The 121,896-nt window shown below is 43.5% G+C and overlaps 2 protein-coding genes across 2 annotated transcripts; both read right to left on the bottom strand.

Annotated features, from left to right (window-relative positions):
* Positions 1-398: 398 nt before the first annotated feature.
* On the bottom strand, positions 399-3,479 carry ptrhd1 (peptidyl-tRNA hydrolase domain containing 1). The gene is made up of 2 exons (XM_030110237.1): positions 3,266-3,479; positions 399-2,118 (listed from the first exon to the last, which is right to left on the bottom strand). Exons 1-2 carry the CDS (start codon positions 3,473-3,475, stop codon positions 1,948-1,950), a joined length of 381 nt encoding a protein of 126 aa, XP_029966097.1. The 5' UTR covers positions 3,476-3,479; the 3' UTR covers positions 399-1,947.
* Positions 3,480-5,480: 2,001 nt separating this feature from the next.
* Positions 5,481-115,606, bottom strand: fam184ab (family with sequence similarity 184 member Ab). Its single transcript, XM_030110412.1, has 22 exons — positions 115,441-115,606; positions 61,851-61,970; positions 59,909-60,067; positions 58,944-59,183; positions 58,770-58,853; positions 57,697-57,948; positions 55,715-55,850; positions 52,788-52,969; positions 50,843-51,028; positions 41,161-41,283; positions 40,923-41,084; positions 40,678-40,799; positions 35,902-36,052; positions 33,643-33,855; positions 28,381-28,534; positions 26,354-26,481; positions 20,694-20,878; positions 17,921-18,067; positions 14,734-14,851; positions 13,635-13,739; positions 11,837-12,102; positions 5,481-5,610 (listed from the first exon to the last, which is right to left on the bottom strand). The coding sequence occupies exons 1-22, from the start codon at positions 115,522-115,524 to the stop codon at positions 5,529-5,531; spliced, it is 3,399 nt and encodes a 1,132-aa protein (XP_029966272.1). The 5' UTR covers positions 115,525-115,606; the 3' UTR covers positions 5,481-5,528.
* Between the last annotated feature and the right edge of the window lie 6,290 nt (positions 115,607-121,896).

Genomic DNA, 121,896 nt, shown 5'->3' with positions numbered 1-121,896 from the left:
AGAGTTAACAGCGTGACATTTATTTTTATTTCCCTCACACACTGAGCTTCAAAAAGAGGTAAATAAGTTAAACTGTCAGTTTGGCATAGGTTTGAGTGAAAATGGGAAAAAAAGGAAAAAGGGACTCAAAAAAGAAAACGAAGAAAAAATAAAGACAAAAGAAAAAATCAGAAGGGAATGAAATCTAAGACACAAAGAAAAAATACAAAATAAATTGTCAGTATAGCTTGAAGTGCTATAACGTTAAGAAAAGTCCAGCGGCTATAAACCGATGAAGGCTAAACTCGAAAAGATGTAGAAAATGGCTTAAAGTGGGAAAGTCCATGGAAAAAAAAATCTTTAAAAGTGGCCACTGAAGCTAAACATATTTCTAAATTACACCCATGACACTTTCTTCAGTTCACTTTATTCTTTGGATTTGCATATAACCAGCATGTTTTCAGATGCAGACAAACTCAGTTTTGGTCATGAAGGCTCAGAGTCCTGATGAGACGGGGAAACGAACCCCTGTTCCGGGGGAGCGGAGAGCGATTCACCGCACCAACGCACCGCTGTGTGAGAGCAACCTGAGCAGGTCCATGTCTTCAGGAGTCGTTCTGTATGACATCCTGATGTGAGAGAGAGGAGAGAGGGAGGGAAGGAGTGGTGCAGCTGGACGGCCGACACCGAGTCGGTTCCTCATCGCGTGATTCTCGGCATCGAAGCGAAGCGTGTCGCCATCGCTGAACGCCTCCAGAGCCACTCGTAGTCTCAGGATGAGTCAGAGCCCAGCAGTCTGCTTCGCTTTGCTTCTACCTCTACAGCCTGTATTTACTATGGAAATCATCTTCATCGTCATCCTCTTCTTCATCACCGTCGGTCAGCGGGAAGCTGCTTCTGCTGTTTTAATCCAAAAATAGACCTGAGCAGCAGACCGACTGAGCCAGAGGGGATTTTAGTCCCAAATGAAACATAAACCACAGTCCTGGTAAACACAGAAACCTACAGACTGGATACAGTTGACATAGTTCAATATTTTTTGCAGCTATAGAACACTTTATTCAATGGAAAAGAGTTTCTTTTGCTCACAGAGTTGTGGCTGAAACATCAGCAGAAAACATTTCAGGTGAAAACGCTAAAGATCCGTTTCCACGACAGGACAGCGGTCCCTGGAAACGGAACTTCTGGCAAACACTCCGGCTCCGTCGCCATGGAGACAAGCGCAACCATGGAGACAAGTGCTGCCATGGAGACAAGTGTTGCCATGGAGATGTGTCACCATGGAGACAAGCGCATCACAGCTTCACTCAGACTCAGTTGGAGTGTTTTCAAAAACTTGCATCTGCTTCCCTCGTTTCTCCAAAGTCACATTTTCACAGCATAGCCTTGTTCCTGGTTTGCACAGAGGAGCGTTTTCAACAATTTCTCTCTTTCCAGAGGAGCTTTTTTGTTTTAAAATGAGCATTTTCACACATTTAGATACATTTTCAAAACTTAGCGTTCTTCCTTGCTCCCAGGAAGATAAAGCATTTTTAAATATTGTAATTTTATTTAGCGTTTCCATGGAGACATTGACAGCTGACGGCACTTTTTCAAAAAGTTCCACCTTGTGAGCCATTTTCAAAAGATTGTTTTCAGTGGATCCGAGCACCAAAACAACACTAATCAAAACTTTGTTTTCACTTTAAACCTAAACATGCTAAAGCTAGTTCCAACCACTGTGGATCCAGGCTAATGCTAATGCTAATGCTAACTCACTGTGGTCTGGTTGTTTTAATGACATGTTGCTGAAACTATGGATTTTACTTCAATACATTATTTGCATTATAAAGCAGCTAAAAAGGCTGTATAGTGTAATGAATGTCTGCTGTTGACCTCCAGAGGTGAAGACATGTTTCTGTGTGTTTCTTCTCACATCTCAGTCCCCCCCCCACCATAGTCTCAGACAGAGGATGCCCGGAGCCGGCCTCATTTGAAGAGCTTGAACTTGCGCAGCAGTGGCTGCACGGCCTCTTTGGGGTACGGCTTGAGAGCCAGGCAGGTGGGGATGTTCTCCGGCTGCTCCACCCACAGCTTGTGGGACACGCCGGCCTCCGTCAGGCTATCCGATAGGCCAGAGAGGGCGGCCTCGTCCGGGGCCTGAAGAAAAATACACACATTATTATCTCACCGGGGGGGGGGGGGGGTCACACATCTGGTTCGAAAGTCAGTCTTCTGAAGGTCCAGCTGGAGTTAGATCAGGAGGAAGATGCTCTAATAGTGATGCACAATATCTTAGTTGTAGTTCAGTTCTGATATTTTTCAACTGGTTTGAACTTTGCCCCCCTCCCCTCAAGTGTTTCTTCTGGTTGATTATTCATTGTTTCCGTGTTTGGACATAACTTTTAAGGTACTAAATCTCCACTTACTCCAGTGTCTGTTATCAATAAGTTCGATCAGTCAGAATATCATCAGGACATGTTTTGATACTTCTGATTCAGCCTGTTTCACAGATTAAAGTTGAAACTGATTTAATTTGTAAAACCTTGTCAAGATGTTTTAATTTGTGATCTATGATTAAAATCTTCAGTTTAAACTGAACTTTCATGGATGAAATTGATACAAGTTTAAAAATTAGAATAAAACTCTTATTTCATTGGGAAATCTTCAAAAAACATTTTTATTCATTGGCTTTTAGCTCAGCCTGAGACTCTGCTCCTGGTTTTTTACTGTTTTACGAATGTCCTTTATTGTTTTCTTGTCCCTATAGCATTTTATCTTGCACTTTTATAGAATATAGAGATTATATTAAAACATTTGGTCATAAGGACTACCCAACATAAACCATCACAGCCCCTGTATTATGAACAACTCTCCTGACACGCCTCCAATACCAAATCTGCATCAGGAATATGATATTTTAATAATCTAATGTATTATTAGGGTTAACTTAACTGGAAGACACTGTTGTCTCGCTGCATTATAATAGGATGCTATTTAACTTTAATTCGGCGTTAGTTTTACATTACAAAAGGCCTCTCGAGGAGCATAATCATTTATATGCTGCGATGTTCATGTTTATGTCGTTCAGCTGACCGACTAGCCCGCTGCTCACAATCCAAGCACTGAAAAGAACCTTGTAAACTATTAAAAATTCAACTTAGCATGAATTAACTCCTGCCGTATAGTAAATAGAGGGATATCACAGTGTAACTGTGTTTTAAAGTGTTCATATTGTGTGAAATATGAGCTGTGAGCGTGTTCAAATCTCAAATGTGCGACTATCCGGACGGAGTTCCGCCCTCACCGCCAGCACCACTTTGTGCATGGAGTCCAGCTGCTCCAGGTACCGCTGCGTGTCGGCGTCCCCGTAGTGCAGGTGGATGGCGGCCGTGGCCGCGTGGCAGGCCTGCGTGATGACGGCTCCGAGCGGCCACGACAGCTTGTGGACCAGGTCCGAGCGGACGACCACGTACTGGACCAGCCGGCCCGGCGACGCGGCTCCCGCAGCCGCCATGTCGGTTTAGCCACTTCCGGTAGCGTGAACCGGAAGACGATCAAAGATGCAACAGCGACGAGCTGCGGCCACATTTGGAACTACAACTGTTCGCCAGCCCAAGAATTTCTTCTTTTTTTTCTCTTTTTAATATTCTGAAGCTGGCCTTGGACCTCATTTACTACACTAAGTTGATCAATGTTTCTTGTCCAATTGGAAAAAACAAAAACCAAAAAAAAAAACAAAAACCAAAAAAACAAAAACAATCCAATTACCATTTGAGCAAGGTTTTCTTTTTTTCCCCAATCAGCACTCGATTTCCTTTCTTTGTGCAATAAAACTTGAATATTTAATTTTTTCAAACTAATATTATGTGAATGTTACGTTATTTAAACGTTTTTTTCAATTCAAACAGTCACATTCATACAAAAAAGACAACAGAACATGAGTAAATGTCACAATAATTATTTATTAAGCATACACATTATAATATAAATATAAAATATGCTATTTTTGTTTTTTAAAATCGGTGAGACATCATTATATCTGTGTTGAGACAGACAACCATACAAACAGGTTTTTTTTTTTTCTTTTTTAGATTCTACCAAAATTGGCTGAAACTTCTATGCAGCTGTAACAAACTGGCCATGATGGAGCCATCCTAAAGTCCAGGCCTGTTCTCAGGTACCGGTGGTCTGGCGGAGATCGGCCCCCTAGTCTACGATGCTGTATGCAGTGGGCCCACGTACAGAGAGAGAGCACAATAACCTACCATATAGTTCTTTATATATATATTTCTTACTGTAGTCCAACAATGGCAATTAGCAGCATGATAATGCACCACTCATTTGTATTTATTCATTTAGGTATTTTTTTTTCTTTTTTCTTTTTTTTTTCGCTCTAGTTTCAAGAAAACTGCAAAATAAGTTAAAGAAGTCAAAGGAACGAAATGAACATCGAACATACTGATGATCGTTGTCACTGTACGTAAGAGGCGAACTCGTCCCCAATGGAACAATCGGAGCAATCGGATCAGATCGAAAGTGATCAGAACAGACCAGATCAGAGCAGAACAACTAGTTCAGATTGGATCAGATTGGAACAATTTGATCAGATTGGATTACAATGATCTGACTGGATCATTTCGGAACTAATGAATAAGACTGGATCGCAACCATCAGATTGAATCAGATCAGATCAGATTGGATTATCAGATTTGACCAGATCACAATCATCAGGCTATATCAGTTAAGATCAGTTCAGACCAGACCAGAACTACTTGATCAGATAAGATTGGAACAATCAGATCTATTCAGAATTATCAGACTGGATCGGATCAGATTGAAACAATCAAATCAGACTGAAACGACCGGACTAGATCAGATTGGATCAGACCAGATTGGATTGGAACAATCCGACCGGACCAGACAGGATCAGACTGGATCGAATTGGAACAATCAGACCAGACCAGACCGGACTGGATCAGATCAGATCAGATTGGATCAGATATGATCGGAACAATTGATCTATTCAGAATGATCAGACTGGATCAGATCCGATTGGAACAATCTAATTAGACTTGAACAACCGGACTAGAACAGATCAGATCGGATTAGATCAGACCAGATCAGATTGGAACAATCAGACCAGACCGGACCTGATCAGATTGGATCAAATCGGATCGGATTTGACCAATCGGACCGGACCAGATTAGACTGCATCGGACTGGAACAATCGGACCGGACCGGATCAAATGGGATCAGCCTGGTGACGGATGGGACTCAGTTCAGCTCCAGCTCAGCCGGAGAAAGTCTCCAACATGGAGTTCTGTGCGTTTGGTCCACAGATGGTCGTTTAGTCCTCAAGCCACGGTGAGTCGACTGAGTCTGTGGTGAACTGACCCGCAGACCCTTCAACGCTCAATGACAATAAATAACAAATAGCGTCGACATTTTTTAAATTTTGTTTTCCCCGCCTTTCAGTTTCTTTTATTTTTTTTTTTAAGTTTTTTTTTTTTTTTTTCAAAGTTCGGGTTGACATGCTGAAATCCTCGTGTTTGCAGGTTCGTGGTCGATCAAAAGGAAAAGTACTGGGCGAACCACTCTTGGCGCTGCGCGTCCGGGGAGTCGATGGCGGCGTCCTTTGTTTCAGGAGGGCTACGACGGCGGGAACGCAACAGCAAAACAGCAGAGAAGAAGAGAAGAAGAAGGAAATAAAGAAGTTGAGTTAAAGACAGAATAAGAAGAAATCAAGGAGGAAATGGAAGGACTGTACGCTCAAAACATTTTCACAGAAAATTAGCAAAAAAACAAAAAAACAGGTATTGAAATTGAAGAAAAGTAGCTCTGTGGTGTGGTGTGTTCAGGGGTAATCAGGGAGTGGGAAAGTTCTAACTTCTGAATACTGTGAGAAGGGAACTTACAACTGGGAAAGTGGACAATTGAGAACAAATCTGAAGTAAAGACAGTGGAAATGAAGTAGCTTAGCGTACGCTGTTTGTTAGCCAGTAAAATACAACCAACCTATAAAGTTATAATTCTGTTTGTGTAATTTCATTTTTTATGCTGCTTTTCTGCATCTGTAGGGTGACTCGTCCACTGTTTGTTTGTTTTTGTTTTTTTGTTTTGTTTTGTAAAGATTCCCATCTCTTAAATGGGATTTCCCAGGTCCCAGGTGCATGAACACACTGCTAGAATAAGAACTTACGGATTCATTTCAGTGATTCAACAGAAAATACAGATAAGCACAGTCTCTCTACGATGGTGTGTTCATCAATAGCTAAGATACGGAGGCTCTGATTTCCCAATTTGAGATAAACGACTCCAGATAAGAAAATCTCTCTCACTGAACACGAAGACAGAATGACTAAAAAGTGTTTTATTTACAAGTTTCTCGCTGGTAAATGGAATTTTCCCAATTGATTATTTTCCCTGTTCCCACGTGCACGAATGCACGATTAGAGAAAGTCAAAGATGATGTGTATTCTGTTTGGCTTCATGAGCGCTTCAGAAGTGGGAAAGTTCCCACTTCCCTGTTAAGAAAACAGATGTGAATGCTGTCAAAGTGGGAATTTCTCAATTAGAACATTTTAACGAAGCTCAAAGAAGCAAATTTGATGCCAGTGTGCGGGGTGACCTTTGCATATTCAGACAAGAACAAGCAAAAATAGCCAAGCCTCATTAGCTTAGCACATGTAGCTTGCCAGTTATTAAACAAAAAAAAAAAAGCTCTTTGTAAATCATACACACTCGTACTCGAGCGCTGATGCATGAGTCCATGTACGGAACAACTTGTCTGCTGCTCAGTGTTAACTTGTAAACATTCCCATCTCATAAGTGGGACCCTCGCAGTTCCCAGGTTCATAAATGCAACATTCACAAGAACTTAGAGAGAAAAACAGAGACGTATTTACTGTCATGGTGCATTCATGACCAACTGAGAAATGGGAAAATTCCTGCTTCCCAGTTTGAGATGTGCAGCTGACTGGAGAGTTTCACTCCGGGAACTCAGAGAAGCAAGTTTGTGGATGAACAAGTGCATAGTTCATAATGGGATTTTCCCAACTGGTACTTTTACCTGTTCCCAGGTCCATAAACACACCAAGAGAAAAACAAAATGTTCAGGAGGAAAACGACAATTTATTCAAAATACAGAAACAAAAAAACTACAGCAGCAAAGTATATCCACCTTATGGTGCATTCATGACTAACTGGGAAAAGGGAAACTTCCCACTTCTCAATTCTGGGATTTAAATTTAAGAGGGAAGTTTCACAGAATTCAGAGATGCAAATCTGTCATTTGGCATGAGAAAAATAAATTACATGGGAACAAAAAAAAAAAAAAAACCCAACATATTTCACCTACAAGTCCTTCACTCACAACTGGCATTTCTCCAGCTGGTACTTTTCCCAGTTCCCAGGTACATGAACTCACCGTCAGAAGAACAGAATTTTGTGAGGAAACCAGAAATGTATTTAAAATGCAGAGCAAACAGAGTCTACTTTATTACTCATTTATGACCTACTGGGAAATGGGAAGAATCTGACTTCCCAGTTTGAGATGTACATCTTAGTGGGAATTTGGAAGTGGCAAGCTCAGAGTGAAAAAAAAAACAAAAAACAAAATCCAATGTCAATGAATATGACAGCAAGTGTACATCTCCATGGGAAGAAGTCAGTATTTCCCACTCATGGGTTCCTAACACGGAAGTACGACTTTCCACATTGGTTTATCTGCTACAGCAAACTGAATGTGAAAATGTTAATTATCAAAAAAAAAAATCTTATCAAAGTAGACATGACATGACACAACATGTGCAGTTTGTTGTACCATTAGTTTAGGTTCTTTCAACTTGTTTCAGGTGAGATTAATTTATTTATATAACCAAAATGTTTTTACATGTGAAGCTACAGACACTGTGCAACTTTTAACAAAGCGATTCACGTGGTTTTACTGTGTGTTGAGCAGCTGTTTTAGAGGAGAATTGTGATTTTAAAGTCATGATTATTAAATGTTTTGTCAGAATTATGCAAAGTAATCGGCTGAGGAAACATGTTAGCTAGGCTCAGGCTTATCAATACTGTTGATTTATAACAACAAAAAGTTGATTTTATCTGTTTATTTAAGCTCAATATTGTACTTTTTTTTTTAAAAGACTCTTATTTCCACGTTTCTCTGAAATGCATGCTTGAGAAAGGCCACGATGAGGATGACAACACTACTGCGAACATATACCTTGAACATGTATTTGTTGTATTTCCACTTTCTACGAGAAGAAACAGCTTAAAATATTTGTATATTCACACAAAACATATTTATTTATATATTTAGGTTTCTGATTGTTTCAATTTTGTGTGTTTTCACCTTTTTAAATTTAAAGAAAAGTTTATTTTGGCTGCTGAGTGAACTGGAGGTGTAATGTCTGGTTGTGACCACACGGGGGCAGCAGAGGACGCCACATTACTTTTCACTGAGAACGCTGGTCAAGTTTCAGCTTGTTTTTAAGAGCAAGACTGAAATACATCGATTTTTTTTTCTTTTCATTTTTTTTTTTTTTTAAGATTTTTTACACTTCACCTCTTGTTTGGTCTATGGAGGAACTGAAAATCAGTTTTAAAACGCTCTTTTTTCACTTGGTTTTATTGCAATTTTCTGTTAAATGTTTTGTTCTAGTTTCTGTGCCTCACTGTTTCTGTGTTTGGCTTTATTACATTAAAAATGTGACCAAAAAAATTATACTGACGGCTGCATTACTTGAAAAACAAAAATGTCTAAAATGATTACATTATTGATTAAAAATATCCCAAAGTATTACATGACTGCCTTTGTCTTGGCCAAATATTTACATTACTGGCTTTATTGATTCAAAAATGACACACATTCTGACATTGTTGGCTTTATCATAGTAAAAATTTCATGGTCAAATTTTACAAGTTTGACTTTATTACATAAGAAAATGACAACATATTTACATTAATGGTTGTATTTCTTTAAAAACTGAAAAGTTTTGCATTATTGGGTTATCTTGAAAATGGCTAATTGTTTTACATTATGCATATTGCATTAATCTCATTATTGAGTCCTAAATATTGGCATTACTGCGTTAATTATATGAAAATATCTAAAAAAAAATTCTATTATTGGTTTTAATATACTAAAAATAGCTAAATTTTGCAAATGGTTGGATTTATCACATTAAAAATCTCAAAATATTGATATTACTGACTTTATTGCATAAAAAATGGACAAAAATGTACATTCATGGCTATACCGTTTTATAAAATATAAATAAAAAAACATTAAATTATTAGATTTTTGGCACTAAAAGCTGATACAATTACCACATTATTGGCAGATTAGATTAATAATGTCCAAATATTTACTTTATTGGCTTTATTATATACAAATGTACATAATATTTACAGTAATGGATGTATTGCTTTAAAAATGGCCAAAGTATTTCCATTATTGGCTTTATTATACGTATTACTGGTTGCTACTTTCCCAGATCAGTGTTGCACAGTGTTTGAAATGTTCTATTAAAGGTTAAAAAAATTGTGAGATGCTTCTAAACAGTTGATCATCAGGATCAGACCTCATCCTGAGTGTGTGTGTGTGTGTGTGTGTGTGTGTGTGTGTGTGTGTGTGTGTGTGTGTGTGTGTCCTGCACCGAGTGGCCGGTGCCTGGTCCAGCAGTGTAAACATGCAGCAGAAACAACAGGAAGTGGCGCCGCTCTCATGCTCTCGGTCTGAAGAGCCAGGCGCGCCGGCGGCCGCGGCGTCCCGACATGCAGCTGTGCTCACAGCCAACACGTCACACCATTCATCAGAAACGGCGCCGCTTCGGGACGTCCGGAGTCACAGACCCCGACCTCCCCCCGTCCCGGGAAGGGCTCGGAGCCACACAATGCAGCATGCTGACAGTTCGGATGGAGATGAGGGTGGAGACACGGAGCCACACGACAGACGGGCACACGGCAGAGGACACGGTGTATAACTTCCTGAACAGAGACGTCATGCACACACACACACACACACACACACACACACACGGCGGACACGTGGAAACCAAAGGAAAGGAAAACAACATGCCCCTTTTGCATTCCAAGGCTCCAGTGGAGACTGACTTCAGATCGTTTCTCTGGATTGTTGTGGATTTAAAGAGCTGCGGCAGGAAGTTCGAGGAACTGATGGTTTGATTGACAGTTCGCCAAGCCCCGCCCCCTACAGGAGCACATCTGAGTTTATGGGATTTCTGCGATTGCAGGAACTAAAAGCCTCAAAACGAGCTAACTTCACCACTGTTGGAATTTGTTGCTGCAATACCAAAACCTCCCACCAGAGGGGGAGTGATGGGCGGCCATGTTGGATTAGTATTTCGAACTTGTAATTTTTGTTAGCATGTGGCTGCTGTGGCTCTGTTGGTAGAATGGATGGTCTCACAGTTGGTAGTCCGATACCTGATTGGCTGCGAAGCTAAATCCAGCGGTAACTTATTGAGAGTGTGGATTCCTGGCTGAGGTTTAAAAAAATCAACTGATTAGCACAAAAGCAGAAAAGCAGCTATTAGCACGTTGGGTGGCAGCAGAGAGTCACTGGGGCGACTTGTAGACCGAATAATCGCACCACCTTCAGGTACAACATGGTATTACTAGAGCTGTCATGACTGTGGCTAGCGGGTTAGCTTGCTCACGCTTTGTAGATTTTTTAAAATTATAATAGAGCAATCTTAAATTACCATCGAAGCCAATACAGCAATTAAGAGTCATAATAACTTGGTGATCTTTGGATTAATGCTGTTTTCTTACAAATGCGGCACAATTTAAAAGGGGAAAAGGAACGGGCTAAAAATCAAGGAATAATCTGCCAAAAAGACATTACACCACAAAACAAAGCTAAACCCAAAGTTTCCTCAGCGTGGTAATGAGAGGGAGGAGTTAGCAACAAGCTAGCTGAAGCAACTAGCATGAGAGCAATAAATCTGGTTTTCTTTAGCTTTAATGGTAACATTTTTAGTTTTAGTGCCAAGTTAACCACAGCAGGGAGCTGAATTTCCTGAAAGTTGTTCTACTTTGATAAAATCAAATTATCTTGTGGAGCCATCAGAATGGTTTAGTCCCAGATGGACGAGTCCATTTCTAAAAGATGCTTCTCAGGACAAAGTCTGGTCAAAATATTGTCTTATATTTTTATTATACAGAATTGTTGGATCTTTTGGTCGATTATAAAGAAGCTTTAAAAGGACATAATTAAATACTTTCTTTCCTCTGTTTTGCTGTGATAATGAGTAAATTGATTCATTTTCAATGTGTTGTCTGCCACGGCCCACAGATAGAGGTGACTTCAGCTTATTTCTGTGTTTCTTTGTGCTTTTGCTCATTTCTGGTTCATAGCTACGATGCACAAAAATGAAAAAACTGTCCTGTATTCCGGAAGTGTGATTTTTACCCTCCTAATGCAGAGTGTCTGACATTTGATGTGATCTTTCCAGCTCCTAAAGCGATTTATCTGCTCTTTTCCCACAGATTATTTAGAGAGAACGAAGCATTCACATTATTATTTTACTGTCAATTAGTTTTAGTTCATTTTAGAGATTCTGGTGAAAACTTGATTAATCTGTCAAAAGGTTTGGCGAACCGTCAACACAAAGGAGATTTCCAGCCTCCTTAATGATCCTCTGCAGCTCATCTCATGTCTTCAGCTACCTGCTGACGTCCCACTGACAACATTTCTTCTCAAAGAGCACAGGTGTTCTTCTTCTGATTGAAATAAAGATTTTTGAGGTTCGACTCAGGCTGTGAGTCGAACCCGTGGAAGGAGCTTTAGAGCCGGACGAGAGACGAGCCCCCCCCTGCGAGCCGCCGGAGGCCGAAAGGGTCTCACCTCATGAAACTCTTGGGTTTGGTGGGAGGGGTCGGCGGGGCAAGAGGTTTGGTGGAGTTGAGCTCCAGGTGGTGGAGGGGGGAGTCGGGGATGGGCTCTAGGCGGCCGGGCGGGGCCGGGGGTGGGGGCGGGGGCGCCTGCGGGGGCTGCCCGCCGCACCCCGTGCCCGCCACGCCCGCCACGCCCGTGCCGGCTGCCTCCAGAGCCCTGACATTGGGAGAGCTGCTGAATCGGCCGGCCGCGGATTTCTCATTCTTTTTCTTTTGCTACACACAGACAAGAAAATAAAAATAAAAAAAAAAAGAAAAAGAGGAGGGGCACGGGGGTCAAAGAGGGAGCAAAAGGGTTGGTTTTTCATACATGTGATGGAGGGAGGAGGGGAGGTAATGGAGAGAGAGAGATGTGTCAGAGGCAGCTGATGTCTCAAAGGTCACCAAGAAACGCTCGGAAAGCAAAGGAGAGCGACACACACCGGGTGGAGGACTCACTCCAATGACTGATCGAGAAAAACACACAGAGGACAGGAGAGGTCAGCACGCCACACCAGAGACAGAACAGGGAGACTGGAAGTTATAGAACCAGAGATGGAGTCGACAGGTGAGCGCTGGACATGCAGTGGAAACCATTCAGCTCACGCACGCCGTGGGGATGGAAAACCGCACAGATTCCCTCCAGCACTTCCTCGTCATCACCTGCTGCTTTAGCGGGCGGAAAGTGGGCGGAGCTATGCAGGGGAAGCTGATACAGATTTACTTTACTTTTTTTAAGACTATGATATCACTATAATTCCACTGCACTATCAATAAAATATTGATTCAGTGACTATGATGCTGATATTTGACCGATATAATGCTGCTGTTTCAGGTGTTTCAGTATTGCTATCGTCATCAAAGCAGTGATATAGTACCGATACTTTTTGGAAAACTTAGTGATCAACAAGAAAAAAACCCGCGATACGTCTTATCTATAACGATCCCCGTTAAATGACTGTAAGATTAGAGTTTGTAAACGAAGTGATGTGAGAATCCCGTCGGGCCTCAGCGACGCTAATGTTCACGCGTCCATCATCCCTGCAGCGCTCCATTACAAACAGACGGCAGCTGTTGGCTTGTTTGGGCTATTATCTCATTTTCTTTGTATGAAACAAAGGAATTACCATATTTCCCTCCCTGTCGCCGCTTCCTTAATGAAAGATGCTAAATATTGCAGAGAAATTAATCTTCTCAGCCGGTTTGAAACTGCTGCGTCACACGAAAGATGCCGTTTTTACGTGATTGCACTCATTAAGACCGAAGGACGTTTCGCTTTGCTGCATCGTGCCGGCGCACTAAAAACTCCCTAACTTGGTGAAAAAGGTTTAATTGCTGCAAACAAATGAGACCTTGAAACGGCGGCGTGCACAGCCCAAACCCCACAGCGGTTCTGAGAGTACGTCTTGAAAGCGAAGACGGTAAACTCTGCCGGCTTTTCACTGTTTTTTACAGGAGGCACGGTGGCGCCCCCCTGTGGGGGTCGTCAGTCCGGTGCGGTCCGGAGCCGGTCTCATTTGTTCCTACAGACTGAAGGAGACTGAGGCCTCTCGCCCTGATCGAGCTGCGCTGATGGAAGTGAAATGATTTGGAGTGGGTCTCGTCTCTACGAAGTGGGTAAAAGAAACAGAGAGAAGGAGCGACAGGTTCATCAGAGCACCTCTCGGTGTGTGTGTGTGTGTGTGTGTGTGTGTGTGTGTGTGTGTGTGTGTGTGTGTGTGTGTGTGTGTGTGTGTGTGTGTGATGCGTTCAGGGACATCCGGGCCTACCTTGATGAGCGGGTTGATGACTCCTACGTTGGGACTGGCGTTGAACACTTTGTTGAAGTTGGTCTCTCTGTTGACGAGCTCCAGCTGGTAGAACTTCTTATCGTCCTGCGGGAGAGAATCGGGTTAGCATCGAGCTCACGTACGGCTGCAATCGACCACGAAGAGACAGAAGAAAGGTCTCTTTTTGTGGGTTTGGTCTGCAGGATATCTATACTGTTGTATCACAAAAGCACAACATTTTTCTCTGAATTAGTTTTTCGGGCTGTTGATGGAAGTATTCCAATCCCAGAGTGTTCTTCAGCACATTTGAAGAAATTCTAGAACTCTTTCCATGTAAAAAAAACTACTGTGGATTCTAGAACGCTTACAAAATGTAGACTCACATATTGTAGAACTTCCTCAAATTCTAGAATCCTCACACATATAATTGATTCAGTTCTACTGAGGTGAAGATCAATGACACATCATATGAAAGTCATTTTTTTTTCTCATTAGTCACACTTACTGACTGCAGATGTAAACATAATAGAAATTTGGCATATTAGATTAAAAAACTGGAGTTTCTGCAGTGTTTTACTGTGTTTTGGGATTGTTTAGTCTGTGATTGTTTGCATTCGAGCAACTTCCTTGACATTGCTGATGGAGGACATTAGAAAAAAAACTACAGTAAAAACCCTGAGGAATGTAAAACCAATAAAAACCCTGGTAAATGCTGTAAAACTGCATCGCTGATGCGATGTGGTGTCCCTCAGGGCTGGATCTCGGGTCCTGTTTCATTTATATTAAAATCTTTTCTTCAGGTCAAATCATTAATTTAGCCACAGTAAAGAAACTTAATCATTTCAGGTGGTCTTGAAAACAAACCATAAGCCTGAATACTTTTTCAGGATTGCATAAAAGCAACTCAACCTTGGACGGTTGTGAATTTATAACATGTGAAAATACATTGGGGCGTTGTTCTGGCTGACTTCCAGTCGCCTAAAGATCAGGACTTTAACACACGTCAGACTCAGGATGACTTTTCAGTCTTCTGTGTCTCATTTCTAAAAACTTGTACTTCCTTTGGGTTCAGGTTTTTACGTGGCCAGTAGTCACCTACCACCAGTTTCTTGACCAGGGATTCTCTCTCGGACACCATGTCCTTCAGCTCGGCGATGATCTGCAGATCCTCAGGACGACTCTCTCTGTTCCTGAACTTCTCCTCTGTTCCCTCCAGCCTGCCAGACGAGACGAGACGACACAGCGGTTCACCGGACGCCATGCAGACCGAACGACGTACGCAACAAACCACCAACACCTCTGAGAAAGAAAGCTAACTGCTGGTTTAGCATGCTAATGCTAAAACAAACAGCATCTCTGAAAAATAAAGCTAACTGCTGCTTTACCATTAATGCTGAAAACTACCAACACCTCTGAGAAAGAAAGCTAACTGCTGGTTTAGCATGCTAATGCTAGAAACAAACAATATCTCTAAAAAATAAAGATAACTGCTTGTTCATCATGCTAACGCTACAAACTACCAATGATTTTGAGGAAGAACACCAACTTGTAGTTAAGCATAATGCTACAAACTACAAACACCTCTGAGAGAGAAAGCTAATTGGTGGTTTAGCATGCTACGTAATGCTCTGTACACTACTCTAATACTAGAAACTAATAACACCTCTGAAAAATAAAGCTAACTGCTAGTTGATCATGCCAACGCTACAAACTACCAATGACTCTGAGAGAGAACACTAAATGCGAGTTTATCGGTGTGTGTGTGTGTGTGTGTGTGTGTGTGTGTGTGTGTGTGTGTGTGTGTGAGAGTGAATGGACAAGCGGGGATCCCAGCAGTCCATCGATTCAGTTTGAAAGGCCGTCCAGCTGCTCCGTCCGTGGATCTTTATCAGATACGTGACATCAAACAGTGCAGAAACATGAAAGCGAGCGAGCGGAACATTTGATCTGCGCTGGTTGAACGAGACGGCCGAGACGCGTGAGGGGAATTAAATCCGTGTACCGCCGCGGATTAAAAAGATGAGCCATTCATCGGCTTTCCTTTTCCATTAGCCTTTGATCAATAAAACAGTAATGGGACCCGGAAGCTTCTCTTCTCTGCGCCTCAACAAAAACAACTTAGAGTTATGAGAACTCTCCCCAAAAACCCCCAGTAATAACGTTTTTTTTTTTTTTTTTTTTTTCCATCCGAGTGGCCTTCAGAGAAATCACCACCTCTTCCAACACCCACTGACATTTTCCCGAACGCAGAGCGGGCTGCAGACGGCGGCCATTAGTCAAGCTGAGCCGTCACAGGTGAAGCTCTCCGCCTCGCTCATGCTGCTCATTTACATTCAGATGAAAGCCTTGAAAAAGCCTCCGCGTGGACTCGGGAGCGCACGCTCGAAATGCGAAGCACTTAAATCTCATTTTTCTTGAAAAACACGAGGCGTGATGGAGGGTATCCAGAGAGGACATCAGGTCGGCGTGAGAACGTTCAAACATGCTGGAGACGAATGAATAAACTCCTGGAATGTAGATGTAAAAGACAATGGTGGCAAATATAATGGTAATACGATCAAATTCATCCTGACGTCTATTTAAAACTGTGTACTAATATTGGTTTAATCTATGATCTGGATGTTAAAGGAGGAAGATGCTCTGTAATCTCGATGTTAGAAACTTTCATTTCTATAAATAACAGTTGCAGAAATGAACATAGCAGCAGGTTAAAAAGTGAATTAAAGGAGAAAAAAATGCACCTTTTCCAGGTCTGAGCTCAGTGACTCTCTATATTTGCGCCAACAAATATTTTTAAAAATGTATATTTCAGGGGTTATTGTGGTGAATTAGAGTCGCTCAGTTGGCTGTGCAGCGGTTGATGTTCAGAGGATTATGCTTCGTTCTAAAAATAACTTCCTGCAGGTGGAGCGAGGAGAGAAAGTGTCCAGGTGGAAGAAAACGAGGAGCTGAAATCAGCTGAACTTCTCCTCAGAGCTGCTCAGTCAGACAGAAATCCTGCTGCTTTCCTCACTACAAACACCCTGTTTGGAACGAGGAGGGTGGAACCGACTCACGCAGCTCTGAAGATCCTCCGTATGGTTAAAAAAAAAAAAAAAAAAAAACCCTCTGTCGAAACTTGATGAGAGAAATGAAGACAATGCAACAGAAAGCAGTGGAGACGACGAGCCTCTGGAGACTCGCTTCCTGCTTCAGTATTAAGACGTTGATCACGTCTGAACTGCTATCTGAGCTATTTCTAAAATTGGATTAGATTTGTTTGAAGCGGTGGAGGCTCTGTCCCTGCTGCTGTGGAGGTGGAGGCTCGTTCTGCTCGACCTGCGGCCGAACGGCGGCTCGCTGAGCTCAAACGCTCAACGCTCGGCTGTTTGGCGCCCGAGTGGCGGCGACGCCGGAGACTCTTTGGAGAGAAGGAAGGCCTTCAGAGTGGCGGAGAGAGAGAGAGAGAGAGAGAGAGAGAGAGAGAGAGAGAGAGAGAGAGAGAGAGAGAGAGAGAGAGAGAGAGAGAGACAGTCGGAGTCACCGCCGCCGGCCTTCACGGCTCTCTGTGGGTTGACTGATCTCAAATACATCCATCCACCAGTCATCCATCCATCCATCTGTCCATCCATCAATTCATTACTAAATCATTTATTTCTTAACTATTCATTATGATCTTAATTATTTCTTAATCTTGTTTAAAGTCTGTTGTTTTTCTTTTTGATTATTTAAATTTTGCTTCTGATGAACTTCAAGCGTTTTGCACTCTTTACATGGAACGAGATGGCGTAATACTGAAATATGGGGATTTTTATTTTCGCCATTTAGCGAGCTGTACTGAACACTGAACAATGAAACACGTTTGATAAATAATGGACTCAGCCTGCGGTTCCTCACAAAACCTGCAGAGTGAAACTGAAGCGTTTCACATGTTGATGCTGATGAGTGAGTGAGGGTTGAAGAGTTTCCTCAGCAGGCAGCAGGTGGCGCTCTGCTCTCATCACACCGATGGAAACACATTCAGCTACTGCTGTGTATCAGCAGGCAGCTGAAGGTCAGTGCTCCTCACTGTGTGGTGAATCCCTGCAGGAAACGTGTCCTGCTCGTTCTGAGGCTCGGATCTGATCGTATGATTGACTCCAAAGGAGAGACGGGTTCAGAAGAGAGGCGAGGGAAGCGTTCAGGCTGCCGGTGGAATTCTCCCCGGAGGAAACCGCTGCTGTTTGCTGCCTCCACTCCACACCTGACAGGAGTCTGAACGGGCGGAGCTGCCGGAGGCCGACCGGGATCTGAGGGCGGGTACGTACAGGATCTGCAGGGCGGAGATCTTGTCCTTCAGCACCTCCTGGGCTTTGTTGAAGTCCGACAGCATGTTCTGCGTCTCCCTGCTGTGCACGGCGCTCAGCTCGGCCAGCTCGCGCTCGTGCCGCTTGGTCAGCTCCTGCTCGTGGAGCCTGAGGAGGAGCAGAGGCGGAGGATCAGTGGAGGACGGAGGAGACTCTCCAGACCAAGCCTTCGTGTCAGGATGGGATCAAACGTCAAGGTTAGAGAGAAGAGAGTTCATCCGACGTGAAGCGCCGTGGCCGCGGCCACACGGCGCTGCTCATTCAGGACAAACTCATTCTGAATTAAAGAATTCTGAATGATACTCCTGAGGTTTGAGTTTAGATGTGAAAACCGTAGGATTACCTCCTCTTTAACGCTGAGAGTGGTGAAGCGTTCTGACTGGACGGGGGCGGCCGTGACGCAGTGAGGGCTACCTCACGCTTGCAACGGCCACCATCTTGGAATATTGCGTCATCGCGAGGGAACGGGTATGAGCAGAGCAACGTGAATGATGTCAAGTCTAATTTACATATAAGGAGAATAAACCGGCTCTGTTACTCGGAATCAAACCTAATTTAGAATAAAGATTCCAGGTGTTTACGTGGTCGTTTCAGAGCAGAATTAACTTTTATTCGGGTTTAAAGAGGAATTAAAAGTCCCATGAGAACCCGCCCATCTGATTCCGCTCATGACTGACAGGTACGTCCTGGTATTACAGGACATGTGGCGCCCTCTAGTGTCAGTAACAGCAGCTTGTGATGAGGGGATACGTCGCATATCGACACGTCGAATCTCAACCATCACGCCACGCGGCGTTTCGTCGTGTCAGGACGACCAGAGTGACGCTTTTTAAAAGAGATATCATGTCATGTCATGACTTGTTATTGTGCATGTCCTGATATCTGGGGACGCGCGGCGTTATTCCACGTCAAACCGCGTCACGGAGCCTCACGTCACTTCAGGTCATGTTTTATCACAACACATCAAATCAGTCCGCCGCTCTGGAATCACGCCGCGCCCTGTCCTTTCCCATCTCGTCGCCTCGCGTCAGCGCGACGCCCCCGTCTGAAAAAACCCCTCAGAGTTCCACTGCGAGCGACTCGGCCCGGACGAGCCCGGAGACCAGACCTGGGACGAGAACCTGGACGCGACGGTCATGATTGGATTCATTATGTAAAACCACACGAGGAGGAGGAGGAGGTCATGGATTCTTCCCCCTGTCGGCCATGTTGGATCGAGCTGGTTTAAGAGCCGAGGAGGCGAGCAGAGGAGGAATAAAAGATGAGGATAACGAAGCCAGGAGAGGAGGGGGGGCGATGAAAAGGAGGAGAGAGGGGGATGACGGGGGGCTGGACATGGATGTCTGTCTGCCTCTCACTCTGGCTGGGCCGACTCCCCCCGAGGGGGGCGCTTCTTATCTCTCTCCGCTTCCTCTTTATTTATTTATCTGCCTATTTTTATCCCCGAGAACAGGATTCAGACGGAGGGGAGTTACGTAACAGAGGAAGAAATGTGAGAGAGAGAGAAGGGGGGGGGGGGGGGGTGGAGAGAGAGAGGGAGAGAAAGAGAGAGAGGAGAGTATTGACAATATAAGAGGGAGAGAAAGAGGAGTGGTTGATAGAGAAAAACAGAAGCACATGAAGAAAGAGACAGAAAAAAGATGGACAAACAAAGGGAGACAACTTGAGAGTGACAGAGAGATGAAACAGAAATGATAGAGACAGCAAGAGAGAGAGAGAGAGAGAGAGAGAGAGAGAGAGAGAGAGAGAGAGAGAGAAAATTGGGCATAAAGCAGTGATAAAGAGTAAAGCAGAAGTGATTTAATGATTTAAATTAAAGCAGGAATGAAGCAAAAATAAAAAGGAATAAAGCAGTAATAATGTAGCAACTAAACAGTAATGAAGCATTAATAAAGCATTGATGTAGCAGTCATGAAGCAGTAATGAAGCACAAAATGTAATAAAGCAGTAATTAAGCATTAATAGAGCAGTAAGGAAGCATAAGCTGTAATAAAGCAGGGATGACGCAGTAGTGGCCAGACATTAGAAACCTGGAGGAAGTCCTCCTCCTGCGGCCAGGCGACGGAGGCTAACGAGACGCTGGAACGTGCTCGCCGTCCGGCACCTTCAAAGATTCATGAGGCGCCGCGGGGAGGAACACGATTATGGATTTCACTTTGCCCTGAACCGAAATAACCTTCACTCTGATAATCAATGGAGTCCTGACACTGGGAGCGGGGGAGGGGGCTGGGGTCGGGATGGAGGGGGGGGGGGGAGCCGGCCGACTCGGTCCTTTTCCCTTTTTCCCTCCTTTCATCAGATTGCAGCGGCTGGCGTCATTCAGAGGAGTAATCAGCGGCCGCGGCTCGGCGAGCTGATGACACAGAACCCGCAGGACGTTCTCGTGTTCCGGGACGTCGGGCGTCCGCTCGCCGTCTTTAATGCGAAAATCCAACTTTGTCAGACAGAACGTGGAAAACTGAAATCAGCGTCACGCCACGATCTGAAGTTTTCCTCGTCGGACTTCCACATCTGTCCAACGCCGATACAAAACCATGCTCAACTGTTCTGTACTAACATCCGGTATCGGCTCTGAAAAGAGACCGAGGACTCCTGAGAGTTCACTGAAGAGCATCACATTGCGTCATGTGTCTGCCTGATCTGCTGGTCGGTCTGGTCGGTCTGGTCGTACCTGATCTGCTGGTTGGTCTGGTTGGTCTGGTCGTACCTGATCTGCTGGTCGGTCTGGTCGTACCTGATCTGCTGGTTGGCCTCGCTGCGGATCTTCAGCACCTCCTTGCCCTTCAGCTCCAGCTCTTTGGTCAGAGTGCTGATGTTCTCGTTCAGCGTGTGGATCTGGTGGTCCAGCTGAGCGATGTGGCTCTTCCTCCTGGAAACCTCCTCCTGCAGCTCGCTCATCTGGCCCAGCAGCTCTCGCTCCTGTCGGACACGAACCAAACCGTCGCTCGCTTTTCAAACATCCTACCATTTCTACAGATCGGCAGGTTACGGAACCGTGCGAAGGAGCAAAGCTTTCTTTGCATTTTGGGGTCTGTTGACACTGAAAATGAACTCTGAGCGACGTAAAAAACAACAGTTGAAACACTGCTGCCGTACAGCACCACTGCAGCAAATATTTCTTCTGCACAAGCTCAGAAGACGGACAATAACAAACATGGCGGCCTCCAGACTGACATGACCCCCAGTCCATCTTTCAGTTTTAACGTCCATATTGGGGGTTTGGTTGAGAGTCATGGTGAACAGCTTCCAATCCAATGCTAAATCCAAATGCTAAACTTTTCAAAAAATGATGAGTTTTCGCTTTAACCGTTATGGAACTCAGGCCGGCTACTAACGGCGGCTTAAGAATTGTCAGCTTTCCAAGCGAGCTACACTCTTTGACATGAATCTAAAAAGTGGTGGATGCAACATGAAGTTTTCTGTGTGCAGATCTCACGATAGAAACAAGCATGATGGATGTCAGTCGGTGTGTTTGGATAAGAATAAAAAGCCTGCGAAGCATGAAAGGAACCCTCGTGGCATTTAATTGTTTGGACAGAAATACAGAAAAAAAAAAAGGAACTGGAAGATGTATTTTGGAAGGAGAGGACAACTTGGGAGCTAGGAAGTTGAGAAAGAACTCGGAAGTGAGTAACAGTGTGGCTCTGATCAGAACTTTATTATTATTTATTATATATTTCCTGTTAAATTTTTTTAGACTCATGTACATACAGTCAGACCTTCCTGTCTTTAGCTACCACGATTTGCACTAATTCTTGTTCTTATTTGCTTTCATTGCTGGTGAACTTGAGCCTCTCTCGATCACTTCCTGTGAATGCTGCTCAGTATTGTCTGGCTGTGGACCTGCTGCTGGCTGGGGGATGTTTGGACCTTCGTGGATTGGCCTGTGATGGTCATCAAAACCCCCATGGTGACCAATAATTCTCCGAGATCGCGATGGGAGGGAAAAGTGAAACTGAAGTGTCCTTAATAAATAAATAAATGGTCGCAGGTTGTCTTTGGTGGTCCTTGGACCGGTCTGAATGTTAATTTAGGACTGCCGACTCACACCACACTACAACTGTCTCATGATCGCCGTCTTCTGTCTGGAACGGTTGAAAATCGCTCAGAGTGTAGCGGGCCGAGAGAACCCAGGAGGGAGAGGGTTCAAGTTTCTCCGGTTCCAACAGAAGAAAGCTCAGCGGTCTCCGGCGCCTCTGCCTGACTGACCACCTGAACAGACTGACGCTGGGAGGACGACTGTGTTTGTTATCCTGCGACGGTTCAAATCACCAGTCAGTCGGCCTCAAACTGGGAGAAGAAACCCTGACAGCAGGCTGCACGCCGCTTTTTAACCTCCCTGCATATTGTTTCTCTCTACATAAATAACATCCAAGAAAACCAGTGTTTATTACCAGCATGTGTGTTAGCATGTGAGGTGTTAGCATGGGAGGAATCTTAGATTATTATCTGATTTCAGTCACCTCTTGATGTTAAAAGTCATTTTAAAAGATTGTGTGCTTAACTGACTGGAAAAATAAGAGAAAAATGATTTGTCATATTTAATTTTCCAAAAAAAATTCATGTAAAAACCAAAGCCCCACATGTGGTGGGCTGCAGAGCACCACTTTAGGCAGAGTCATCGGATTTCTGGGTAAAATAACGTCGTTCAGGGAATTTTGACGGCTGTGAAAATGTCAAACTGAGCCCATTTCCACATAAAAAGGATTGAAGTGACTCAGATCACGGCTGAAATGGCTCTCAGCCACGTCAGCAGAGGAATCGGCAGCGATCTGAGTCAGCGGCTCGACTCTCGGACCTGCTGAGAGGCTCCAAGCAAACATGAAGCCCGGATTCAGAAGAGCGAGGGACGACCGCTGAGACCAGCGACTCTTCTGAGACTCACAGCTGACTCCAAGAGAAGCTCTGAGGGGCGGAGCAGAGGAGGAGGAGGAAAACAGAACATATTTCACACCTCTCTCTGTTTATTTATTGTTCATTCATCGACTTATCCTAAAGTTTTAAAAGGATTTGCTGTATTCTGTGGACTACGACTCTACTTTCATTCATCTAGATCAAATTATATCGCTTCATTCTACAGAGGAGAACCAGATGCTGCAGTCCCACAGAGAAAAACTGCGTTGGGACTGTGTGTGACTGCATTTCACTAATGTGTGTGACTGTCTATGACTGTATGTGAACGTGTGCGATGGTGTGTGACTGCATTTGACTATAAGTGCCTGTATGTGACATGGAAAAATAAATGCAACTTTCACATGTTTTTCTGTTCGTGATGCAGTTGACAGACACAGTTCACACCAGTGTTAATACTGTCGACGAACAGCGAACCTTAAAAACTGACGAAAACTTAAAAACTAAATAAGTCAGAAATGAAGACGGAGACTGCAAAGAAATAGAACTGACCCTTAAGGTAAGGAATTAAACAAGACTGAAACTTTCACTTCTATTTCCTTCCTGATGAAATGAAAGGAGAATTATTTTTTGTTTCATGATTTTTTTTTTTTTTAATCGATTGTTGTTCAACCGCTCCAAATTTACAAATTTAACTTGAATTGAATCCTGGAGGACAGTCAGATACCAGGTTCATGTTCATTTCCTAAAGTTTTCAGCACGCTAACTGGAAGTGCAGAGTTTCTTCCTGTTGTCTGATTTGGGGAAACGGCGCCGCCGACGCCAGATCTGACGAGTCTTCCAGATCAAACGTGCAAAGCTCCCGACAGACGGCGGCGTCGCGCTCAACGCGCCGCCTCATCAGCCTCCTCCTGCCCATCTGCTGAATAATTGGAGGTATGAAAACATGATTTGGCGCAGCGTGACGACTGTCTGCCGCCGTCTCCTCCACCCTGATGACTCGGGAAGTTTCCGGTTTGCCGCCGCTGCTCCGGCGGAGTAAACAAAGCATTCATGTAAACACCGACGGAATTTAAATATTGTACATGCGGCACAGCGTCGAGGCATTAATAACCCATTAGACAGGAATAAATGGGGAATGTAACGAGTTATTTATGCAGCTTAAAGCGAGACGTTGGGCGGGTCGGAAACTCGGCCGGATTATTTCTGAAAAGCTGCGACGGAAGTGATAATAGCAGATGGTGAAAGGACGCAGAGGATAAAGTCCATTCCAATTTAGAACGACCAGATACTGACCTTCTGGTCTGAGACACATGAAATAACTGAATGTCCCCGTTTCAGATCATTCCCAGCGTGTCATTGCCTCTCTGCTCCACTCAGAGCTTTAGAGCCGAGTCGCTCCGGCACCCAGAAAGTCCAAAGAAGTGACCTTTAAGAACCTCCCGGGAACGGGCTGCAAGTCATAACGGAACAGAAAAGGTTCCTAAGATTTAAAGACACGAGGGAAACTTGAGGAGTTTGATAGCAGAAGACTTTAAGACACAGCCAGGTGGAACCGGGGAGGATCATCGATTTCATCCTCGCCTGGTCACCGTTCCGTCAACCCGAGACTCGCGTTCGTCAAATCGTCTTCGCCGCTGAAGGTGGAGCTGGTTCAGGCCACAGTTCTTCACTCGTTGTCGATTGAAAATGCAGATCTGTCGTTAAGTTTTGGACGTCTGTTCACTCGGCAACAGCTCTCTGAGCCACAGGCAACGCAACTTTTTAAAAGTGGTCACCAAAGTGGAACTTGGAAAACACTTTGATTCCATTTCAATGGAAAACACTTCAACTCCTCTGTGGAAACGGTGAAAACACTTCAACTCTGTCTCTACGGAAACGGGAAAACTTTGACTTGCCTCCCTGGAAATGGGAAAACTGAAACACTGGAACGCTGCCGCTGCACATGCGCTCCACGACCGCAGGAAGTAAAACGACGTAACAAAATGGAAACGTTTCTCTGATTCTGGTTCTTAATGCATCTTCGACAAGTTTTCCTGTAATCAGAGGAGGAAAAACGGCGGACGGGAATGTCACACCGACGAGTCTGGTTGTCAAGGACTCCGCAAGGGCAGCTGAAAGTCGAAGCCAAGCAGAGGTAAGGAGAAGGAAGACTGATGAGAAGTCACACAGAAAAGCCACACATCAGCTTCACGGCTTTGGCAGCAGGAAGTCTGTTTGTTCTTGGTTGCTTTTACTAAAAAGTAAGAGGAAAACACCAGTTTTACCCTTTAAACAGCTTTTAAGACATGAAAGCTCTGATGCTCTCGTTTTGAAACACTGGTATTTCATGTAAACAACACCTTGAGAGTCACTTCTTTGCTTCATTCACCTAATTAGTCCAGCGACAGCTGAGTAAAGGCTGATTTTACCTGAAGATCAATTATTTCATCACCAAAGACACAAACGCAACTTCCCGCCCAGGAACAAAGTGTGTTTTACACGGTGTAGCTCTCCTGCACACACTCAGTCGATAACAACAACGGCGGCGTCAAAGTGTCATGGCTTCCAGTCGACGTCGACGGACATCGTTTTAAAACCGCAAAACATTTCGAGATGTTAAACTGAAGCACTGAGCGACCAGGCGGAGGTCATCACACACGCTGGGCGGGAAGGAGGAGAAACACTCCATCTCTCGTTTTCACGTTAGTTGCTGTCAGACATCATGTCAGAGAATCAGCTCCTCACTCAGGCCCGCTGTGGATCAAAACAGTTTTCTGCCTGGTAATGAACCGAACCGAAGCCGCTCGCCTCAGAGGAGCGTGTGCACTTCAGGGCCCTTCAGGAGAGTCCGACGTTTCATCGCCGCCGCCGGGGGTGATTGACAGGCGGCTCAGACTGGAACACTCCTCTATTAGCCTTTATTGACTCCCCGTGGCCTCGTGGAGAACTAAAGACGAGGAGCGGGGGAGGGGCGGGTGGGGGGCTGCTAAAGACCACCAGCTGTGCTGCTCTGCGCCAACATCTGCATCACTGAGGAGACGACAGGAGGGCCCGCGGGGTTCTGGGTAATTAGGAAGATTTACAAGCGCCGGTAAGAGGGATGCCTGCCGGGTACCGTGTGTGTGTGTGTGTGTGTGTGTGTGTGTGTGTGTGTGTGTGTGTGTGTGTGTGTGTGTGTGAGTCTCAGGTGAAATATAAGCCACGCTGGCTTCCATCTTTCCGTCCTTCTCAAATCTTCATGTTTTCCGTGGAGTCCAACCACAGCTGTAGCTCCGTTCTGAGACGACCCTCACGACCCGAAGCAGCTGACGGCAGCGGGAGGCTAACAGCCGTTAGCATGCTAGCACACTTTAGCATGCCAGCACATGGTTTTGGCCCAGTAGAAATATAGTTTGGAAAGCTGTTTTCCTTGTTTCCATGGAGACAGGATCGGACTCCACTGGCGCCCAAACTGAGACCAAAGACGCAACGAAGGTTTTCAGCTGAACATGTTCTGGGACCATCGGCCCTCCAGCTGTACGGGACAGACGGGTGGAGGCGTGGCTCCTCCGCCAGGCCTACCTGTGTCCGGTTGTTCTCCACGGTCTTCTCCAGCTCCGCCTTGGCGGCGGCCGACTCCTGCTGGTGGGTTTGTCTCAGGTGCTCGATGGCCGAGGCGTGGATGTGGTTCAGCTCCGAGCGCAGGGACGCTGGCGAAGGAGAGAAACGTCAGGACTCGGGTGGAGCTCCTCTCCACACACACACACACACACACACACACACACACGCACAGAGCTCGTTAGATGTGAAGGTGTTTCCATTACAAGACTTCTCTTTGCACATAAAGCAGCAGCTCTGCAGCCTGTTACCCCAGTGGCCTTTAATCCACACTCCAATGAAGCGCTCTCATTACAAACAGCCGGCTGGTTCAGAGAGGAGACACAACACACACTGCTGCACTGCCGGGTGTGTGTGTCTGAAAAATGCAGCTCAGTGTTTCACACTGCAGATTTTGAAATGTAGAGGATGAAGCACAAAAGATAAAAATCACACACACACACACTTTCCTCTGTAACAGTGTCTAGAAATGACGGTGTTGTTCCTGGTAGTTTATAAATAAAGCTGAATTGAACTGAAGTTTTTAGTGTCTGGAGAGTTGTGTTGGTGTGTTGGTCTTCTGGGTGTTGTTCTCTAAGCAGATGTTGTCATAGTGTTGTGTTGTGTAGTCATCCTTAAGCCACTTTCACACCGAACGCGATTTTGCATCAAAAATTGAAACAACGCTAGAAGTTGCACACACGTCAATTTTGAGGTCCGACGCTGAACAACGCGGCTCGTTTTGACGGGTGGGAAGGCGGGACTTCCGGCCTTTTACTGAGTTAGCTTAGCATCATGGCTGACCCTGATGAGCGAGTGGTATACGCTTAATAAAGCCAGACAACGACGCCGTCGGCGGACAGTACGCCGTGCCTGAGTGCACGATATCATACAAAGACGGTCGGAGTTTGGTGAGTTTCACCGTTCGCTCCAGGAGCTGCGCCAGTGTCGCCTTCCCCGGTCCCCGCTTCCTGACCTACGTCGCCATAGAGACGCTCTCTGATTGGTTTGCTGCAAAACCGCGATGCGTCAAAAGTTCAGATTTCCCAACTTCAGCATCAGCTGCAAAATCGCGCCGCGCCGCAAAGTCATGCTGCCAACGCCAGGACGCCCCGAAAACGCGTAGTGTTTCGTCACCGGTAGAACGCGCGCTCCCCGTTGGTTTCAATTACATTTGGACGCAAAAACGCGGAAATCATTTGGCGGCGTGAACGCAGCTTTATAGCGTTGTGTTGTCCTCACAGTGCTGTGTCGGCTTGTCCTCATATCGTAGTGCTGTGTAGTGTAATACTGTTGTGTAGTGGTCCTCGGTGTTGTGTTGTGTTGTGTTGTCATCATAGCGTAGTATTGTGTAGCGTTGTCCTTGTAGCGTTGTGTAGTGGTCCTCAGTGTTGTGTTGTGTTGTGTAGTCCTCATTGTGTAGCCTTTGTAGCAGTCCTCAGTGTTGTGTTGTGCTGTGTAGTGTTGTAGCATTGTGTAGTGTTGTGCAGCGGTCCTCAGTGTTGTGTTGTGTTGTGTAGTCCTCATTGTGTAGCCTTGGTAGCAGTCCTTGGTAGTCCTTGGTAGTGTTGTGCAGCGGTCCTCAGTGTTGTGTTGTGTTGTGTAGTGTCGTAGCATTGTGTTGTGTTGTGCAGCGGTCCTCAGTGTTGTGTTGTGTTGTGTTGTGTTGTGTAGTGTCGTAGCATTGTGTAGTGTTGTGCAGCGGTCCTCAGTGTTGTGTTGTGTTGTGTTGTGTTGTGTTGTGTAGTGTCGCAGCATTGTGTAGTGTTGTGCAGCGGTCCTCAGTGTTGTGTTGTGTTGTGTAGTGTCGTAGCATTGTGTAGTGTTGTGCAGCGGTCCTCAGTGTTGTGTTGTGTTGTGTTGTGTTGTGTTGTGTAGTGTCGCAGCATTGTGTAGTGTTGTGCAGCGGTCCTCAGTGTTGTGTTGTGTTGTGTAGTGTCGTAGCATTGTGTAGTGTTGTGCAGCGGTCCTCAGTGTTGTGTTGTGTGGTCCTGGCTGTGCAGCCTCCTCACCCAGCATGGCCTTGCCCTCGTCCTCCAGCTCGAAGCGCAGCGTCTGCAGCTCCTGCTCCGACTGCTGCTTCAGCGTCTCGATGCTCTGGCGGTGGGCCTCTCGCAGAGACTGCAGCTCGGCGTGGTGGTGGAGGCGGAGACGCTCCTCCAGCTCCTGGCGGAGGAGACGGAGGAGACGCAGGGACGGGGGGAGGAGGGGGAGGAGGAGGAGGAGGAGGACATGTTTGTAACTGCAGTCTTCAATCATAACATGTCCTGATTGAAGCATTTGATCCAGAATGATTCCAGTTCTCATCTCCACACACACACACACACACACACACACACACACACACACACACACACACACACACACACAGTTTAGAGACAGAAGGTGAGGACAGATGAAGGAAGACTCCTTCTCTCGCACCGGAAGCGTCTGTCAGTCGTCCCACGTGCGCTGGAAGTTTCTGGACTTCTGAAAACACTTCGGTGTGAGTCCAGGACGAGCACACGGCGAGTGAAGCTAATTTCACGAATCATTTCACTAAAATAATAACAAGCGGGGAATTACATCAGCTCATTTAATCTGTTTGATCTCATAACAGGAACAAACAGATTACAGACAAAATCAGACGATTAGAGAGGTGGCAAGCACCTAAACACACACACGCACGCACGCACGCACACACACACACACTGCTGGCAGCTGAGTGTTCAATCTGGCAGAAGAAAGCTGTTTGCTCATGTGTGATGATTCACAGTGTTTATATTAAAAACAAACAAAAAAATATATAAATACACATGTGCCCACTGCCTTCAACATTTAAATGACAATAAGAAACTTTCTAGAATCTACAGCCTGGAAAACACCCACACACTCCCAGATTTACACCTACAGGCGCTTTAAAGCCGTCAGTCAGCAGGAAGATGCTCTGTGGTTTTGTCCCAGGATCGGGAGAAGAGAGTGTGAACTTGTGTCGACTCTCTCCTGACTTTCAGACGTCCCGGTTTGACTCTCCTGACCTGAGAGGACTTCACGTTGTGACATTTAATCCCGGCTGCCGCCGGGCGGCGAGCGCCGAGCCTCCGGAGGGACGCGGTGTCACGCCGAGAGAAAGTGAGTTTTAAAAAGCCACTAATCTCTCTCGTTCATTACTATTGATCAGTGTTTTCTTTCCCCCGCGCTCCGCAACCCTCCACCTTTTATTACTTTAATTAAAGCCGGCGCATTAACTCCTCCTAATCCCATCCTGTAATTACAAATTGACTGTAATGTGGTTACATTCACCTCCTCTTCCTCCTCCTCCTCCTCCTCCTCCTCCTCCTCCAGTCCTCCCTCCATTACCGAGGGTCAATATTTGTTCCTTTCCAGGAGGGTGAGCTCATTTAACTCGGTGAAAAACAAAAGAAAACCAATGAAGAGACGCAACGCAGAACCGAACACTCCTGGGGTTCGAACCGGAGGACCATCTGAAGACCTGAGCTGGAGGAGGAGGAGGAGATCAGAGAGGATCCCAGTCCTCCACAGGAACCTGGACTGCAGGACTGAGGCCCGTCCAGCTCTGCTCCGTCTCTTTTTAGCAGCTTGTATGGATTTCAGTTTAATTAGATGACCTTTTTTTAAGCAACTTCATCTTTTTTTTATTAATTTAGCCGTTTCATTTTTTTTTCTTTCTTATTTTACACTTTTGAGTTCATGCAGACAATTACAGCATTGTTTTGTGCCACTTTCTATCCATTTCAGCAGGTATTTTACTTCTTTGGCTACTTTGTTTTTTATCGACAAGACCAATTTTAGCCATTTCAGTTATTTAAGCACCAATGTTAACCGATTTCTTTCTTTTTTCTCTCCATAATTTTAGGGTTTTTTCATCCATTTGGAATATTTTAGCCTTTTCAGTAATTTTAGCCACCAAACTTTTATATTTTTAGGCAATTTTAGCTGATTTCTCTTTATTTCATTCCACAGTTTTGACCTTTTCAGCTCATTTATAACATTTAAGCCAATACAGTTTACGCTCTTTTTCATCCGTTTTAATTTAGCTTCTTATTTAGCAGTTCATTTATAGAATTTTAGCCTTTTTTCCAAACAATCCTTAGCCATTTCAGTTTATTTATAAGACTTCAGCCATTGCAGTTCAGTTGTATAACCAATTTCAGCTGTTTTCAAAGTAAAACCAGGACAAAAGTGGATAAAGGTTTATCCAAATGATTCTCTGAAAGCTTAAAGATGGAAAGTATGAAAAACGGATGAAGGTAATCTGCTGGCTACACACTTCTGTAATCATCTCAGCATTCCAGTCGTCACAGTCTGAATATTTCTTCAGGGGTTTTTCAGGCAAAGAAAAAATAAAATATGATGAGAAAGTCAATTCTCTGTCGATCGCTCTATTCCCGCTGCTCTTCGCAGATTTTTGTATCTGCTGCCAGTGATTTAGGTGTGTGTGTGTGTTTTGTGACAATTCTAATCCTTCCAGGGTGTAACTCCTTGTGAACCGTGAAAAGAAAGAGCCAGACAACACCGGCGTTCCTCCTCCTCCATCCGCACACACATAAAACACTGGTACACAAATCCTCCTGGAAAACCTCGCAGGATATAATTGAGTTTTTTTTTTTTTTTTTTGTCGGCTCCGCCGGCAGAAAGATAAACACCCGTCGTCACGAAAACACTTCGGTTTGCAGCTTTTTCACCAGAAGAAAGACAAACTGGATGCTGAGCTTCTTTTGTCTGCGTGTCGGTGAAGAGTGTGTGTCTGAATCCGAGTGGAGTGGAGGCACCAGGTGGGGGTGGGACTAGTTAAGGAAAGACTAACCGAGTTCCTGTAACCACTCCTGAATTCTTACTGTTTCCTGACTAGTCTCAAGTAAACAACAGACTGGTGAAAAACCTGACTGAAATATGTCCCAAACCAGTGCGAAATCAGCTGAAAAGATAACTTAGAACTAGTCTAAAATTAGTTAAGAATGTGTCTGTCCAACAATGGTGCAAATTATGACCACAACTAGTCCAATACCAGTCTAAACTATGACTCAAACTACTCTCTAATATATCCCAAACTCGTGTGCAAACAGTTGATAAGAATATGTCTGTTCAACACGACTTCTGAATATGTCCAAAACTAGTCTAAATTAGTGCCACAACTAGTCCAAAACTAGATTAAAACATCACCATGACTAGTTTCAAATACAACCCAAACTGTTGTAAAATATTACAACGAGCCTCAAACTAGTCTAAACTATGATTTTCTATGATTTGATGCCCAAAAGAAGTCTGACACATGACCAAAACTAGTTGAGAACATGATTGTAACTAGTGTCAAAAACACCCCAAACTAGTGTGGAATCTCAAAACAGCCGAGGCCCAAACTAGTCTGAACCAAACTAGACCAAAACTGGAACCAAAGCAGTGTGAGATATTGGACAACAAGTCCAACATTAGTTTAGAACATGACCACAACTCATTTTAAATATATCCCAAACTTGTGTGAAGTATGATTACAACCAGTCCAAAACTAGCTAAAATCCTAAAATCCTCACCGTAACTAATTTCAAATGTCGCAAACTAGTAGGAAATATCACAACGAGCCCCAAACTACTGTGAAATATTGGACAAGTAGTCCAAAATTGGTTTAAAATATAACAATAACTAGTGTTAAAGATGTCCTAAACTAGTGTGAAATGTCACAACAACGAGCCCCAAACTAGCAAGAAATATTGAGCAACTAGTCCAAAACTAGTTTAAAAATATAATCACAGCAAGTTTTAAATATGTACTAAACCAGTGTGAAATCGAAGACGTAGTCCAATACTAGTCTGAAACATGACCACAAGCAGCTCAAACAACCAGTTTCACACACATCAGAAAAACAAATGTGAAATTTGACCACAGCTTCACTGGTCCAGAGCCAGCCTGGACATCGGAAGTGTTGACGCTCCTGCCAGTCCTCCTCCAGGTTAGAGCGAGGGAGGAATCCAAGGCGTCACTTCAGTTTAAGACTGGAGGCCTTCATCGCCCCCCCTCCCCTCCCCCCTCCCCCCGCCTGAAGCATTACTCCCATCCCGCTGTCTGGGGACGAGGCCGAGGCTTTAAGAACTGCGATGGTGGATGATCCGAAGCGACCTTGACTGAGAAATAGCCGGATTAGCGTGCAGGAACAGTCTGTGGATGCCCCGGGGGGGTGGGGGTTTGTGTTGACTGTACGACGGAGTTAAACGCTGCGGAGGGAGAAACAACGGAAGGACGCCCGGCCCGCGCCCGTCTGACCTCCGTCGGATTAAAACCTCAAAGACGCCAACACCTCTGATGAGTCAGAGAAGGCGACGGGAGCGTCCGGACGCATGTCCCCGTGCCGACGGTGGATTTCACTTCTTGACAAAGCAGAATCTAAAACTCTAACTCTATTGTGGGACGCCTGAACCAAATTTTACCGTATTTCTCAGAATTCTTTCAGAGGACGGTTCCATCTGTCAAACAAATGAAGAAAACACATTTATATTGCAGTAGCAGCTTGAAACAAAAAGACAAATGAAGATGGTTTTGTTACATAAACATATTTAAATCTATTTATAGAGTTCCTTTCAAATGGGTTTTTTGTTTTAACCAGATAATGAGATGTCTTGAGTGATGATGAATTCATGGTGAAGCCTCTCAACGGATCATAAATTCCTTTAGCAATTTCAGTCTTTTCCTCTTTTCTCCTCCTCCTCCTCTTCCTCCTCCTCCTCCTCCTACACCCCTTCCCCTCTCCTCCTCCATCACATGTGATGAACAGCAGAACTCCCATCACGGTGCAGCTTTCTGTTCTGTCTCAAAACGATGATTAATTAATGAAAAGCTGTGAAATCTCTGCTGGTTCCAGTTGGAGGAGCCTCTGTGGGGGGATGAGAGGCATGAGGAGGGACGGGAGGAGGGGGGGGGGGGGGGGGGGTGCTTCAGCTCGCCACACGCTTTCTGATGAGAGTGTGAAGACCGTCCTGCGTCTCCGCGGTGGGAGCTGAGGGACGATGGACGGCATTCAACAGCAGCACTGAAAACACCTGATTACAGAGTGAGGACCGAGTCAGAGCTGGAACTGTTCTGAGCAGAACATCGTCCAACACGCGCACGCACACACACACAGAGCGCTGTTGTAGTGAAAACTACAAGAAAAACAAGCAAACACTAAAATGGTGAAAGTAGCTGCAAAAAAATATGTGTTTCCACCGTTTGACCAGTGGAGGCACTCACGAGCACCGTGTCGGTTTCTGCCTTAAACGTGCGCGCTGAGCGTGCGTGCCCACCTTGAGGTCGCGCTGCCTGGCGTGCTCCAGGTCGTGCACGGCGCTGCAGTGCACCTCCTGCAGCCGCTGCTGCCGCCGCTGGTGCTCCGTCTGCAGCTCGTCCAGCTGCAGCCGCAGGTGCTCCCTCTCCTGGCTGAACTGGTGCTGCAGCTGCTGCAGCGACGACTGCGACTGCGACAGCTGCATCTCCAGGCTCTGCTTCAGCAGGGAGATCTGCAGGGACAGGGGAGGAGAATGCTTAGCAACGCTGGTTCACAAGGGGAAAACAAGCTGCTAGCAACTGTCAGTAATCCTGACAATAACAAGTAAGACGTCCCATTATAAGTAGCATTAGCATTAGCCTGGTTAGCGAAGGTTAGCTGTCTTAAAAGCTGCATGCCATCACTGTATCTTGACTTTTTTTTGTGGCGGTTTCGTCTCATTGCCATTAAAAGACAGACGCGACGAGTAGCTGTAATCCAGGCTAACCTCGCTAACTACCCCACGTGTCTCCAGAAACAAGACCCTCCGCCGACCGGGGGCAGATTCTGACCGTCAGCCCCGGGACAATAACCTCATCTGTTTGACAGAGAGCTGAAAGTTGGCAGGCGCAAACAGACAAAGCAGAATGAATTATTCAGCCTTGAGCTCTTAGTTAATAATTCATTAATACTCTGAACGTGGACGGTGATAAATCGACCGCCTCGTCATCATTTCTGGGATTACTCAACACGGTGGGGAGGGGCAGTGAGTCACAGTGATGCCTTGAAATGGTTTATCAGAAGTTTATTAGCTGTTTTAACAAAAATCTGAAAAGTGGGTTGAAGAGGAACCGCCTGTATCAGACCTTCAAATCACTGCTATCACCGGGGAAACACAGAGATCCTGCATCCGTTATCTTTAAGTTAATGCTTCAACAAGCTCATCTTCAGCTGCGGCTCATGTTGCCTAAAATATACAATGTTGCTCCAAAACCTCAGAAAGGAAAGAAATAAAGAAGGCAGAGAGTTCACGACCCGTCCAGATCTCATCAAAAAGTTAGTAACTCTCGGCCCCATTATCTGTTTGTCAGGCAGGTTTTCAAAAATCTAAATCTGCCCCTCGAAGGTCTGAGTAATCCTGTTGACCGAAAACCAGCCAACAAAATAAAATAACCAATAACCAGATTAACAAAACAACCAACCGACCAACCAACCACCCAGACCAGCAAACCAACCAACCACCCTGACCAGCAAACCAACCAACCAAAATAACCAACCAACCTGACGAGCAAACCACTATCAACCACCCTGACCACCAAACCAATTAACCAACCTGACCAGCAAACCAACCAACCACCCTGACCAGCAAACCAACCAACCACCCTGACCACCAAACCAATTAACCAACCTGACCAGCAACTCAATCAACCAACCACCCTGACCAGCAAATCAACCAATCAAACTGATCAGCAAACAACTGACCAACCAACCAACCAACCACCCTGACCAGAAAACCAATCAACCAACCAACCAACCAACCAAAATAACCAACCAACCTGACGAGCAAACCACAATCAATCACCCTGACCACCAAACCAACCAACCAGACCAGCAAACCAGCCAACCAACCAACCAACCAACCAACCAACCAACCAACCAACCAACCAACCAGACCAGCAAACCAACCAGCCAACCAACCAGCCAACCAACCAACCAACCAACCAACCAACCAACCAACCAACCAACCAGACCAGCAAACCAGCCAACCAACCAACCAACTAACCAGACCAGCAAACCAACCAACCAACCAACCAACCAACCAACCAACCAGACCAGCCAGCCAACCAACCAACCAACTAACCAGACCAGCAAACCAACCAACCAACCAACCAACCAACCAACCAACCAACCAACCAACCAACCAGACCAGACCAGCCAACCAACCAACCCACCTGACCAGCAAACCAATCAACCAACCTGAGCAGTAACCCAATCAACCAACCAACCAACACACCAGCAAATCAATCACACGATCAAAATAACTAACCACCCTGACCAGAAAACTACCAACCAACCAACCAACCAGGTTTAAAAAAAAAAAAACTCTTTTCAGCTATTTTAATTGATTTTATTTATTTTTTTCTTCTCAGAGCTCTTTCAGTGGTTCTTTGTTTTCACCACGTCTCTGAGTTCATGCTGTCCATGTTGTTTCCTGCTGACTCGGCCTGTGTTACTGATTGACTGCTGGCCGTGTTTCCCCGCTCGCTGCCTGACTCTGCGGTCTCTCCGGAGTGGGTACCTGTTCCAGCAGGTCCTCCACCTTCCTCTGCCAGCTCTCCCGGGCGCTGCTCAGCTCCTGCTCTTTGCTCTGAGCCAGCTGGCTGAGGGCGGAGTTCTTGTCCTCCTCGTGCTCTTCTCTCAGCTCCTCACGGAGCTTCTTACACTCCTGCCTGTAACACACACACACACACACACACACACACACACACACACACACACACATTAACACACGTGATGTGTGGACATGGTTTAAGTGAGGGTTGATGGATAACTTCAGCGGTCTGTGTTGAAATCACAGGATGAACCATCAGAAAAAAGATGAACTGAAGAACATCTGATGTTTTTCTGTTCAGCTGCTTTTTTTTTTTTTTTTATCAATATGTCTCCGAGCAGAAAAGAAGGTGAAAAACGAGACCGAGTTCGACTCCATTTCTCTTTTATGAGGACTCTGCTGTGTGTGTGTGTGTGTGTGCGTGTGTGTGTGTGTGTAATAGCCGTGTGGGAGCTGAAATGACAGCTGTTAAATGAAGAATCGAGGCAAATGCATTTTTTTTTGTCACTCTGAGTGTTGGAAAGTGTCAGACTGAAGGCTGCTGACACACTGCTGCACTCAGACACGCATAAAAAAGCATGCATGCACACACACACACACACACACACACGTACACACACATGCACACACAGAAACAAACAAGAACACACAAAGAGACATGCATGCATGCACAAACAGAAAAACACAAACACATGCACAAAAGAGGACACACAAAAACATGGATGCACACACACACACACACACACACACACACACACACACACACACACGCACACACACACACACACACACGCACACACACACACACACTTCCTGTTTTCAATGCATCTGGTGAAATAATCTGGATTAGTTGACTCCACATTTCTCTCAAACTGATTTCGTAACAGCGAACACAAGATCGGCCGTCTTCTCTACGCCACAGCGACACCTTCACGATAGTTTCCTGGTCCTGGTTTTCAGCCGCGGCGTCTCGGTCTGAGCTGGACGAGCGCCCGTGAAAAGGCCTCAGGTGGGATTAGAGCCCCTGCACATGTTGATGAGGACAGTTAAATATTAGCTTTCGTCCTGCTGTTCAGCCTCTGAAAGTCACGTCGCAGGCCCACCCGCCCCAACAACGCCCACAACCTGCCACAGGATTTGAAGTTTGCACACCCAGCGGGAAAGTCAGAGTTTCACCTTGATGATATTAACTTTTTACTTTAATAGACGCGATAAAAAGCAACTAAACTGTCCCGCTGCTAAATATAAAGCTGCTGAGACATTAAAAAGGTGACGCAGACTCAGAAATGATTAAATACTGATAAAATCCCACTGGATCTTCAAAGCGGCAACTTTTTTTTTTCTCCTTTTGCTTCTCTTACAGATCATACCTGCATGATTGTAGCTCAGAATCTGATGTTTTGGCATAAACTCAACTACCTGTAAAAGCAAAGACAGACCTTCAGTCATCACGTCCTCCCTTGATATTGAGTTGAAAACCGCTGCTTATCATACAAAGCGAACAGTTGACTTGACAGTCAATCAGCTGTAAGCAGTCGGCTAACTAGCCAGCTGGGTTTTGAACAATTAGTTAATAATCTCAACAGGAAGAGAGAGGAAACCGCTATGCATCACTCTACCATGTAGGCACATGGAGAACATGCAAACTCCACACAGGCAGGTGAGTGAGAAGACAAGACGTCTCGTAAAGCAGCATGTACTGATAACATCTGTGTCAACACCAGCAGGAAGCTGTTGTCTCAGTAGAAATACTTTGTGCAAAACCAGTGTGCAGTCAATCCTGACTGGGAGGCTCAACTAGTGGCCATGTGTCACTCACTAGTAGCCTCCTGGATCCTACCAGCAGTGCCACTAGTAGCAATAGTAAGGAAATTGTCGTCAACAGTACGACCAGTAAGTGCCAAAATGTCCACAAATATTTCTGGGGAGACAATTTGATCCTCACTAGTAGTACTGGTAAAGTCAAAAAACACCTTACTAGTAAAACTATTACTTTTTTTTTTAAATCTCTAGTATTTCTAGTAGGGTATTAAAGTCCAATATGCTCACTCACTAATCGAGTGAGATTTTTTGGGAGTACCAGTAAGGGCAAAATGTCTACTAGTACTAGTAGATACCACTAGCAGCAATAGTTAGGGTATTTTGAACCTGACTTGTACTACTAGTAATGGCATAACTGTCCAGTAGTGTATTAGTAAGGCTACAAGCACACCATGTGCCGTACGAGAACTACTTGTGCACATCCTGACTGTTACAAGTAGCACTGGTAAGAGAAAACACACACTACTAGTACCTACTAGTGGCATTTTTGTACTTACTAGTAATACTAGTGATGACGCAAATCCCTTACTAGTGCTACTAGTGGACATTCTGGTGCTACTGGCAGCATCCAGGAGGCTACTAGTGAGTGACACACTGCTCTAGAGATCTTCCAGATACATGGACCTGAAGGTTCATATTGAGAACATGGAATAAATAAATCAAACGTTCAGCTGCTGACAGATTCGGGTCGTGATAAAAGAAGAAGCTCTGAGGTCTTTTAACATCGTTAACATGTCAGATTTGACACTTACTGGCTTTTTTCTACTCTTGTGTGTTTTACTTTCACAGTTGAAATGGGAAGGAAGCTTCAAAATAAAAGATGTAGGGCAGCTTCACGTCAAGCCATCATAAACTTTATCCTGCAGTAACCGCGCAATCGGAGCCTTATATAAACACTAGGGATGTCCTCAGATAGTCGACGATTCGTTCGAAGGGGCCTGATTCGACTATCAATCACGCAGTCGAAGCATCGAAAAAATGTGGTTATTAAACGAGGACCATTCCATTCCAGCTGTATGGGGGTGCTGAATGACTGATTCTACATAGAATTGCTTGTTTTTTTTTTCCAAATAAACATGATATAAAGCCTATTTGATATACATGTTAGCCTATCAAATATACTGTGGAAAAATGTACTTGTACTTTTATTCAATATTCTGTCTATTTAGTGTTTGTGAATGAACCACCATGGTGAGTGGCACAATTCGATTTTGCGCAGAGCTCCATCACAGAGCAGCATCTCGGTGGTGATTTGGTTTAACTTTAAAAGGCTCACAATGTCGGAAAAAAAACAGAACTTCAGACCAAGTCAAAGATGATCAAAAAAAAAAAGTCAAATGCAAGTTGTGTCCTTTCATATCACTTCACAACAACATGGCTTTCCACCTTAAACGGGTCAGTAGCCAGAAAATTGGGTTGATAAAAGACGGTTCTGTTACTCATTTCTCATTTTTAATGTTGACTTTTATTTCGTTTAATTGTAATATTTTAGGTTATTATTATATTATTATTTTTATTTAATCTAAAAGGCTAATTCTATTTAATTTAGTGTTTGTTTCTGCATGGATGTTGCGCTGCGAAACGGACCGACACAGTGCAATTAAGCCTATTTCATTTAATTTGAGCAGATAATGTGAGAAATTGTTGAGCCAAAAAATGTGAGCTTATCTGCAGAGATGATAGATATAAATAAATAACATGCTTTAGCCCGTTTGTTAGAAGTGGGTTTGGTTCTGGTCATTTGAACTATACTTCATTTGTTTGATGTTTAGAGTTACCGACACTTTGTTCCAGTCTGTGTTTCAGTGTGTAGGGAAAAAATAAGTGTTGTTTTACCTGCCTGCGCTGTTTTTTTTTTCATTGTTTTTGGGTTTTCTTTTGTTTTGTTTAATTTTTTTATTATTAGTGCAATCAGGGCTGACTGTAGGCATAGGCGCCCGTGAGCACCGCTCTGCACGGTGCTGAGCTCCGACACCTGTGTAGGCACACTTCACCCCCCCCCCCCTCGCTCCTCCAAACAAGATGAAAGATTCGACTATCAGTCGACTATTGGCAGATTCGGACGAATCAGATTCGACTATAGAAATCCTTAGTCGGGGACACCTCTAATAAACACTTCTGCAGATGATGGAAATGTCTGCATTCCTTGATATCTGTTCTTCCAAACAACTGTTTCTCTTTTAATTTGAGCCTGTATAACACTTTTCTTTCATTATTTAAAATGATTTCACTTGAATAGAAGAATTAAGAATAATTTACTTGATCAACTCAGAACATCCTCAGGGTTCGTCCTCTTGTCAAAATTCAGCCTCGTGGAGAAAAAAAATGATTCATTTTCGAGAGTAAAATTGTAATTTTCGGAGTTAACCGTCAAACTACCTCACATTCACTGACACTCATTTCTAGGGGTAAATTAACCTTGAATTAGTGCAGATTTCTCTGCATTTTCCCAGTTTTTATTGTTTTACTGAAATCGCCGACTCACAATCACAACTTCACTAAGTGAGAAGAACCCAAACAGACGATCTGGATCCAGTCAAGTTCGTCATTAATCCCACTGCAAAGGTCTGAGGACACCGACACTGAGTCAGCTCTGTGTGTGTGTGTGTGTGTGTGTGTGTGTGTGTGTGTGTGTGTGTGTGTGTGTGTGTGTGTGTGTGTGTGTGTGTGTGAAAAACAAGAAAAAGACAGTCTTCAGTTTTCAATCTGTTCTCAATTTCATGCTGTTTTCATCCAAAGAAAAGACAAAGACTCTCCCACTGACAGTGTGTGACACACACACACACACACACACACACACACACACACACACACACACACACACACACACACACACACACACACACACACACACACACACACACACACACACACACACACACACACACACACACACACACACACACACACACACACACACACCTGAGTGTCTCGGTCCATTTGAGCTCTAGCTCTAATGCCATCTTGTCCATCTTCAGTTTTTCTTCTTCTTTGGTGGTGATGAGTTTGGCTTCATGCTGTCGCTTCTGGGTCTCCAGCTCACCCTGAGTAACACACACACACACACACACACACACTAAATGTTACTTGATCTTCTGGACGATGCCGATATTTTGTGGTTAAAAGTTTTTGTGTTCTCTGGTTCTCTTGTGTTCTGAGTGTCCGACCTGCAGCGCCGTCAGCAGGTTGCTGGTCTCCCTCAGTCGGGCTCGGGTGGCGTCCAGCTCCTCCAGGAGTTTGTCCTGCGCCTCCTTCAGGGTGGAGATCTGCCCCTCGGCCGTGCCCACATCCTGCTCCCCCTGCTGCACCTCCTGCTGGAGCCGGGACACCTGCGGGGGAAAGGCGTGGTCAGGAAGGCCTCGGCGGTGGAACCCGTCGCCGTGGGAACGGCGAGCCGGTTCGTACCTCTTCATTGGCGGCGGAGAGTTTGGACGTCAGCTCCTCCCTCAGCTCGTCCAGCTGCTGTCTGAGCTGTGTTTTCTGCTCCTCCAGAGACAGACGCTCCTTCTCGAACTGCTGCTCCAGCTCCTGCAGGAACAGCAGCACAAACACCAGGGGGTCAGTAACCTCCAGGTACCAACCGCCTGAGGCTCACAACTTGTCTGATACTGCGGAATCTGGGAATACATAGAAGAGAACTTAAGAAAAGCGTCACTGTATGCAGATGACAGTGGACAAAATGTTCATGAGGTGTTTGACCAGACCAAATTTTCAATTTTCATCCACAGCACATTTTTAATGCTTCAGAAGTAAGGCTGGACGATTAATTGAATTTTAATCTTGATTTCGATTTTGGTTACTCATGACCATAAAAATGTTAGTCCAAAAAGGTTCATTGGTTCATTGGACCAAAGGTCAGACTGCTTCAGTCATCTGGAAGCATTTTGGCTTCAAGTCGTCGGACATCCAGCATCCTGCCACAAGTGCTGCATCAGAGCGGGTTTTCAGCGCAGGTGGAAATGTTGTCACCTGCCTTCGTTAGTCGCTGAAGCCAGACCAGGTGAACAGACTCGTCTTCCTCGCCAAAAACCTGTAGGAAGTTAACTACAGGGAGTGTTTAACTATGCAGCCAACCCCTCTTTTGTTATTCAAAATAGTTTTTGAGAGAGTTCAAAGAATATTTTCAGGCTGTGTTTTTGACTGAGTTATTAGTGTATTTTGCATATTGCTATTTTTGCAAGTTTTATAGAAATGCATGCAGACTGGGTATTTATTTTTATTAGTTTTATTGATATTATTTAAGATATTAATTTTTTATAAGTTTATTTTTGATTGTTCTTTCAAGTTGTAGTTTAATAAATACTCAAGTTTTGGAATTATGAATAATCGTGGTTATTAATCGTGATTTCAATATCTATCAACATAATCGTGATTATTATTTTTGCCATAATCGTCCAGCCCTATTCAGAAGTCTCAACTAAGTGCAAACTGACATAGATTAATCACACGAAGTGATGGAGGTCTGTAACCTTTAGGAGCCATCTTTGGGATACTCCAACAAAATAAATGTGGACTAAAGCCAAAAGAACAAATTTAAACGACAGATTCTCTGAAATGGTGAAGAAAAAGGACACTACAAAAACAGAGGGTGAACTCATGAAGTATCGTGGGTGTAATTCACATATAATTACACTTTTTTGATTTTGTGGATATTTTTAATTTTTTCCCCTGGGATTTCCATTTCATACATCTTGACTATTTCAGCCCTTTCAGCTACTTCTCTGTTTATCATCACTGTGAGTTTCAATTTGGTTGAAGCAGGTTTAGATCAATCGTATCTTATTTCTATTCATTTATTTCCCATTTTTCTTTTTTTCATGGTTTGCTTTTGTCATATTCTTACTTTTTTCTTTACGTTTACGTCTTCTTTTTGTCTTTTTCAGTTTTTTGTTCATTGCTAGGACGCACGGTGGCACAGTGATTGCCCCATAGCAAAAAGGTCTTAAGTTCAAGTACCGGTCTGGGCTCGAGACCTTTCTGTGTGGAGTTTGCATGTTCCCTCTGGGTTCCCCGGCTTCCTCCCATCGTCCAAAAACATGCATGTTAGGTTAATCGGTCACCCTAACTTTGCCTTAGGTGTGAATGGTTGTCTGTCCCTATAAGTTAGCCCTGCGACAGACTGGCGAACTGTCCAGGGCGACCGCGTCCTCGCCTAAAGTAGCTGGGATTGGCTCCAGTCCCCTCCAGACCCTGAATAGGATTTTGTTCTTCTTTTCCTCATTCTTATTTAATTTCTAATTCTTGATTCTTTCCACTCGTTCACTTGCATCATTTTATAAATGTCTTTTTGCTTGTTTTGCTTGTTTTTCTTTCCTTTGCTTCCATTTTGCCGATGGGCCATTTTAATCATTGACTAACACTCCCAACTAACAGTTGAAGCGTAAACCACCACGGAGCTGCGACGCTGACTCGCAATATTAAATCTCAAGCAGGTGAAACACTGGAAGGTTGAAAATGCACGGCGCCTCTCAGATCCTTCATGTCATGCTTCACCCCAGATCTCAGAACATTTTTGTTCCGCATCACGTTCGCTGCGTTCATCGGAACCCGTGTCTAAAAATAGTTCCAACATGGTTCTTGACGGGAGGAGAGAGAAAAACACCTCGACATTGTTCCCATAATAAAGCTCATTATGTGGGCTGATGAATGAGGAGCAGCGATCAGAGCTGAGGGAGAACAGAGGATGAACATCCAGGCCGTTGTTCAGGACAGACGATGACGTTGGTGATGAAGATTAAAACCGCTCGGGGCTTTGAGGACGGCGACACAGATTAAAGTTAAAATGAAGAGAACCACAGAGAAATGATCTGAATAGAAGAATGAAAACAAAGTATATCCTGGACGGATGGTTGGATGAATGGATGAACAGACAGATGAATAGATGGGCACATGGTTTAGTGAATGGATGAATGAATGAACAGCAGCCTAATCAAAAGAGGGAATAAATCTGTGGAGAAGAAAGTGAAGCAGTGATCTCCGTCTACAATGAGAGGAATCCATCTCCGGAGGTGCAGTAATCTGCAGGTTGAGGTGAAAACTCATTTAATCTCTTGGCACAATATGAGATAATCACAGAACAGGAGGTAGAACACACTTCCCTCTTTAATTAAAAGGTGAATTATTCACTCCGTCATTAGCTTTCTGCTGCTGGACGGAGTCAGACGAGGTGAAATCTGTTCCCACCCTTCAGGATTTCTGTCGAAGGTGGAGCGGACCGCTTCATTTAAATTCAGGACGCGGCGCCGCTCGCAGACGACTCATTACAATTTCAAGCGAAGAAAGAAGGAGTGAGGTGATGAAAGGACAGATGATTAACTCAGACGAGTCGGGTCGGACAAAAGGAAGGGAGCAGAATGGAGCGGAGGAGCCGAGGCCATTTTCTCTGCTCAGGTAGAAAACTGATGAACCAGTGAGGGAACATCCCACGAGCTCCTGAGCTCTCGGTCTGGACGGTTCTCAGTCGGTCTGGACGGTTCTCCATTGGTCTGGACAATTCTCAATTAAAAAAAATTAGCTAAATTAGCAAAAACGCTTGTAAAGGAGGACTTTGGATGTTAGCATTTAGCACTGTGGCATCGTGAAATCAAGATAAATGTATTATATCAACAACTAAAGTGATGCAGAAGTAGATTTTGTGAAGATATAACGACCTTTTCAGAGTTCTCCTCTCAGATCAGGCGGATTGCAAAAAGTGTCAGACTGATCTGACAGCACTGCAGTGTCTTTATCTGTTTTTAGCCTTAAAATTACCCCAGCTTGGAATATAATAAACAGTATTTGTTATATTCACTATTTTTGTTTTACAAGGATGAGCCGAGTCTGTGTGAGAAACTTTAAGGTATTTCACGGACATCAATATGTAACATTTCAGCTGACAGACGTTATAAAGGCGTAAGAATGAAAATAAACCATTAAAAGGTCAAATCAAGCACATAAAAATGGAGGGTGGTTCTTCCAGAGGAAGCTTTATGTACAGTGGCGCGGCGCGGCTGTGGCGGGTCGGCGGCGGAGCGTCGTTTGAAACTCGTCCTCGTTACGCGGCCAGGATGCAGCCGACTCCTCCATCAGTGAATTTCACGTGTGACTGGAATCAAATCCTCGGAGGAGGGCGAGGCTCGCTCAGACCGCCGGCGCTGCGGTGGCATCAGACGGACGGTTTTCATTAAGCGGCTCCCCGGCTCGCCGTGCGGGCCCCCGGGCGCCACTTTCAACACCTCAGATCAGACGGGCGGCTGGAATTCATCTGTCCGAGTGTCTGAACGGGATCGTGGATGGGGTTAGCGGCTCGCCGGTGGATTTCTCACCCACGAGCAAGAACAAACCCAGCTCTGACTTCAAGATGGAGTCTTCATGTTCTCCATGTGCATTCACGGGTTTCGTGTTTCGAAGGCAGCGTTTACACCGCAATGTTTTCAGGGACAACAGAAGACCTCCGTGGCGTTTTGGGCTTACATTCTCAATTCAATGGCGCTCGAAGACACGGAAAACGCAACTTTTTTCAAAACGGCTCTCGAGGAGGGACTTTTTGGAAATGAAAACAAAAAAACACTACAACTCAATCTATGTAAACTGAAGAAAATGCAACTTTTTCAAAACAGCTTCCCAAGTGGAACTTTTTGGAAACGCTCCAAGTCCATCTCCGTGTAAACAGGGGAAAAAAAAAAAGAAAAAAAAAGAAACTTTTGAAACTGCTCCAACTTATAAATAATAAAACAATAACAAAAAACTTTATGATGTACAAATGCGGTAAAATGCAACATTTTAAAAAAATACTTTGTCTCCAGAAAAACAAGACAAACAAAAAATTACTGACTCTGTTTCAGTGTAAACATGGAAAAAATGTACCTTTTTGAAAATGCTCTGACTCAAGTAAAACAAAGTTCTCTCTCCGAGTAAATGTTGGAAAATGTAACTACTGGAAAACACTTTGAAGGGAAAATAAACAATTACAACAAAAAAAGTTAGGACTTGTGGAAAGGAGGGGGGCAAGATTTTGTAAATGTTCAGTAAAGAGAACTTCAGGATGCGGTAAGTCTCGGGTCAGTAGAGGTAAACACCCATGATGCTTCACTCCAAGGAGTCCATATAAAACCACACATGCACTCCAGGAGGCTCTAACAATGTGGTGATCACGCTGTTTTACACAAACGATCCTTTTCAGCTGCTCCACTCACTCTTTATTCGTGCATTTCCTTTCCCGTTCGGTTTATTATCTCGAATTTCTGGTTTATGTCGAAGAAAGAAGGTCGAATTAATTCAGACACGAATCATCAGATTTGCTCATAAACACGGAAGACTGAAGTAAAGAGGCCGAGAGAAGGTAATGCATTAAAAATATAAATATACATCAGCGTTAAGATGAGACGCCGTGGTGAAATATAAATGAATATAAGAAATACTGAGACACACACACACACACACACTTATACCTTTCAGGGTTCATTCCTCGGTGATGCTGAGAGTTTTTCACTGTCGTGAGTCTCTGGGAGCCACAGGTGGAGATTAAGGACATTTCCAGTATTCAAAACATGGATTTCTTTATATTTTATATAATCTTTCATTTCTTAAAACTCCTTTGATGGCGGTATAGTACGACGTGGTTATAATTAATGGGCAAATTCCTGCATGTATATTCCCGAAACTGTGAAGTTTATAACTTAACAACTGTCACAGTGGCGTCACACACATGCTTTAATGCAGACGCCGTCTCAGCAGAACAAAAGACCGACCAACATTTAAAACAAAACCCTTTAAACAATGTCAACATGACCAAAGATATGGAAATATTTATCTTCAAAAAAGCTCATATTTTCTCATCTTCAGTGTTTGGTAACAGCAGAGTTAAAAGAAAACCTCCTCTAATGATCTAATAAGACTCTCAGTCTAAGCTGGAGAGTAATTGAGTACATTTCCTAAAGTACTGCACTTGACAACTCTTCGATACTTGACTTTAGCGCTCCTGTGCTTCACTCCAGTGTTTCTATTTTTTCCTGAGCGGAGGAAAAGTGGGGTTATTCTCCTGGAGGAGGTGTGAAACGCTGCACGAAAGAAAGTTCTTTTAAACTTTCTTTCTGCAAACAAATCTGCAAACACTGAAGTTAGAACAAGTTTCAGTACTATACTCGGGTTTTCATTCATTATTCCATGTTTATTCTCCAGAGCCAATCTGAAGCAAAATCAGAAAAGAAACCAACAGGCGTGGGTTCGTTGTGGCAGAACTGGATTTGTGCCTGAGTCTTTGGCGTTTTGAATTTTAAATTCTCATGGAAACTTATTGACTGTGAAGACATTGCGGCGGTCCTGACAGCCCAGAGCCCGGAGGCTGAAAGTGATTTAAAATCTGTTAGTGAGGAGGTGAGGATGGATGGAGAGGGTGACGCTGTCTCCACCTCCAGACGGATGGTCTGGACTTCACATTCCTCAGCGTCTTATTGACTGAACGGGCTCCAGCTGTTGCTCCTGAGCTGATTTCCAAAAAACACTGACGCAGAAGAGCAGAAGCCGCGTCAGCAGAACGGACTTGAAGGGTTCCAGTTGACACGTTCAGGCTTCTGGAAGTGACCTCTGACACCGATGGACCATCTGGGGCAAAACCCACCAGAAATATAAACATTGCACTGTTTTCATCAGATTCCTTTGCCGTTCTTTAATTTTCTGATGACTCATCCTGCACTGGTGGGCGAGTATTAATTCTGTCCAATAGAAATGCTCGGTTGAAATCTGTAAGCCCCGCCCCCTCTCATTAGGTCCAACAGGTGGATGGAACAGCTTCGGTCTTCTCCAACTTGATATCACATTTATTTTGGTTTTCATGAATAAGCAGGAAACATTTGAGAAACGATCTTAAAATTCTACTGATGGAGGAGTCTGCGTATCCATCTGTCACTTCATCCACCCACCCATCCACCCATCCATCCATCCATCCATCCATCCATCCACCCATCCATTCCTCCATGATCTATCCCTCCAGCAATTTATCCATCCACCTATTTAAAGTTATCAATCTATAATCCATCCATCAAATCATCTGTTCATTTATAAAACCATCCATCCATCTCTCTTTTAGTCTATCATCAAGTCATGAATGCTTCCAGGAATTTACAAATCTATTCACACATATCTATATAGATCTGTGTACCCATGCCAACGACCCACCTTTTACCAATCCATTAATTCATTCATCCATCATCAGTCCATCTATCCAGCTCTCATCCATCCATGCATCATTCATCTGTCTCTCATCCATCCATCTGTCCATCTCTCATTCATCTATTCATCCATTTATCCTCCATCCATGTATGTATTATCCATCCATCATTGATTCTTCCATCCACCCATAGATTAATCCATCTATCTATTAATTCTTTCATCCATCCATCCACCATCCTTCATCCATACGTCCCTCATTCATCCACTCATCCATCCATCCATATGTTGATCCATCCATCGATCCACCATTCATTCATGAACGTATCCTCCATCCATCCTTCCCTCCTCCTCCCCCCCCCCCCCCCCAGATGAAGTCCCTCCAGGTGACGTAGCAGCGGCTCAGTTGTTTACCTGTGCAGATACAGTGTAGCTGTTGGCTGCCTGCTGATCGCACCCCACCATATGCAGACCGAGCGGGACGCCCGTCATCCGTAATCGCCACTCATTCATTAGCAGAAATAATGAACATCAACAGACTGAATTATGTGACAGGACCAAAATCTTTTGGCAGCAAACAAATCCACAGCGCAGAAAGCGAGCGAGCTGACAGCTTGTATTTTGACTGAGTCATTCCTGATTATCCATCTGCTCCATTTTCCATTAATTATTCACATCAGCTGCCTCTGACACCAATCTGCAGTCAGTAATTCAGATCTGTGGTTTTCTGGCTGTGGACGCTCCCTCCAATGCCTGATTGAAAAAGACAATAGAGTGAAGTCCAACGCTGGTTGACTCATCGAAATACAACGGACCAAATGTTCCCATAAAACACGTAGCGAGAGAAAGAGCTGCGAAACGTGTCATTTTTACTACCGAGACACGAATCCTGAGCTTGTTTCGTATCTACACTGAACTGAGAGGCGGGACGAGCTCCACCGAGGATCCAAGACTGTAAACCAGCATCCCGCTAACTAGTAGCTCTGTCCGTCCAGCTCGCTTTCACGACCTGGCTCGTCGTGAACAGAGACTTCTGTAGCGCTTTGACTCAGACGGTGAACAGAGATGTGCTGATTCACTTAACTCAAAGGCTCAGCCGGTGGAAAACAGATCACTGTGTTCCGGGATTACAACTTTAATCACCAAGTTCCCCAAAAAGGACAGAAATATAAGAATATACAACTTTTTTAATGAGGGAATATATCATTATGAAGCAGAATTCATGGTCCGGCCCTTGTCGGTGTTAACAGTTTCTCATGTGGCCGATTTGGAAACATGATGGCCCTCCTTGGTCTGGATCGTACGCAGAAGACGTTCTCCTGATCAGCAGCCAAAAACAGCTCACTGCACCATCGAGGCCCTGTGATGTTTTCTGTGTTATGAATCGGTTAATAAATCCACAGGGCCAGATTTCCACCGTCCGTCCAGCTGGAGAGTCGTTTACCTCCAGCACAGCTGGAGGACGAGAGCGGATACTGGATACAGGGCTGAGTAAGTGATGGAGTCATTGTGTTGCTGCAAACTTTTGTTCTGTGATTTTTAAAAAAAATATTACTACTATTATTATTATTATTTTCATCATTATTATTATTATTATTATTATTATTATTAGTATTATTAGTATTATTATTATTATCATTATTATTATTATTATTATTATTATTATTATTATTATTATTATTATTATTATTATGTGACCACTCAGTGTTGGCAAGCTCATGGCCCAGAGGGCAACGACCTAGCAACAGATAAACTCCACCGATCGGAGGCTTCGCTCCAAGAATCAGACACTCAACCAATCGGACGCTCCACAGATGGCGCACTCAATGGATCGGAGGCTCCACCAATCAGACGCTCCACTGATCGGACCCTCCACCAGTTATATGTCATTCACAAACTGTACGCTTTGTTTACGCGACAAACCTTTCCCGGTGTTTTGTTGCTCGGTGTTCTGAGTCCTGAATACAGCAGACAGTTTAAATAAGTCCCTCCCTCCCGACACGCCAGGTGATCACCAACTGAACTTCTCTTCAAGTTACAAACGAAGTGTTTACAGTTTGAAAGGAGCTCGACAGCTCAGGATCAGTTAAAACCATCCAGCTGTTGGTTTCCCTCCGGCTCGGACCCGCAAACTGGGATCGCTCCAGAAACACAAACAGAAAAGTAGACGAGAAAACATCGTCTGATTCCTTCAACGTTCACATCGACCGTCAACCAGAAGAATCTCTGGATTTGCAGTTTCTGCTCCGGTTTAATTCAACTCAGAAAAGTTTCATGTTTAAATGGCAACATTTTAAAAACGATGTCCATTTACAAGGAAACTTCAAACACTGAAATCAATGTAGCGAACACGTTGGTGCTGTTGTTTGATTTTGTCACTAAACTTCACACACACGATGTGGAAGCGTGTCGCATTTGCATAAAAAAATAAGAATCAGTTGGGTTTTTCTCAATCAACGAGATAATCATCTTACAATTACAAGAAAGAGTCTTAGAAAAAAAATACAAATTTTAGTTGTTTTTCTGAAATACCGAGATGACTATCTCATAATAACGAGAACAGTTTTTTTTTTTTTTTTCAAATCCTGTTTTTCTGAATTTAAAAGATAATTATCGTGTAATTACGAAAATCGGTTTCATGGAAAAATAAACAATAAGCCTTCAAACTGAGCATCATGCTGTTTTGGTGGTACAGTGGTTTTCTGAGGATTCACTATGGTGGACTTAATAAACGGCGACAAAGATATGATTTTCTCAAAAGAGAGAGAAAAAAAAATCAGAAAATCTCCAGAACTCCAAAAAAAAATGGCTCCAAAATAACATTTCAGTGTGAGTCAATAACAGCCACGATTTTATCAGTTAGATAACAATTGGAGTCAATTATGAACAATCCTTGCGTGTGTGTGTGTGTGTGTGTGTGTGTGTGCGTGCGTGCACTCACAGCTAGCAGCCGGTTCTTGTCCTTCTCGGCCGTACTCAGAGCGTTCTCCAGAGTCACCCGGTGCTTCTTGCTGACCTCCTCCAGAACTCGGGCCTGGTTCTCCTTCATCTGGCTCGCCTCCTCTTCGTATCGAGCCCGGACCGAGCTCACGTCCTTCTCGTGGGCCACTTTCTCCTCGCGGAGCCCCTAACGCACACACACACACACACACACACACACACACACACACACACACACACACACACATCATTTCTAAGACAGCTCAACAAATGAAATGCTTAAAAGAAGCAAATCAAGTTCTTGTTAAAGAAAAAGGTCAAACGGGTGAAAACTTGTTAAAACGAGTTAAATAAATTAAAAAAAAATAAAAAATGCTGAAGCAGCTAAAATGCCAAAGTAAAAGAGATGATAGTATACCTAACAGAGCAAACAGAAGCAGCAGATAACAGCAGAATCAAAAAAAAACAAACAAAGAAAACAAAAAAAACCCAGCAATTAGCAGCTAATTAGCAGCTAACATTGGAAATGAACTAAAGAAACCAGCATTTGGAAGCTAATTAGCAGCTAATTAGCAGCTATTAGCAGCTAACAGTGGAAATGAACAAAATAAACCAGAAATTAGCAGCTAATTAGCAGCTAACAGCGGAACAAAACAAAAAACCCAGCAATTAGCAGCTAATTAGCAGCTAACATTGGAAATGAACTAAAGAAACCAGCATTTGGAAGCTAATTAGCAGCTAATTAGCAGCTATTAGCAGCTAACAGTGGAAATGAACAAAATAAACCAGAAATTAGCAGCTAATTAGCAGCTAACAGCGGAACAAAACAAAAGAACCAGCAATTGGCAGCTAATAGCAGCAGCTAACAGTTAGCAGCTAACAAAGTGAAGAGGACGCCGCTCCTTTGCCCTTCAGCGTATTTTTCTAGTCGAGTTCTGAATTCAGGAGGTAAAAATATCTGGATGAACTGACAGAAGTTGCGCGCTCAGCATTTGGATGAGTTCCTCGCGGACGCTGCCGGGACAGACGGCGAGCGGCGTCTCCCGGCTCCCGGAGGACCGGGACGCACAAATGTCAGAGTTAAAGGAGACGAAGAGACACGTGAAGCAGCAACACTTGACATTTACTGAGGGCTGCTGACTGCGCTCCCCCCGACCGTCTGACCTTTAAACAGCTCGCCTTCTGAAAAGCAGGATTCTCTCGGTAAACGCCGTGATCGACAGCTTTGACCCGCTCGGCTCTCTGATGACCGGCGGGAAGGTTTCACTCGCCAGGCGTTTAGAAGTTTGGAGCCAATGTTTGTTAAGCGAAGAAACACCTGGAAGGACTTTAAGAGTACAGTATGGGAACAATTACCACTTATAAATTTAACAGTATTTCGAAGAAATACTCTTTTACCATATGTGTTTTGACCATTTCTAGGGGAAAAAAAAAAATAAATTCAAGATATTTTGAGGATTATAAATGATCCACAAGTGTTATTTTACAGGTGGAAAGCTGAAAATTTCTTCTATTTCTTTTATCTAATTTCTGACGATATTCAGGATAGTATTGATTGATGAACCGTGTTAGTCACTAATGCTATTTGTTCAAAATCTTTGAAAGCATTTATTTTTATGGTCACTATTCAGTCGCTTACAGTGGCACTGCAGCAGGTTAAGCTAGGTAGCGACATATCATTTTCGTTATATTAGGTACATTACCTATATCAGCTATATAGTTAGATAGATAGATCAGTAAGAAGATGGATAGCTAGCTTGGTAAGTGGAGTTATTCCGGTAACGAGATAGATTTCTCTCTGCATGTCAGATGGATTGGTTGATATTTAGCTAGCGAGAAACTTTTTTGCTATTTATTTAGCTAGGTAACTAGCTATATTGATTCCATGTTTTAAAACTGGTGTTAACGTCCCAGAGAGGTGCCTAAGCGCCCTGTGGAGCCAGTACCTTCTCCAGGGACTGGATGTGCTGCCGCTGCCGGTCGTCCAGGGCCTGGCCCTGGCTCTGCAGGGCCTCCCGCTCCTCCTCCATCCTCAGCACCTTGTCCTTCAGCCGGCTGCGCTCGTTGTCCAGGTCCCTGATGGCGGCCTCCTGGGTCATCTGGGTGGCCTGGAGGCTGCTGATCTGACCTGAAGGGACACCACGAGTCGTTCTCACAAGCTCATCAACGACCGCAACGAACAGAACACAAAACAATCGACACTCTGAATTCAGCACCACAGTTTGAAAAGGCAAAGAAAACTGTGATTAGCAGAGAAACTCCGGAAGTTTTTTCTTAATTATTATCTTGACAATATTTTCAAGACCACAAATAATTTATTATATTATAAATAATCTAATTAAATTGAACAATCTCATTAATTAGGAAGCTATAAAGAAGCACAATTTGGCTTTTTGGTGTTAGTTTGCAAAAATTTCACCATTTTTTTATTTTCAGTAAAGGTAGTTTTTTACTGGATGTTTACTATAAATCAGTTAATATTAGACGTTTCCCCGACTAAGAGTTTCCATAGTCGAATCTGATTTGTCTGATCCTGCCGATCGTCGACTGATAGTTGAATCATATCTTTTTTGGCAGAGCAGAGTGGGGGGGGGGGGGGCTGGGGGCGCAGGCAGGTAAAACCACACTTTTTTTTTTTCCTACACACTGAAACACAGACTGGAACAAAGTGTCGGTGACTCTAAACATTAAACAAATGAAGTATAGTTCAAATGACCAGAACCAAACCCTCTTCTAACAAACAGGCTAAAGCATGTCATTTATTTATATCTATAATCTCTGCAGATAAGCTCACATTTTTTGGCTAAACAATTTCTTACATTATCTGCTCAGATTAAATGAAATAGGCTTAATTGCACTGTGTCGGGTCCGTTTCGCAGCGCAACATCCAAGCAAAAACAAAGAACTAAATTAATTAGAATTAGCCTTTTAGGCAAATAAAAATAATAATATAATAATAATAATAATGACCTAAAATATTACAATTAAACAAAATACAAGTCAGCATTAAAAATGAGAAGTGAGTAACAGAAGCGTCTTTTATTAGCCCAATTATCTGGATACTGACCCGTTTAGGATAGAAAGTCATGTTAGTTGTTGTGAAGTGATATGAAAGGACACAACTTACATTTGACTTTTTTGGATCATCTTTGACTTGTTCTGAAGTTTTGTTTTTTTTCCTGACATTTTGAGCCTTTTAAAGTTAAGCCAAATCACCACCGAGATGCTGCTCTGTGACGGAGCTCTGCGCAAAATCGGATTGTGCCACTCACCATGGTGGTTCATTCACAAACAGTAAATAGATAGAATATTGAATAAAAGTACAAGTAAATTTTTCCACAGTGTATTTGATAGGCTAACATGTCGATCAAATAGGCTTTATATCATGCTTATTTGGAAAAAAAAAAAACAAGCAATTCTATGTAAATCAGTCATTCAGCACCCCCATACAGCTGGAATGGAATGGTCCTCGTTTAATAACCACATTTTTGTGATGCTTCGACTGTATGATTGGCCGTGGAATCAGGTCCCTTCGAATGAATCATCGAATTGTGAAAATTTGAAGACACCCCTAGTTAATATAAATTTATAATTAAATGAAAATCAACAGAACTTATATTAATTAACATGCCATATTTAAGTACAATTTGAGTTTTTTTTTTTTTGTTTAATTATGAACTTTCAAAGTTTTTTATTTTTTTTAACTTTCTGGTTTAATCTCATTTTTACCATATTTTCCTGACTACAAATAATTTACTATAAATGTAAAATTAGATGAAATAAAGATCTCGTGTTAAAGGTGGAATACAACATTTTGATTTCCGGGTGGATCACCTAAATAATTGGTGGGTCTGTTTGTCAATCATTCTGACGAGCTGCTTTCGTAAGGCGGTTCTACCTGCTTGCGTCCAATCAGCTTCTCCCTTTTGCGCATGCGCATTCAGAGTGTTTATGTAGCCGGTGAGCTTCTGAGCTCGTACTTACCGATGGCGAGTCTGACATAATGAAACTGTAGCTGTTTCGGGAAAAAAAGCTTTATTTATGAGCGAGGCGGATCGCAGAAACTGTACAGAGCCGTGCACGCCGGAGAAGAGGAGATCGCGCTCGTACACTTCCGCGTTTTCTGGGAGGAGCAGGAGAGCCGGGCGGATGGTCTTGCGCATGCGCGTTGTTCAAAAAGTGAGTAACAGACGTGGGGCTTCGTCTTTTCGAGAAAATGTTGTATTCCACCTTTAATTTAGGAGCTGTAAATACATAAAGTTTGGCTTCTTTCTTACTTTTTCATATTCAGTAAATTCTTTTTTTTTTTTTTTCTGGACCATCAATAATTGATCAGAACCTTTCATTTAATCAAATAAAATCAATAAAAGTCATGTTAATTAGGAAGCTAAAACTAAGTACTTTTTCTTGGTTGGGAGGATGACGAGAGGAGGCAAAACAAGACGTGAGGAGGAGGGGGACCAGACAAGGGAAGACAAGATGAGGTCAAAAAACATCAAAATAAATACGAGATGAAACAAGAAGACAGAAGGGGAGGTGGGATAAGACAAGATGAGACTAAGAGGATCCAGTCGATGAGACGGATGACGGAGTGCGATAAGAGGAGGAGGAGAGAGAGACGAAAAGACAAAAGACGGAATGAATAAAAACGAGACAAAAGAGGAAAAGAAGAAACGAGACGAGCTGATTAGAGACAAGACGGGAGAAGAAGAGAAGAGGACAGGTTAAAAATGGGACAGGATAGAAGACAAAACAAGAATAGACAGAACGAGACGAAACACAAAAAGTAAAGACTAAACAAGCTGATCAGACCTGGAGGACCCGAAACAAGACGAGGCAGAGAGGAGCGACCAGAGGACGCTGAAGGTCTTACTGGCTTTGAGGAGGATTTCCGTGGCCTGCTGCTGGACTCGGTCTCTGGCCGCCTCCAGCTCGCACTCCGCCTCCTTCTGACGGATCTCCACGATCTCCGAGTTCTGGGTCACCTCGTCCAGCTGTTTGGTTAAATCCTGCAGACGCAGCAGAAGGGGTGGAGTGGTCAGTGGCATCTTCAGGGTTTACACAAGAACTGAGCTGATCTCATGACAACAGATGATTTCACCAAGCCAACAAAGAAGCATCGAAATGAAACAGAAGTACACAGGAAGTGGACGTCTCTTTAGTTTACCAATGTGCTGAAATATTCAACGCAGAAGATTTAGTTGTGAAGTTTTTAAGTGGGTTATCAGGCAGCTGAGATTCCCAGGGTTCGTCTTCCATTATTAACAGTGACGCTCTGCGCTGCAAACGCTGCTCGATTAATAAGAGCTAAACTTCAGGAAGGAGTCTGACGCCAACACACACACACACACACACACACACACACACACACACACACACAAACACACACACACACACACACATGCGCGGCAGCAATTTGATTTGACGCTCCGCAAGAACCCACGAGAGGCAACTCCTCCCGTCAAACAGCCGCAAACTTAATTACTGCAAAGAATGAGACCTCGTAATGACGAGGAGCTCGAATTTGGCTTGCTGCGGTGTGTGTGTGTGTGTGTGTGTGTGTGTGTGTGATTTCCCTGTCGAGCCCGTGGCAGGTAGCTGCACTCTGCGACTGCTCGCTTCAGATAAGACGTCCATGAGCCCGGAGGAGACGGTGCGTGTGTGTGTGTGTGTGTGTGTGTGTGTGTGTGTGTGTGTCTTATCCTCCTCGTAAATCTTGGCAGGAGATAACTTCAGGGTTCAGACCTCAGGGTCGCTCGGTTTTATCTCGCGTCTTCCAAAAGCCTCGTCAGACTTCCAGGGAAACGGGATTTTTCGGGGTCAACCGAAGCGCGAGGAGCCTCTCAGGCTTTAATTTGACTATTTTCAAGGTGCCAGTGATATTACGGGTCGGAATACAGGCGCTAATAAAACCAGAAGAGTGGAAATACTTGAAAATATAAGTACAATAATGTGAAAACGAGTTTTGGAGAAATTACATTTAGTAGGGTCCTCATTTTTTCATCCTCTGATATGAAAAGTCACCAGATACCTTCAGTCCTACCGTTTTCTTGTTTCTTACAAACTCTTAAAAACAACTAGTCCATAACTAGTTTCGACCATAACTACACCTAAATCTGTCAAAAATATGCAAACACTAGCCATTATACCCATAACTAGTCCAATATACACATAACTCAACCAAAGCCAGTCCCAATCCTGTCATATCCAACCAAAAATAACCCTGAAAAATAGTTAGAACTAGTCCTAAACTAGTTCCAAATAGATCAAAGCCTGCCAAAACCGAGTCTGGAAGAGAGCCATAACTAGTCCCAAATCAAACCAAACCAGTCTGAAATACATCTGTAACTCGCCCAAAACTAGTCTAACATGTTCACAAGGAAACCAAAACTAGTAACAAATCTGAAAAAAAACACTCAATACATTCTGTTTTCTATATACTGTACATACATATCTACTCTCCAACGAGTCTGCAGATAAAAGCTCATTAAACTGGAACAAACTGAACAGCAGAAGAGAAGCAGAAAGACGAGATCTGCAGATGAAGCAGGCGAACCACTGACCGTCGTCCTCACAGCTCAGCAGTAACCAGCTGGTTGAAGGACCGAGGCTGAGATTAAACCAGCGATCAGCTCTGAGCTGAACCAAAGCTTCACTTCGGCGAAGCTCAGATGAAAACGTTTCCACACTGACTCTGTGTTTTTGTTTTTCTTTCATCAACACAGGAAGTGATGGTAAAGAAACTCGTTGCTTGTTCTGGTTCATGTCAGAAGTGTTCAGAAATACGTCCGATTCTGGCAGGAATTTGACCACGGACTTGTTGCTGTTGGCAGGTGGGCGTGGCTCGACGCTGACCTTGACGTTGGCCTCGGCGGCGGTGAGCGAGGCCTGCAGCTTGTGGGACTTGTCCCGGTTCTCCCGGGCCTCGTCGGTCACCCGGGCCAGCTCGGCCCGCAGCTTCCCCAGCGTCTTCTGCAGCGCCGCCTCCTGGGACTGGAACTCGCGCCGCAGCTCGGCCTCGGTGCGCTTCCACGCCAGCAGGTTGTCCGCCGTCAGCTGCTGGGTCCGTTTCATGGCCTCCAGCTCGCGCTCGTAGAAGGCCTGGGCCTGACGGAGGAAGAGGAAGAGGAAGAGGAAGAGGAAGAGGAAGAGGAGGGTCTACTTTCAAAACTCAAAGAGGAAAATACAAATACGTAACAGAAACACTAAAAAACTTCCACAAAGTGACTTGGGTACTGACAACAAACAAATCAAACAGAAACAACGTCCAAACTGAGCCAAACATACTGCATGTCCCAAACAAAGTCAAAATATGGTAAAAAAAAAAAAAAAAGACAACATTTTGAGAAAAACACTACTAAATATAGTTAAAATAGTTCAGAATAGTTTCAAAATTATGTAAAAAAAATATTTTTAGATTAGTCAAAAAAAGAAATCTGAATTTTAAATGGACAATAAATTACAAAAAATGGCCTGAAATATGTCCAAAATTAATGAAGAAAATGTTAAAAATGTTTTCAAAAATTCGTGGAAAAAAATATTTTCAATAATCTAAAACTTTCAACAAGAATATGTCCGTATACAGTACGTCCACAATTTCTCAAACAGATTTCAAAAATACTCAAAATAATTATCGAAAACATTTTGACTACATTTCTGAATGTAGTCTGAAAAATTAATCAAAAAATTAAAAAAAAAATTAATGAAAAGAATGAACTTAAAATTCTTTCCAAAAACTATCATAAAAACAATCAAAACGTTGAAAATATGATCAAATATAGTCAGAAAAGTTTCCAAAATGAGTGAAAAATATGTCCAAAACAACTTTTAATAACGTCAAAACTGTGACCCAAATACTTTAAAAATGTGTCAAAACAAGTCAGAAGCCCCGCCCCCGGTGGAGCCCCGCCCCTCGGTTTGACCCCCACCTTGCTGAGTTTGGCCTCGTACTCCTCCACCAGCCTCTTCTTGTCCTGTTTGAGCTCCTCCACCCGCTCCATCAGGGAGTCCACCTGTGGCGAGAGAGCAGAGTGAGTGCTGGAGGTGGTGGTGGTGGTGGGGGGGGGGGGGGGGGGGGTGGGGGGTCTCCTGCAGGACAGGACCTCGGCCTTGTGCAGCTGGCCCAGCTTCTCCTGGTCCTTGCTGTAGTTGGCGTTCTGGCTCTGGTGGCTGCGGAGCAGCTCCTGGATCTCCTGCCGGTGCTGCGCCTTCAGCTCCTCCAGCGCCGCCTTCTTCTCCTGCTCGAACTGCGACTGCGCCTGGCTGAAGGTCCGCAGCTTCTCCTCGAAGGACCGCCGCATCTCCTCCACCTCCCGCGACATGGACACCACCCGCTGCGTGTGCTGCACACAGCCAGACAACGGCAGAGCTGGAGGAACGCGGCGTTTTCGCTTTGTTGGGGTGTTTTCTAAAAGTTGTGTTTACCCCGTTTCCGCGGAGACGGACACAAAGAGTGTTTCAGAAAAGTTTGATTTTCTCTAAGTTTTCATGGATATTGTCCTGGAGGGTTTTCAAACAGTACAATTTTCCAAAGTTTCCATGGAGACAGAGTTTGGGAGTTTTTAAAAAAGTTGCATTTTCCAGTGTTTCCACGGAGATGGACAGGCAGCGTTTTCAGTAATTTTGTATTTATCCAGTTTCTATGGACATGGAGTCAGAGTGTTTTCAAAAAGTAGAGTTTTCTAAAGTTTCCATGGAGTCAGATCGTTTTGAAAAAGCTGCATTTCCAGCCGTTTCCATGTAAACGAAGAGTTTTTTTCAATAAAATGTGTTCATCCCGTTGCCAAGGAGATGGCGGCGGAGCGTTTGTGAAAAGTTGCAATTGTCTCTGTTTCCATGGAGACAGAAACAGAGAATTTTCAAAAAAGATGTGTTTTCTCCTGGTTCCCATGGAAACGGACTCACTGTTTCCGAAAAGCTCCATTTGTGTCTGCGAGCTCCGTTGTGGTGTAAACAGAACGCAGTGAAAGCTTCTGTGATTTGCGAAGCTAACCATGTAAGAGTTAAAAACGCACACACACACACACACACACACACACACACACACACACACAGTAACACGGAGTACCTGGGCCTCGGTGCACAGCTGCATGTCCTCCACCCGCTGCCGGTAGCTCTCGAACTCGGCCAGCGCCTGCCTCTTCATCCTCTCGTGCAGCTCCATGGACTCCTCCAGAGACTGGATCCTCCTCTTCAGGTCCAGCTCGTCGCTGATCTTACTCTTATACTGACACACACACACACACACACACACACACACACACACACACACACACACACACACACACACACACATACACACACACACACACACACACACACACACACGACGAGAACGGAAAACCAGAGTGTGAACCTCAGCACGGGCGCCAGAGCACAAACATCCAAACTCAAAACAGAAGGTGAAGAAGACTTAAATGTGGTGATAATATCATGAATGTTGAGGATGACGATGGCCACTTACCGCATGGTGACGAAGAGTTTTAACAATCTCAATTAATTATGTTTGAACTGACTCCTAAATCAAAAGTGAAACAGCATTAAGAATATCTGCCATTAATTTTCCATTATGTTGAAAAATATGTCACTCCTGTGCGGGGGCGGGGCTTATGGGGGATTTAAATGAAGTGGGTGGGGCACGATGTGGGCGGGGTTTAACATAAGCAGCTCTTTTTATGTATTCATTAATCGATTAATGGATTCACTAGTTTTAATCTATTTTTGTCACCTCATTTGATTGTTGTATATTTTCTAATGATCAAATCAGTTATAAACTTAGAACATAAAGCTGAACAAAAATCCACCCTGATATTTTTCACTTTTTTTAACGTTATTTATTTTTTGACATTTTCAAAAAAAATACATATTTTTAATCTTAATTTATTGTTTTACTCATTGTCCACTATCCTAAATAACAATGATATTTACAAAATAAAATAAGTATGTAAGTGAAAACAAATAGATAAAATATAATTTCCTTTTGCCTGCCAAGTATTTTAATTGAAAAAAACTAGAACATTTGAGACTTTTACTTTTAGCAAAAAGGAAAATAATGATTTTCTTTTAGGATAATATTTTTCTCTGAATCTTGGCATAGAAATAGAAAAAGAAATAATGAACTCAAAGAGCCTGAGAAGAGTCAGAAACAGATTTTCCTTCCCTGCATTGAAACTCAGGTCACCAGAGAAACACGGTGGATTCACTGAGAACTCTTTTAAATGTAGAAATGTTCTGTTATGTAAGCAGATTATGTGGTTCTGTTGTTGCCTCTTTGTGTGCTGAATGTGTGTGTGTGTGTGTGTGTGTGTGTGTGTGTGTGTGTGGCAGCCCGACAGGACGAGGTTAAACCCACAGTACGTGTGTTAAAAGCTTCAGCTGAGCGACTCGCCTCGTAAACAATTAATACAGATAAAAACAGGCCTGCAGGGTGGGAACTGTGTGAGTGTGTGTGTGTGTGTGTGTGTGTGTGTGTGTGTGTGTGTGTGTGTAGCTGGTGGAGGTCAGTCACATTGCTCACAGTGAAGTGAGTTCTGCTCATTAAGCCGCGGCGACACACAGACTTTAATAATTCACTCTGAGGATGAAATATAGATGACATCGCTCCGCATGGAGCCTGAATACATGTAAATGTACAGTAATACGTCTCTGACTCTCACACACGCAAAATTAAGACTAGTTTAAAAAAAAAAAAAAACTAGCCTTTATATAACGATTTTCAGAAGTTCCTCCAGTAAACAGGAGTTTAGCTTAAAAGCTACAGAAACACCTGATGATGCTAATGTCAGTTAATGAGACAGCAGCTCCACAAATAAACTGGGATGTTCGAATCTGAACGTTAGAGGAGGAAGATTCTCTATAATCTGGATGTTATAAAGAAATATCTATAAGCTAATGAGAAAGAAGAGCAGCAAAACAGCTGAAATCATCAAAAAAAAGTAGAGGTTAGCATGCCGCCTATCTAATTTTTTATGCTAACATGAACAAGCGTGAGGAGTGTGAGGAGTGTGAACCTGCAGGATCTTCTCTCTGGTCTCCGACAGGATCTGCTGCACCTCCTCCTCGTGCGCCTCCTTCAGGGTGGCGATGGCCGCCTCGTGCTCGTCGTTTTTCGTGTTCAGTGCATAAATAACCTGAAACGGAGGAGACCCGCTGGTTAGCCTGGTGGCCAGGCGGCTGACGGGTTAATAGTGTTCTGCAGATTATCTCTAATCTGCCGCATGAAGACATGCATACTGGGAAAAAACTGAATTTAATCCATCGTGTCATGTTTTTCACCTAGAGAGTTGCTAGCAGCCAGCGCAGTAGCTAGCTAGCAAAACTGTTTTATTTTTATTTTTTTTTACTGGAACCGAAGCAAATCCACGAAGACTCAGGAAAAACATGGAAACTCCACTATAGAACCAGGTTTTTCACCGTGAGGCTGGACAGTTAACCACTGCGCCACCGTACCATCTTTGGTTTTTCCTACATGAGGTAAAACCTGACGGAGATGAAGCTTGAATAGTTGAGAAGGTTTTCTTTAAGCAATGTTTTCAATTAACATGCACTCATGTCATAGTACTCCAGACCGGTCTGGGGCTAGACTCGGTCTCGGCCCCTTAAAGTCTTGGTCCTGTCCTGGGATGCTCTGGTCCTGGTCTTGGTTTAGGTGGCCTTGACTACACCAGTTACCCACATGCAGAACATTCAACCACAGAATGGCCCAAAAGCCTGGAATCAAACGGGGTTCCTCGAGATGGCGCTGACCCGGTCTTCAGAGACCCTGTGAAGGAGCTCAGTCCCGCTCCAGTGTGGATTCAGGAATCGGGAACGGGCTCCGCAGCCTCGGCCACATCCCACAGTGATAAATATAAATTAGAAACGGGGTTGATGCCGCTCGCTGCCGAGGATAAAAATAACAGCAGCCAACTGTTGTGCGTGAGATTGACCTTTAAATCCGTCCCAAAAATACAGGCGTCCGTCCGCAGAGGCGTAATCTGACAGCGCAGTGATCCCCTGCTCGCAGGATGGGTTTTTCTCCCTTCTTTATATTTCCACATGAAAAACCACGACACGCTCCGTTTCCTCCCGCTGCTGCTGTCTGGACCAAAGTCCACCAAGAGGATCAGAACTCTGAGCTCCACAAGAACCAGAAGACACTGAAACGAACCACAAGCTTTGGTTTTCTGCTCTGTTCCACACAGACATGAAAGCTGGAAAACATCACAAGCTGTGGAGTTTTTCTTCTTTTTTAATTTATTTATGCTGTTCGACACACACTTAGAGCTCAGCCTGACTGAGAACTGAAGCCTCATCACACCATTTTATTCTCCAGACTGGAATTAGAGAAGCGGAACTGGCCTCAGTGGAGAAATGCGTCACTCCTAACTCTTTCTTCTGGCCGTGGTTCTAGGTGGTATGCAGGTTAATATTTTGATAAAAGAGTGAACAGATTTTACAGGAATACAACAAGGGTGTTGCATTTTTTTTGTTTTTTTAATCTGTAGTTTAATCTCTTCCTTTCTTACTGGGTATAATATAAACAAAGCACTGCCGGTCTGGAGAACCACTGACCGGGTCATGACATGAAAACATGGATGTTTTTCATGAAACACATGAAAAAAGGCGAACTGCGTTTTCAGTTCTGACAATTCGCGCATTAATTAAATACTACAAAGCACTAAGGGAGGACACATCTCTCCTCCAGGGAGCACTGCCCTCCATCTCACCTCTCCTCCACCCTTAAACCGAAGTCGTCCTTCACTCCGTCCGTGAACCGGCCCTGAGGTCTTCCTCTTCCTCTCCCGTCTGGAGGCTTCATCCTCATCGTGGTCTCTCTGATAAATCCAGCATCGCTCTAAAAAAATCTCAGCCTTCCAGATTTGATCACCGTCCCAGCATCTATTTCTCCTCTGTTCATGGTGTGTTCCAGAGAAAACCCGTCGTTTAAAAAGTCAGAATTTCACAGTCAAAAGGAGACATCTGACCCACTGACAGGAGGAATCTGGGACGGGGCCGAAAACCAGATCAAACTAACAAACCTCCTGTGTTTTTATGCAGCTAAAATCCTGTTTAAACGACAACGAATCAACTGAAAAGACTCAGAAAAAGCTGCAGTTTGCACGACAGGCTTCTCGATGGTGCCGTTTTTTTCCTTACAACCATTTACACATGGAACGATACGTTGTAAATATTCAAGATCCTAAAAATTGCCTTTCTTTATAACATATTTCCACTCAGTTTCTACGTGTTAGATGTGTCTCCACATACGCAGATGATGGTGTGGTGAATGTAAGATGATGTTCATGAGACGAGGAAGGTTCGAAAAACTAGCAAGGCTGAGATGGCTGGAAGAGCAGGAAGACCAGGAAGCCTTGACTTCAATGTCTGGGGCAAGCGACTGATCACATTTACTTTTTTTGTCATTATTATTTATTTTTTTTAACTGATTTTACAAAGACAAGCTTTTTTTTTTTTTTACTACAAAACAAAAAACAACAACAAAAAAACTGAAAACAAACAAAACATTTTACATTTGCATGTTACAGATAAAAAGACAAAAAGGTAATGTTATTGATTCTACTTACTGAAATTGAAGCTGAACGGAATATGTGGAGGTTTATTTGATAAGCTTGATAACTTTGGTTTGTCGAGTTGTTTTTTTTTTTAATATATATCATGATGAACTTATACATGATGTATATGACATTTGGATATTGTTGACATGCTTGATTTTAGAAACACAGCAATGACTTGGAGATGCGCTGATACTGTCGGGTCTTGACTCGTACTGAGAGATCCTCTGCACCACCCAGCGGTCTGACACGACGCTGTACGTCATTAGGCTGAACGCCTGACCTGTTCTCTCTGGGATGCAAAGCCTTTTCACCTCTTTTCCACCATCCTGGAAGCTGAGAACTGCTTAGTGATATTCAAGTATCGACGAATCATCGAGAACTTGATGAGTTCGCCGGTGGCTAAGCTAACACAGAGCGGTCATAGAGTGGAAATCCTCTGTTCTCTGTAGGTGTGGAGCGTCTGTGGGGTCAAAGGCTCAAGCAGGTGGAGGGTCTCCGGTTCTGCTCCTCCTGGGACGGCAACAGGTCGCCGACGCCCCTCAGGACGGCGCCCGACTCGGCGCGCGCCGCACAATGACGCAGGTATTTTGACTACAAGTCACACGTCTGCTTGTTCCCAAATTAAACATCTTCTCAACAACCTGCCTGAATTATTCAGCAAGTTTTCATCAGTTAGAGGAAACAAACGGAGCAGAAGTAACAGTCAGACGAGCTAAAATCTCCATCGCGTCCCGGGAGTGATGCAGACACACACACACACACACACACACACACACACACACACACACACACACACACACACACACACACACACACACACACACACACACACACACACACACACACACACGAACATGAACAGAAGTAATCACATGCATACCCAAACATCTTCAAAAACTCAAAAACATATTTCCAAATTCAACGGCGCAAATTCGTCAACGGAGTCAGAGAAGGACGAGAGGACCATGATAATTCCGTGTGTGTGTGTGTGTGTGTGTGTGTGTACTTGTCTCATCACCCTCGTGATGAAATATCTCTCAGTCTTTGACTTTGAGCGAGCCGAACGGCGCCCCAGGAGGTCAGACTCTGTACCGTTACTGTTGGTGACTGTGCGCCCTCGGGTTTGATTCTGCCACCAGTGTGTGCTGAGTGTGTGTGTGTTGAGTGTGTGTTTGTTTTCGTACCCTGGAGGGGTCCACGACGCAGGATTCATCCATGAGCACCAGTTTTCTCTGAGGGGAACCAAAGCTGTCCTCACAGGCAGGACAACTGAGATGGATGGAAAAGAGCCTCCTGATGTTTTTTAGGGACTCTTGAGAGTCAAATTTCAAGACTCTGAGAAACACTGCCCCCACAGGAAGGACTGGGTAGTGCAGTATGTCAGCTAGTGAAATTACATTTCCAGACAACGACATGTGCGTGTGTGTGTATGTGTGTGTGCTTGTTTTTGTACCCTGGTAGAGCTCAGATGTGGAGATAATACGGGGACACTTCTTTCCCATGAGGACTGAAAAACTGCGATCAACAGAAAACAGTTTCCTTATATACTTGATGGAGTGAAAAAAAAAGCAGCTCCCTTGAGGTCCCACTTTAAGACTCTGTGAGTGTCGGATCCCCTGGAGGCTGGACCTGGTACTGCAGTTTGTGCCATGGGCTTTAATTTGGGCTGGGATCTGAGATCTGAGTCACACTGTAGGGACCAGGATTCCCTACAGAGACCACAAACCGCTCTTCAAAAGCCCGCCCACTGAAATCCACGGAGAAAAGCTTCATTTTGAAGTTTCACAGGAGAAGTTGCCCTTTTGGGATTTTAATCTGGCGTTTTGCCTCTGGAGGTCTGACTTGACGCCGGGCTCCAACGTCTCGGTCACTGGGTGCTTCGCGTTTGAGTTTTGGATCCCGCCGACTCACACTGCGGGGACGAGTCTTTCTGAAGGGGATCAAAACATGACAATAAATAAAAAAAACAATGTATGAACTTGTGCCGTCAGGTCCAACATCGGAACTCAACCTAAGATTTGACCTAGCTACAGTGCTCGGATTTCAGGAATTCCACCATTTATTTATTTATGTATTTATTTATTTATTTAAGGATCCCCATTAAAAACTTAATTGTCAATCAATCAATGATTGATCAATCTGCATAGAGTTCAATTCCCAGCCCGTTACTCGGTGTGTGTTTGACAACAAGGCCACAACATGTGCAGTGTGATAGATAAAGCCTGTAAACACCCCCCTTCCTCACTATACCGGGTATTTGTCTATTGGCAGACATTAATGTGATTTTTTCCCCCAAAGCTCGCTGCAGATATGAGAAAACATTCTTCAGTCAATGTTGACAAGGTTTGAATTTCCCTGTTTCTGTAAATAATGGAAGTCTTGGCTCCAACTGCTCAGCCTGATTTGGATGCAAATGTTGAGCAAATTGTTTATATGGAGCCATGTTTTGTTCAGATGTCACAGATACTGATGAGCTTTAATCTCATTTAAATACTCAAAGCTGCTTGGACTACTTTGGCGAAATCAGAGACCAAGAACTAAATATCAGGAAGTAGTGGAAAAATTTAAAAGAGAGGGTGAGGTGGGCACAAGTTATTAATGCGTTTCATTTATTATATATAGTGATCCTGATTTATCAACTTCAGATATATTTGATTTTAGCTGATCTAGAAGCTATTCTTAGACTTTTTTTCAAGTCAGCATAATAGATTACGTAGATTTTTTTCGAAACGCTGTCAAGTAAACGCAAAACTTTTGTGGAATAAAGACACAATAATGACAGGTTTTCATTTGAAAGGCCACGTAAACGAGGCCTCAGTCCTGGATAATCTCCTGGAACCTTCTCGTTTCCGTCCCGGTGTGTCCCGGTTCACTGTCTCTGTTCCGCTCCAGCGTCACACAGCTTATTGTGAATCCTCCCTCCGAACGCGGAGTCGGCAGTATTTAAGGCCCGCCTTCGCTGATCCTCCCAGACAACCCTTTACCCGCGCCGCGCTCTTTCCAAGGAAACTCTCCGTTTTAAAGATAGTCTTGTCTTAAGGGGGTTTTGTGAAGATCCACTGAGGCTTTGTGTGTTTCCCCCTGCAGGTACACTCAAAGTTCAGCTGAGGATTTCAACGTGCTCGGCGCCGACGCCACGCCGTATTACACATGCACATTTATTACCCATGTTTACAATCAGTGTTTGATAAAAGGAACCACAGCCAGGAGGATTTTCTACATCCTAACACAGTTTTGTGAGGACTTACAACTAAATTCAACTTTAAAAAAAAACAAAGGTAGTGTAAGATGATGAATCTCTACAATTAGATCTCATACAATCTGCATAAATCAGCAGGGAAAATGCAAAATGAGGATGTGAAACGATCAACTTATGAGCAAGACATTCTTCAGTTTTCATTCATGTGTGGAAGAATCTGATTTCTGCAACAGACGTAAGAGAAAAGGACAGTTTCCCTCCATTTCCTCCAGATTAGATCCGTAGATTAAAGATATCTTCTGTAGGACATCGTGTCCTGATATAAACACAAGGTTTTAAGAGCGGAGCGCAAAAGTAATCACAGCCCGGTACTAAACAAGCCCCTGGGATGAATTTATCAGCACCAGAGGATCGATCAGCTCCGACGGTAACGGCATTTCAGAACAGCCTTTACTGCACCACCGGCCGCTTTTAAACAACTTTTTTTGTGGATGGTGCACGAAAAGACCTTAATAAAGCTTAAGAATTCATGAAAAAAGAGAAGAAAAAAAAACCCAACAGAAGTAAAGCATTTTTCACAATAAAACTCAATGCAGACGAATGGAAATTTAAATGTACACTTTCACAATAAAATATTTTAATCCTGTCATCACAGCCCGGTGACATGGGCTAGTCTCGCTAATAGTTGTTACTATTCAGTGTGATCGTCGACATATTAGTGTTAATAAAGGTGATTTGTTCAAAAGATGCTTGATTGACCTTTGTAAATAAAAAAACAAAAAAAAAAACTGTAAAATAATTACAAAAAAAAAACACTGAAGGAGTCCCAATAAGAACAGAGAGGAAGATCGATAAGCAACATTGATGGAAGTGACAATCAGTTCCAATCACAACATGTTGATGATCTGCCGAAGCAGAGAAACTGTCTGTCGGGTTGGTTCTATGTGTTGCAGCTCTGCGCTGACGCACAAAAGCATCAGACGTTTCAGGCCTACCGGCGAACCAGTCAGAACTACCAGTGTGTCTGATTCAGCTGTGTAGAGAGAAACATAGACCTATGAAGAGTAGACGCTGCATCAACCACTACTTCTATTGGCGCTGACGAGCCTTGGGGCGGCCATCTTGGACTCATCACCCGCTCTAATAAGTGTGGATCTATTTAGCAGGTGCAACGAAGCGTCAGCGCATCTAATCAATCATAACAAAAACCTCATAATTGTTGCCTTGCTGAAGGCCTGAACGTTTCCCAACAATCTCTTTCCAGCAGATTAATATTCCATTAAATGATTTTTTACTATCTGCAATGACCAGAGACAAGGTTAAAGAATGAGCCGTGACAGAAACTATAAAACTCAACAATAAGCTGATCCCGCCGACAAACGAGGGAATTCGCCGTCTCGGCGATATCGTCGCACACTGCTCGAGGTATCGGGATCATCCGCGAGTGAAAACACGCCGTTTTACGAGGGTTCCAGTCAGAACGAAGGAGCAGCCTGCTAAAAATAGTCATGTGGACGCTGCACCCAGGAGAGAGCCGGCTCCTCCGGTCACAGCTCATGATTGATGATAAAGGCTGTGATGAGCAGACCGCCGCCGCCGCCAGCAGCCACAAGCAGGAGGGACCTCTGTGTTTAAACCTACAGGAACATGCTACCTACTGATCTACTGATAGAAGAAGATTCACTTCATAACCAAGAATCCAGAAACACTTCAATTCACCAGTCTGAATGTTAACAGCCCATCTATTCAACTCAAGAAAACACAGAAGATTACAGGAAATCGTTCTTATGAAAACAAACCTAACAGAGAATCGAGAGACATCGTCTACGAAAACTTCAAGAGACGATCTAAAGACGACAAACTGCTTTTATTATTAAGTTCTCTGAGATCAGGAGGGTCAAACTCATTTTAATTCAGGCACTACCTGCAGTCATACTTCATCCTGAGTGGACCGCACCGGCAAAACAGTGTCATAACATTTAAATTTAAACTTAAACAATTTTCTTTGTTGTTTTTCAGTTTATGTGATGAAAATGTTTATTTTTTTCCACAAAAACCAAATGATTACGGCTGAAAATCCGATCTCAACATAAAGCAAATTCTAATGAAACCTTCTGTTAGAAAATGCAGTGAAATGTCCAAAAAACTTCAAGAGTTTAGAAGTACTACTGCAGATATCCATACTGCATATGAAGATTTTATAATAGCATTTTTAAGCTATCTTTTGAGCACTGTTTACACTAACATGATGTTGATCACGCTGAACAACAACTGATTGTGAGACTAAACTGTCTGTGGGTCATATGGTACCTGGCAGTAAAGAAAAATATAAAAAGTTTTATTTTGACAGTGTATATTTAAATGTCCATTACTTTGCATTGAGTTTTATTTTGAAAAATGCTTAATTTCGATCAGCTCTTCGTTCCTGTGATAATAGAACTGTTACCGTCAGAGTGGATTGATCCTCCACTATTTAAAAATTCTGCTCCCGGGTTTATTTCGTACGGGAGCTCAGTACCCATTCCTACCTATAGCTGTTGCATTATGGGTGATTTTATGCCCTGACAACATGGCTTTGAGGCTAATGTTACTCGGCGAGCTTTCATGATAGCATCATCGATATCACAGCAGGAGTCTCAGTGCTGTGTTCTGTCGGCTTCTCTCAAGGAACCTGTTTAAAAAAACAAAATCAATGTTTTCATTGAAATTCCTACAGTTTGCTTGGTGGTTTGGCCGGATCGGAGTCTTGTGGGCCGGCGTGAATTTTAACTTTTTTAATTCATGTGACTGAAGCCACATTAACAAGTGAAAACATCAACCGTTCACTGATTTTTTTAACATGAAAATGGAGCTAAACTCCATGTGATGTAAATGTTGCTGTCAGCTTGAAACCTCGGGCGTGGAGAAGACGTGCGAGCTCAAAGGCTCGAGGAAGAGAGAACGCGTGCACGAGGGCAGTCATCTTTCCTCTCCGGGTCCACGTCCTCGGGAGAGGCCGGATAAATGACGGGCCGATCGATGAGGCGACAGCAGAATGCCACGGCTGCTGTCCGTCAGCCGGGAGAAAGTCACAGCTGAGAGCGTCTTGCGGACTTTCTCCCACCGTCCCTGAACGCCTCGCCGTGAAACGACTCTGCCGTCAAACACTGCGAGCTCAAACCACTGCTTCTTTGAAGGGAACTTCCCTTTCACTCACTTCTTAACCTTCATTTCCACTTTCTCCTCCTACTCCAAACACCAAAGACGTGTTTTTCGCTGTCTCGTCACTTTCCAAGACTTGAAATGTTTGGATAGCGTCCGTAAGAAAAGATGTCAAGTTGTGATTACTCTTCAAAGTTCTCCTGTCAGAATCAGCCTTGCTGAACGAGCTGAGTAAACACGCTGTAACTGATGTCAAAGAGCAAGGCAGAAATGTTAATGTCTCTGAATGTATGAACAAACAGACACTTCAGGTACAGACACACTCAAAGGATGCTGGGAAATACAGACAGCACTGAATCAGACTATATTCCTGCATCTCATACATCACAGCATTGATGGAACAGGAAGTGATTTATTCATCGAACTACTTTTTATGCATCAGTCCTGCGGATTGCTTGTGACAGTGTTATTGCATCAATGCGTTGGACGTCCGGCTCCAACTCGTCTTCGACATTTCAGCCTATCGGCATGTGAGAATCACCTGACCTGCCACAAATGTCTCGTTAAAAAAGTCCAGCAAACAAGTGCGACAGTGACCACGAGATCTCCGAACCAGAACGCCGAAGGACAGACTCACAATTTTAGTAGAATCACGTAAAAATAACAAGCACAGATATTTTAATACGCAAGATCAGAATGAAATATGCCAACTGGAGGCGACACATGCTAACGCTACACACCGGCTAGGCTACAGTTTCATGGTTTTGTTGCTTCGTGTATGCGACGTCTCCTGGTGAGTCTCCGGGAGTCGCGGGATTTTCTTGGAGGCTTGTCCCAGTCTCCGCCAGCTGTGGCGAGGTCAACGGAGGCTAGTTTGCTCCAGGACTGGAGACACTGTCAAGAATTCTCCGCAACGCTGACAGACCCAATCGACGCCCCAGTGAGGGCAGAAGCCATTTTTTGGGTCTCTCAAGTCACTGCGGCTGATTAAGGACATCGGCCGTCCTCTGTCGTCTACACGCCGGTGATGTTTCGAACAGAAGACGCCACATCGTCGCTCCCCGCCGGGGAGCCTCATGAGTTTGAGTACTCCGTCTATCAGTACCGGTATCGGCATATCTTTAATTTAAACCTATTAGAACTTTTCTGCAGTGCCTGAGTATTAAGAAAAAAAGAAGTGAGTCATTTGAGAAGTCTCATTTGGACAATGGCAGTGTGAAGCGACGTGACAGGGGAAGGAAGTCATAACTTTTTAATTAAAGCAATGAAACGATACTCAGCTGTGATCAAAGCAAACTCCACTGTTTCATCTTCTCCACTTCTCAAAAATCTCAAGACACGTCACTTTAATCTGCTAATGAGCGCTATTTTTAGGCGTTTCTGGCCGCACTGCATTGTGTGCTTTTTCATTTCAGATATTTTCCTCACAGATCCTCGTTTTGTAGTTGTGCATTTTTTTGCTGATTTTTGTGCTGCATTTGCAAATCCGGGATGAGAAGAGAGCGGGTGAAAGATGAAAAGTCGCTGCTCGGAGGATTCTCACCCTGGAAGGATCCACTGCTCTTATTTCTCTCTCACACCTTCCTCATCTGTGAGCTGATGGGACTTTGATGATAATGACAGACTCTAATAACCGCCGTTTCACCGGCTTTGATGCTAGGCGGTGGTCATTTCCCACCTCGAGGCTCCGGAGCGTTGTGTGACGAGGGCCTTCAAGAGGAGCCGGTGAAGTGACTGCGAGTGAACGAAACACTGACGGGGAGAGATTTTAATTACAGAGCAGCTACCAGAACAGCTGATAGCTTATTAAAAGTCATGTCTACTTGTGCATTCTGTTTACACGACAACTTCAAATGAGAAGGCAAAACTTCTGTTGTGTTTTGGGAGTTTGTTTACAACAGAGCTTGAAGCCATCAAAACTTTTTGACTTTTTCAGAATGGCTCCCAAGATGGAACTTTTTGAAAATGCTCCGATTCCGTCGACATGTAAACAAGCAAAAGTTACCATGTTTTTCAGGCTATAAGGCTCATTATCAAAGAAGGGGTCAATATTCATACATAATACGCACCGGATTACAAGCCGCACTGTCGATTTTTGAAAAAAATTCAAGGATTTCAAGTGCTCCTTATAGCCCAAGAAATATGCTGTACTCTCTAGAGACACTTGGCTCTAAGATGGTGTTGTAAACGGTTGTTAGATTTGCCAGTCACCATAAAATAAATCAAAATGTGTCATCTGTCCGTGTTGTCCCATTGTTAATTTTATGCAGTGTACTGTTTTCTGCAGCAGGTGTGTCTGGTTCCACAACAAATACAAACAAAAGCACCAACTAGTGGCCCAACTTGAAAACTACATCTGCGTCTTCAGTGTTTCCGCCACTGCCAGGTGAACAGGCAGTTTTCAAAATCTTGTCGCGTAAACGCAAAACTTTTATGACACAAAAATTCAAAAATGACGCCGTTCACTAGAAACACTGTTGTGTAAGTAGCCTAAATTCAATGGAATATGGTGTTCCTCAGAGATCTATCCTGGGACCACAACTCTACATCTTATACAGTAAATATATGACTTGTTTATTAATAAATATATAGTTCTCACATGATATATATAACTGATCTGCAGAAGATGATTAATTAAAGTGTTGTGGTTGATTAAAGTTTGGGAAATGGGCTCACTGCACCTTGTTTCTAGGCTACAACCCTTTAGCTAGTTAGCTTAGCTTCGCTTAGCAGAGAGGTTTGAAGAAAGGGAGAATTAGTTCCCGAAGCAATTCTACAGTGTTCTGGTTAGGTGGTATTGTTAGCTCAGTGGGATAAAAGGCTCAGTGCTTTCAAGGCTAAAGGGCTATAAAATTGTTTGGTAACAAAAATTCATAAATACAGCTTCCTGACTAAAAGCTACATCAACTTTTTAAATTAAGTAATTATACAGCATTACGAAACAAGGCTACAATAAATAGTCAGTTAGTTTAAAATAAAGGCCCGAGGAAAGGAAAAGCAGGTTTGTTTTGGCAGTAGTGTGACATATAAAACACGTACAAAGGGTCTCTGTCTGTCTACAAAGTGACAAGAAACCTCTTTTAAATGTCTATATGTACATTTCTATAACCAACTGGCTATAAAAAGTATTTGAGCCTCACATTAACCGACCGGCGCTGAGGAGAAGAGGGCCATTTCAGAGGCAAAGGCCTTCAGATGTGACCGACTATGTTTTGGTAGCTGCCGATTGATTTCTTCACACTTGAGGATAAAATCGCTAACTGTGTGGAAGAAGGTCAGCGGGAGAGATTCAGACTTTAATTGCTGCAACAGTTATCGACGAGTCTTTTCACTTCTGGAGCGATGCAGAGGGCCGCTGGTTCACTGGAAAACTGGTTTAGTGAGCAATTATGCTTGTCATTATAGCCGCGTGCCAAACTGTTGTTGTTTTGATGGCGAGCCAGCTTAGGATTCTTCTCCTCCTCCTCCTCCTCTCGCTATTGTCTCTGTTCTCTCTATCCCGGTCTTTCATTCCTCCGCTGGAGAGAAGATACAGACTCCTACGGGAACATCTCAACTCCACTGGAGAAACCTGCAATTAAAGTCATCAATTAACCTGACAAGCATGCTTTATTAACGCTTGCAGCTTATTGTCAAAGCTAAGCTACCGAGATGACCTTGCAAAGCGGAAAACACAGCAAAGAAACCTTCAAAATTTCAAGTTTTAATAGAAGCATAAAAGCAATTTCTGGTTCATTTACTGGGAGTTAATATGATCGTTCAGATACTGGAGACTTCTCAGACAAGGTGTGCAGCACTGCGTTAGGTTAGTCTACTACGTACCCAGAAGAAAACGAAAAAGTTTTATGTATATATTTCCTCCACATGCCGTGATTAATTATTGTTGAGCCAGAACACTGGCAAGCAATACTGCTTTGGGTGGCTGTGGTTCAGTGGGGAGAGCGGTCGTCTCACAATCGGACGGTTGTTAGTTTGATTTCTGTCTCCCCCTGTCTGCACGTCGAAGTGTCCTTGGGCATGGCAGTGTCCCTGCTGCCATTACGTCGTATAACGGGAATGTCTGAACTGAACCTGCTCATTTTGCACTTTTTTGGCACTTCTATTATTTACTTCTATTTATTACTATGAACAAGTACTTCTAATGTCTGGATTCGTTGTATCTTTTTATCTTTACATATTTATTTATTTTTATTGTGTGTTTTTGTTGAATGTTTGTTTTGTCTGCTGCCCGGTCTCCTGAATTTCTCCTACGGGGGATCAATAAAGTTCTATCAATCAATCAATCAATCAATCAAGGCACTGAACCCTTAATTCCACCCAGGGTAAAAAAATCCCTATATAAGTGTATATAAGTGTAGTCCATTTACCATTTTACCATTTATTTTAATCATAGCTTTGGCAAAAGCTTGCTCAATTATAGCTAATGAAGTAGCATTAGCACACCGTGAGGCTGAATTAGTTATATAAAATTATCATTTGCCAATGAGTTTGTACTGATAAAAATAAACTCCATAGTGCCCAAGTCAATGAAAAGGTACGAAAACAATATTATTAGACAGCAGTGTTGAATAAAGTAAAGAATATTCAGAGTACATTCTTTTGCTCCATGCATGGAAAAAGCTTAAAGTCATCACACAGTGTAAAAGGGAGGTTAAAAAAAACATCAGGTGAAAGACTATTGGAACAGATCTTAAAAAAGGCATTGTGATGGAGTCCGTCGGTTTTTGGTGCCTTGTCAGATTTCCTGCGACTCTTTTCTAAAACACTTTGGCAGAGCGGGCGAGTCGAGGCGCGAGTGCGAAGCTCTCCTGAGCTGCAGTGAGGTACATTACTGAGCAATTATCATTATCTCCTCACACTCATTATAATTTAATCAATGCAGAATTGGAAATGTAATTTCTAATTTGGAACGTGAGCGTGCAGTGGAAGCACACATTAGCTTTTTGTTATTTTTCCACTTCCTCCTGGAGACGTTTAGGTTTGTTTTCGTTTTGTTTTTTAAACCTAGTCACAGAGCATGCTGGGCCATTACTGTTAACACAATGGAAGAAACCACTAATTTATACAATTAAGCAATCTTGGTGCTATTTGTGGAAAATGTGAAGTTTGTGCAGCATTATGGTGAAATGATGATCACTCCGGGGTTACATTAGTGTTCATGACATGGGCGGTTGTGTTTCCTTAAAACGTCCATATTTCGACAAAAAAAAAAAAAAAAAAAAAAAAGTAAGTCTGCATCCATCACAACACACTGGAGGAACAACACTGAACCTTTAGCTGTCACATGACTGTTGAAACTCAGACAAGAATGGGAAAATATTCTTCTCCTATGACTCCAGAAACTGGTTTGCTCCAAAATATTTTCTGTTAAAACGAAATATCTCAATCTAAATGTTGTACGGTAGGCCAGCTGGGTGGCTGATTGGTTGGTCAGTCAGTCGATTCGTCGGTTTGTTGGTTGGTTAATCGATTGGTTGGTTTGTTATAACATATAAACACTAAACTGGTCGGTCCAGATGCTACTTTATGTGTTTACAAAAATATCTGATTGATCGAGTGATTGATCCCTCTTCATGACAGTCTTCACATAAGCAAGAAAATGCTGAGAGATGTGAGAAAACAGTTCCATCAAAAGAGGTGATTTTCTGTCTGCTTTAAGTAACTTCAGCTTTACTGAACCTGCGTGTTTTAATTGGAGTGGTTAATTATTGCCTTTGCTGCAATCAATTAATCATCAAATTTAGCGTGTTATGTGTTTTAATCGTGTTGATCTAATTTTTAATCTCTAGTGTTTCTGTATGTGAGTTGCTTTGTTGTAAAATAACATTTATGCCTTGGGCTTCTTATGTTTGAGTTGGGATGAAAACAATGATGTTTGGGTTCGTTTGGTATCAGCTGACAGGCTTCCAGCTGTGAGGGGTGGGGGAGCGGGGAGCAGTGGGGGAGCAGGGTATCGTTCAGAAAAGAGTTCTTACTTTTTTACATGTTAGCTTACAGCACTTTATGGACCCGATGTTGATTTTTTTTTTTTTTTCTAATTATGAAGGTTGCAGGGAATGTATTCAAGTCTGTCAAAGATAATAAATGACTTTATAAAGCCACTTTTTTGTTATATATTAATATCTTGATGTAAGACAACAAGATAATGAATTTAAAACAAAATACATCAAGTTGAGGGCTTTCCTGAGCATTTTTTATTGAAATTTAAAAAAGATTAATCTTATTAATTACAGACATAATGAATCTGTCCTTTTTTTTTTAAATCTCTTGACAGTACCAGTTTTAATGTTTGAATCTTAGACAATCAAGACTCCTGCACTGCGATGGAACTGGCTGATCGGGGAGAGAAGCCTCGCTGTTGTTTGAAGTTTTGCCCCCGTTCGGGTTGAACGGTGGACGTGTCTTCCTTCAGCGTGAAATCGGAGAGAATCAGTAAATCCAACAGAGGATTTCTGAACCGCACTTGATGGATGTGGATGCAGCCGTGAGCGTTCTGGTGGGAAAACTCCCCGCACGCCTCCATCAACGATTCTGCTCAGGTTTATGGAGGCAGAGTCTAACTTCTGCTCTCCGACTGGGTCTTTAAGCACTGACTCGAGTTTCTAAAGCCACATGCAGTGTAAAGTAATGCGCTTGTGTTTCCTGGATTAGATCAATTAAACAGTGCAGACGTGTCATATTGAACAATGAGCAGCGTGAGTGCTATTAGCCTAAGTACCATCTGAGAGCATCGCTGTTCTTCCTGAATCTTTAACACACTCGTACGGAGAACACGCTGTTTCTGGAACATCTGACTTTCTCATACAAACAGGAATGTTGGGCTGCGAGTCAAAGGGTTCTTTGGGAATGTTTTTGAATCAGATTAATTATAGCGAGGCGTAAAAAAGCCACATACTTTTGGAATAATAGATTAAAATCTTATTTTTCAGCTATTTATCATTAGCACGGTGGCGGTATCATCAGGCTGTGGAGCTGCTTTGCCGACTCTGTCACTGAAGACATTAAACGTATGAAAGAGTAAGGGTGAAACTAGCAGACGTGGGTTTAAAACAGCGCTTCTAATCAATGGTCAAGCTGCTCCTGAAGAGGTTTTCTGAACGGAGGAAGAGGAATCACCTGATGATCTGACACCGTTCAAACAGACTCAAACATCTGAAGCGTCACAGTCCAACAGAGGCCCTGGAATCACAAGTGGCGGGTAGCGAGGTCATTTTCCCCATGAGAATAACGAAGGAGAAGTTTCCTTATTTCCACCGTGATGCACATAAGGCCAGTGACACGTCCGACATCCTTTCATAGCTGTCCAGCTCTGATCATAACTATTAGCAAGGATGCTAACAGACAGGTGCTTTATCTTGTCTTTGGTGGATGGTGAATGAAGAAGAGCTAAGCTAATATAAAACAAAGCTATGCAAAGCTAAGTGAACATAAATTAAGTGAAGCTAAGATGAACTGAACAAAGCAAATATGCAATGAGAAAAGCTATACAAAGCTAAGCTAAGGTAAAATCAGCTCATTTAAAATTCTGCACAGAGAAGTCAGACAGTTAAAACACATCTAACTAATACAAAATAGGAACATTTAAGCTGCAACAGCTAAGAAGTAAGAAAAAAACAACTACAAAAAGTCCGTTCCATTGTCAAACTCCCTCCACTGCAGAGAGATGCTAACAATAAGCAGTAAGTACTGAAGACTGACAGCTATTGTCTTCAGTACATTCCGCCTACATACCAACACATCTATCAGGGAGAAGATTATAAATATAGAGCGGCTGAAAGTGGAGTTTGGCCCCAACTTGACAGACATTGTTGTGTGATTGACATTTCTTAACTTACTCATTTGGGTAAAACAACCATATTTGGTAACAGTTTTGTGGATCTACTTATTTTGATGGTAAAAACAGGGTACTGAAGGTACATCAGTGAGCGCTAAGCCAGACTAATGCTAATGCGCCTCACAATGGCCATCTTCAGAGCTGTTGTCATGAGGACCAAGACAGTTCAGGATTAATCAAAACAGCTCCAGCTAATGCTAAAGCTCCCAGTCAGCTGTTAGCTTCAATACGGCATAAGGGAGATGCTAATGTTGAAGCTGATACCTGACCCAAGAAACAGAATATCGACAGACGTAAAATAACTAGTCTAATGCTAATGGTTCTTGGAGGAAGCATTAGCAATAGCCGATAGTACTTGTACCCTGAAAGATTGTCTGTTTGAGGATTTTATGGGCTTTGCAGACACCAAAGCTTTGCTAAAATGGTTCAACTCCCGCTTCTTCACTGCAGACAACATGGCGAAAGGACACTAAAAGGACAAGAAGAGTGTGAAAAAAAACCTCTTTTAAAGGTGCAGTTTTATAAGTCAGAGTGAAGTTTTGATTTATCGGGCTACGTATTAGCCGAGGTGACGGATGAGTGCGCCGAGCGGAATATAAATCAGAAGGTGTGAGGTTGATTAAATTAACTCGCATGAAGCCAACAGCGGAGAGTTTGACACATGAGCACAAGCTCCTTCTGGAGATCGCGCCGTCTGAAGCTAACGTGACCCCTGAGGAATAGCATTATTAGCTTGATTGAAAGCACAAAATAGGTGCTAGCAACATCAATGACACATTCCCATAATGGACCTTGTAATGATTGTAATCTCTTTGTTCGCCTTGCATTTTCCCGCTGTGACAACGCGCACGACGGGAAATCGCAGGGCGCCAAACGCCTGAGAGTTTTATTTCAGCGAGGCGCTGACAGCTGGCTCCTCCACTCAGCTGCAGATTGTCGGTGCCGAGATGTGAAATATTGATTGTGAGCAGGCAGGTGAGAGCTCTATGAGGCCTCCGCTGAAAACACGCTGTCACCAGTGTCCTGGTGCGTGAAATACGCAGCGTTAAGCTTCTTAGCTCCGCTGAGAAAGCTTCAGTTTGTAGAAGTAATACAATTTCTAATCATCAGTAATAAAACTAACTTTTTAGTTTTTGTGTTATCTACAGAAAGATGCTATTCTTTTTAAAGGCAGTGCAGTGTAAAATGGAATTCCATGTGTAATCAGACTGCAGCTGGTTGGTTAGCTTGTTAACTTTATTAGCCTTCTCTACAACAACCTGATGAATATTTTAGATTATAGCATCTTGTAACTTTCAGAATAAACTCTTAAAGTAGAGCAATGTCTTACTTTAAGGTGAAAATCAAATTAGAATCAGGAAAAATAATGCTAGCATACTAAACTGCAACACCAAAGGGCTATCAAAGTCACTATTGCGTAAAAGAAAATCTTGTTGTTGGAATGTTTGCATAGTAAAATGGCCTTTTGTTAAAACTGGTTGAAACAGTACTGAAAGTTTGTACCTCGCAATTTCATTGCTAACTAGCTAAGAACAGTTTCAGTTGATACATTGTTAACATGCTAACACTAGCTTGGTGTAGCAGCTTCTTGCGCTGTTAGCATGCTAACATGCAAAACTCGGACAACCGTGGGAAATGCAGAAAAAACGGCTAAAGCTTCAATTACCTGACAATCTTGCTGTTAGCATGTTAGCATTAGCACGGTGTCGCAGAGCCTTGCATTGGTTTGATCATATTAGCGGCTTTGTTTTCCCTTCTTCCAGTCACTTGTTCCATCAGTTAACAGTTTTGGGACAAATAACAAACTAAGCTACAAGAAAGAAAACTGCTGATAATCATCGAAGAACATGTTCTTTGAAGTAGTGAGTGGATCCACATTGATGTGATTGGTTTAGGTTAATGGTTTTAGTCATTTTATCATGACAAAATCCATCTTTTAACTTTTACTGAACTCATACAACACCTGCTAGAGTGACAAAAGTCCTTGAATCAGTCATAAAACACGACAAGGACAAAGTTTTCATGAGCTTGAACAGAATTCACGTTTAACTTCTCTTCAGGACGCAGAAATTAATTCAAGCAGCACTTTATCTCTTCGCTTGAGGAGCTCGATCGTCAGCACGAGAGCCAGAACTTTCAGGTCTTAAAATTAAAACTGTTTTAGAACCCCAACATGAGGTTTTTTTTTTTTTTTTAATATGCATCTGAACGGTGAGAGAAAAGCACCTCATTACCCCGAAGTGCCTCCGATAACAGCGTCGGAGAAGTACTGAAGTAATTCCTGCTCCTCGCACCGCTTCCTGCTGACTCAGCAGATATCTGAACGCACGCACACACACACACACACACACAGAGCGTGGTTAGCCTGTAATCTCTCCGCTCTGCTGCTCTTCCTTTCATGTCCTCCCAACACGCCGCGGTCGCAGGAATTAAAATCGACTTCCATCACGTCTGCAGCTGCTGCTCGTATCTCCGCTCGCAGGTGGACTTCAGACGGACGTACGTCGCCTCGCCAATACCTGGGCCTCCACCTGATGGAGGCGTCCAACGCTTAGGAAGAGGAAAGGAAAATGCAGTGCTCTTCTCGAAAACATGAGAACGTTTTTAAAGCATCATCAAATTTTTTTTAGAAATATTAAAGTACCAAAACTTCTGAGAGTGTGTAGTTCCTACCAAAGGCCTGAAGGGGTGCTGTAACAACATAAACATCAATAAAGGTAGAAAATAGCTGCTTGATTGACGCCCAAGTCACGATTCCTTCCACAAAAGAATAAAAAAAGAAATGTTGCTGGAAAAAGACTCCAAACCAAAACTGGAGCTGAAGACAGAAAACCCATCGAGCCACTTTAACTCCAGACGTTCAGGAGGTAATCTGATTTTCAGGGATGTGCAGAGTGTTTACAGAGAAAAATCAATGAATTGAGGAAGAATCATGAGCGAGGTCAGTCTGATTCCCTTCAACCTGCAGCCTTTATTCAGCGTCCCTGAATCAAACCGGCTCTGTTCATGATCAGAGCTTTCAGAGGCTGGAGTTGGAGGAAATGTTGAGGAAGTTGGAGTTCTGTGAGAAGTCCCACTTTAACAACTGGAGAGAGCGAACGCCACACGTCTGGGTTCTGCTGGTCCACTTTTTTTTTTTTTTTTTTCTCGGCTAATTGAGACGCGATTGAGCGTGTTTGGATGTGCTGTGTGTGTGAACTAACGATGCCTGCTGTCTGCCTTTAAAGCAGATGGATGAAGTCAAAAGGATGGAAAGGAGAACCCAAAGTCCTGATTGGACGGTTTCAGGCTTCCTGAAGCTCATCTTTATTTAACCGCCTGTTCAACTCTGGATTACTTTTCATCAATCAGCTGGCAGCCTTTTAGTAGCTAGAACAGATAGACAGAAAACTTCGTCATTTCCTCAGTACAAAAAACATTGTCTTTGACACAGCTTAATCATAGATTGAATACAATTTCTGATCAAATAAAAATGCAGAATTTTTTCATATTAAAGAAGCAAAATATGAAATACATATCTATGACAGACAGATATGTGTTGTCAACTGATTAAAAAACTAAGTAATGCAAACCTGACCACAATCACCAATAATCACATAATAATTGAACTTGTAATCAACTTAAACTCACTAACTTGATGTGAAAAAATGGTTTATTCTGAACCTTTTAACTTAAGCAGAGCATGCATTTTAATTGTAAACCACTTTGGTGGGCGGGGCTAGCCCATTACTACTTCCTGATTCCAGAGCCAATCATATGTGAGTTTCTGAGGTTGTGACACAGGCAGCGCAGCATTTTGTATTGTATGTCTGCGCCGTCGGCCGTGTGCTGTGCGCCTCGGGTGCAACCTTGGCTGTGTGAGGTGTGCTGCCGGCCAGGTGCGATGCGCTACCGGTACAAGGGTGGCTGTACGCAGTGTGCCGCAGGAAGCTCTGGCCAGGCACAGCGTGGCCGTAACACACCGGCTGTATGACACTGGCCATACGCGTGTACGCTGTGCACTGCCACTGCAGTGCTGGTACACCTTTCTAAACTGATAACCTGCACCACACTCTCCAAAGCGGAAGAACGTTATGTGACAATATTGTACTTACAGCCCCTTTAATAAACTATCAGGCTAACGTAACATAACGTCATATTTAAGTCAATTAAACGACTTAAGAAGCTACTACGAGTTAGCCACACTGGCAAGACCAGTTTTTACCACCAGATGGTGCACTTACTCATCTTTATTCACAAGTCCTTCAGCAAACAATGAGCACAAAACATTACTAAAAGTGCCTTCATAAGTAGATGATGGGTATAAGAGTGTCATTCTGAGAACTTGCTTAAAAATCATAAATAAAATAAGACTAGTCTTTTCAATTTTCATTTTTTGAGTTATATCTTAAGAATAATTGGCGAGTCAACCAGTTCCAAAAGTTTAACAGAATGAAGTCAGGCTTGTGTTCTTTGTGTGTCTCCGGACATGAAGGGGTCTGTAACACACAGGAGGGCTTGAGATACACCTGCAATTCAGGTTATTGAGCTTTTATGGGATTCTGTTCCAACAAGGAAACAGGGATAATCACCAGCATTACGCTTTACAGCTCGTTTCAGCTCAAACTGAGAGGACTGTGACTACTGTTGTCGTCTGGCGTTTGCCGCAGGCTCCACTGGCCAAACGGGGAGGATGCAAAACGCAATAACAACAACAACAGAATGGCCGGTTAAAACATGACTGCAATGATAATTAAAGCTGCATGAGAATGGGCAACTGGTGCCGTGCTGCTTCTTTAGTGTTTCTGCTCTCCGAGCTGCAATTGAAGTTCGAGGAGGAGAAAGGGGGGAAAAAAAAAAATCAGCCTTGAGGTTGTTATCTCAGCAGCAAAGTACTCTGTCCACACATTTAACGCTACGAACTAGCACGTAATCTCACAGTTGGCTGCCACCGGCTCCTGGAAACAGACGATAGGTGTCACAGCTGGGCTCTGATAAACTGGATGGGAGGGAACTATCTGTGGGCGCAGCTCCTTTTCTTTATTTCTCATGAGGAAACCATCAGTGGATGAGAGAAACTATATTTGGGCAGAAGGTTTGGTGAGCTCACAAATTCACAAATACGTCAGACTGAAGGTTTTCCACCGATGATCTGAGATTTTCCTGATTGAAAAAAGTGCAGTGTTGCCACTGGAAGGGAAGAAAGAACTGACAAATGGCGAGCAATGAAGTCTGCCAATATTTACACCAATATTTTTAGATTTAGATAACAGACATTTATACTGAAAACCATCTGAATACTGAATATGAAAAAGTAATTAGTTTCTTTGTTTCTTTTCCAAAACTTCAAATACAAAATACAAAACAAAGTCAGGCTGATCCAATCAAAAAAACCTAATAAATTCAACAGTCACTTTCGGATTTCTGTGACTTTTGAGGGCGATCTATAAAGAATAAGATCACGAGGGACACTGCTCCTCTAATCAGGGTTTGATGTGCTTTCAACCCTGTTTTCATGAGAACATAAACTTCAAGTTATGCATATACATGGAAAGTGTTATGAAACATTGGAGCATTACAGCAAAATCAAAAATTCAGAAAAAAGAAAACAACTTATCCAATTGGTAGAAACTCCTCCCGAAACAATCTCCATTGAGACACATAAAATACTCCATATTAATGAAGACACTAAATAATCATCAGCGATCCTCTTGTTTTGCAAAATCACATTAGTGATTCTTTGTTTTCAAAGATCACCTATGAGTTTATCTTCTATTTGACTTTAAACTGCTTTTCTTAATCTTTTAGGTCCACTGAGTTTCTGTCGCAGAGAAGTGTCTGTATGCAGATGATGACGTAGTAAACATCAGTGAATGAAGTCTATACTGTTACTGTTGAAAACTGCTCTCCAGAAGCAGCTTGTGAAAACGGCTCTTTTCAGACATGTATCTGAGCAGTGATAACTCAACAGGAGTTTGCCATTTTATTTTGAAAGCACCAGGTGAAGGAGACCTTCCTCTCTTATGGACTGCTTCGGTCTGGATCCAGCCTCAAGCCTCCATGCTTTCTTTTTAATAATACAAATTTCAAACATATTCACAATTTACTACAGATCTCATGATATCAATTCAATCCAAAGAGGACGTTGGGAAGAAGCTTTAATTCCTCAGTGCTTCATTCTGTACCATCTCATTCTGCTTTAAAAAAACCCCTGGAACACACAGCTGCTCAACGAGGACAGCATCAACGTCAGGTACTCCACCACTCCACATCGCTCAACCTCCGAGACGCACCGCGACCGGCGGAGGCGTTTCCAACCCGAGTGGGACTGACTGGGTTAACGAACAATTAATTCAACAAAAGAGCTCGGCGCAGACACAGACACAATCACAGTGACGGTCAGAGAGGACAACGTCACCTCGGAGAGCAGCTCAAAAACAAGGTTTCAGTGAATTATGGGCGACTGGTGCACCAGTAACGCATCTCCAGGTGATCATAAGAATCTCAAATACTGTTCACTAACAAAAAATAAACACTTCAGTGGTGTTGAATTAAAGAACAAAAAAAAAAGGCTTTTTCATTTTAAGGATTGACATGTTACCAATAAATCCAAGGCAATGCTAAACAATTCACCACAAGCACAGACAATCAGACGAGCATTACGTTTGGTAGGGATGTTTGATACCACTTTTTTTCAGGCCGATACCAAGCACGAGTACTTCATCTTCAGTACTCACTGATAGCGAGTACTCATACCGATACTTTTGATGCATAAAATTTGAAATAAAGCAGTGACAGATCATTTTTGAAAATGACTTTTATTTCTGAAAAAAAAAAGGCAGTACAGCCACTATGTTTAAATCCAACATAATAATATGAAAAATAAAACAAACAACTCTTTGAGTTTTACACTTTTTTAAATGAAATTAAGTGCAAGATAAAACAATTTCTCCAAGTTTTAAGCTTTTTTTTATGAACTGAAGTAAAAGATGTAAAGAAGCAACTCTAAATTCCAGACTTTTTTAAAGGTGCATTAAGGAGTTTTTCAACCTTAAAAATACTTATTTTCCACCATAAATATGTTACACATTTTTAATGATGTGTACAATGTGCCCTGACATTTTCATTGCAAGTACCTCTAACAGCGCTAAATTCTCACTTGAAAGTTACAGTGCCGGTCCGGCACCAGAATTTTTTGGGGAGAATTTGAAAGGAATGACGTAATGCGCGCTCCGGCTGGCCTGATTAATTCGGTTTCATTTGTCCGCCATTACTCCGCCAGATGCTTAGTGAGCAACAACTGAGCAGGATCTTCCAGGAAGTAGGAACAGACTGGCTTCTAGCACTGCCACAGCTCCACACAGACTCCACCAGGTAACAGAAACTTACATTTTACTTGAGCGCTACTAAAAGAGCGAGGAAGGAGTTCCCCTCTTCCGTGCACGCGAGCCACAGGCACGAGTGTTTCACTAAGCTGCATTACGCCCAAGGCCTGCAGGGGGCGCTGTTTTGCATAAAACTCCTTAATGCGCCTTTAAATGAACGTATTTTAACATTTTTTAAATGAACTAAAGTGCAAGATAAAACAGTTTTCTCTGACTTTACATGAACTAAAGTTTATAAATGTAGTTTTAAGAGTTGATCGTGTTATTTGTACTGCTCTCGGATCTCTGCTCTTCAGTTTCTCGGTCTTCTGCAGAGTTTACCGTCGAGTTGGCTGCAGGAGTTTTTTTCTTTTTTCCCAGCACAACAGCGTCAGCCTCTCGTCAGCCTCTCGTCCACATGCTTCACCCTGAGGTGTTTCAACACATTACTAGTGGTAAATGAACAAGATCGCGCACCTCCTCTAGCAATTTTAGCATTGCAGAGTTTGCAATCTGCAAAGCTTGGCTCATTTTTGCTTATATGAAAGAATTCCCACACCCGCAAAGTTCTGTTGAGACGAGCAGCCGTTCTCGCGGATTCATTCCTGTTGTCTCTGCTCTGGATGTGACGCTCACGGAGAAGTCAAGCCGCTGCAGTGTAGCATTCAACACCTGTCAACGCCAACTCCCGGAAAGGAGCTTCTTCCTCTTTCATGTTTAACGGCAGCTTGCATCCCATCCGGTTGCACTACCGCCATCTGCTGGTGAGGAGGGCTTACTACGCGTGGGGTTTTCTTGCCTTGAGTATCAGCGGCTGGTATCAGCAGCCTTCAAGAGCACTCGATACTTTGAAATAACGCCAGTATCAGCCCAATGCCTGGTATCGGTACTCCCACATCCCTAAAGTTTGGGGTTAAACTCAATGCAAACACATTTCGGGACACTTCCTGTACGATCTTTCTCACTTTGTCCTCAGACTACTGCAAAGAAAAGTTTCCACAGGTGTCTGCAGAGGGCTAGAATATATTTAGAAATGTGTGGGTAGACTGTAATTACACCGAGCACACACACACACACACACACACACACACACACACCCCCACACACACACCTCTGATTGCAGAGGTTGCATGGTAACAGCTGTCTGGATATAAAAGCAGGAGGTAGAAAGAGGTGATGGATAGAGAAACAGTGGATGTGGAATAATGAACAAACCAGAGGAGGAAAAAAGAATAGAAAGACCTTTCAGCTCGCTGTTTTACCACGATTCATCCTTTTTCAGCCCTTTTATTAAACAGTGCATTTCAGCCTCTTAAAGGTGCAATGAGTGAGAAATTTACTTTAAAAAAAAGTAATTAAAATTCTTCCTGATTACGATCTGTTACTGAAGTAACATTCCCTTTAAACAATCTATCTTCTCCATCAACAATGTCTTGGTCACGTTTTTTTTCTTTCAAATTGAGAGGTACAAAGGAACACCTTCAGTGGGCGGAGCTAGACGTCACTACTTCCTGGTTGCACAGCCAATCATACATGAGTTCTTGAGGTTGCCACACAACATATATCATCTCTCCCTTCCTCCAACCCCACACAGCTAAACATGTCTAAAGCTATCTTATGAAACTCTTTTCAACTTTTTTAAGGCTACTTAGCCCCTTATAGCTATTTAAGCTATACCACAGTTTAGCTATTTTTATCTGTTTCAGAAAACGTACACTTTTCGATGTTTCAGATAAAACAGCCATTTTAGGCTGTTTTACTTTTTACATTTTTTAAAACCATTTTGAACAGCACATATTCAGATGTTTTACTTACATTTTATTTGCAGTTTCAGCTGTAGCACAAATGAATGAACAACACATGACAGTGTCAGTAAATAGAAATTATTGTGAATAAATGATATTAGCATTATAAAGTATTGTGGTGAAGATAATCCACGGACAACAGACTGGTAACAGATTTTCAGGGAAAAGATCAAAGAATCTTCTCGACTGGACCACAACACACACAGCCAGGACTGCCTTCCTCCAGAAATCAATAGAAATAAATATAAACATACACGTTAATCTGTTTCGAAAGCATTGCTACATCTCTGTACACTGCCAGCTAAAACAGCAGCTAATGTTAACCAGAGCATCTGTTGGTTCGGTGATAGATGTGTGTGTGTGTGTGTGTGTGTGTGTGTGTGTGAGAATCAGGTCAGATGAGTCACCAGCAGCTACAGTCTCTCTGATCCTCTCTCATTCAGCTCCATGTTCTGCAGCTCGTTTTAAGAAGCTGTCGTTGGCGAACATGTTTTCCCCGCCTGGAAGAAAAGAGCGGGAAAAGACGGCGTGACGTAAAAGAAGGTTTTTACGTCACTGCTGAGAGTCTGGAACAGACTGGAACATCACAAAGAGGACCATCAAGCGTCTCTCCGTGGCACAGCGGTGCCTGGAAACCATTCAGTTTTCCCTCGTTTTAGCAGATTTCAGCAGTTTCAGTGATCCCACAGGAAGCATCATGTTGGACTAAATCTAAAGGTGCAATAAGTAACATTACGTCACATAACGTCCTTCCCCCTCCTCCCCAGTGCTGCACAGATTGTGAGAGTTTAGGTGAGTTTCAGCGCAGACATAAATCCAGATTGCTGCGCTGCTTGTTTGGTAACCTCGGGAACTCGTATGTAATTGGCTCTGGAACCAGGTAATAGTGATCAGTGATGGTCTGGCCCCACTCGTCATAGTTATATCTCTCAGTTTGAAAGAAAAAAAAACTTGACCAAGACGTTGATGGACAAGATAGATTGTTTAAAGCGACACTAAGGAACTTTTCAACCTTATTAAAATATTTTAATATCTTTTGTGATGCTACATCGACTCACAACTAGTTGAATGACCCCTCTGTCACGGCCTGAGGGCGTCAGTATTGCTTCACTTGGACTGAGCAGCTGTGAGGAGGGTGGTAGGAACCCTGCACACTAAATAACTCCAAATGTGTGGACTGCTTTACGGCATGCATCACATCATGATATAACATTGTTTAGCCACCATTAGATTCATGACCTCGTCGCTATCCGTCCTTCACACAGCCACTGGAAACAAATATGGCCGAGTTCAGTCCGACAGCACGCCACTGGGAGCAGCATGTTACCACGCCACGCGCTAGTCCTCATGGGAACTGTGGTATTCATTCAGGCAAAACACTACTGCTGTTGTCCACTGGCGCCGCCAAAATCAACGAAAACTGAAAGTTCCTTAGTGTCGCTTTAAAGGGAATGTTTCCGCAATGACAGGCAGAATATAGGGATGATTTTTTTTTTATTTTTTTGGAATTTTATTATTTGTTTCACCTTTAAGGCTGTTTGGCAGTGTTGTTGTACCCAGCACTGGTCTTGAGAATACATTTGTTAAGATCTTGGTTGTTTTGGCCTCTTAAAGTCTTGGTCATGTCTTTGTGTCCTCTGGTCTTGATCTTGTCATGGTATGCGCTGGTCTTAGTATGGTCTTGGAATGAGTTGGTCTTGGTCTAGTCTTGGTATGCTCTGGTCTTGGTCTTGACTTGTTCTTAGGTTAGGTGGTTTAGTCCATTGTGGACTGGTATTAGGCTCATTTTCATCATAGTTTTGGACTGATTTAAAGATAGATTTATACTGAATTGAAGCTCGTCTTGTTGTGAATATAAACTAGTTTTGGGCTGGTTTTGAGTATATCTGAACTGGTTCCAGGCTGGTTTTAAACTGCAGTTCCACTCAGAGGAGCAGCATTGTTTTCAGTTGAGTGTTGGTCCAGATTACATTCACTGTGTTGTGGTGGTGAAACAAGCAGCGGTTCTCTGTAATGACTCTCTGGTCCAAGTTTTTTTCATCTCAATCTTCTCTTTTGTGCAGCCAGGTGGACCAACGCTCGTCCATTTCTCTATCAGGAACACCTCTCTATCTCTAGCTGTCTGAATCAATGCATGAACTCACCCTGACTGACACGCACACGCACACACACACACACACACACACACACACACACACACACACACACACACACACACACACACACACACACACACACACACACACACACACACACACACACACACACACACACACACACACACACAGATTAGTTTTGGTAGTGGCGAAGACAACTTGATCTAACGTGACCTCAATCTTCTGGGGCTGCTTTTGGATGTTGGCTCGGGAGTGTGTGTGTGTGTGTGTGTGTGTGTGTGTGTGTGTGTGTGTGTCTGTGTGTGTGCGATGATGAAGCGCACTCTATCACCTGCTTGCCAGTCTGCTTCTTGTGAAATCGAGCTTTTAAGGAACAACTGCAACTCTCACTTCAACCCAAAGTGCAAACATATGAAAAAGTCAAAATATCTTCAACATTATGCATTTCCCAGTGGTGCGTCCGGCTAAAAACAAATTAAAATTACAAAAGCGTATTGTCCTTCAACATATTAACCTTCAAATAATGTGGCTTTAATGCAAACGTTTAGCTCGCTCCCACTCGCCCCGTTTACATGGATCCAAAAATGGGATTGTAAAGGCCTCAGGTAAACACCTCAGCAGATTCAGTGGAATTGGATTGTAAGACGCAGTCTCAACCAAATGAAGACAGCGTGTCGGGTTAATATGAGTAGATTATTGGTTCTGCACAGGCGCCCCCTCGTATAAAGAGTCACGTCATGATGAGTGCAGGAAAAGGCCAAGATGATCATCGAACGACACGTAACGACTTCTCCAACCTCTTTCTTCTCTCCAGATAGGTTAAAAGGATGAATAAGTGCTGAGAGCACAGCGCTGCAAAGAAATGCTGATGTGTTTTGTCTCATTGTTTTTAGCTCTATAGTACTTTGAGATTTTTATGAATGTAACGTGTACTAACAATGAAATGCATGATTACATCATTAATCCATGCAACCACTGCATGAATTGGTGAAAGCAGCCCCCCACACACACATTTTTTTTCTGAAGTGCAGACCGGATTGGACCCTCTGGTGAGATGGCTCTGGTCCCTGGGTCATATGTTGGACACCTTGTCTGTCATCATTCTGTAGCCTTCTTCTATAAATGTCATGATTTTCTCGGTACTGATTCAAAATCAGTCCTGAAGAGTCAAGCGAACCCACAAGTATAGAAATACAACACATGTACACACACAGTCTGTTATTATCCCTGTTACATTACTATATTCAATTTCTAAAAAGAGCCTCATCTTCTGAAAAAAACAATATGCATCTGACGACTGGTGCTGAATACCAGAGTGTTGGTGTCAGAAAATAGTAAAAAGTGAATGAAAACTCCCCGGTGGACAGCTTCATTACTGAGGCAGGAGAAACACACTGGTCCTCACTCGCTTTCTGAATACAAATGTGTTGCTCCAGAGATGTTTAAATGAAGTTATGATCCAGCTGAAAACTTTGGACAAAGTTCTATTATTACAACCAGCTCAGATCGAAGCGAAGAAAGTAGATAATCTGAGCTGATCAATAATTTATGGCATCGATCACAGCGTGTACGGGATGAAAGTGGAGCTGATTTTAGTTCAGAGGCCACACACAGGCCAAGACTCATTCTCTAGAACCTTTAAACATTCCCAAATCTGAAGGTTTTAGGTTATTTTTATGCAAAGAGGAAAAAACTACATCATTGAAATTTTACATTTTATTGAACTCTCATCAAAATAACAAATTATTTTAATTTAATGAATGGAAAAAAAGGTGATTTTCAACATTTTTAGCAATGCTCTCTGGTTGCAAATACAGTGAAATGTACAAAAAAATATCTGAATAATTTCGTCAATTTACGGTGACAACAAGTAGCAATCAGACAGATGTTTTATTTCACACATCTGTCAACATGACGGAAAAAAATCACAATACCCCTATTATTGTGATCTTTTTCCAAATTTAATTTTCAAATTTGCTGACCGTTCAGTTATTGTGTCGCTTCTGAAGAAAGACGACTTCAATCACAAACTTGAAGATTTCACTGATTCCTCAACATCAACGCACCTCACACTGAAGAGAGGTCCATTGATCCAACTTTTATGAGAATGTTTTATTGAATTTCAGGAGAGTGGGCTGAAAAAAAAAAACTGCAGAATTGCACAAAATGAGAAAACTCCTTCAGTTTCACTTTTAACCCCTCGGCCGTCAGTTCAGTTTACCTCCGTCTCGATCCAACAGAACTCTCTGATCTGCTTAATAACTCTAAAAATGTTTGCATCATCCATCTTTTACGACGAGCTCTCGGTAAAAACATCCTCTTGAAATTGACCTTGACCTTGATCAAAGGTATCGTAGCACATTACTGCACACGATATAGCAAATTTATCATTGTGTAACGTGTGCGGCGTACATGAAATACTGTATATGAAATATGCTAATAAGATGGAGGATCAGCGTCCTCAAGCCCCGCCCACCAGGCACCTGTGAGTTCACCGCTGGGGTAAATTAGGGGGCAAGAGAAAGAGCACTGTTGCTGGGAAGAAAAAAACATTTCAACACAGACATTCACATCGTCTGCGTACATGGTTAGATTTGTTATCACAATACCAATTACATGTTGACCTGATTTAAAAAAAGAATTCTCCCAATAAATTCTGAAGGTGAAAAAGGCATGCTGGGAAAAACGGAGAGACTCCAACGCTGGTGCCACTAAACACAAGCAGAGGACATAAAGAGCAATGAGATGAAGCCGAAGGCTCCGTGGGTCACCTCTCGCAGACCGAGTTCTGATTTACAGCTCGGAGAGAGAGAGTGGAGGGGGAGGGGGAGGGGTGGTGGTGGGGGAGGAGGGGGTCAGCAACCGGAGCATGAAAATCACTCAAGGTCCGGTCACCTTTCTGTCGAGTCACGCTGTAGATCAGAGACAACAGCAAAGAAAAAAAATTTAAAAAAAAAGCCTAAATAATAAATCCCGCTGTGGGTTCATTACTGTGAATCTGGATGGAGATGTTGGTTTTAGCGGGAATGAAGGAAGTCGTTGCGTGGCGCTCGGCGAGTTGACGGAGGAGCTGTTAAGAATAGCATGGCGGTGGTGGCGGCGGCGGTGGCGGCGGCGGATCCCTGCGGGGAAGCGACTGCGTGGATCGTCTTTTCTCTCAGTCACAGCGCACTGAATTCCATTAGCGGAGGCATCAGGGTCTGTAGCACTTGTAGCCCGCAGCCTCTCGCTTTCTTTTGAGTGTGTGTGCTCGTGTGTGTGTGTGTGTGTGTGTGTGTGTGTGTGTGTGTGTGAGATCATTTGTGCTGTTTTAGCCGCGATGGGACCCGGTGAGCTTGATTTACACTGTGTCAAAGAAGCTTCGAGAAGGAAAACTGTCTCCGACGCAACACCGATGGCAGTGACACAGAAACAAGGCTAAGACGTGAAGCTGTGACGAGTGTGTGTGTGTGTGAGAGAGAGAGAGAGAGAGAGAGAGAGAGAGAGAGAGAGAGAGAGAGAGAGAGAGAGAGAGAAAGAGAGAAAGAAAACGATGCTTGAGCAGTCTGAAAACACTTTAAATGATCGGTCACACCAATGTCGTTGGCCCAGACTGGACAAAGTTTGCGTTCGAACCAACAACATTCCAAGTGAAGGGCGAACGGCATTAGTTTAATTGGTGACTTTTGGTATGTGATCCTCTCTTCCACACTTCAAGAACCACTCTTTATCTGAAGTTCAAATAATGAAATCAAGCCATTAAGCCATCAAACGCTGATGCCTGGATCCTGTTTTGATTGGTTAGAAATGGAGGAATCATGCTTGATCTCTGCTGGTCTGGTTTTGAAAAGGACTCCATGACATTTCATTATGTGAAAATTAGGGTTGTACTGATTGGTGAAGTTTACTATTTCACACTTTGACATGTCAGGTGACGGGGAATCAAACCTGCAAACTTCCCAGACATCCACTCCTCCACTCTACCCACCGAGCCGCAGTCACCCAGTGTAGACAACGAAACAGCTGCTGTCAGGAAAAACGCCTCGCTGTCATCAGATGGGGATGGTGCCGGCGGCTGATTGGACGATCTGATTAAGAAGTCACTCTCCAGCATGAAAAAAACTCTGTACCTACTGATTACAGTCTTCTATTAATATACAATAATTCCAATCAAACAACCTGAGAGATGACTGTGCTGTTTTGTTTTTGGTGTTTGCAGTTGGAGACCTCTGAGTTACACTAGCACGCATCTAGACTGAAATGAATAAACAGCCGAAGAGGAAAAGCGGCGCCGCAAACACGGTCCGAGCCAAACTTCGGCTGAAGTGGGAATAAACTGAGACTCTGTCCACATTCAGTGTTTCAGCAAACAGCCTGAGCTGCCAGTCTGAGCCCGACCAGCACGGACCATTCAGCAGGCCTCCACCGGCTCTGAATTCATCAACACTGCACAGGATCGCAGGCGGATCGCAGGAGGATCACGTGAGATCACAGGTGGATCACATAAAGACTGCAAGTGGATCACATGGAGACCACAGGAGGACCACATGGAGATCACAGGTGGATCACAGGTAGATCATGGGTGGATCATATGACGATCAAATGGAGATCACAGGTGGATCGCACATGGATCACATGGAGAAAACAAGTGGATCGTCTGAAGATCACAGGTAGATCACATGACGACCATAAATGGATCACAGGTGGATCGTAGAGGGATTTTACTGTTTGGAATGCGTGTGTTTAATTTCCACCATCAACACTCTAAATGTCATCATTTTTGGATCTGAAGTGTCAAATAATTAACACTGACAATTAATCCAAAGCTGTTTCGCACAATATCTGTGAATTAATCATTTCCTCAACATGTTTCCCATTCTTTATTTCTTAACGGATGAAGAATGTCTGAGGAGGAAGTGAAGCGCTGTTCGATGGAAATCAGCGCGTCCCTGAGCGAAAGCCACTGAAGCGAGACGCTCACACGTGCAATTAAAAGTCATTTTGGGTGTGAAACTGCCTCCAGCACACAGTGTAATAAAAATAAAAGCACCCCCAGCTGGAGCGAAGGTCTGAAGAGGTTTGTTTTAGGAGTTACGGTTATCGAACACTCATTATTCTCCACTGAGAAAGTGTTTGTCTTTCATTTCTCAGGATCAGCCTCTGAGTACCAGCTGACCTTTATAGATCTGAACAAAAAAAAAAGACTTTATTTCTGCACAGAGCTCGGCTCCAGAAGCCTTTAATCATCCATGAGACTCTCAGGAGCATCCATATTTCTTCAAAAGAAGCACAATACAAACACATGACTGAATATTTATTTGATTGAGTGTTGAAATGTTCTTCAAAACAAAAAAACTTTGGAAGGATTATGAAATCAATGACATGTTTTGTCATTATATTTGAGGATCAAAACATGATTTTGTTTGCAGTCTGAAAAAAACCCACTAAGGCAGAAATTTGAGTTTAAACCCCAACTGTGGTACAAAATCTAGCTGATGGTGACCATTGTTAAAAAGAATCGACTCAACAGACACGGTGGTAGGAAAAGAAAAAAAAAACCAACCTCTTGAATAAAATAAATTGCAATGAGGTGCTGAGAAGCAAAAAGCAGCTGGTAGTAAATTTACTCTACTTTCCACAAGAGAAGTCACACCTGAGCATCACAGAGAGAAAAATAATCAGCTAATGAAAACATGCATCAAATGCTAACGTGTCAATGCTAACATGCTAACATTCATAACCTCGGTGAATAACGTGAACGCTGGTGAAGACGTGAACACAGTCTGAAAGTGTTAATCACAACGGAAACAGGCTAAAACTGTTGAAATGGAAACACCCCCCCCCCCCCCAAAAAAAAAGAGCTAAAATAGAAAAAGCTAAAGTAGACAGAAACATAAAATGGTTAAATTACCTGAAACAGCTAAAGTTATTTCAAATTAAAGGAAAAAATGATGGTAAAACAAATAAAAAATAGCTAAAACAACTAAACCACTGACAGTTAAAAACATTACAAACTTTATCTGAGCTTTTAAATCCAATAAATGTGACATATTCTTGAAGCATCCAAAAACCTTCCTTTTGATCCTCCAGGTTTCAGACCTCTGACCTCTGACCTATCACACCCAAACATGATCCGCGGCCTGATTCTGGTCCATCGTCCAGAGTTTGGACGCAGAGTCAAGCCTGCAGCCTCCTCATAAACCAGGCACATTGTTCTGCTGTTTCTAAATATTTTCACCGGAGCAGATGGTTTGTTTTATTTCCTTGACACGAACAGCCGGGTGGCTTTAAAACAGCCGGAGACGTGGGAGCAGCGATACGAGAGTGGACGCTCAAGCTTCAGAGGAGGCAGGAAACGGGATGCAAATACACTATCTATTCATAAAATCAATACTTGAAATAGATATGACTTTTTTTGTGTGCTTCTACAGCTAAAACAATTCCAGAGTAGCAGTTAAAGGCTGTAATGACGGTAAACATGTGATATATGAGGTTTTTACATATCAGAATCTTTGACTCGTTACCAGGACATGTTACCGAAGCGAGCTCCACTCGTCCAAATGGAAGCACTTGAAAGTAGTTTTGACATCTGTACCTCTTGACCCTGAGTGATGTTAACTGTTTTTTGTTGCTGTTGTCAACTGTGACGATAGTGATACGTTTTAGTTCGACCTTGTGTGACGGACATGAGTTTGAGTCCCAGCTGTCGTAGAAAATAAAAGGTAACAGAGTGCAGGTTTGGCAGCTGTGACCTCTGTAAAAGGAAACAGCCGGAAACACAGTGCTCCATAATTTAAAACCAACCTCATTTATTGACCAGTCCATTCTGTTTTTGATGCACTTTTAGTGTCGCTCATTAATTCTAATATTCCCTTTTATCATGTTATTTATCATTCATTACAATTTGTACACACTTCCTATTGACCTGTTTTATTTAACTGCTTTGAACGTGCATTAGTTTGGACACATAAATATTTAAAAGACCTTTTATGTATGAGAGTGGAAACGCAGATACACACCTACACCTGTCTATACGCATTAGAGGAACATGTGGCTCTCACTGCATGTCGGTGTTTCTTACCGCGATGCATCACGTTAGGTTGTATGATTCTGTATGTGTGTGTATTAGGCATGCACTCGTCTGTTTTCATGTGCGTTAGCAGTTATTTTTCCCCTCGGTGTCTTTGTGATTTGACCATAAAGCTCGTGGACTCAGATTCATGTGTGTGTTTTCCCGTATGCATGCCTGCTCTGATGCATATGATCGTGTGTCACTGTTCTTCCATTACCTCGCTCTGTTTTTATTCCTTCCGCTTGTTTTGTGAGGATCCGTTCTGAGGCACAGCGGATTGAACTGAACTAAATACATCCACACACTTCCACCCATACACACAGTGTGTGTGTGTGTGTGTGTGTGTGTTAGCATTTTCTTTCCTGCTGAACGTATTATGAAGAAATCTGGATTAAATATAATTATACAGCTTTGTGAATGCGTACGTTTCCACATATATTACAGCGTGCACGTGCACCGTGCTCATGTATGACAGAGGTGTGTGTGTGTGTGTGTGTGTGTGTGTGTGAGTGATGGCACGATGCGCAGCAGGCTTCATTTGGAGCTGGTCTTGGCGGTTTTGGTGCAGCTCCTGCTGAACGTGAGGCCTGCCGGTCGGCTCAGCTGGCTGCGGCTGCATGGCTGCTGGGGCTGCAGCACAGACTCTTTCAAACACACGCAGGGAGCGTTTTCAATCCGCAGCCTGCGATTGTTCCCACTGACGCAGCTCTGCTCTCGCCCATTAGGCTGATCAGGCGAGAATATCTGAACTACGGACGCGCTGATATCGCTTTTAAAGGACGAGTATCAGAATGAGTTTAGCTACCTACTAACACAGAGTACCGACACGTATTAAGTACTAATTCAATGCTGTGAAGTCTAATTCATACCAGGGCTGGATACTAGGGGTGTGAACAACATGTCGACATGGCGGTATATCACGATACCCAGCTGCCTGATAAGAATATCGATTTTACAGCTCTGAGGATCGATTTCTTTAATGACAGTAATGATTCAAGTTTAAAGCGCTCGGCGAATCCAGCAGCACGCCTGAACCTCCGCTGTGGCGGACTCATGGAACTAAATCCCTCATGTTTCAGTCACTGTGGCGTCAGCTGGACCTGCTGCAGGTGGGAAAGCTTTCAGTGTGCTCTTCAGGGAAAAGACAAGAACAGTCACTTTGAAATGTTTTGAGTCATTATATTACAACCTGTGTTATCTCCATGTATTCTTTAAGTTCACTACACAAAATATTGCAATACATCAATTATCACTATCACAATATATCGTAATATTGCGATATTTATCACAAAAGTATCACGATATGGTGATATCGCGATATTACCATCTTATCACAATCCCAGTATTAAAGCAGAACTATGCAAGATTTGCTTTAGCGCTCCCCCTACTGGTCTCCTGTGAAAGCTCGCTGTCGTAAACCCCCCCCCCCCAGCATGCAGAGAGCGTCCCACTCCCGTTTCCTTTTTTCCCGCTCGTTAGACAAAGTTTTTTTCTGTCTTTTTGGTTCTGCCATCCGTGAGCAGCTCAGGGTGGCGTTGCTGTGCCTCGCACACTCAAACTTATTGGAAAACAAACACACTCGGAGATGCTTTCAGCTCAGTGCAGCCAACTCACTCGCGCTCACTTCTACCAGAGGAGGTGCCACTCCTCTTTATTTTTCAGTTACCAAACGGAAATTAGAACCAATCAGCACATCATGCAAAGATCGTCTATTGCAACACAACGACAGATGTCGCACTCCAACAGCTTTTATACTTGTAATCCCGTATGAGTGCCGTAAAGCAGTTTGTTCTCGCGACATGTAGTCGGGTCGCTCCTCTGAAATTGCAAGCGCTGTTTTCAGGACACAGACCCCGGGGGGAGGGGAGGGACAGGCGAATCACCGTGACAAGTCTTTGTTTACCCCCACAGGAATTCTGAAAAACATTTATTGAGGTAAAAAAGTTGCATAGTTCTGCTTCAAGTTATTAGTACTATTCGTGATTCAGTTCAGTCAGTAAACGGTTTTTCAGTCCCAGTATCAATTTCACTCGAAGATTCCCAGAGAACCGCTGCTGCAAATAGTACAAACTAACGCCAACTTTGACAAAAGTGGGAAATCTCCAACTTGGATCATTATAAACACATTAACTTTGACCCATCAACACAGGTTCCTCCATTACTGGCTGCGTGCCGAGCTCGGACTTCCTCCGACGCTGCGCTGCCACGAGGAAATAAAGAGGGGTGAGGAACGGCGATGAATCAAAAGATCATCTACCTCACTGCAAGGCGCAGAGAGGCAAAGAGAAGCGAGCCAGGCATTTGTGGAGAATGAGCGTTATTGATCGGACGTAAAGCAGCACTCAGAAATGTGACGGGAGCTGCTGAGTCATGACTTTGTGGAGTTGTCCGAGGTCAGAGGGCCGCGGATGAACGGATATGCGAGGGAATCTTGCTAATGATTTTCTCGGTTTTTTGATCTTTTCTAGGTCAAGAGACACTAGATCAGCCAGAACATTATGACCACTCGTTGAGGCAAGGACTCCGGCACAAGCAGATTATTCTACCATTTAGTAATCACCTCCTGCATTTTAATCAGCTTAAGTTGATAACAGTGAATCATGTGACGGCTTTAAATCTGACATCAAAGAGTGACCAACATATAAAAGGTAACTAAAGCTAAGTTTCCCATCAGAACATTATTTTCACTGGCTTTCTTTCCTCCCATAATGCACTCTGGCACGTGTTTCTCATATAGCCACTTGATGATCAACAGACCTAATCAATCAGATCAGAAAGCCATCTTCTTTTACTTCTGATTGCCACTGGTGGTTTTAGAGGGTGGAAAAGGGTCGTAGACAGTTTCATACAGAACAAACGGAGCTAAACTGAGCATTCAGAGCGTTCCATCAGAACCAGCAACCTGAGCTCCAGCAACTACTTGTGTTGGATCAACATCGATGACAGTCCAGCTCAACACCTTCCATTTGTCAAACTCACTCAAAATCTTGCAGTCCGTCGATTTTTCCGCATTTGAAACCAACTTGCATGGCAACATGTTACTTGTTGCCTGATATATCTCATCCACTCACAGTTGCCATGGCAAAGAGATGATCTCTGTCATTGACCTTACGTCACACTGGTCATAATGATACGGCTGTAGCTGCACAGCCTCACAGACTCAAAACTATAATGTGAAGGAACAAACCAGCTTGAAATGTTGACTTTAGCTTCAAGTCTGAGATGTGCTTGAAATACATTTTCCACGAAGTTGGAGTGCCTGATGAATGACAAAAAAAAAGAAGAAAAAACACTGAGTTTCCATGGCAACAGAGGGAAAAACTGAGGAGAATATGATTTCTATATGCCGTTTTTTTTTTTTTTTTTTTCTTATTCAAGGTTTTACCTTCACCTGCTCTCTACTCAGGAAGAAAAAGCTAAACATTCGTGGACACGACATGTTTTATTCCATCCTCAGTTCATATCCTGCAACAATGTTATGCAACTGCCAAGTTATGGTCCTCTTATTCCCTTTGTCTTGTCACTGTGGGCTCTTGAAGTGACCCAAACAGCCCCCCGGGGATCAGTTTCATCTTATCTTAATGGGAAGACAGACGGAGGGGCCGGCGGAGTCACAGCGAAGCCCCGCTGCTGTTTGGACGTCCTTTAGCTTGAGGGAAGGACGGGCTGATAAACAAGGAGACGTGGACGGAAGACGTGGAGGAGATGGGAGTAAACAGGCCTGCCAAATTTAGAAAGAGCCAGTGGGGGGGGGGGGGTTACATTCTCCAGGAGAGGAAACAGAAGTAACCATCAACCCAAGAACCAACCAACACAAATGCTGACCAACCACAGCACCGATCGACAGAATTACTGACCAACCAAAGGAACGACCAACAGAAGGATCGACCGATCAAACGACTGACCAGCAGAATTGCTGATCAACCGAAGGACCGAACAATCGAAGGACTGACCAACAGAAGACCGAACAACAGAAGTACAGACCGCTCAAAGAGTAAAGAAGTGCCTGTTTGGTAGATTTCACTTTTACAGTAATGCTTCTTGGAAATGAATCTTATATCACTGGAGTGATTGTTCAGCAGTCTTTTAAATAGAAGCACATTTATTAGGAACATGATGATAATGTGAGCAGCTGATTTGAGTTTTTGTGAAAAATGACCAAACTGGTGAGCCAAGCTACTTGCTACTGAGTTTCAGGGCTCACACACCAGGGATGCTACATGCTACATGCTACTGAGTTTGAGTGACTGAGTCTGACTGGTACGCTCATTAACAGCGAGCTCAGTCTACACTCCACAGCACACACAGCGTAGTGTGTAGAAAGACAGTCATGCAGTGGAACCTTTAAGATGGCTGAGGATGTGCGTAGCATCGAGGCAGAGGTTGTGTGGAGGTGGTTCGCAGGAAGGGAACAGCAGTAAGCTGCCTCATCTGAGCCTGCAGGTTCTGCAGGTTTCTTAAGAGGGAGTTTTTCCTTTTCACATTCGTACCTGTTTAGTCATGTGGAAAGTTGTGCTTTTCTCTGTAGAAGTGCCTGGAAAGGACTGTGTTGTAATTGGTGTCACATAAATAAAGTTGAATTGAAATGAACGCAGGATTCACATACGGTTTGCATATGGAGTAAATAAGACTTAATGGAATTCAAAAAGTACTCCAGTCAGTAGTCAGTATCAGTAAGTAGCTCAAGGTTAGAACTTAAGAAAGTGATATTGGTGCAGCCATTAAAAAAAAAAAAAAACTTTATTCCAGCTCCGTGAAGTTTCCCCACTGACTGATCAAGACATTTCCCATCAACTCAACCCAACTGTAAACAACTCCAGAAAACATTCAGCTGCTCATTAGCATTCATCAACAATTAAAACTCCCTGCTAAAGACCTACTTTACAGCACCGAAACAGTGTATTTATCATTAATTATGTGTTCATACAGCCGCCTCCAATTACAGGAGCCCACACAAGGACTCATAATTAACAATCCGACTTCATTATGCATCAGAGGAAATGTAAATCAACCACGCAAACTAAACGCCACAAACAGAGGCTCCACGTCTTTGTTCCAGTATGTTTGAACCAGGCGTCGAAAAACTGTGGCAAGAATCAACTGCTCTTTATCAAGCTTTCTTTTTTGAAGCATAACTTGTTTTAAATAAGATTTTATCATCTTGATCGTCTATTAACGGGCCAACCTGGATGCTTTTCAACAACAGGGTAAAGGGGACGTGGTTTTTTGTTTTTTTAATGGCTCATCGCTTGTCATTGCAGAAGCATCAGGAAAGTCGTAACTGCTGAGTCGGAGATGTAATCTTACCATTTTCATGAAGTGTTTCTTCAATTCTACATGGACTCGTTCATGAATTCTCACTTTTATCACGGTTCATGTATTAAAGCATGTCCGATATATTAGCTCCTTGTTTTTTCCTCCAGAGAAAAACTGTGCAAACTCAAGAATCGGGCTTCATTTTCCATCCATCCATCCAGACGAGCAGCACAGGGAGACTTTGTGTGAGTGTTTGCTGGAGACAGACGGGCGGATTCAGTGATTTGTGCATTAGACTGGATGGAAGCGGCCGCTCGCCTGGGGCGCCGCCGTCGCCCTCCGAGCCGTGAAGCTGCTCGCCGAGCGGAGGGTTAACGGCCCGTATGAGACGCTCTCCCGTCGGGAAAGACCAACGCAGCCCGGCTCCCTCGAGGTGACGTCGACTCGCGCCGCCGCCGATAAAAGAAGCGGGAACCGAGGTGGACCTTTAGCCCGGGAAGTCCCGGCGGCTTCTCCATGCCGACGGCGTCTGCCAAGCAGATCCCCATCCAGGGATTAGCGTGGGATGATATCGAGCTCCAAGGCTGCGATCTGTGCTCATTCACTCATTTTGTCAAAATTAAACACCTATGTAAAATATATCACCTTACACAGCAAGGATTTCAAATTAAAAGACAAAACTTTCAGGATATTTTGAGCGAACCTACCACCATGCCGCGAACCGGTGCTGGTACCGGGCTGCAAAGAGTGAGTAAAAACTTTTAATTTCCATGAGTTTTACTTTGGAAAAATGCTTCACTTCTGCCAGCGTTTATTTCCTTTGCTTAACTTTGTCAGTTTTTATTTCCATGCACCATTAAGCCCTCCTTAATGTGATTTTACATTCCGAGCCGCCGGTGCCTGGAAAAATTTATGTGTCTCCAAACTGGTCCATGGCGCAAAAATAAAGCTATATGATCGCTGCTCTAAACCACTAAAAATGCAACTTTTGGAAACAGAAGTGAAGGTCCTGCACACCACTGTCACAGTAAACTGTCCTGGTAAATGACAAACAATCTAAAAACCTATTTTTTTTCCTTTACCGAGTCGCTCTGAGCTGAGATTTTCTGTTTGTAGAACGATGTGATTAATTGGAGTTGCGGAACTGTTCTAATCTGTATGAGGCTGTTAATTTGGGAATTGAAAGGTAATTTGCAGACTGAAAGTAAACATTTTCCACCAGGTCACGGAGCTAAAGAGAAAGGGAGTATCGACCGGACTGTAAACCAGTTGTTTATAAGTCTTTCAGGCTCCGCGGCGTTGGTGCCTCAAGGCCTTTTAATTATTAAAAACACAGAAACCTTTGTTTTAGTTTAGATCCTTCCCTTTAAATGTGTCTGAAACTAACTCAGCACACAGTCAGTTTCGTCCCTTATTGGACGAGCTGACCAATGAGAGGGTTAACACTCCGCCGCAGGATGAGAAATGGTTGAATTTTAATTTGAAAAATGGCTTTTAATTGTAAAATTCACACAATAAGTTACAGCACGGGTGTGTCCACGCATCCTGAAAATGGAAATGTAATTCATTATTTAAAACGATGAATAAAACAGGCCAAACGATAGGACGCAGTTACCGTATTTCTGGACTATGAGTCACATCCATCACAGAATGCGTCAGAAACTGAAAAACACATTGGCGGCACTGGTGTATAAAACTGGCTTAAAGCAGTGATTTAAATAGTTAAACAGTCTGTTGATGGACAGTGTGAGAACAGGCACCAATCAAACCACTTCCTGGAGCCAGACGTCATCAATCGCCCTGCGAAGTGACGTGATGGAGTTACGGGACTCCGATCTGAAGAACCTGATACAGACAGGTGGAAACAGTACTGCGTCTGGACGATGGATCTGTGGCAACAACTGTAACAAGGACCCAGCTGATTACAGACTAAAGTAAGAAATCAAATCTAGCAAACAAAATCAATTTAAAAAGAAAACAGCAAATAAAAATTGCAGGTTGAGAAGCAGCTGTGAATGAAATTACCATATTTCATGGAATATACAGTAAGTAACAAAAAATATCTCATCTTTATTGTTCCATGTTCAGATATGACTGCTCCACTAATAATCCAGATCCAGCACCTGCTGTTTCTGAGGCTTCTGTGAATTTATTCCTCAGTTTTTAGGGCTGTTTCCTGCTCTGGACTCTATTCCATGCTCTGCTTCTCTCTTCTGATGCACATTTTATCATTTTTTTCTTGATCCGTCAGTCAAAAATAGTAAAAAACTGAGTTTTTTCTGTGGTGCTATAGCAGCGTTCTGCTGTCACACAGCGACTTCTAGTGGTCACACGTGGTATGTACAAATAAATTTCAATAAATAACAGCATGACTAACCCATGAAAAGACATGGAACAAACAAACACCTCTGAAAAAAGTTATCTACTTGAACTGATAATGAAGGAATGAGCTACCTTTTGGTGTGTAGTACTATAAATAGCAGGTCTTCTGGCTCAGATGAATAAAACTAACCAAACTAATAAAAACAAGCTGTTTATTCTGTTTATTTGAACACCCTCATCAGATTTAACGGCTGGGAGAAGCTGGAGTTTATGGAGAGTTTCCTAATTATCTTTATGTATGTTGTGGGCCTCACTCTAATTGCTCCAAATCACTTTTTACTGCATTTCCCAGCCTTCCAGCGAAACAAGGTAAATTTGACATAAATCCACACGTGGAAAGGAAAACGTCTTTTCGCGCCGCGTCCTTGAATACGCCGCCTGCTTCTGGAGCGCCTCGGTTTGAAACACATCAGCAGCGCGTCCCAGTTCTGCACTCTGTGAAGGCTGCATTCAAAGACCGGCCCAGATCCTCGGCTCCTCAGTTTCCACGGCGACGGCGGAGCCGACAGGTGGAACCCGTCACGGCGTTCGGCGTGTTGACGCAACGTTTTCGACCTGGCGTTGTGATCCACGAGGGCGGATTCGGAGGCGGGGGGGCGCCTCGGCTTTCAACTCCGCCGAACTGCAAATGAAGCTAAAGGTCTGTGAAATCGCCGATGCTGAGCGAAGAGCCTCCAGCTCCTCCAGCTGAGGTGCCACCAAAAAGGAAAAAAGCACAGCAGTGGCCTCCGGCTCCGTTTATAATTCATGGTTGCTAGGCGACCGGTGTGACTGTGAGGCGGGGAAGTGTCCCCCCCCACCCCAGACCGCCTGACTCCGTTAGCTGTACCCCGCCGACCGGCCGGCCTGAGGAGCGACGGCCCGAGTCCTGAGGAGGCGTCTGCATTCCGACACGCAGACGACCCATCCTCAGAGGGGTCCTCGAACGCCTCGCGGAAAAACTGAAGGTCCTCCAGACGGGCCTCTCAGACGGCGAACAATCAGACCAAAATAGAACCTCAGCTGGGACTTTCAGGGGAAATAACATGGAAATTTAGCTCGAAGGAGTAGATTTTTTCAAATGTGTCTGATGCTGTCGCACGTCGACGACGCCGTCCGACTGATGAGACGACGAAGGCCCTGTGCGAGCGGATCTTATCTGAGCAGGTGGAATTACAACGTCTCTAGGTAAACGGCGTCAGGCGGCGGCTGTTTTCTGCACGTTCATCTATAAACAAAATGAGGTTGCGGTTCTTCAAATGTCGCTTTCTGACAGAGAACATGTGCTCTGATTCAAATCAAGCATATGTTCGAAAAAAGTGAGGAAGTTCCTGAGAAATCATTACTCTATAGACCAGGGGTGTCAAACATGAGGCACACGGACCAAAACTGGCCCCACAAGTGGCTCCAATCCGGCCCGCTGGACTTCTCAGGTTAAAATTTCCAACAACTTTTTCACAAACTTCTTAAACGCGGCAGAAACAACACGACACTGATATCAGTGACGCTGCCATAAAAGCCAGTTAGCTAGCATTAGCTAAGGCTGTCAGAGTGAACCTGGAAAAACACCCATAATGCAACAGCTTTAGGAGTTTTCTGGTCATTTCACTCTTTTTGGCATCAAAAGGTTTCATTAAAACTGACTTTATGTTGAGATAATACTCATTTTTTGTGGAAATATCAACATTTTCATCATGTATTCTCTGCATCACAACAAAGGAATTTAAAGAAGTTTAAATCTAAAGGTCACTACGGTTCTGTTGGCTCTAAATGAGTGTATTTTCCTGGTGAAACTGGGCTGTATGTGAACTAACCTGCGTTTGACTAAAGGATCATTTTAATTGAGACCAATAAACTTCAGGCTGCACACGCTCCGTTCACGTCTTAAAGGCTTTAGTCTTTGAACATTGAAGAAGACATATGATGAGCTTTCAGACTGAACGTCTTCATGTGGTCATGTGTCTTCAGTCTTTCTGAAGTGTGTGAAGCCAGAACCCCACAGACGCTGCCGCCGCCGCCGCCGCCGTCCAATATGGCCACCAGAAGGCCCGTTACATCACCTGGAAGCCCCGCGCAGTTCAACAGCGCGGCTTGTTGCAGGCGATTTGTGAGCAAGCCGTGATGGATTACATCCTTCTGGCCCATTACCGGATCAGAGGAGTGGAAGAAACCGAAAAAAGAGAAAATCCTGCTCGCACGGCGCCAGTTATCTTTTGTTTCTGAGCTCGGTCGCCGTTTTTCTTTCCATCGAGCTCAGACTGACTCAGAGAACGGAGAGCAGCGGGAGATGGAGAGAGGAGTGGACAGGTGGAGGAGTCCTCGGGGTGAAGCTCAGGACCACTTCCTCTTTCTGTTCACTGAGGAGGAATCTGCTTTCACTCGTTCAACACTTCGTCAGCCTGCTGATCATTTCCCTCATTAGTAAATAGAGAGATTCAGAGTTCATGAGAACATCACTTCTCATCTTCTGTGATTTATATCATGGTTCCGATCATAACAATGACATTCTGACATATTTCATCTCCCAAACATAAAGGAATGAATCCTGCAATCTTTGTGCACTCATTGCTTTTCGCTGCTTTTCGCTTCCTCTGGAGATTCCTTCATTTTGACCCCGGCCGCAGTTCAGTGGATCTTTAGTGAAATGTGTTTATCGATATCGTGATATTGACGAATATCGACCCACTGTGCTGCTCCAGTGGAGCGACTTCATCTTCTGGTGAAAGCTGCAATGATTTACTGCATGTTTATGTTGAATCAGCACAAAAGTATTGAAATGTGAAAGTAACTAGAAATGGCTTTGAAGGAGTTTGGGTTGAAATGTCACAGTTAAAGCTTTCAGATGCAACGAAACAAGTAATATAAAAGCCTTTAAAGATGCAAGAACTTTACATTAACATCGATCAGAGAAATGAGGAGAGGCGGGGCCAAGAGCCGGATTAGGGGCGGGGCCAAGAGCCGGATTAGGGGCGGGGCCAAGAGCCGGATTAGGGGCGGGGCCAAGAACAGGATTAGGGGCGGGGCCAGAACCGTGGACTAACAGTGGAGGATCTGAGTGAGGACATTAAAACAGTGAAGGTCAAATAAAACAGGAACTAATCAGATCACCCTGCATGGACACACTGCTCAACGACTGCCTGCCTGAGTGTGTGTGTGTGTGTGTGTGTGTGTGTGTGTGTGTGTGTGTGTGTGTGTGTGTGTGTGTGTCGACAGGCATCACCAACATGGTGATGCTTTGTCTGAGCCTATAAGCTCTCTCCTCACTCCCCATCTTTCTTCCTATCTCCTGAGTCTCTGCTTCAGAGTGTGTGTGTGTGTGTGTATGTGTGTGTAGGGGTGTGTGTATGTGTAGGTGTGTGTAGGCGTATCTTAATGAAATCTGACAAAGAATTGTGACAACTGGTGAAGAAGTTCCCTGCAGAGGTTAATAAGCTGTAGTCCTCAATGCAGCAGCAGGCACGCACACACACACACACACACACACACACACACACACACACACACACACACACACACACACACACACACACACACACACACACACACACACACACACACACGCATGTGTGCGTGCGTGTGTCTAAAGGACTGAGTCCTCTGGAGGCAGCAGAAGCCGTACTTTCCTTCATGTGAGCAGGACCCTGCATTAGAGGCCAGTTCTGATCTGCACCAGGAGACCGTTTGGAAGCGACGCCGTATTAATGAGAACTTCTCCAAGTTTTCGTCCTGCAGCCTCTCTGCCGACTATTTTTAGCGCAGCAGATGGAGCGGCCGTAGATGTTTCCTCTTTTATGGCTGCTTTCATTCTGATTTTATGGGAGCAGAACTGTTGAGAGTGTTTTCGCCCGTTTTTATCGATAACATATTTCAGACTTTTATCAGTCAGAGGCAGAGCTCCGCTTCTCTCTCTTTATAGGTTAGAAAGAAAAGGTTAAGAGAGAAACCAGTGGTTATTAATGCGCACGCTGAATTGATGCCTGGACTTCAAATTGTCCGGAAAATGGTGAAAATGTTCCAAAACATCTTCCTCATAGTGACCAACATTCTGAACTTTATTCAATTCAACTGTATCAATACGATCAACAGATTTTAACGTTTCACTTTTCATCTCACAGCGGCAGAACTGCTTGACGTATGCATACGTATAGGAAAGAATGAGATTATTGGGCTAAAAATATGAATCAATTGGTGGCGTTTCCAGAGAAATCCCACTGCTGGACAAAAACTATGTATGAAGCTGTTTTAATGCGACTTATTAGCCATTTACCATCCGTAAGTCAAGGTTGATATAAACCACTGTGTCCACAGTGCACAGAGAATAGTGCACGGCGTCTACATAGTCCCCTCATCACGTAGTTCATCACCATAACGCTAAGTGTTCACGTCGCACTGGCCACTTACTTCCTGGAAATTGTACGTTTTTGCACGTGGTCACTATAAGGGTCGTTCCAGTTCCCTTGTAATGTAAAAAGCACGAGTTTTTGATGATAGCTGGCAGCTGGAGTGCCCAGCAAAAACACACATGAGCACAGAAAGAACATGCAAACTTCGCTCAAGAGCCATTTACACTGCAACGGTGCTCAGAGCAGCGCAAAACGCAGCTTTTGGAAAAGACCTGGACTCCATCTGCTCATGCAGTTCCATTGCACATACGGTGGTTTCATTTCAAGAACAAACAACAGCAACGCACTAACCTACTAGTCATATCTTACGAATAAGAAGAGTCACAGATGGCTCTTTAAGAAGAACTACTGTTAGTCAAGGCCTGCAGAGGATGTCAGTGAACGTTCCTCTGCAATAAATACATGTTGGAAGCAATTCTTACCTTTCAGTATTCATTCTGTCATCAGAGTAAACAGCCTTTAATGTTCTGATGTGACTTTCTGTCTTGTTTTCAATCCGTCACTGTGCACAGTGAATATTTCACTGAAGTATCGCAAATCGAACTGAAATTGAAATATCTGCCAGAAAAACCACAATTAGATCTTTTCCTACAACTGTTTGGCCCGACTGATGAGGGTCAAGGGTCATGCTGAGGGAGCCACACCAGCTGTGGGATTCAAACCTGCGTACTCCTGATCCCAGTTTCGTCAAAATGTCATGTTAGTACTGTAACGGGAATCAGAGCCGAGCTACCGAGCTCCACGCTGAAGGCGCTGCGTCGGGATTTAAAACCAGCGCCGCTCGTTTCCCCGAGTCTGGAGTCGTGTGGCTGCGACCATCTGCTCTCTAACCCCGCCCGGGCTGCACAGATCGCTGCACTACCACCCCTGGATTATGGCATCAACACACTCGTGCTGCTGCCAAGGCATGGCACCGTGTGTGTGCGTGTGTGTGCGTGTGTGTGTCTGTGTGTGCGTGTGTTCTGAGGAAACAAAGACAACTGAGCACATTTGTCTTGATAAAACCGACTCTTCTCCCATCTCTCCCTCTGAACAGACGGTTGGCCACAAGGTGAAGTTTGGGAATACTTGGAGATATTATAATATTAGTGAAACTGCTAAGCCTCGGATTGGAGAGCAGATTGTGTGGATTCTCATCTTTTTGTTGTGTGTGTTTATGTGTGTGTGTGTGTGTGTGTGTGTGTGTGTGTGTGTGTGTGTGTGCGTGTCTGTCGTGGGATGAAAAAATGTCATTAACAAATTACTTCAGCGTTTTTTACAGAGTCGGAGAATAACAAAGTGAAATCCTCTTATCTCTGATCTCTGGACGGTGGGTTCACATCTATACGTTACGCAATGCGGGCCACAGACTGAGGTGGATTTATCACTGCTTTTTTTTTTTCTCTGCACATGGTAAAAAAACCACGTGCAATTCTTCCAACAGGAAGCACGATTCCAGCAACACAACGAGGTCATTGTGAGCAAGACTGGAAATCGTGAATGGATCGTGGAGATTCCACCTGAAACATTGTCGTGTGAACGGGTCCTAAAACTGAGGCCACCATGGATGTTTCATAAAAGTTTCATGATTACATAACATTTTAAAAACAATGGAACTGCAGAAAAGCAGAAACTGAACTGAACGATACGATGTAAATGTTCAAACAGCTCATCTAAAGTGTCGTTTCCCGTCACATCGCTCCTTTCAAAATCAGCTATTCGTCGGAAAACTTTCACCATATGCAGATGATAGTGTAACAGATGTGAACGTACGGGATGAAATAAGCATTAAAACCAAGAGTCAACATCACAAGCACTCTACAGCTTACTGTCCACCTTCTCATCCACAAGCAGAACTACTTGAAATTCAGCACAGTTTGAGTTTTTGCTCAGTTTTCCCCGTTTTCATCGTTCCGCGCCAGACTTCTGTCTTCACCGTTCATAATTCAGTCCTTGATGAAGACGGAGACACGCCGTCTAAACATGTCAAAGGTACGCTTAAAAACCTACACACCTACCTGAAAAGACGAACACAGATACAGTGACCTCCTGAGATTATCACCGTGAGCAATGTTGCAAAACAATCTGCATTCGTTTGTGTAAAATTGTCAAATTGGAGGAAGTTAGTGAAAATATCTGAACAAAAACAAAACTCCATCCATCCATCAATGGATGAAAAACAAAACTGATTTTGGCAAAAAAAAAAAAAAAAAAACTCAGAATCTAGGAAGTAATGTGTTGAAAAACTGAAAGTCTGACCAGAAGTGAAATGATGCTGAAGTCCACAAATAAAAGCTGAGGTGGGCCAGTTGAGACAATGAAACTTCAGTTTGCAGCGAACTTCTAAACATGCTGGGAACAGATGGGATCATTTTCAAACTAAATGGATCCTTTGGGTCATTTTCCTGCATCTGGTTGGCGTCCGCCTGTTATTAAAACCTTCTGGGCGTCGGGCCTCCCGAGTTCTAACATCCGTATGCAGCGATTCACAATGAGAGCAGGCGTGATAACGTCTCGTCACAACGCAGCAGCACCGGGATTATGGGCGGATTGCACCAATCAAGACGGTTCTATTTTTTTTTGCAGGATGAATATGAAATACACACACACACGCACACACACACACACACTCTACAGTGTCTCGTCATGTCTGCCTCTTTCAATCTCTTCGTCCAGAAACACACACACACACACACACACACAGAGCTCAGAGGTCTATTTCTGACTCACTTCTACACTAAAGTCAGTCAGGCATTGCTGATGAAGAGCACACACACACACACACACACACACACACACACACACACACACACACACACACACACACACACATCTCCATTTCAACAACCAGAAACCTCGGTCCTGGACTCGGGCTGCTTCTATCCGCACTGAATTATAATTTATATAAAACTTGTTGCCATAGCAGCAAGTAGCCCCCCCCCCAACACACACACACACACGCGCACACACACACACATACACACAGCTTTGTTTCAGAGTCACCACAACAAAGCCAAGAACCCATCAGAGAGTATAACTTATGAAATACAGCGTCCTAAGAAAGCCCGAAGCGCACAAAGGAGCCAGAAAAGCAGCTTTGTGGGATTAGAAATTACAGCGAGACGTCTGAAGAAACATCGCCAAATGAGAAAACTCGGAGCGAGGAGCGTAATCCACGGACGTCCCTGAAAATCCTGCAAAGGCAGGTATTTCCAGGTGCTGCGGCTTTCACGTTAGCTCTCAGATGCTAACGCCCGCATGCCATTAATCACATGTTAAGGCCTGTGTGCTGAAGCACGTATTGCTAATTTCACAAAGCCAATCAGGACACATAAGAAAAATTCATGAGAAAAGTAGGAGTCAATGTAAAATCAAGTGAAGAGTTTAATTCATACAAAAAAAGATGACTCATTATGGAGGAAGATGCTCTATAACCTGGATGCTAGTGGAAGATACATCAGTTCCATTTCTTCCACCGTTTTCAGTCTTTGTTCAAATTCAAGCACTTGCATTAAAGTAAACTCAAAAACTCGGTCAGAAGACTTTTTTTCCTTACATGTTCTTTTTCCTTTAATTCTCTTGAACTGCTGCCACGGAGGAGGCTGTGAATTAATTTCACTGCTCTAAACACTCTGACAGTAAAATTCCATTCTGTACCAGTTTCTGCACAAAGAATCGATTGGGTTTTTCTTTACATCTGACTGATACTAGTGGAGCTTTGTTTATCAGTAATTTGGCTGACTTTAAGCTGAATATTGTAACACACTTTGTGTCATTTTTGTTAAATTAAACCTGTGTTATAAATAAAGTTGATTGATTGACTTTCATCAATACGTCTGATGTATCCAAGACTATGTGACCACATTATGTATTATGTATTGGATCCAACTTGTTTATTGTACATATCTTTTTGTCCAGTAATTGCCCCATCGTGAATGTGAGAATACCTGCTCTACACTTCCATTACTTATTCAATCAATTTGTGTTTTTCGCAGCTGTTACATACAAGAATAAGGGCACATTTTTATTTATTTAATGTACTGCATGCACTCATTTGGTGTTTAAGAGTTATTTATTCATTGCATTTGTTTGTTTTTTCCCCAATGGATGAATATGTGCACCCTATTTATTTATGATCCATGTTATTTTTTACAGAGTATTTATTTACTGCATATTTTCTCACAATGTTTTTCCAGTGATTTGATTTGCAGTATTTTCAGTGTCAGAACATCAGCACACAGTTATAAATGATTTAATAAATCCACTAATTAATTCAATCAATTAATTCATATTGATCATATTTATGCATTTAACGGCATTTTCTCAATATATTTTTTCTCCCAGTAATTTGATCTGCGCGTCAGAATGTCCGCACCGTTTAATTATTCATCCCTTCATTTCCACTGCTGCTCTTCCAGCTTTCTGTGGGATTTCAGCGGAGATGTGGGCGCAGGACGTTTGACAGGACGACGGTGTGAAGCTGTGCAAAGAGAGAAAAACCCCGAGACCCCGTTCACACGACAACGCTTCCTGGTAAGACGGGTCGCTTTGTGTTTTCTCGATTAACAATGAGAAAACGCGGACATTCATATGGACGGACCGCCAAGGTGGATTGTTATTACAGCGACTCTCAAGTCTAAAACTACCAGGACCAGAAGAACCTGGACCAGGACCAGCGGACTCTGGTCCAAGTCAAACAGGACTGCTGTGAAAACGGTTCAACCCACATCCTTCAGCTCCTTTGCTCTGAAAACGAAGGCCAGGTGCAGAAAAAAACGTCCAAACAATATTTTTCGGACACACATGATTCCTTTTTCATGATCACAAATAGACAAACAAAAAAATGAGATTGATGAAATGTTGAAAACAGCTGAAATAACTAATTTAAAAAAAATCAAAATAGATGAATTTTTAAGAAAGGGCTTAAAAAGATGAAAGTGGCAAAATGTCCACAAAGTTTCTTCCTTTCAAAAGGAGTTTTTCCGTTCCACAGTGGCCTCTGCTTGCTCTTGTGGAACTGCTGGTTTTTCTCAGTAAAAGTGTCCAGAAATGACCGTGTTGCATTTGGCGCTATATAAATAAAGCTGAATTGAATTGAAAGCTGTCAAATAGAAAGTTCCACGTTTCCACGGTAACGTCAGAAAACGATGGAGGAGGATCCGGAGCGTTTTGGAAAGGTTCCACCTGGAGAACCCTTCTCAGAGGCTCCGTTCTCGCTGCGGGTCTTGGAGCTCGTCGGTCACTCTATATCTTGAATGTGACCTCCAGACGGCAGTGAGCGACGTGCGCAGAAGCAAGCATGGCGTCCGCTTACCAAAGTAAGTATGGATTCTGCTGGGGGGGTGCATTGGCAAGGACCTCATGATATGATTATATCACGATATATATCGATATCACGGTGCATTTTCAGTATCTCCGACCACCTCTCTGGCCGGGAGTTCATCCCCCTTCGCCTCCACCTGCATCGCCATCATCAGCCTGGGAGCTGCCGACGCCTCCTGCTCCGGCAGAAGTTTGAGCCCTGTCATTTTAGAGCCACCGAGGGGTATTTAAAACAAAAAGACATCTGAAATGCCCTTCAAAAGGCCCCACAGGTTCAGCTGGTGCAGAGGAGTAACAACCGACTGACTCAGCTGGGCCAGAGTCCATCAAAGTGAGCGAAAATACCCAGATTTGCCTCCTAACTGGGCACAAGAAGTCCACAGACGTGATTATCCATTCAGAGCGTCCAAAGATGTGCAAAAATACTAATTCAGCCCACATATTCACTCTGGGGGACTGCAAAGCACTAAATAACAAATACAGAGAAGGGGAGGAGGACGGTGGCATTTAAATGCACAGTCATAATCAAGCCACTATCTTTTTTTCTCTCTTTCTTTCTGAGCTGATCATCATTAGTGATGAAAGTTTGCCAATTATAGCAGCAGCGTTATTTACTGAAACATTTCTGGTAGTAAAGCGAAATGCCAGCAGAGACAGTGTGTTAGTAAATCCGATGAATGAGAAATGATCGATCAGCTGCAGAAAGCGGTTTGATTTCAAGCCAGACTCTGTTTACAAATGGCGAATTTTTACAATTTAGTTGATTTTGGGTTAAAAGACCCGCTGATATCTCGCAGGACGAGGCGGTTTCTCATCAGTAGTAACACTGTTTCATATTCGGCTATCAGATTCAGCAGGGATGTGCGTGCATTTTAGCAGAAACACTGATTTTTTCTTATTTTGAAGCACCGGCAACATCAAGTTCTCGCCCACCAAAACAGAACGCAGTGCGCGCAACTCCACTGTTATTTACTCAATCCCGGCTGCACATCTGTTTATTACATCTGACCCGAAAACAAGTAAACAATCCGGGCATCACGTGGAAACCAAGAATCTCGCTATAAACGCAAAGCAAGCCCACCTGCACGCGATACGTTTAAAACAGGCGAGAAGGCTAACGGAGTTCGGCACGTGGTTCCCAACGCAGCACGGAGCGGTGGAAGCGGGTCCTGGAATCCGGCTCAGAGGGCAGGTGATGCGGGGATGCGAGGGGCCCGGGGCCCGGTCCTTACCTTGGTCAGCTGTGCGATCTTCTTGCTCATCTTCAGGTGCAGGTCCTGGGTATATTCCATGGTGATGCCGGACTGGAAGGACATGCTGGTCCCCGTGGACGCGGTGAATTTGCCCTGGCCGGCGGGGCAGTAGTGCTGCTGCTGCGGCTGCCAGCCCGACCCAGTCGCCATCTTCAACGACGATGCTCGGCGGAGACACGGAGCGGAACCGGGGCGGCTGCTGATGGAGCGGCGGCGGGAGGGAGGCGGGGGAGGCCGGGCGGGTGGAGGTGGAGGAGGGGGGTGGAGGGAGGGGGATTTAATTAAAAAAAATAAAAAGGGAAGAATCAATCAAAAATAAGAACTCCTAACATACTGTGAGTCATTTCTCCTCCGGATCGATTAATTGTAATAATATCAGAATAATGATCTTAAGCTCCGGAGGCTGCCAGCATCGTGTCCGGCTGAGAGGCTCCGGGAGGCGGGTCGGAGGCGGCTCTCTCCCCGGTGGATCGGTCACCTTGTCAGCCGCGGAGAGTGAGTCCCGCTCGGTGTATTCCGGTGAACGGAGACCGTGTGTGTGTGTGTGTGTGTGTGTATGTGTGTGTGTTACCATGGATCACCTCAACAGCTCGTGCGGCGTTCACGTGCAATAGGAGCAGCGCTGCATTCACGGACCGTGGGACAAAGCACAGCTCTGTAATGGAAATTATTCACAAATTATTCCGCCAAAAAGTAAAAATTCAAAGAGGATTGATGAACTTGTAATGGAATTTTATTTCATTTTATTTTCGAGAATTTTAATTTCCGCCTTTGACCTCCCAATTTCGGCTCTTTTTTTTTTCTTTTAAATTCTGATCTCTGATTCAGAGACTGGAGTCAGAATCCTGACTTCGATTTTCTTCTCAACATTCATACTTTTCTTTTTGGAATTCTGAAATTAAATTTAGAATTTAGACTTTGTTCCTTGAGGATTATAAACGGAGGGTTGGGGAATTAAAGTCACAAGCATGTCTGTTTTTTTTTTCTGGTTTGTTTTTTGTTTTTTCTGGGGAATGTTCTCTCTTTTATAACCCAATTTCTGACCTTAAATCATAATTTTTCCCTGAATTTCAGAAATTGAGGTCAGGTGTCTAACTTTACTCTCTAGGTTTTATTTTGACATTCATCTCAACATTCCCAGGCTTTATTTTGAAAAGCTGAGATTAAATTTGGGGTTCAGATTTTGATTTTTGCCCCCCAGAATTTAAGATTGAAGTCTGAACTGGATTTAATCTCATAATTAAGATTTTTTTTTCTTTTTTCAATCCTGGAATCAAATTGATTTTTTTTTTTTTTTTTTTTGCTCCTCCAGATTTTTTTTTCCCTCTAAATTTCAGCAATCTTCAACATTCTCAATTGTGTGGGATTCAATTTGGAATTCAGACTTTTTCCTTTTAAAACTCTTCAGTTAAACTAACATCATTCTCAAAACTCAGGCTTTTATTTCTGGTTATTCTGTCCTAATTCTTCAGAATTCTGACCTGAACCGCATCATGTTTTCTTTAGAATTCTGAGATTAAAATCAGATTTTATAATTTTGACATTTTAGCCAATGTTCTCAGATTAAATTGAGAATTTTTTTTTTTAATTCAGAATTTTCACCTTTTTTTCTCATAGTTCTTGGAAATAGGTCAAAATTCTGACTTAAAATCTCAAAATTCAAACTTGCTTTATTTTTTTAAATGTTTTTTTTCCCTTCCAAACTTGCTTTAGCTCAAATCTGACTCAGAGTCAGATCTGAATCAGAACATCAAGGGGAAAAAAAATCACAAAACAGCAAAGACTTGTTTAAATTATTCACAATATTAAAGAACGTATAGATATATAGACATATTTAAATTGATTAAGACCACATAAAGTCTTCAAAGAAATAAAGAACAGATTTTTTAATAAAATATTTAAAAAAAAAAAGATTTTGATATGAGCATAATTTATCTTCTTCATTTTCCCTCAGAATTCTGTCGCTCTGTAAATCAGTTCTATATGATTGCTGAAATCTGAAACTATAAACTCTGCTTAAACCAACATTAAACCCATTTCTGGCCACTTCAGCCATCAAAGCTTCAGAGGAATGAACGTTTAAAGTGATTTTAGCGGCAGCTGCAGGAACCGGCCCACGTCCCGCCGCCGTCTATTTATACACCCACCGCCGCTCTATGTGTGCATTTATATGCAAATGCATCATTACTGAGGCGGATAATGTGTTCAAACAAGGCGAAAATTGGCGAAACTGTGCGTCACTAAGACGGCATTCAAAAAGGCCTGAGTTTTCAATATCGAGGCCGTGCAGCGTGATGACGACGCTCGCAGGCGAACGCTTGGAACAAACAGGGAAAATGAAGGATTAACCACTGAAATAACAGTTGATGTTGCTTTCGGTTGGATGTCAGAGGTGAAAAACATGAGAAGTTATTGTCTCAACCTGTTAGAGACTCGTTGGAAAGATCAGTCACTTGATTAAATAAATGAAGTTAAATAAACTTTTCCTGTATTTCATTAAAAAAATGATATAAATCTAATATTTCATGACATATCTCAACCTAAAGCGCTGTCAAGTGTGTCATGTATGTCAGTTTCTGCATGTGTGTGTGTGTGTGTGTGTATCTCCAAATCTCCTCTTCTTAGCTTCTTCCAGAGGTTAGCAGCTCATCGATCAGGTGATCTTCAGACGCTCCGGCTCATCTTTCTGTTGTAGAGCGTAATCGACCTCGCAGACGCTCTGCAGGTGTCGTGGCCGCCACAGGTTCTCTCAGCGGCTTGTTAACGGAACACGACGTGACTGAAGTTCCTCCACGCTGTCGTTCGCAGCCTCTGCATATTTGAGTATGGAACATGAATCAAGCTCGCCACGGTTCAAGACAGCCAGAGTCCCATCATCCAGCTTTAAAACTGATCAACCGACGTGGGATTCAGCCTTCCTTTTCCTCGTCTCGCCTGCAGAGACGCCGCCAACGTTCCCTGAAACCCCCGTTTCCGTCTCATTTCACTGCAGCCAGCTGTTCCTGCTGATTACCGCCGCCTCCGCCACTGCTGCCGCGTGGTGCGGTGTGGGTGACGACCTGCTTCATACTGCAGCTTCAAACCTGCGGCTCAGGAGGAAGCCTCGCCGCCGTGTGTGTGTCAGCATCCAGTAAACACAGCAAGCCAGCATCTGGGACGAGTGTTTGTTGTGTTTTTCAGAGGTGAAGGTCGACACTGCAGGGAATCACGCTTCAGGTTCCCTTCACTCAGTGTTCTCCAGTGAAAATGGGAAACTTTCAGTTTTGGGCGTGAAAAGGAAACTTTTTAAAAGAGCAGTTCTGCACAGGCTTAGTTAATGGACAGAGACCAAAATGGCGGCCTCCAGAGTGACACGACTCGAGTTGACAGTCAGGATTTCCACTGAAAATGTTTTGAAAACACCTTCCAAGGTACAACTTTTGAAAAACTCCCGATAACACTTTACTTGAAGCACCTGGTATAACACATTATAAGTAGTTATAAACACTTATAAATGATCACAATGCTTTATAACCCACTATACAGCATAGGATTAGGGTTAGGGTTAGGAACTGATGTTACAAAGCATTGTGATCATTTATGAGTGTTTATAACTATAGTTACACAGTGCTATAATGTACTCATAATGTGTAGAGCCATATGAAATCCGTGTTAACGGAATCGCGGACGGAATCGAGGAAATGGCCAATAAAAACAGACTTGGAATAAAACGCGGAATATTGCGGAATTCGTCCTAATCTGGTCTGAAATTCAGTTTTCGGGAGAAAATGGAACCTTATAGTGCAAAGCAAACATGCCGGGGGGACCGCCCGAGCTGCTGCAACATGTACGTCACTTCCACAGCGCTGCTAACATGCTAAAGCTGCGTTCACAACGCCAAATGCTTTCCGCGATTTTGCGTCAAAATACAATTGAAAACAAATGTGAACGCGCGTTCCAGCCGCGACGAGACGAGACGCGACGCAACAACACGATGTCCAAGCGAGCTGCTCCCTCCCCTCTCACACATTCAAAAAAGTTATGAAACTCCACGCTAAGCGCTAAATACAGAGCAGAACAGTACACGGACTTTTATGCCTCAGGGGAAAAGCTTTTTTGTAAATACTGTCAACATACTGTGGACAGGCCTCGCACAGACGCATGCGACTAATTGAAAATTATTTCTTTGTTGCAGGACTTTAAACATTAAATCGACTGTTATATCCTATTAAATTGTGGACATTTATTCATTTCCACTTACCAGACACCTTTTTTTATGGTAAAAATGAGCATAAAAAACAAAATACCAAATTCAGAAATATTAAAACGGAAAAAACGGAATTTGGGAAAAAATAAAACGGAATTGGGGAAAAAATAAAACGGATTTCATATACCTCTAATAATGTGTTACACAGGGGTGCTTCAAGTAAAGTGTTACCAAACTCTCCATCTCCGTGGACTCATTCATAACAATGAACGTTGCGTGTGTGACGGCGTGAAACAACTTTTTTTACTGCAGAGGAGATTAAAAAACCATTAATCGCCCTCTGATATTCTCTCTACGCGCCACATTCAATACTCAAACTTTTATTTTTGAAAAAGGTAAATTTTCAACATTAACATTATCCAGAGTCACAAATCAACAGACGTGCACTGAGTCGCAAATGGACATTTATTTTTACAATTAATGACCTTTTTGAACAAAGTAACATCTTTGTGAAATGCTTACGAGAAATGTAAGAGTTGTTTGCTAAACTATCCGAGTCTTTACTTTTATTTCCATTGACTCTGCTCTGATTCCTATTTGTCCAACGCTGCAGCATGAAGTGTGAAAAAATAAGGTTTAACCAGTTAAAGGACGTTAAATCGACTTTATTCTGTTCCTGTGACTGTGAGAAGTTCACACGTTTAAAAAGACAAAAATAAAAACTAACAACGCAGGAAACCTGAGCCAAGGCAGCCGCTTCCCTTGTATCGATTTCCTGATATGAGCGGAGAGGAGGAAACGTCCCCTGGCAGCCAACTCAATGACATCTCCCATGATGCCGCGGGAAGGCGGCCTTCAGAGAGCCGGCGCTCACCGAACCACGGCTCTCCTCCTAATAATAGCCTCCGTTTGGTGAGAAACACTGACAGCAAGACAGCTTTGTTCCGGCTGATACCCCGTCCGAGCAGAGCGGCGTTCTCAGGGCGAAATCTGTCAAGAACGACTTTACTTTCCTACTGGCTTCATCAATTCTTACCACGAATGTGCCTGATTATCATTAAAGTCTTCCTCCTGCTAACATTCAGATTATACAGCATCTTCTTCTGGATACCAGCTTTTAGAACTGAGGTGTATTGTGGGCGTGAGTGTGTGTGTGTGTGTGTGTGTGTGTGTGTGTGTGTGTGCACGCTGACGCTCACGGCCGCCGTGTTGTGTTTGGATTTTAGGGAGAAGTGTAAATGTGGGGAGCAGAGGGAGCGTGGCTTGCATCTGGTGCCTCGACATGATGGACTGCCGAGCGTTGCTGTTCACCATGTGCCTGGGATTGGTTCTGCAAACACACACACACACACACACACGTACAAGCACGCACGCTTGTTTGTCATCCATCTGCGCTGCTATTTTTAGAAGCTTCACTTCTTGGAGCCTAATAATTGGAATATTTTATAGGTTGGAGCTTCCTCCTGCCGAGGGAATACGCACGACCACAATCCAATTAGGAAAGCCTGATGGCTCCCCCAAAAAGTAATAAAGTCGACACCGTAATAACCGCAACAATCTAATCTGTCTTTGCCGGCTGAAGTACACAGAGTGCGGCGTTAACACTGCAGGGCGAGCCGGCCAATTGAAACATAATTGCGTAACTCCACAAAGACTTTGTCGCTGCGCGGGGTTAGATTAGTCCGCGGAACGTCACGACTGAGGCAAGGCACAGCCTCAGCATATCGTGTGGAGGATTTCATTTTCACTTACATCGGTACACATCAGTCAAGTAGCTACAGGTTACTACAGGAGCTCATTGTATCCCAGCACTAAAAAACAAAAAAATAATAAAAATTCTGCAGGTCACAGAACAGAACTGACACAACAGGAGAAGAACCAACAACCAGAAGGCACTGAACGCAAACCAAAATCACCAGATGAGAACGGTCCGACACCCACTGTGGGGAAACAGTTTGAAGAACAACGACAAACACGGAGGAGAAGTCCGAGGGTGAAATCAGAAACACTACAACTCTAAAATAACAGGACATGAAATGTTCACCGAGATGAGATCCAGCTTTTTCTTCTCTCTCCCTTCATTCCGTCGCTCTCGGTTCCCTCTCTTTCCCTCCCCTGAGAGAGCAGAAGTCTGCCCCTTGTATTCATTATTCAGTTTTCAGATGTGTCTCCTGTCCTGATTTAAAATGCAGCTCAATATGACTTTACTTCATTTTCATGGGACAACGTCTCACTTCGCTCAAAAGTCG

The sequence above is a fragment of the Salarias fasciatus genome, chromosome 15 (genome assembly GCF_902148845.1).
Source record: "Salarias fasciatus chromosome 15, fSalaFa1.1, whole genome shotgun sequence".
Lineage (NCBI taxonomy): Eukaryota > Metazoa > Chordata > Actinopteri > Blenniiformes > Blenniidae > Salarias > Salarias fasciatus.
The sequence above is the reverse complement of the archived record's forward strand: the minus strand, read 5'-3'. Positions and strand labels throughout refer to the sequence as shown.

Excerpts from the sequence above, each read along its gene's own strand:
- ptrhd1 (XM_030110237.1), bottom strand. The coding sequence starts at position 3,475 with ATGGCGGCTGCGGGAGCCGCGTCGCCGGGCCGGCTGGTCCAGTACGTG. Across the intron at positions 2,119-3,265 it reads TGCACAAAGTGGTGCTGGCG|GCCCCGGACGAGGCCGCCCT; the intron begins GTGAGGGCGGAA and ends ATTTTTCTTCAG.
- fam184ab (XM_030110412.1), bottom strand. The coding sequence starts at position 115,524 with ATGTCCTTCCAGTCCGGCATCACCATGGAATATACCCAGGACCTGCAC. Across the intron at positions 51,029-52,787 it reads ACATCCAGTCCCTGGAGAAG|GGGCTCCGCGAGGAGAAAGT; the intron begins GTACTGGCTCCA and ends TGTGTGCGTTAG. Across the intron at positions 36,053-40,677 it reads AAATGGACCGAGACACTCAG|GCAGGAGTGTAAGAAGCTCC; the intron begins GTGTGTGTGTGT and ends TGTGTGTTACAG.